The following is a 124,463-nucleotide window of genomic DNA, read 5'->3' on the forward strand; positions in this document are numbered from 1 at the left end:
TAGACAACAGGTGGAAATCATAGGCAATTAGCAAGACACCCCCAATAAAGGAGTGGTTCTGCAGGTGGTGACCACAGACCACTTCTCTGTTCCTATGCTTTCTGGCTGATGCGTTGGTCACTTTTGAATGCTGGCGGTGCTTTCACTCTAGTGGTAGCATGAGACGGAGTCTACAACCCACACAAGTGGCTCAGGTAGTGCAGCTCATCCAGGATGGCACATCAATACGAGCTGTGGCAAGAAGGTTTGCTGTGTCTGTCAGCGTAGTGTCCAGAGCATGGAGGCGCTACCAGGAGACAGGCCAGTACATCAGGAGACGTGGAGGAGGCCTTAGGAGGGCAACAACCCAGCAGCAGGACCACTACCTCCACCTTTGTGCAAGGAGGAACAGGAGGAGCACTGCCAGAGCCCTGCAAAATGACCTCCAGCAGGCCACAAATGTGCATGTGTCTGCTCAAACGGTCAGAAACAGACTCCATGAGGGTGGTATGAGGGCCCGATGTCCACAGGTGAGGGTTGTGCTTACAGCCCAACACCGTGCAGGACGTTTGGCATTTGCCAGAGAACACCAAGATTGGCAAATCGCCACTGACGCCCTGTGCTCTTCACAGATGAAAGCAGGTTCACACTGAGTACATGTGACAGACGTGACAGAGTCTGGAGACACCGTGGAGAACGTTCTGCTGCCTGCAACATCCTCCTGCATGACCGGTTTGGCGGTGGGTCAGTAATGGTGTGGGGTGGCATTTCTTTGGGGGGCGGCACAGCCCTCCATGTGCTCGCCAGAGGTAGCCTGACTGCCATTAGGTACCGAGATGAGATCCTCAGACCCCTTGTGAGACCATATGCTGGTGCGGTTGGCCCTGGGTTCCTCCTAATGCAAGACAATGCTAGACCTCATGTGGCTGGAGTGTGTCAGCAGTTCCTGCAAGACGTAGGCATTGATGCTATGGACTGGCCCACCCGTTCCCCAGACCTGAATCCGATTGAGCACATCTGGGACATCATGTCTCGCTCCATCCACCAACGCCACGTTGCACCACAGACTGTCCAGGAGTTGCCGGATGCTTTAGTCCAGGTCTGGGAGGAGATCCCTCAGGAGACCATCCGCCACCTCATCAGGAGCATGCCCAGGCGTTGTAGGGAGGTCATACGGGCACATGGAGGCCACATACACTACTGAGCCTCATTTTTACTTGTTTTAAGGACATTACATCAAAGTTGGATCAGCCTGTAGTGTGCTTTTCCACTTTAATTTTGAGTGTGACTCCAAATCCAGACCTCCATGGGTTAATGAATTTGATTTCCATTGATAATTTTTTTGTGATTTTGTTGTCAGCACATTCATCTATGTAAAGAACAAAGTATTTAATAAAAATATTTAATTCATTCAGATCTAGGATGTGTTATTTTAGTGTTCCCTTTATTTTTTTGAGCAGTGTATAAATGAATTAGATAATGCTAAATCATTATGAAATAAAAAAGTATTTGCTTGTAAAATGCGCCTGTTAGTCTCTCAGCACCTCAGCATTCATTATAAATCGATTCCAAATTGTATTTTATTAATTTCTATATGTACTTCCTGTATGCAGGGCGCCGGCCTAATGGGAGTCAATGCAAGCCCTCAAACTTTTGACAAGCATATGACCTGAAGCTGCTCTCTCATTGGCCTGCATCACGTTTCCCACGGGGCGCAGCTCAGTGCGCCCCGGACACGCCCACTTTTATTGGCAGCGAATTGTTGTTGTTTCATGTTTTTTAATCTACTGTGATTGGACAGTTCAGGCTGTCATTCACGCCTCCCGTCAGCTGCTGTCACCCAAACTCCTGCTGACGGTAAGTTCAGGAGATGACGTTAAAGTGGAGCCACGGAAATTAAAGAAGATTATTTGGTAATTTCTCTACAAAAACATAATTTTACAAGACTTTCACTTGAAGAGAGAAAGAGGATAAAGCAGTTTGCACCGGACCAGCTTCAGCGGCAGCAGGTGATGGAGGACGAGCTGAGACCCAGAGCTTCTACCGCTTCTGTTATGATAAACGGAGCTGGCTAGCTGGATGCAGTGTGAGTTATTCCTTTTATTGCTTTATCTGTTTGCTGTTTCAAAGTGTCAGCACCGAAATGTTGTGGCCAACGACAGGGGAACGAGACCTAAAACATCTCTCTGAAAAAATGCAAACAGAAAGCTGCAGCCATCAAGACAATAGCATGGAGCTAAGTTGTTTTTAGCAGACTTAGCATTGCTGAGCTCTGTCTGCAGCTGGCCACATCTGGACCTCCGCTATGCCAAGCTCCAGAAGATGAACATAGATTCAGTCCATATCAGTGGCTGCATCCAGCAGCTCCAACAGGACATACAAAAGATCAGGTAGTTGCTGCATTCCTCTTATTAATATTGTAACGCTGGGTATATAGTGATTGTTATTATGTGTGTTGAGTACAATATTTCTATTGAGGAAGGTGTCCACCGTAGGGGTATTTGTTGATAAGTTGTGGGGAGGGGGTAAGGGATGTTACGACAGTTCACGTCAGACAGGGTTGGAAGGGGAGCGGGAACGGGATATAGATGAGATGAGCAGAAGTTCAGTGAGGAGACAGGCTGGACACCTCAACCTCGGGTTGGCTGTTGCTACGGCAAAGTAATAAATCTGGGCTCTGTTGAGCTGGCAACTGCAACTGTGCCTCTTCGTCATCCTTCCTCTACCCACCTAGCTTCCCCGCAACGTTACATTGGTGTCAGAAGTGCTGGTTATGTTAAGTTATGTTGAGATGGTTGAACAGCACAGCAGGGCTGGTAACCAAAGATGTGACTCAAAGTTTCCTACTAAACAACCCTCACTGCAAGATACTGACAAAGTGTTGCCTCCGAATCAAAATATCCCTGCTTCATCCCAGTTTGAACCAGCTAGCTCGCAGGCTGATTGTGCGCGGATACCTTGGCCTGGGTTGGATAGCCCATCGGCTGAGGGAGCTAGCTACCAGGATGCTATGATATTGCAACTGGAGACTGTTAGCATAGCAGCTAACCAGTCTAACTACATGAGCCCTAGTGGTAGGAACTATGTTCCGATGACTCCAGCAACCCAAACCTCGGCTCCGAAGGGTGATGTTAGCTTTGCAACTAACCAGGCTAATCACATGAGCTTGCTCACACCGGGACGGATCGGGGACAGAGCTAGCGGCGACCAATGGGATTACTGCAACCCAATGGCAGATCGGTCTGGCTGTGCCTCCGGCGACCCCCCTCACTCCGGTCCAGTGTCCTTCCCAGACTCTACTGCACTGCTGACCACTGCTCTCGCACAAGCCCTAGCTGCAGCTATAGCTGGTGCCCCCACAGCTAATGCGGCTACAACTCATCAGACGAAAGGCCAAGTGAAAGCAGGGCGATACAATGGATCTACTGATTGGGAGACATACTGGGCGCAATTCCAGCTGATAGCGAGAGCCAATCAGTGGGACAAGACTGAAAGTGCGGTCCAGTTGGCCGCAGCCCTTGAGGGAGAGGCTAGAAGGGTTCTGTTAGACCTCTCAGAGATGGACATGACTGATCCCCTAGCTATAGCATGGGCCATAGAAAGACAGTTTGGCGATCCCACCAGTAAATCGACCACAAGGCGACTGTTTAATGAGAGAACACGCCGGGAAGGTGAGAAATTGGGGTCTATGCAGCTGAGCTACGCCATCTAGCCCGCAAAGCATTTCCAGAGTTCAGTGAGGAGAAGAGGTTTATCCTTACAAAGGAAGCTTTTATCAGTGGGCTGACACCTGACAGACTGCGGGAGCAGGTGCGACTTAGCAACCCCTTATCTTGGGAGGGGGTACTGGAGTGTGCACAGGAGGTGGAACAGATCTTTACAGAGAGCTGGAATGTGAAACCCCCGCAGCCCTCTCGCCCACGGCCATTCTATCCCCCCCCTACACAACGGGACGCCCAAAGACCCCCTAGGCCTCAAGACTACAGGGGTCCGCGCAGACTTGCTGGAGATGTGGCCAGAGGGGTCACATTCAGTACCATTGCCCTGAACTCAACGATCCCATGCCAACTGCCCAACGCCAGCCGTCGGGAAACGGGGTGGGGAGCGGAGGTGAGGAAGCTTACTCCGCCCCTGGTCATGCACCTTACATGCACTCAGCTGCTAGGAATAACTGTGGTGAGGTAGTGGGCCCTGCGTCCCCCCTTTCAGGACCTAAAGTGTCACGGGTGTGGTCCCTGATTAATGGGAAATCAGTGTCTACGCTCATGGACTCTGGTTCAACAGTGACGATCATACGGCCAGACATGCTTCCGGAGGACCTCCAGTGGTGCTCAACAGTGCGGCCCCTCATCACAGTGACCGGAGATCAAGCAGCCATGCTGGGCCATTGCACAGTCGATATCCAGCTGGGGAAGCAGACTTTCCCTTACATAATGTGGGTGGCAGAAATTCAAGAGGGAGTGCCTGCTAGGTTTTGACTTTATGAAGGACACCAATACGGTGTTGGATGTGGGGCAGAGGACAGTGACGTTCATGGATGGTCCCCCACTACCCCTGATAGCTGATGATGATCTGTGTAAGTCAGTCCAGGCACCCAGCACATCTGATAGACTGCCACCGGACACTGGCACCACAGTATGGCCGACGGATCTATGTCCAGAGCTCCCTGAGTCTCCAAGTGAGTGTGTGGTTCGACTAGAGCCATCACCAATAGTTTCTTCTCAGGGCCCACAACCATCCACCAGTTGGACAGACACCCACTCCCAGGAACTGACAACCCTTCCATGTGTGGATGTGGTGCGGGATAAAGGCCAATTAGGTTTGATACCCCTGTCCACAGGTGCTGTTGTTTATCAGGATCTTCTAGTGAAACTAACCGGCTCAGACCCCCAACTGTGCCTGACTGGCGAACTTGCCGCCAATAATGCAGCTGGGAATGGCAGCATCACGTGTTGTATCCCACAAAGCCCACCCACCCAAGAGGAAACTATCAAGGTTGTGCTGGAGAGTAGTAGAGAGGGGTTGTCCGCAGAGCAGCAGCAGCAGTTATGGGATTTGCTGTGTGAGTTTCGATCAATTCTTGCCACTTCACCTTCGGATCTGGGCAGGACCCACTTAATCCAGCATGAGATTGACACAGGCACAGCGCATCCAATTTGTCAGCGCCCGCGTCGCATACCATTGAATAAACAGGCGGCAGCTGAACAGTGTGTGGCGGAGATGAGAGCAGCTGGAGTGATCGAACCTTCAAACAGCTCATGGGTGTCACCTGTGGTAATGGTACCAAAGAAAGTTAATCCAGGGTGGCGCTTTTGTGTCGATTTCAGGCCGGTGAATGAGATCACGGTCAAAGACTCATATCCCCTGCCCCGAGTCAATGATGCGTTGGATGGAATCAGAGGTTCCACCTGGTTCTCCTCTCTTGATTTAAGGAGTGGTTATTGGCAGGTGCCACTGTCCCCGGAGGCCCGGCCCAAGACAGCCTTCACGACTGGTTCTGGACTGTGGCAATTCACAGTCATGCCGTTCGGGCTATGCAACGCCCCGCCACATTCGAAAGGCTCATGGAGCAAGTGCTCGTGGATGTTCCGTCACGAAACAAGCAAGTCTATCTTGACGATGTTCTGATCCATGGTCCGGACTTCGACACTGCTTTGCAGGCCCTCCGGTTGGCCTTCTCCAAGATCCAACAGGCAGGGTTAAAGTTGAACCCTGAGAAATGCAGGAAATAACTAACTTTCCTGGGCCACAAAGTGAGTGCGCAGGGGGTGAGCACGGTGGAGGAAAAGGTCAGGGCAGTCCGGGACTGGCCAGTTCCGAAGAATGCTTCTGAGGTGCGCTCCTTCCTGGGGTTAGCCTCTTATTACCACCGCTTCATTGCCATGTTCTCAACTGTAGCTGCACCTCTGAACCAGCTGACATGCAAGAATGTGCGATTTGTGTGGGGTCCCGAGCAGCAGCAAGCGTTTGATGCGCTGAAATCATCCCTGTGTCAGTCCCCAGTGTTGACGACCCCAGATCCGGAGGGGCAGTATGTGTTGGACAGACGCAAGCAATGATTGGTTTTCCTTTTTTATTTTTATTTTTTTGCTGCGGTATGAAGTGGTGCTACGGTTTGTTTGACACTAACCCTAGGACCACCAACCATCAAACTGCGCCCCCCCAAACATCTTTGTCACCAGCCGCCACTGATTTCGTGCACACGTTATACCTATTTCGTGACCTCAATTTTTTTTAAATTTTTTTTTACCATGACACCAGAGGGGCTCCATAGTTAATAGATTGTCTTAAAGAAACTGATTGTAATGATAATGTTGCGGTCCGGAGCTTTGTTCATAACACATTTGCCATGTTTCCCCGCCTACCTAACGATTCTGTTAGTTTCCTGACACCAAGAAAATATTGTTCATCTATCTATAAATGACAGGAATGTCTGTCTGTTATTCGCATCTCTCTCGAACCGTTCATCCGATTGATTTCAAACGTGACAGGTGTCTTGCTACGGGCACGAGTAAGTGCAGTGCCAAGTTTGATGTTGTTTGGATAAGAAATGTAAAAGATATAGATAAATATATGGGTAAAAGAAGCACACATTTGCTGTTGCTGCTCTAGCCGCTGGCTACTACCCCTCTAACAGCACACTGAGCACAGCGCAGGACTAGAGTTAGAGAGGGTATAAGGCAGCGGAGCTTTTGCAGCTACAATGTGAAATACACTTCAGACCCTCAAAAAAATGGATGAAACTGAAAACACTTGGTTTTCACATTTACACAACTCTTCAGAGTTGCGCGACATTGATGTGGTTATATGATTTCTCTAATTGTGGCCACGGTTGCACTGTGTGCTTAGTTTTCACACAGTCTTGTATAATATTGCAAAAACAAGAACAATGATTAAGGCTAATCTTATGAGCACAGATCGGACATATGGTTTCCCAGTGAATCACCTGAGCTTTTGCTTTTGTATCATGTAATGGACTGTTAATAAACTGTCTCAAAGAAACTGATTGTAATGATAATGTTGCGTTTTCTCTTCTTTTCCTCTTCACTTGCAGATATAGTATTTGTAGCACCATTTTTTCAGATATCTGCAGGTCCGGAGCTTTGCTCATAACACATTTGCCATGTTTGCCCACCTACCTAACGATTCTGTTAGTTTCCTGACACCAAGAAAATATTGTTCATCTATCTATAAATGACAGGAATGTCTGTCTGTTATTCGCATATCTCTCGAACCGTTCATCCAATTGATGTCAAACGTGACAGGTGTCTTGCTACGGGCACGAGTAAGTGCAGTGCCAAGTTTGATGTTGTTTGGATAAGAAATGTAAAAGATATAGATAAATATTTGGGTAAAAGAAGCACACATTTGCTGTTGCTGCTCTAGCCGCTGGCCACTACCCCTCTCACACAGCACACTGAGCACAGCGCAGGACTAGAGTTAGAGAGGGTATAAGGCAGCGGAGCTTTGGCAGCTACAATGTGAAATACACTTCAGACCCTCAAAAAAATGGATGAAACTGAAAACACTTGGTTTTCACATTTACACAACTCTTCAGAGTTGCGCGACATTGATGTGGTTATATGATTTCTCTAATTGTGGCCACGGTTGCACTGTGTGCTTAGTTTTCACACAGTCTTGTATAATATTGCAAAAACAGGAACAATGATTAAGGCTAATCTTATGAGCACAGATCGGACATATGGTTTCCCAGTGAATCACCTGAGCTTTTGCTTTTGTATCATGTAATGGACTGTTAATAAACTGTCTTAAAGAAACTGATTGTTATGATAATGTTGCATTTTCTCTTCTTTTCCTCTTCACTTGCAGATATAGTATTTGTAGCACCATTTTTTCAGATATCTGCGGGTCTGTAGCTTTGCTCATAACACATTTGCCATGTTTCCCCACCTACCTAACGATTCTGTTGTAGATAGTGCCCCATCTCTCGAACCGTTCATCCGATTGATCTCAAACGTGACAGGTGTCTTGCTACGGGCACGAGTAAGTGCAGTGCCAAGTTGATGTTGTTTGGATAAGAAATGTAAAAGATATAGATACATATATGGGTAAAAGAAGCACACATTTGCTGTTGCCGCTGGCCACTACCCCTCTCACACAGTACACTAAGCACAGCGCAGGACAAGAGTTAGAGAGGTAAGGCAGCGGAGCGTTGGCAGCTAAAATGTGAAATACACTTCAGACCCTCAAAAAAATGGATGAAACTGAAAACACTTTGAATAGCCCAGGTTACTTTGGACTGTCTTTAGACTTTGAATAAACAAACAACAATTCCGTCTGCAAGGTCTCAAATTGAAATGAGCGATAGGCCTAATGGTCCCCAATTTAAGGACGAAATAAATAAAGTCAAATGCATCATTGTGGTGCACTCTGAGAGCAACATTAAGAGGTTATATCTATAAAAGTCCATTGCTCTCCAAATCAAGGGCCCGTCTCCTACCATCCTTGCCACTATTTATCGACCACCCAAGCCGAATAATGCCTTTCTACAGGAATTCTCTGCCTTACCAACCTTATGTTCTGTGTCCCCAAATTTACTTTTGCTGGGTGATTTTAATATTCACTTGGATGGCATCAACAATGCTTTTACAAGGGACTTTATTTCATGCCTTGACAGCTTTGGAATACAGCAATATATTGACTTTCCGACACACTCCAAATGACACATTCTTGACATAATCTGCTGTTTGGTGTAACCCCTCATAACTGTTGTGCCTCAGATCTGCCTATATCAGACCACAAATGAATATCCTGCATTGTCAATCTAAGATTATCCAAGACTTATATGCATCGCTCTATCACATTCTGAAACATTAAGAATATTGACTTGTTGGCTCTCTCCAGTAGGATTGATGACTTCCCCAGCAAAGAAAATGTATCCACCACAGATTAACTAGTATCTCATTACAATGATGGACTTCATGGACTGCTAAATACTCTTGCACCTCTGAAAAATAGGTCTGTTTCTTTTACCCACTCAGCTCATTGGTTTACACCAGCACTACGCCAGCTCAAAACTAAAGGCCGTCGTTTGGAGCGCCTTTATGTAAAAACCGGCCTTGCAGTTCACAAAGAAATGTATTATAATCACATACTTCAATACAAGGATGCTCTTTCTTCAGCCAAGACCACATACTACTGAACCTTAATCAGGACAGCTGATGGGAACACTAGAGCCCTATTCTCAACTATCAACAATATTCTGAAACCACCTGATGCTCTACCACCTCACTTACTCACAGTTACACAGTATGATACCTTCATGACCTTCTTCAATGCAAAAATTGAAAACCAGACACTGACTGCTACAAATAACTCTTCATCCTCTCTGCACACTTGGCCTACATTTTCCTTCAACTCTCTGCTCGCCAGCTTCACACTGCCAATTGTCTCTGAAATAACTGGTCTCATCCATAAATCCAAATCATCTACCTGCCAGTTAGACCCCCTACCTACCCACCTGGTAAAAGTCTGCCTACCTGCCCTGTCCGCGTTAATAACTGACATCATTCAATCCTCATTGACTGCTGGTGTTGTTCCATCATCACTAAAGACTGCTGCAATAACTCCAACACTCAAGAAACCTGGCGCCGATCCGAATGATTTGAACAACTTCCGTCCTATCGCAAACCTGCCATTTCTCTCCAAAATACTAGAAAGACCTGTTGCAGCTCAGGTCCACACCCATCTGTCTGACAACAATCTCTATGAACAATTTCAGTCTGGTTTCAATCCCCTCCACAGCACTGAGACAGCCCTAGTGAAAATCACAAATGACTTCCTGATGGCATCTGACTCTGGACTTCTCTCCATTCTGGTTCTCCTCGACCTGAGCGCAGCTCTCGACATCGTTTCTCATGACATCCTCCTGGACAGGTTATCCTCCATTGGAATCACTGACATCCCTCTGGCTTGGTTCAGATCGTATCTCTCTGGTCGCACACAGTTTGTTCAACTCAAGAACCTGAGATCCGGCTCCTCCCCAGTCTCTAGTGGTGTTCCGCAGGGCTCTGTCCTTGGCCCCCTCCTGTTCATTATTTATCTTCTGCCTCTTGGTCATATTCTCAGGAAATTTGATATACAATTCCACTGTTACGCTGATGATACCCAACTCTATCTTTCCAGTAAGCCTACTTCCACTCTGCCACCCATAGCTCTATCCGACTGCTTACTGGAAATTAAATCATGGCTCTCACTCAACTTTCTTAAACTCAACAGCGACAAAAATGAGGTCCTCCTCATCGGTCCCAGATCAACCCTAGCAACACTCAACACTTTCTCCATGTCCATCGACAATTCCACTGTTCATCCATCCCCTCAGGTAAAGAGCCTGGGTGTCATCCTGGACAGCACATTATCTTTCGAAGCCCACATCAATAACGTTACTCTGTCTGCATACTTCCATCTACGTAACATCAATCGTCTCCGTCCCTCACTTTCACCAATCTGCACCGCTATCCTGGTAAACACCCTGATCACATCCCGTCTGGACTACTGTAACTCTCTCCTCTTTGGTCTTCCACGGAAATCTCTTCACAAACTCCAGCCGCCCGTATCATAACCAGAACTCCCTCTATTGAACACATCACTCCTGCCCTGCAGCAACTTCATTGGCTCCCTATCAAATCCCGCATTGACTTTAAGATTCTACTCCTCACTTTCAAGATCCTTCACAACCTGGCACCATCATATCTCTCTGAACTTATTCACATCTACACACCTTCCCGGATGCTCAGATCCTCCTCTGCCAACCAGCTCTCTGCCCCATCTGCCAACTTAATAAATCTAAATTGGCAAAGATCACTCAACTGGAGGATAAACTAGCTCTTTTAGAGCACAAGCAACAACAACAATTTTTAGACTATTGCTAAGGAGCTTAAATTAATAAAGACAGAACTTTGTGCTTCATTAAAGCATAGGGCTGAGTTTATGATGCACAGAACAAGGCGCAATTATTATTTTAATGGTTTGTGACCAAGCCACCTTCTGGTGCTCAAACTGCGCAATGATGAGCAACTTACAGATATAGCATCTATTAGATCTAGTAAAGATGAAATATTGACAGACCCCCATCAAATAAATAATGAATTCAGCTTGTTTTATAAGAACATTTATGCCTCTCATCTTTCTTTCAACAAGAATAACTGTAAAAAATTCCATATTAATATTTCTTTACCTCATCCTTCTGAAAATGATAAAGCAGATTTAGGTTCACAACTAACTCTTGATGAAATAGAAAATGCTCTTAAAGGCATGAAGAAAGGTAAATCTCCTAGATGGGACGGTATCCTGACAGAATTTTATTTAACATTTTGGGATAAACTCGGTCCTTATTTACTATCCATGTTTCAGTTAGCTATTGATAAAGGTGCTTTTACAAAGAATACAAACTCTGCAATTATATCTCTATTACTAAAGATAGGCATAGATCCGACTCTTTGTTCCAACTACCGTCCCTTATCTTTGATTACATCCAATATTAAACTTTATGCCAAACTGCTTTCCAATAGACTGGACCATTTAATGATAACTTATTATAAATAATAGATAAACATATTGACAGGCTGGTGTTGCACTGTCTATCTGTTTTTTTTGACGTTCAGTGATGGCAGAAGTACTCGGACCCTTAAGTAAAAGTATCAATATCACAATGTAAGTATTTAAAGAAGTATTGCTAGCTAAATTTACTTAAAATACTTAAGTAAAAGTACAAATTTAGCAATAAATCATGTTGTGATTGATATATTGAATACATTCAACAAAATACATCATTATTATTATCCAGGTGGAGCTGGTTTGAACTGCTTTTAACTGTAATTCCTTGGCTGCATATTTGTATGTCTGTTCTTGTTAAGTCAAGGTGGGTGTGTTTCTGCTGTGGGTGGGTGTTTTTTTGTGACAGGAGTGTGTTGAATGTCCCACACTGATAAGAGCACAGGAGTGTTGTTTTTTTCTTCTTGTGACAGATGGTTCAAATTCAGACTGTCAGCTCTCTAGCTGGCAAAAGGGGAAACAGTGAAAATGCTGGTTAGCCAACCAGGACAGCTGACAGGTTTTCAGAAATACTGAAATCCAAATTTCAATAGCATAACCCAAGACCAGTCTGTTCAGTAACTTTGGACAAGTGACCAAAATAAATCTTCAAATGGTGTTAAATATTTTGTTTTGTTTTTGTTACATGCTGTGTGTAAATATAACTGGAAAATCATATTTTATCTTTTATCTTTGAGCTTCAAAGCTCTCACCACACTGCTAGGAAATAATACAAATATATCTTACATTTACAGTACTGTGCAAAAGTTTGTGCTTTGGCACTAAAAGTAAAATTGGGATAATAAAATGCCATGAATAGTTTTTATTTATCAATTATAATTAACTTCATAGTTCAAGTTCAATAGATTTGAACATGTGCAAGCCTCTGTGGAGGCCATACCATCGGTAGTTCTTGCCCACTACTGCAATATACTGTACATCCTGTGTGATTGTAAAGTGCAAACTGCTTCCTTGTCCTTGAGATGTTTTTTAGGGGATGTAAAATCCTTTAGTTTTCCAACCAAGGACGAGTTTCTGTGAACATGTGGTTATTTTGTATAAGATGGTTTCATCTTTTTTTAAATTCTGTGAATTTTAATAAACATGTAAACCCAAATAAATACATACAGATTTCTTTTCACATTGTGATGCATTCAACAGTGTAAGGGAACCTACAGTACCCTGTGAAGCTTTAAGTGAATCTGCATTGATACAGCAGCAACACTACCCTTCCACCGAAAGTATCAAGCCACACTTCAAGCTCAGAAAAGTTCAATCTAAGTTCTATACAGTGACATGCTGTCTTTTATCTACAATACAATGCAAGACCAAATATTCACAATGTTGATGTTAAATACCAATGTTAGTAGATATGGAAACATTTTCATTGCTAAAAAATAAAGCTGCTTGTAATGATCCCCAGTTGGGAAAAAGAGCATGTTATAATGCAGCACAAGACAACAAGCATCTGAGAAGATTCTCAGCATAAGGTCCATTTAAAAGAGCTCTGTTTTAAAACAGCTTCTAAGTGGGCCGAAAGTTCTTCTCGATATATGGGTCAATGACGTATAAGGATTTTCAACAACTCAATTTTAAATAATAAAAACAAGCATATCTAATGCAGTAGTTCAAACATTCAGAATGTTGTGTACCTGACAATTCATATTACAATTTGAAAGTGATTTTAGTGGGGGTTTTTCAAGATTAATTGGCACTGGCCTGAAAAAAAAGTCATTTGGTGCGACCATGATTCATCTTGAAATGTCTTATATAAATAAAAGATCATCATTTACAAAGATTTAAAAAAAAAAAGCAAATACTTTGTTTCCAAACACTTTATATTACTGAAAACTTGTAAAAAAAGATGTGAAGCGTGTTAAGTAAATTGATTTATTTCAAGATGAATCATGGTCGCACCACATGACTCTTTTTAAAGGCCAGTGCCAATTAATCTTGAAAAACCCACTAAAATCACTTAATTTCAAATGTATAATATGGATCTTCAGGTACACAACATTCTGAATGTTTGAACTACTGCATTAGATATGCTTTTTTTTATTATTCTACAATTGAGTTGTTCTAAATCCTTATACGTCATTGACCCATATACAACAGGACCAAAAGTATGTGGACTTCACATTCATTATTGTTTACATTAAAATTTTAACCCTTTCGTGCATGAATTATGATTTTCTTTCTCCTAATTTTTTTCCATTTCTCTTTTTTCACATTTTTCTTTCACCAAATGATATACTACTACATTATAATAACATCAATCAACTGATCTACAACCACTGTACTGTGCACACCCACTTTCACACACCCGTGACAGATGCGGTGTTTCACATAGATTGCAAATTCTCTGAAGTTTCCATTTACAGTGATAAAGGTTTTCATGCGATACAACATGCTGTTTATTTTTTCTTGGAGAACCTGGAACTGTATAAAAGCATTCACTGGGTGTCATCAAGGCATTCATTCTCTATTCAGGCTTTCAGGTAAGGACCCATCCTCCTTTACAACACACCAGCTTTTATATAATGTCAGGAATTTATGTGCTTTACAGCCTCTGTCTGGGATTTTAGGCTGACATTAATTTCTATGATGCCCATATCTGCAATGCATTATAAACATACTCATAAAGCATTATAATATGCTTATAGCACTGTATAATTATAGTCATAAGTACACATACATATTCATAATGCTTAGAACAATAAACACATTATAAAGCATTTGTAAGGTCAAGTATCATTATACTTCATAATGCATTATAATCACTGTTATAATGCATTATAATGTGTGTGTAAGTTACTCTAAGTGAAGTAAAAATGCCAGCAAGTGACCAATCATGTTTTGGCTTACTGTCTCTTTCACACTCTTTTCCCCCCTCCTTACTACAGGTCTGTTGTAACCATGTTGGTTTTCTCTTGGTCTGTTGTGGCCCTGCTGCTGGTGTCCTCTTCCTGGGCTGAGGTAAAAAAAAAAAACAAACCACATCTCACCGACATGACATGAGGCTTAAGTCAAACAGAAGTGGAATATTATAAATTTAATGTTAAGGTGTAAAAAGAATCACAAAAAACATGTCGCAGATGTTTTTAGGTTAAAGTTACACTGTATGTATGGATGACAAGAGAGGCAAAAAAGAAAAGAAAAAAGAACTACGAGATAATCAGATCATAATAAAACCTTAAAAAGTAAATCTATATTTAAATAACAGTAGATTCAGACTTGAAAAGGAAATAAACCTTTGCTTGATATAAAAAACAGGAAGCACTAAATGGTTTTACATAGATAGACTTGAATGAAATTAGGTTCAGGAAATTACATTGAAAAAAATCTGATATTAAGTTTTTAAAAAAGAATTACATGTTTTATGGATAACCTTCTGCTGTATAATATTTTGCTCTTCTTTTCCATGTCACTCTGGACGAGTATAGGAAAGTAAGAAACCTGGTTTATGTCTTATTTCCTTTTTGTAGAAATATGTTATATTCTGTATCTGATTGATGTTAGCAACAAAGGGGAATTCCATTTGTAGTGAAGGTGATGTCACACAATCTAATACACTGTGTTGTGCAGAGGTTGCTTCTATTGAGGAGGACACATCCAGGGAGCTTTCTGTGGGTGAACTGCTGGAGAGAGCCAACAGAGACCGCCGTAAGTAGAGCTTCCCATAACTTAAACCAAGTAGTTTTAGTTGCCTATGGTTAATCAATAAAATAATATAAATAAAATATAATGTAACAGTAGCACAGGAACAATGAAGTCAACAAACTGATGTCTATATGTATTAGTATTAATGTACTGAATTATTAAGGGTGTGGTTGTTTGCTTATGAATTCAGCTTTTTATTTATAAGAGGAACAATGTGCTATTTCCTTGTTCAAGATATAGTGTATATAGTGTCACTTTAAACACATGACCAAACAATTGTACAACTTACAGTGACTGCAGTGTTGATTATCTGTTAAAGAGAAGACAAATCTATCATCATTTTTGTGATCATACATTGAGCGTAAAATGATGATACTATCTAATAGTGTTGTAGTACTCGAGATCAGTCTTGGTCTCAAGACTGGTCTCAAGACCACATTTTAAGGTCTTGGTCTTGTCTCGGAATCGACTGCATTTTTGCTCTGTCTTGACTTGGTCTTGGATGAGCTGGACTCAGATTTTTATCTCAAGACCAGTCGAGACCACACAGCTGCACTGACATCTTTTATGTTTTACTGTGATTGAGTGTAAAACTCCCACCAACTTCAAATGCAACCAATAACTTATTTTACTTTGAAAGTTTTAACAATATAATCCACACAAAAGATGGACAGACTCCAAATAATGAAAAAAAATGCCATAAAGAGTGTGATATACATCACAACGATATAGATGATAGAGCAAAATATGAAACGGTGGACGTTTTTCTCTAATATCTGATATCATCCTATTGCACAGCCCTACTGTACATTCATTTGTATTTTACTAATATTCCTAAATAATACTTTTCTTTTTAGCAGAGGAATAATGTAAATGCCGAGCCACATGATTATTATGATTAAGTCTTGAAAATGGTCTCGCATTAGTATGGTCTCGGTCTTGACTTGGTCTCGCACCTCAAAGTCTTGATCTTGTCTTGGTCTTGGTATGCTCTGGTCTTGGTCTTGACTCAGTCTTGCGTTAGGTTAGAGGCTTGCTCATATGGGAATGTTGGGTCTCTTTAATTTAAATTTAAAGAGAATGGTCTAGACCTGCTCTACATGTAATGTGCCGTGAGATGACTTTTTTGTGATTTGGCGCTATATAAATAAAGATTGATTGATTGAAGCAACTTTGATTGAAGAGCAGAGTTTCAGGGCTTGCATGTCAGGGAGATACTAGGGACAAGGTATGACATGAGTCAGAGAAAAGTGTTCTAAAGAGAGAAAAGTAGCTTTTAATCAAGAATGGACACTGGTTTCTGTACACAATGACTGTACTTAGGCTGTAAAATGAAAAAACCCTTCCACAGACAGTTCAGAACCAGAAGCAGTCTCGTTGGTCTCACCACTAGACAAAGCATCAATCTTTGGAGCAAACATACCCACTCAAATCCACACTGAAGGCACAGAAAATAAGAACAATCAGATTGTTTTCAGCAGATTATTTTACTTGAAAATGACCAACTTGTGCTGGACTTGTAGACCCTGACATTGATGAGCCCACCCTGATCGGAGGAGACATCGCTATCAAGTCTGAGGCGGACAGAAACGCTGACCCCTGCACCTCCCGAGGCTGCCTGTGGTTGAAGTATTCTGATGGCAAAGTGTACATCCCCTACTACATCGCCAACCACTACTGTAAGCACTGATTGTTCTATTTAGATAGACAGATACATCCTGTTCACTACATAGACTAACAGCACATTTTTGTACATCCACATGAGGTTGTTTCAGTCATGTAATGAGCCATGAGGCACAGGGACATGAATAAGTGATCTAAATGTCAAACAATATAAACGATTATGAAATGATAACTAATGGAGAAACAATAATGACACTTAAGTCTGCAGCAGTACAATACATTAATGTGGCATTGTTCCTACTCAAAATATATTCATGTAATCAACCGGAATGTACAGCTAAGTTATGCAACATGAATGAGCAAGGCAAACTTAAATAATTCAAGTAATCTAAACTGTAATATGTATATTAACTGAAGATACAGATATTCTGAACCTCTCATATTTGTCCTGTTAGCCTCCAGGGAGTTGTCTATCATCACTCGTGGACTGGAGTCTTTCTCTTCAGTGTCCTGCATCCGTTTCAGACCCTACCAGCAGGGTGATAGTGAGTGGCTGAACATCGAGTCCAGGCAGGGGTAAGGATCTGGCAGTATAGCTCCTCACACAACGGTTTAAACCATGCATGTTGGAGTTCTACAAGTTATGTGTAATTCACCTTCAACCAGCCTTGAGCTTCACATGAATATTAAACATCCACTAATAGTGACCACTAAACAGCAGAATAACCAAACAAATTCAGAAATCCCATTTAATTCCACATGTATATATTTCTTAAATCTGCTTTATGTTTATGTGTTCACAGCTGCTACTCTTTTGTGGGTCGTCAGGGTAGTGGTCAGACCGTGTCTCTAAGCCGTCAAGGCTGCCTGTACCATGGCACCGTCCAGCACGAGCTGCTCCACGCCCTTGGCTTCAACCACGAACAGACTCGCTCTGACAGGGACAACCACATCAGGGTGTACTGGGAAAACATCATCGATGGTTAGACTCAGACAGAAAGCCAAGCTCAGTTTCACCATCTATTATTTGACTTGTATATGTTAGTCTAGTATTTCTAAAGTGAAGGCAGAATAAGTCTCACTGTTTGAAACGTTTTTTTTTTTTTTTCTCTCTTACATATTCTTCCTGACACAACCAGGTTTCAGTAAAACAGAATAAGTCAATATGATAATCTGTTATTAGATTGTTAATTCGTACAGCTTTAGATGAGAGAGATCTAATGTTTAGGAGTCCACATTTAACTCTCCTATTTCGTTGTACTAATGCAGATGTGGTATTAATTTTTTTTCATATTTTTTGAGAATAACTCTTCATTTTACAACTGATTTATTTGTTTTCGGTGGTCGGGAGGCAGACACAGTTTCTATATTTAATTGGGTGGGTAACTGCTCAAGAAGCGCAGAGAAGCATGTAAGACTGCAGCTCTGCCTCCTGGTCTGGATTCTGAGTTGTCATGGATTTAGGCTAATACATTTGGCCATATTTCTATATATGAGGGCAGCTGGCTGGTTTTCTTTCAGTTTAAGCAGAAACTCTGAAAAACTTAAAGAGCAAGTTTTGAAGCTGTAGCCTTAGATAGAAAATCAGAAAGGGGAGGAGGCCTGGTTGGAACTGAGGCAGCTGTGATAGGCTATCAGTCAAGCAAACACATAAAACATACTTCTTTCTGAGCCTAATATCTGCTTAACAGAGCTGATTCCCAAAAGTTGAAGGATTTTCCCTCAGGTTAACCACACTCTTTTGGTAGAATTGCAGCTTAAGGCCTCATCATTTAGCTGTGTTAATGGGTTGTATAAAGAGCTAAATTGAACCCACTTGACAATGACAATGACACAGTGACACCCTTCATTGTGTCATTTCAGCATTAGACACACATAAATGCACACGAGCCTTTGGCTCTAATTCTAAACTCTTGATATTGAAAATTCATTTGTTGAGGGTCATATTTAGTATTGGTCACAATTTTGAAATACTGCTGTTGTTTTAACTTTATCCATTAAGCTAATCTTTGTACAACATTGTAGAATCTACTCACTCTGTGCATACTTAAATGAAAACATGTAAATGTGTGATTTCACATGTATATTTTCTCACTTCTCTGCAGACATGAAGTACAACTTCAACAAGATTAACACTCTGAACCAGGGAACTCCTTATGACTACAACTCTGTCATGCAATACGAGAAGTATGAATAATTTCATTTGTTTGTTTGTGTCATCATCTATATTTTCATTCATCTCTCACTTCCCCTGCAGCGTCATTCAAGTACTTACTACCAGTATCTGTAGAGTAATTCATTTAATGGATTAATTTGCTTTGCAGGTTTGCTTCAAACCTATTTGTTTCAAATGTTGTATTGTTGTTTTGAACTTCCCAGCCACCGTAGGTTTCATTGTGGTTTGATATTACATAAGATATGACTAGCAGCTAAATTAGAGTTTAACAGCTGATTCTGGGGAATTTCACTCCCTGTACAAGATGTCCTTCATCCCATTAGTGACTTTGGGGAAGCAATTAGGGCTGGGTATCGGTACTCAGTACTTTTAAGGTATTGACCGAAATAAATCGAAATAGTATCGAAACGTCTCTCGTCCAACGATACCTGCAATCGATCCTTTTTGCACCCAGAGCTAGAAAATATGACTATTTGTATGAACTTGCTGACAGCCAATCAACACAAGCGTTCTTCTTTGAACAAATATTAATAATTTGAAGACTTTCAAAAAATGCATTTGTGTAAAAATCTAATCTTTTAGATGTGGAGGAGTGGTGGCATTTGATGCAGTTTAATACTTCTATTCACATAATTGATATTGGATGAAGTACTCAATTATTATCGGTATCACTTTAAGGGTACTTGGATTGGTACTGGTCATTTTTTTAATCGTACCCAGCCCTAGAAGCAACATAACTACTATGATTGTGTTTTTAGTGGAACAGTTACACTTTTTGGGGAATAAACCTATTTGCTTTCTTGTCAAGAATGAAATGAGAGGATCAACACACTTAACAAAGAGCAGTAGCAGTCTTCTCATTTAACTCTTGGCAAGAGTTACTTCACTTCTTCCCTTTCAGGCAATCAAACCAAACTCAACCTGCACTGAACTACTTTCTATGATTCTCTAGGTACGCCTTCTCCAAGAACAACTATCCCACTATGTTGCCCATTCCCAACAACAATGTAGCTTTTGGCCAGGCCACCCAGATGAGCAGGAATGACATTGATAGACTGAACAGGCTCTACAAGTGCTGTGAGTACTGAGCAGACCAGACCGAACATACACAAATACAGACACATAGAAACATTGTTTTAATATTCACACAGCAAGCATCTGTGAGTCCCACTTAATGCATTGTCTTTAAATAATGTTCCCCCCCTAATGACACACATTTCCTCTGCAGAAACTGCATGTCACCTTTGACCTGCTGTCCTGAAGACATCACAGCTTGCTGATGAAGGAGTTAAGGATGCGGGCCAGATTTAACAGATGGCAGTTAGGATTGGCCTTGTAAAAATAAACATGAAAACTTCAAATTGGTGCATGACTCTTTTAGGAATAGAAAACAGACATATTATACAATCTAGTGACATTAATGAGACTTAATTGAGAATAGCAGCCTTATTTTATTACTATATCGCATTGGAAATCATAACATCATGATAACAAACCATATAATTTGACATTTTGGAAAATAAGCTTTTGAATTTTTCCGGCTGGGGATTTGATGAGAAGATTGATACCACTCTTTTATCTGTCCCAAAAAAGTCTAACTATAGCTTTAAATACCTCATCACTTATATGCTGAATTCCATGTACCTCGGAAGTTGGAAGTCGGAGCTGGGAATGATGTCACACCCGAGTTTGTGTCGTTCCAGTTAGAAAGTTAGCAATATCAGTTCATAAAAACGCTTTTTTCTGTATTTTGCTCATACAGGCAGCGTAGCAAAATGTCCACAGATAGAAGGTGGACAGTTCTGTGTGTACGACTGATTTAATGAGACACTAATAAGACTGATTACAAACAGCCTATTGACTTTATGAGTTGGAGATCTGACTTCAGGCTGGCGTTCCAGTTAAAATTTCCGACTAGGAACTCAGAAATTCCGACTTCCGAGCACAACTGGAATACACCAATAGTTACAAATTCTGATGAAGGGACGCTAAATAAAATCAGTACTTCTGCTTTAAATATAATTTTCACAGGACTTTTAAGTGGTTGTATAATATTGCACTGTAGCCTCTTTATTTTGGCCATGCCTTTCTATCACAGTTTGAAAAGTCTAAAAAAGAGCTTTCAGTTTGACCTCCACCTTCTCTCTCATCCTTCTAATAACCATAATGACAAAAAATTGAAAAATGAAAATGGCACACATAGATACAATTTGTATTTTAATACAGTGTAGTACAAAAAATGATTTCTTGAAGGTACAACAAACATTTTCTAGAATGGTCAAAAGTGTTTGTTAGAGTTTGATGAGCCTCTCAGATAAACTATAAAACTATATAGATAAATTCTGCATTTGTATGATCATTGTGATAACACAAAGTATCAGCTGGTTCATTTTCTGTTTTCATCTGTTGATAAAAACATGTTGCATAAACAATATTAGCTGACAGGATTGAGAAGACAACTCGGTTCAGCTCTTTATGAACATTTTCTGGTGCATATTTTGTAATATACAGAAAGCTGAGGGCTAACCTTCAACAAAGATAATTTTTTTGGCAACATTGAACACATCTACCTATAATTTCCCTTATACTATAGTTGATTTCTTTACTCACAGCTTTCATTTCTGTCCCAAATTTTTATCAATCATCAATATCAACGATTTGCAAGTTTATCCTCCACTTTATCAGCAGTGAGGTTGAGCTGACACTCTCTCAGGGCTTTAATCAGATCCTCTTCCCGGGCTTCAGCTTTTCGACTCTTCCTCCACACCTTTAAAAGCTCCAGCGCCGTCTCCTCCAGGTCTGTGGGATACTTTTTGGAGATAGACTCCAGCTTTGGGTCTGTCAAACCCAGTTTGCGGCCCAGCTTACGCCAATTCCTCCCGAGATGCTCTGCAATCACCTGTGTGGCGATGTCCAGTTCGTCTGAAAAAAGAGGAGGAAAATGGAGGGTTTAGAGAAAAAAAGTAGCCTGATTTAGCTTGTTGTTCAATGCAGATCAGAAAGCGACATTTCACTTATTTACTGTCAATACAATACTGTTTGAGGTTCATTTAGTGTTAATATTTCTGGGTATAATTATAATACCATTGCCACAGAATACTGAAATATGACTGGCTGACAGCTGTCTGTTGAAATCAACAGCTAAACATTAAACTGTAGGTAACCATAGCAACAATACTGATGATCCATGCTACATAATCAGTTAATTCACTGTTAAAGTTGAGTTAGTGTTATAAACACTTAAGACTGAAGCCTCTTATGTCATTAGCCTATGTTGACTGCACAATGCACAAGACCCCCATAAGGCCTGTTCAGCTTCCCCGACTACCTCAATCATTTGAGGCTGCACTAATCAGTATGAAAGAGAACACCTCTTGAAATCATTCTACTGCCCTGTGATTGGCGGATCAACAACAACAACAACAACAACATTGAGCTACGGCACCTGTGTTGGTGCCGTAGCTCAAAGAAACTGTATTGTATCAGACTGTAAAGAGTTTCATGAAGAAGGGAGAGCAGGGGGGTATTCCAGGTAGGAGGTTCAACAAACTCTGAGTCTAACCCTGAACTCTGAGTTGACTTACTCTGAGATGGGAAACTTTGAGTATCCGGTTCCAGAACAGCTGATCTGAATTAGTTCAATCAACTCTGAGTATGTTAACCTTGAGTTTAGCGCTTGCGCGACCACTATAAAAAGCCAACATCAATGGAGCCCCGATACCTTGATTCACCATGGCAACTACTGAGAAAAAAAGCTTGAGTTACGTCACCTCACTGTAACTGGAGCTCCCCCTGCAGGCCTGTGGCGAATATGATCATATATTTCTACAAAAAGTAACCGCTGCAGACGTTAAGGAGAGAGAAGCAGCATGGGAGAAAACTGCTGTCCGAGTCAATGCTTACGTTTTAATGCACCACTCCACTGACTTAACATACCTCACTTAAACTTGTAGCATACAGGTGAAAAAGTGGTGTAACGTATTTGGAAGCAGCTAAAAATGAAATAAAAAAAATAAAAAATACCCCCCTGGTTAATCTAGGAGTGTCAGATAACCCTCCACTCATGGTGTCTAGCCCCAACAGGTTCATCTATGGTGGGGCTGCATAGTTTGTGTGACACAGTTTGAGCAGTCTGTGTGCATTTGTGCTACAGCGAGCTTGTGAAGCAGAGAATCCACCACAGCTCTCATACACATAGGAAACATATCTTCTGACTGACTGGTATCTATGGAGATGAAAAGTAGAATAGAAATACAGCAAAGAAAGTCAATATGACTTTCAAAGATAACATTTGTGTTGGCTAATGATATTAAAAGTATTAGCATGTACTTGAAAACTTCAACTTCAACTCCAACTGGTTCAGAACTCTGCAGCTCGGATCATCACCAGAACCCCCTCCATCCATCACATCACTCCTGTTCTGCAGCAGCTCCACCGGCTTCTGGTCAAGTTCCCAATAGACTCAAACTCCTCCTGTTTACATTCAAGGCCAATAACAACCTTTCCCCTCCTTATCTGTCTGACCTCATCGCCACCACTTCCCGTTCCCTCAGATCTGCCTTCTTCATCCACCTCTCTGTCCCCCACCGCCCGCCTCCTCACCATGGGACCGACTCTGGAACTCACTTCCTCCGGACATCAGGAACCTGGACTATCTCCCTCTCTTCAAATCGAGGCTAAAAACTCATTTATTTAGTGCATACCCCACTTAACCTGAACAATTCCTTACTTTACTCTGTTTTGTTTCTTATTTACAAAAATGTTTTGTTTATTAATTGTACGGTGACCTCGAGTGCCCAGAGAGGCGCCTTCAAATAAAATGTATTATTATTAAATTGTTATTACTGCTTGATGTGTTTCCAGCTGAGGCAGTGCTGTTTCAGTTGCACAATAAACACACCTGTCAATATACTGTACCCTGTTAGGACATGGAAAAACACAGCCGTGTTAGGTATTATCACTGCTGAGGTGTAACTGGGCGTTCCCAGTGTGTACAGTTCACAGCAGCAGAGGTATTGCAACATGGGCCTTTCACTGTAATCACAGACACAGTAGAGACTGGATATCTGTAGTTACGCATCAAACTATGACATTTACAGAACATAGTGAACATACTGGTATTAAGACTACATCTACCAGCCTACAATGACTACTGGTTGATACCAAGACATACACAAGTTGATCACATCTGTCAGAGCAAACTACAAAACACAGCTAAACAGCAGATTTCTTTGACTGAATTAGCTCAGTGCCCTGTCCAGGTGCCTGAACTTAAAGGGCATTCCACCCAATTCATCAAAGACAAATGACTTGTCACGAGGAGTGTGTGAAAACCAATATGATGTCATAGTCAGCTAATCTCAGCTTGGACTCAGGAGACAAACAACATTTTTAACAGAAAACCTGCATTACAGACTTAAACTGAAGATCTGAGGGTGGAATGAAGAGATCCTATTGAGTTGCATTATGGGAATTGTAGGATCCAGTATTTTTGGAGGTTGACATATACTAGAGAGACTAAAAGTAATGCTGTCTTGGCCTCTGATGCCTAAAAGCAATTCCAGCACATTATTATGATGATCATATTATTGTAGGTTATATTTTAGAGGGTAACATGGTATATTATAGAGGTTATGTTGCAGTTTGACTCGATACAGTGACAAAAATATCTCCATTATCAATTATTATCATTATTATTATTATTATCATTATTATTATTATTATCATTGGTGGTAGTAGTAGTAGTAGTATTTGTTGTAGAGCAGCAGCAGTGGGCTTAATAGTAGGTGTACTAGTATTAATAGAACTACTAGTGGGCGTTCATACTGTACCTCTCTCTTTGGCCGGCTGTTCAGACTCTGGCTGACTCTGAAAGTTGTTTAATTTCTCCGACAGATCCTCCCGTTTAATATCTAGGAGGAGTTTGGACAGAAACTCCGTGTTGTCCTCTGCCAGCTTCTGTCTCTCCGTCAGGATTTGAAACAGTTTGAAGCCGCTATCGATACTTTCCTGATCCCTTTTCTTGATAATGTCGCCACACAGATACTTCATCATGTCCAGCTTCTCCTTGGTCAGCTGGTTGGAAATTTCCAGTAAGACAGAGTTAAACGAGCTCATATTCCCTGCAGAGACTGGGTCTTCTGTGGACCCCCTCACTCCGTGAACGATATGAACTAGGAACTAGTTTTAAAGTTATGTTTTACTTTCACTTCCGCGTGTGCGCGTGTCTCTCTCTCTCTCCCTGTGTGTGTGTGTGGGTGTGTGTGTGTGTGTGTGTGGCTGTTTCTGCACAGGGTGCTTTTCATTAGCTACATTAATTTCTGCTGCCTGTTGCCAGATCCGATGGAAAGTCCAAAACAGAAGTAGCTTAGTATAAGTTACATATAAATGTATTTGGCATTTCTTTAGGCCACAGTTTCTCAAAAATACTGTCATTTTATAATATTTTTCTTTTTAACTCTAAAGAAGTTGAACAAACGCAACTGGTCGACAAAAACTGAAGAATGAATGAAAATGAAAGGAAAAAGGTTTCATACAACAGACTGGCCAAGTCATTATATCAAGAAACAAAGGTAGTTTGCAGCATTATATTACTCTGACACTCTAGCACCATCTACTGTTCAGAAATTGATTCGGTTTGTTTGCTTGTTGAGATGAGCTGAGGTCACTTGTGCATGTTGTCTCATTAGTGTTCAATAATAATTGTGTAATCTTCTTCATGTGAGTTTGACTGTAACCGATATATTTTATGTGACTGAACTACCACACTCGTGTTTCTTTACATACTTTGCATTATGTTAGTATTTCCTCATTGAGTTGTAGCACCACACCATGTCAAACTGTGCAGGAATTGTTTGTAACATCTTCAAAAATGTGTTTCTCTCCTTCCTCCCTCAGGTGTCCTGAAGTGATTCTAGGTCTTCCCATCACAGAGGCTGCAGACGTTTGGTCTGTGGGTGTAGTTCTGGCCACCCTGTACCATACCAGCTTGCCACTATTACCTAGTACGTAAACTAATGCATCTTATTTGTGCAACTCCACGTCCAAACACAAACAGAAATATGGTGTATCTTGTTGGCGGATGTGATTTTATATATTGTTTCTCCAGATGAAACCTATGGTGGACACACTGGGTCAGCCGGAGGACGAGATTCTGAGAGACGGAACCTACATGCTTCTCTTTTTCAGCCAGAAGCAAGACTCCACAAATCCAGTGTGGTGGCTTAATGTATGAAAACTTGTCTTGCTGCACTTAAAGCAGGTTGGATATTGTTCTCCTGATTTAGTAGAAACAACAAAAAAAGTACTTCAGATACTGTATATTCTTTGTTGATTTAGACTGCTAATGAGCACAAAGCTGTGACTGGCTTCCCACCCCAAAACCGTAGAGGGAGCTCCAGGTCTAGCAGCCTGGATGACCTTGTGATGGTGAGTGGTCCTCATTTTACTGTACAAGTACAAATACACTCTGAATTAACACCAGTATCTGGAAGTAAATAATCGGATTAATGTGAACAACCACTGACTTTGTTACCAAATGCAGCTGTACCCCAAGGCAGAGAAGATCAAGGAGAGGACAGCATTTGTTCACCTGCTGAGGAAGATGATGTGTCTCAAGAGAAGCTCTGAGTCACCTCTTCATAAACATGAGCCAAGGAGGTGATGACACCAGCTCTCAGTGAGTGATCACATGGTTGAGTTTCTACAGTTTGTATGAAATGTGAAGTTAGATACAAACTGTACTAAACAGATGGATGTTAAATTGATTGAAGGATCCATTCGCTCATTCCTTTGTTGTCATGCTTCTTCCAGTGAGACAACCTCACCTGCTGAGTCACGAAGAGCCAGTGGGCACAGTTGCCATCCTGACCGCAAGAGATGGAGACTCTGATGCAGATGATAAAGCAGCAGTCACATCTGCCTACACAGATGAACCATCTACTGCACCTTTACCGACAGACCCGTATTACGCTGATTCAGTGACCAAGGTCCAGTCACATCTGCACGTGATGAAGTTTCAACTTCACTTCCAATGGATGGCTGCGATGCTGCAGCTGTCATATCTGGGTCTACAGATGAACCATCTACTGCACCTGTCCAGTCACCACATTTGCAGCTGATGAAGTTTCAAGTGCACTTCAAAGAGATGAATCTGATGCTGCTGCAGCTGATGAAGCCACAGCCTCCACTGCCTCTAATGACGCAGCTTCACTTCTTGTGACTGACCCATATGAAGCTGAGTCAGCTGACAAAAGTCCAGTCACTGCGTCCTCAATGAATGAAGCCTCTGAGACTGACATAGATGAAGCTGGTCCAGCTGATGAGAGCGATTCGTGGACTTCGATGCCTCAGCCACCTGCCTCAGGAACAGTCAGAAGAAGCCACTCAAAAGGATGAGGAGGTTCTCTGGCAGGATGTTTAGGGCCATGTGTTGCTGCTGCTCTGTAGCTGTGGATGAATAACTCCATGTTTTCATTCTCTGTGTAATGTGTAAAAAGAAAAATTCACAAAAATATCAACTGAATTGAATCTATGAGCTGTCTGTAAGCAACTAGTAGGAGCAGTGGTTTAGTAGCTAGAAGTACCAGTAGTATAATAGTAGTTTTATTAGTGATGATAGTATACTACAAAGATAACATATTACATAATATATATAAATCTTAGAAGAATTATAGAATGTGGATCAAAGGTGTATGGCAGTAACACATTAAATAAAGCTGCAGTTAGCAGGGAAACGGGTCTTTACGTGTCACTAAATAAAATGAGAGAGCATTACATTTGATGATCACAACACAGAATGTTGTAGACAGCCAATCTGAAGGTATTTTAACATTATTTTCACGTTATGGATGCTTGTACAGTGGGTTCAGAACGTATTCAGAGCCCTTCCCTTTTATTACACTGTGTTGCAGATTTAACATTAAACGGGTATCATTTTTGCAATAAAGTGTATACATAGTAAAGGGGTCTGGATACTTTTCTAAAGCCATTATATGTTACAAATCAAGTCACATAATCCAACTGAATTAATTGGCCTATTTTATATGTCAGGATTATTTAAAAGTATATTGCACCTCATACATGTACATTTATATTCATTTTCAGATCTAATTATACAAAATAAGTTCCTTTCATTTGTGCAGGATGTTACATTAACATAGATGAGGGGGGGCAAAATACTAGGACCACTTTTCAATATAATGCACTCCAGTACACCAAAACCCACTACAACCTCAATAAAAAACAAAGTAGTTTGACTTTACTTCAATTACATCATGTATGCAAATGTATTTCATTGCGGCCATTTGTGATTGGCCACAGTCATATAGGTTGACATGTTTGACCAATCACAGATCATTCATTTGTTCCTTATATAAGTAAATATGTCTTTTCTTTTAAATGTATTCCCATTTCCAGGTCCATGCACATCCATTTCATTTCATTCTAAATATGATTACAACAGAGGTTTAAAAAAAAAAAAAAAAATGTCTCCACTTAAGGCATTAAGTTCATCTTTCATTTATTTGCAGTTAGAGATTAAACAAAAAAAGACTCACAAGTTGGTTAAAATATAGACAGACAAGTCAATTATACATGCATATACACTCACGCATGTTGTGAAATGTGCTTTGACATACATTATTATAGACATTTAAGCATGTCACAACTTGTACTGTTTTATTAATGCTGTAAATACAACATGGCAACAGGAGAGGCAACATCCCATGAGGGCCTCCACATGTGACATCAGGTTATTGGCGATACTGAGGAAAAAAAATAAAATCTAGCTAAAAAAAGACTGTGCAGCACTTTGGCAGCACGTAATCTATCACTGAATATCAACACTAACCCTACTTACATATACAGTATTAACAGTGTTAACATTTGGTAAAAATAAAATGTGCAGTTGTTGCTCAAAAGAGCGAGCCATATTCCAAAAAGAAGTAACGTCTGTCGTGATAAAATATCTTTTTGTGGTCTGTATTGGAGAAAGATTCCCCAGGTATCCTCCAAAATTGGTCCTGGCTTGTAGTACATTTTATAATGAATTAAAATGAGTAATAGAAAATACCACTGTCACCGCGAAAGTATTGTAACTCTAGTAGATGGATCTGTGGTCTCCTGTGGGCTAATAAAACCCTTTCAGCACATTAAATACACTTAAAGATGCGTTGTCATGACGACAGAGACACAACATTTTGACCTAAAAGTGAATATATATCACTGAAAATAAAACATTGAATAATACATTCTATCAGTCTGGGTTAAGGGGCTTACATTTGGGGTAGTTCTACATATCTACAGCAGGGGGCAGAGTTTCACATATACTGAGTGCAGACTGCACATTTCAGTCTACAGTACATCTAAGTTCTTCAAAGTGTTATCCAGTCACCTCCAAACCTTTTGCAGTTTTATACATATAGATACATAAGGAAATATTATTCAGTCTTTTTGCTTAAATAGTTTGATTTGTAGTTTTGGGGAAAATGCCAAAGGATCTATAAAGTAATTATAAGGCAAGATAATAATATTGAAACTGTGCTGCCTTTCCTGATACACTGTATTCCTTTGTATGAAAACTGTGCCAGTGAAGACAATCAGTCGATGGTTTAAATACCTGCTGCAGCTGGGTGAACACAAGGCAGGGAAAGTGAGGCAGTAAAGCTGCCGCCTAGCTCAACAACAGTCATTGTAGTTCTCATGAGCAATACACCGGCAGTGCTATCCTGTAACATCAAGAAGTTGCAAATCCCAACCGTAACAAAAAAAAGAACATTATATTATATTGACACCCCATTAAATTACAATCCCAAATGGATAAACAAGATTCCTCAATCCCATTTGTTCCAAGATGCAGTTATCGGATGCTATACACACATACCACTACACATGACTTTAAACATGACTACATTAATTTCCATTTCCAGTACGCTACCTTGAATATGTCAGCGGAAAATGATTAAACCTACACTTGAAATGGACATTTTTTATTTCATTTACAGTTGCCGACTCTGTACGCTAACTACCAAAAATCATTATGAGCTGCTGCATGTGGAACAGGACCCTCCAAGACAAGAAGCTGAGCAGCTTATATGCAAAGGTTTGTATGGCTTTTATGATGTTTATAAGTGAAACAGAAAAATGTGTCACATCCTGGGCTATTTAAAGCTCTATTCCAAAGTCCCATAAATAATCGTGTCAACAATAGGAATTTAAACTGGATAAACTCTAACAGGTGACACTCTGCTCCAGCCCTTTGTTGTTTCTCTCAGCTCTACTGAGCATTTTAGCTTGTTGTTTTGGTTTCTGGCAAAAACCCATAATCAGCCTTGTTTCATATACAGTAGCGGCAGGAGGCTGCTATATGAAAGCTGAACAGCTGAACAGACTGTATGCCACCTGCACAATACCAACGGCAGACAAAGTTAGAATCAGTTTGTGTCAAGTCAAAAACTGAGCAGCTGAAGAGCCAGATGTTTTTCTCTGCTCATTAGCTGTCTTAGATAAAAGCAATATTTGACTTGTTTTCATCAGCCAGGCAAACATGGCTCACAATAAATGCTAATTTTGCTCCGTGTTGAATATATAAATAATAATTTGCTAAAATGTAATGACTGTATAATGTGTCATATGCTGTATTATCAGTTTCTGCTGCCCCCAAATTGCCAAAGAAAATGATGTAATGTAGATTTAAGTAACAGATTTGGAATTATTTTTCAATTCATGACCTCGTGTAGAAAACATTGCTCTTCATACCCAATACCAAAATAAGTTAGTAAGTGTAAATAGGACATACAGTAAGTATGTACACCATCTCAACAAGGTGAGATGGGGGAAATATTCTAATGTAATCATGACATCACTTTGTGTTTCGCTTGCCAATTGCAGCATTAAGACTTCCAGTTCATTGGAATGAATAATAATGTGACTTGTGCTTCCAGGAATAATGCCACTGAGCACTATTAGACTGTTTGTTCGTGCTCAACACATAAAAAGCCATGAGCAATATGGTGCTTCTACAAGAGAATAGTACAGACTAACAAGCTGCTTTTTGCAGACAGTGGTCCAAAACCTTGCGAACGAGCTCAACAAGCAAAGCACATGTGCCTTAGGATAATGCATATTCAAAAATGTACATTTGTAAGTTCTGAATTTGTATATAATTGTGCAAAAAAAAAAGGGGCTTATCGGAGCTTTACACGAGCAGGACAAAGGAGAGGATCTTCTTTTGCCTTGCATCTCACTGATGAGATATCAAGATGAAGTTCTTCTCAGCAGGAACATTTGGACGGATTGATGGAAGCTGTTTTCTGTACAAAAGCTGCATTCATGTCCCATGGGAGAGATGAGCTTGCTCCTTGAGAATGTGATTCACGTTAGGTTCCAGGTGAGATTTTGCACTGTTTTATCAGACCTCTTGAATGCTGATCTCATCAACAAGGAAATTCCTGTGGAGTCAAATGGAGCTAATGGCTTGTTCCTTTCAAATACATCCAATAAATAATGTTTTGTGATCACAAATCCTATTGCAGTTTAATGTCTAACTATTTGCTGGATTTTTGGTTAATGGTTGACACGTCCAAGTTGTAAGTTGTAACTAACAGCTGATTCTTGCAGATATTCCCAAAGAATGCGAAAGCAGTAAAAGCTTTGCTATTTAATAAATAGCTTAACATGTCCCAGCTAGCTGTGAGCAGTTAGTTTGTTTGCAGCTCGCAGTTTAACAACAGTTTGCTTGAGACACGGGTCGTGAGCGGGGTTGTGGTGGGCTATGGTTGGCGGATGAGGGGGAAGTGTAGTTGTCCTGGTTGTGGTTGTCCCGCGCTGCGAGCCTCTTGCCCTGCTCCTCCTTCATGAAGAGCTCCACCATGAGGATCTTCTCCTTGTGGATCTGGAGGCTGATGTCCTTAGGGATGTCTGGGATCAACCAGTCCACAAAGTCGCTCATGAGCATCACCACATTCTGAGCAGGAGAAAGGAACAGACAGCACTTTAATACACCAACAACACAACAACACTAATTTGCTTTCTTGCCTAGAGATCGAACTGAAGATAGTGATACCAGTTTCATGACTGTAATGACTATGGAGTGTAAGCTGGTAGGTGATTATCTAAGCTGGCTAGCACTGTCTGAAATTAAAACAAATTATGCCTACCAATACCTGTAAAGCTCAGTACTTAACACAGTTACTCTGTAATAGTCAATAGTAGTCAGTAACACATTGATATTGTGGGGAATTGTTTCCATCTCTTTAGATATTATCACTATAGTATTAATCAAGTTATATAATCATCCACTATGAGAATGAACCAGGTAACTGAATAATCATTATTTTACTATTATAAAATCATCATCATCATTGCAAGAAATGTTTAATTGTTTTGGCAGCACACTGAAGCCATGGAAATATAAGAGCTCTAGTAACACTTCAAAGAGCCATAGTTGAGGTCATGTGTGAGAGATCGATCATGGTCAGGACAAATAAGCTCCACCTCAGATAAGTATAAAAGAATGCAAGACACAGATTGACTTATGTTATGCCCAGTAAATCTATTACTGCACTGAACTCTGCCTGACCTAGTGACTTTTTGACTCTTGGTGTTTTTTTTGTTTTTAATTGAAAATACATGTTGAGAAGAATCCTAAGTTTCAACTGGCTGAAATGAAGGCTTTTTCTGCAACAATATCTGTTTGTAGTTTTCTGATATTAGCGAAAATTAAGCCCAGATCATACCAGACCCACTAAGGCCATAATAGTACTGTACTGAATTTAGTATTTTATATCACTTGTGAATTGTGTAATTTCTGTCTTTTAGTTATCAAATCCAATGCCTTTGCTGCTAACCTACAGTAAAAACCGAATAATGAATTGTCTTAAATTGTCTGCGTCCTTCATATATTTTATTTATTAAGTTTGACTAGTTTTTTGAGTTTTTTTCTTTTAATGATTACCAGTATTAGAGGCCTGTTCCTGTTGCAAAAATTAATAGATTAAAATCTATTAATCACCCAAATAAAATTGATGCATAATTAATAAAACATAATCGTTATATTTTCAATTATTATTCATAACAATTAATAATACAATTGATGATAATACTACTACTGAAAATACGATTGATACATGCAGTACATTTGATACTAGCTCATTTTCAGCTGCAGTTCTTTGGCAGGTCACGATTTAACCATACAGTCTATGGATTTAACAAATTATTAATTTTGGTTTGGTTTGGGGCTTCCATACACAGACTTTACTGTAGACTAAACTGTAATCTATGAAGTAATGATGGTAAATATTCGTTGTCCTGTTTTACAGGCACAGAGCAGATGGTGAAAATCTACACTAGCAAAAAAATGTGGGTAAGTGATAGTTGTACCCATTATAAATGGTGCATGAGACCACACTAAGCTACAATGTCTTGTTTGGAGTATAAATCCATCTGTTTGTATACACACAATATAAATAACAAAAGTATTTTAATAATTATATAATTAACATAATCTAATAGAGCAATATAATGTATATGTGTGTTGTTGCAAACCTGAAAGACAATAACGAAGGCCAAGCGGGCTGCCAGAATGGCCCAGAACTCCTTGGACAGTTCATATGGTGTGCTGGACCAGGGAGGCTCTCTGTAGTCTTTATATCTGAAAATATGATTATTTTCACAACATATTTAAAAATGTTTGTCATGACGTCCATATTACATTCCCCATAAATAAGCAGATCATTATGTTAGCAAATGCAGTATAGTTTTTTGAGGGATATAAATAACTTATTTGGGGGTCAGTTTTAAATGGCCTAAATATTGTCCTTGGAAGATTAATCTCAGTCAATTTCACAAATTAAGTTTATTAGTTAATAACTGACACCTTACCTGCATACGTCTACATTGTAGCCCAGGTGCAATGGCTGGAGAGGGTCTGTGCCTTCCTGAAAGTCACTGACGTTGAAGTAGGACAGAGTGTGATTGATGAAGCCATGCATGGTTCCGTCAGGACTGTACATGTACTGGTAGACGAGTCGTGGGATGAAGTCAGAAGTGAAGGAGATGACAAAAGCCTGAGGGACAGAAAACTGTTTATCATTTACTGTCTTCATTAAATGATCAGAAAAAAAACTGTGTCTCTGTCTCTTTTCTTGATTTACAGAGGAAAAGATCTCCATAAGCCGATGCTGACTAAACTGTCATGTCCAAGCTGTGTTTTGGAGCACTTTATTATTTCACATTTTGCAGTACATCTGTAGAGTGACTGTAAAGACTTACATTAACAATGACTGCTACTTTGCTGAGGCCTCTTAAGAGATTGTACCAGATACCTGCAAAAAGAGAGATCGTTCATCATGAATAAATCATCAGTTTCAACATGCTGATAAAGTATGGGGTCAATAAGGACCAGCCACCACTAGATGGCACTAAAACTCTGAGGATCAGAGGTGGACAGACTTAATAGTGTGATGAGTTGTAGGAATGTCACAGGTAGGCTGTCTGGAACATCAGATTCATGTCAAAAGTATGGAAAAGAAAGGAGTAAAGAAAAGTGTACTCATTTACATCTGCAAATGCACAATATCTGTTATATTTACAGATGTTTTGATGTCCAAGAATCACTACCTTTGCAATTATTGCATTATTACATAGATATCCCAGACATGTGAGTGTTTACGGCAATGTCCAGAATTATTATTACATTCTTTCATTCTACTATTTAACTGTATTATTTTATTTAACATTTTTCAAAATGCTTTGTACCCCAGCTCTAATGTGATATTGGTTTTGGCCAGTAGATGGCAATAGTGGCAGTATCTGTAGTTCTGTAATTGTTTTGTTTACAGCAGGTCCAAACATTGTATTTTGTGTTTTCGATAGTGCCTTGTATTCATACTTTAACACTGTTCTGTGCTGTATGTGATGTTAATATATTGTCTGAGGTAGTGTAGTTTGTCATACTGAAAACACATGATGAGGATGAAGAAGCTGAAAAGGAATAAACACAGCATATCGGGGAGACTGCTTCTCACTTTATTATGGCTGGGGTGGTGGACACCTACCAATGTCTTTGGCTTTGCATGCAATCGGCCTGCGCAGCTCCATAACAAACTTCTTAGCATCCAGTCGAATCTCTATGATGTTATTCAGAAGAGCGAAGAGTGGAGCCAGAGGGAAGGAGGCCACGAAAAGAGTCACCATTCCAAACTGGATGACTAACAGAAGAAACAGAACACAGAAGAAAATGAGCGGTTGTTCAAGTTACTGAATTAGCATGTTAACTTTTATTCAACTGGACGACAGGTGTCAACCACCTGTCAATTTTGAGTGAAATGAAATCTGATGGCATCCATCAACCCAGCACAGGACACATAGAATGTTACGACTGATTTTAAAAACAGACAGAGATATTGTCATTTTGCAGTAACTGAGGACAAAATCAAAACAAGGTCTAAGATTACATTTGCTCTAAGCCACTTTTACTGCTGCCCATTTGTTTGGCAGACAAACACAACAATGGTAAGCTATTAAACAGTCATATACTTTTAACTTGAGGAAATATCAGAGTGGTGCCAAAAAGATGCCTAAATACTCCACTGCATTCATGATTCCACACTGTTTACCACTACATGCATTTAATCCTAACCCCTGGAGCTCTATAGATTTTCTGTTGGAGAATATGGATGGAGTTGCTAGAGCACTACAGAGGAGATTACCAGTAGAGAGCTGCACCACTGGCAGAAATCTCAGTTCATTTAAAGCTACATTCATTTATGTTTTTGCCACCTAGGGGCAGTATAGGCCCCAGACTACTAAATTGCTGCCCACACCTCAGACTTGTTGAGTGATTCAAACAGGCCTGGTGTCAGAATCATTGATAATTATTTCATATTAGTTCATCAACCAGAGTTTAGCAGGCAGGATTAAACTAGATACATAGCTACATCCATGAATAATAGCAGAAAAGATGAGTGGTAGCTGTTGTCAACTAAAACAACATAAGTAGCTCTTAAAACAACAGATTTCTTTTATTGATTTGGAAAACAGTTAACTTAACCTGCAATTGATCCTTTTTGCACCCAGACCTAGAAAATATGACTATTTGTATGGACTTGCTCACAGCCAATCAATGCAAGCATTCTTCGATTTAATGCAACGTGATTGGCCCACTGCCATAGCAGCTACAACCCGTTTGTGTTGGTGAAGTCGTGGTGAATTTGAGTTAGCACAACTGTTCTCAATTGGTATCGGTATCACTTCAAGGGTTGGTACTGGTATTGTAATTTTTAAAACTATACCCTGCTATGAATGAAACAAAATTAATTATCAGACTAGCAGTGGAGTAAGCTTAAAACTAACTTATTATCTCCTTTAAAAACAAATGTGGTGGCAATAATTACTCATTTACACAGCTTGAAGACATGGAGCAACATTCATTTGGAGCTTTGGTCACTTGATGACTTATTTGGTGCTGGGCAGTTAGTGTGCAGTGGGTTTATCCAAGCTTTTTCCAGCTGTGTGCTTCTATTGGAAATGACGTTGATGAGAATGGAATTTGTAAGCCAGAAAACCAAAATAATTAGCTAAAAGTAGGCAAAAAAGCTCAATAGAGCGAAAGAGGGACTGCACAACTGTGAGTCTGTCACTACAAGGGACTCGTTTCACATTACACACACTCCATAGCAAATATAAAAAAATGAATTACATGTAGTGCAGCTTTAAAGTGATTATTTCTGACATCTTAAAACACTGCACATACATGTTAATTTTGTTTTTTCTCAATCACTGACTGAAAACACACAATAGTGATCCAATCAATATTCAATTAAATGGAGGTGAAATGATCGATGCTGCTTTATATCAGACACTCTGCAGTGCAACCCACACTGATGTTCAATATTTGCTTCACTGTCAGCTCCAGTACGCTGCACTTTGCACCAAATACTTTGTCACACCTGACTCACTGCTGTTCACAGTAACGACAATGAATGCTGGGGCGTTTGAGAAGTCATTGGTTTTGTTTTGTCACTCTGTTTAGAAAAGAGGACGGAGGAAGGTTTTGTCATCACTGGAGTTGTCACTCATCTTTGGCGCTGTCCTTCCTCGCACAAGGTAATGTACAGTGAAACTAAACTGGGAAAGACTGCAACCATTTTTTGTGCTACGACATTGTACCTCAGACACTGCAAAGACTGCTGAGCCAAACCAACATTGAATTCATCCTTTCTACAAGTGTGTGTATCCAAAGTCTGATTTATCTTATTAATTTGAGCTGTATGCTTCCGTTGTGTATTTGTTGTCTGTAGTTGGAATTCATTGTTGCTATTGGTCTTTTTGTCAGCCCTATCCTTTAATTCAAGGTTCACAGTTTCACCGAGTGGCAAGCAGAGAGCCATTGAGCGCTATCAGTCACAGTTAAAAAAAAATCGTAAAAAGTGACACAAAAGAGTCAGAGTGTTGAGCTTGACGCGGCTTTAATTTTCTCATTAGTATAAGGATGTTTGCTAAGATGATAAGCCTCAGCCAGTGTTTATCACATAGATATCTTCCCCTCTAGTGGAATGAATGGATCAACTGCTTATTAATGTTGATCCTTAAGGAGCAATTACACAGCAGCATTAGTCATGAGCTTTCACCAGCCACATTAAAACAAGGATGCTTTAATCTACTTATCTTAATTAAACACAAACACACATACGTGTGTATGTGCACATAAATCTCTGCTGTGTATGAAGCATGGTTTGGAGGTTTCCACATCACTGATTTACACTGGCATGAAATTAGATTTTTTTAAATTAAAGGTCAACACAGCATACTTCAACATAGAGTTTCATTTGTGTTCTGTAGAAGCTGAATATGTTTGCTACTTTATTCTATGAAGTCAACAGATTGTGCTGACATCTGGCATTTATGATGTCAAGCAACGGTCAGACATCAGCATGAGCAGAGAAGCTGGAATGACTGAATGTGTTTGTTGGTACATAGAAGCTGGGTATTAAGATGATTGTTTCAAAGTGGTTACAGCCATTATGCTTGTTTGTTTTGACCTTAACATAACTCGATCTGCAAAGTGTTAAAAGGGCTGATGTTAACAGAGAGCACAAGCATCTCTCGAGCATCATTTTTGAATCAGTGATTCCCATAGAAGAGATAAATATGAGAGTGTTCTTGCTAAGGATATTCATGTTTTTTATGTCTTGGAAAACAATAAAATAATCAAAACCCTGACAGCCTGTATGTTTGCACACTTTTTAGACACTGCAAGCATGTTTGCAGATGACTCACTCATTTCCATGTACTCGGGGCTGAGGCCAACAAAGGGACCCAGGATGTGGTCTTTCTCGTGCCGGTACATTGAGTTGCTCAGCTCCTCTTCTTGCTTTGAGTCCAAATCCGACTTCCTCTTCCGGAGCAGTTTCTTTAGCTTCCTGTACATATTAACAAACAACAACAGAAATAAAACATTTACTGTTCTTTGAACATTTTGGGACTTTTTTGAATATTGAATATCCAGTTTAAATAATTGTACTTCTACGCTTGATTTTTCTTTGAAATCCAGCTTTTTGAATTTCCATAGAATACAGTATGAAAACATTGAAAGTCAGATGAAATATGCTATGCCTAAAAATACAAGAATTTACCTGTAAATATGGAACTGGAGCAAAGAGGTGAATAGCTTAGCTTTGCCTACTGAAAGCAGCAAGAAATAGCTAGCCTAGCTCTAGAAATAGTTAAAAATAGTTCCAAAACATAACTCTCCCTTGAACCATAAATACTCATTTCTACATTTTTGTTATGTAGGCTATGGATTAAATAGATACATTATATGTTATTTACTGAGCTTTAAAGGTGCTGGTAAGTGAGGTCTTTACTTTGGACAGAGGCAGACTAACAGTCTCCCCCCCTGCTTTCAGTCTTTATGAAGACAAACCACAAACTAGGCTAACAACGTCTGAACTTGAGCTCCCATTGATAGTTATCATCCCATCTAACTCTTGGCAAGTATTGGGGGACATTGTTGCTGCTATGATCACGTCCTACAGTTATTGCTGAATATCAAACAAGATGACAGACTTATGGATATTACTGCATGTCTACATTGTTCTTCACCAAGTTATCCACTAATACAACTTTTCACCGTTCAGGGCACTGCAAGTATGGGAGGACGAGACAGAGAAAATTGCAGGCTGCAAAGAGTTCAGCAAGGTGTCGTCTAGTTCTCAGGTGTAGTGAGTCTGAAAACTAGACAGGCCTTCAAATAATTCCTCTCAGATGCAAGCACAACTGCGTTGGTGTGCATAATTTGTCCTATGCCTTGCTGAACCCATGTATTATGATCTTAACTGAAAGCTTTTGTAGCTATTGTATGTGCCGTTGTCCACGTGATAGAGTCCTGGGAAAGTTTACGTTCAAGCATGCTTTAGGTGTATGCTCTGCACTCACGGAATGCCAATCTCGAACAGGTTGTTCTGGATGAGCTGCTTGCCAAGCATGGTGATGCACAACTGGATGCATAACTCCATGAGGCAGCCTGCATGGGCGCACTGTAGAGAAAGAAAGTGAAGAAGTGTCAGAAAGTGACAGGAAATCAAACAGAGGGAGGAGGACACAGAGGGAGAGTGGTAGCAAAGTTAAAACAAGTGCAAGCAAGAGAAGTAGACCAAAACCAGTTCATACTGGGATACAAAAGCAAGAGGGTCAATGTTTATGGAATTTCAGGGTTGCCAATAATATAATTTTAAAAATGTAATGTAGTTATAACCAAAATTAAAACTGAAGATAACTGAAAAGTAGTCAATGTGAAGACGAGGTAGTCTGATGGGTTTTTCAAATCTGAAATTGAGGAATGACAGTCCGAGAATGATCAGGGTGTATCCCTGTGGTATGCATTGTAACCAAGGTGTCCATGCTAAAGACAAACCCACAGATAAAGAACAGGCAAGTGTTTTCTGGTTATTAAGGTCTGAACTTCTCTAAAACAAAAGAGTTGGGGTGAAGGGAGAAAGACAATGAACCCAATTTTATGTTGTCCTTACTATCCACAAATCCTTTGAAAAGACCAATACCAACAATGAGTAGCTCCTACTAACAAGTAATGTGTGTGTATCCAAAGCCTGGTACATGAGCCATATTGTTGCATTGTGTGATATGTTCCTTGATTACCATGAACTCACAATGTGAAGTAGTTTATATTGGCGCGAATGTTTCTAAAAACTACAATGCTCAGCGGTTTAAAGAAATGATTGATCCTTTTTATAAAACATCTAATACATAGTTCACATATTCAGTATGAATGTATAGGCTTGGGATTGCGTGCTACAGACAGGGTAGGAAAGTGGGAAACTATTGAGACAGACTTGGTTTTCATGGGATTTGTTGACATCTTTACTAAAGGAAGGAATCACATTCTGTATGTCTGCATGTATGTGTAGCCTTTGCAGATCTTGAAAACCGCTCATCCAAACCACTTCACACCTTGCATGTGTATTGCTGAGGACTCAAAGATGTGCATTGTCAAGTGTGAGGTTGTTTGGATCAGGGTTTTTTTTTTGAGAAATATATAAAATATCTCATAAACAATGTTGTTTCTGCTTCTTGGTCTGTGGCGTATATGAATAAATATGGCCAGCGTCACTCTGCCATTGTGATCAGAGATGGGATTACATCCATAGTGATAACTACCATAGCGAATGAGTTGAAAAAGTTCAGAGTTAACCTCTATTCCGGTTCCTCAATCTTCAAGACATGGAGGATGTCTCAGGTATGTTTTGAACAGGCCCTACAATTCATTCGATCAACTTCAGGTCAGTTCAAAATTGAGAGTCGGCATTAGAGGCGTTTAGAGGACGGGCACTGTTCTCTCGAGGTAATGAGAAATCAGCCTGTCCTGAACAATCACCTAAACTATTAAATTGTGCCTTGTTTAGTGTGAATTACCTCTTCCATTCTGTACGATCCAACAACATACAGGTAGTTTCCTGGCCGCCCAACAAGCCTGTGGACCAAATACAACCATCACATGCTGTAAGCCTATCAAAGCTGATAGACAGTATGATTATGTTCCCATGTACACACAATACAAACACACTCATATATCATATTATTGTGGTTATCAAATGGTAAGTGAAAGCAGTATCAAATTAGTGTATTTGAACTAATGATACAGAGAAATTGCATTTTTAAAATAAAATGTATATGTCAAAATATGGAACAGTAAGAAGTTATTTTCTTACCTGCCCCTGAAAAAGGCCAAATAGACAATGGGTGTGAAGGCATTGACAAACTTCAAAATAAAAGTTTTGAAGATAAGGCGCTGTTCAAAGCTCTGGTCTGTCTTTGGAACCTCTGAAAAAGTGAATACAACATGAAATGAAACTGATGGTCTTCGCATATTTAGATGTTTGGTTGTACTTCCCTTCATGACACATTTATGACAACAAGTAGGAAACTTTTTATTTTTTTGTGAGGAAGGAACAGGAAGAAGGTGTTGTTTTTTATAGTCTAACTTTAAACATATTCTTTACCCAAAGTGTCGTACAAAGCTAGCATGCATTTCATATGCAATCTGATAAAGTACTTTCTTTATTTAACTTTTATTTATATTAGTATTAGCTGATATTCCCCTTGTTGACTAACATCGGTTTTCAGTAGTAGCAACACTAGCAGTAGCTATGGAATACAGTAAAAATCTTCTTCTTGAGTAGGTAATTGTTTAGCAGAGTAGAGGGATTTTGAAGCAGTTGTTTTTTTAAAAAAGGAAAAAATTATTTCTTGTGAAAGTTATTAAAGATAGTTTCATGCATTTCTCCTTATTCAAAGATAGTGTAATGATGGACTGAATTACTTGAAAACTTTTCAGTTTTTTATTTTTTTTAACAATGACTTTTCCCTGTAGAATAAATAACAACAAAACATAATAACGTCATCAAAAAATAAATAAATAAATACAATTGGTATCGATATATATCGGTTATCAGCCAAATTCTTATTTTAAAAATCGGTATCGGTATTGGCCCCGAATTTCACAATCGGTGTATCCCTATTTAATATCAAAAACTTCATGTTTTAACATTGTTCTCTATTCCCTGCTTGGTATGAGAATGATCCAGTGAATCTACAGTCAGAAACTAATGCTTGGTTTGTATTCAGCCCTTTTCAACAGCGAAAATGTGCCTCACCCAGTGTGGTGAGCCAGCGGGCAATCACAGCGTAGATTTCGTCTAAGATGATGATGACGATAAGGTTGATGATGGCAGCGGTGGTTTTGACGGTTGCTCGAATGTTGGACCGTGCTGCAGGGTAGTTGCTTATGTGCAATGCTGCTTTAATGCTAATCCGGTACAGGATGACCCCGAAGACTATGGCAAACGTCACAGTGATCTATAAGTCAGGAGAGAGACGAGAACATCTAATCTGACAATCTGATGACAGTCTGTTGTATGATAAAAGGTGGGGAAGATGTCATACCAGTTGTATCTCTAAATCACATAACCAAGTAAAGCAGCAGACACCTTTTCCTGGGTGTCTACCTGTTGAGAGATGCCACAAGTGCCTGCATGTGTTGTATATGTTGGAAATAATAAGGGTGGTTGTTCTGACATGGATCATTGCCCACCTGAGCCTATTTATTGAACAACTGCACCAGTGTACAAAGCAACAAATGCTGCAATATAAGAGCTCAACAAGTCCTGATAAGCCATGGGTTTAGACAGGTTTTAATGATTTTGTTGCATAAAGTTTCAGACATTTTAATCGGCCACAACATCATCAGCAACAATATACCAATTTGCAACATTTAGCCACCAGCTACCTACCTCTTTGTTTGGATTAGGAAACACACCTGCAACTTGAATACAAACTGAATACTTCTAGACTGTCATCTAGACAGTTTGAAGAGTATTTTTAGTTTTTATCTTTTAGAGTCATAGATGCTTAGATATGTGACTCAAATGTAATGCTAATACAAATTGAGGCTAAAGGTAAACTCTGCTGTCCCTCACTGATTTGTTGTCTGGATTTGCAGTTATTTAAAGAAGAAAAGGAAAGGGTTATATACATATTATATTATTGCTTCAAGTGTCATACGTGTGTTAGAAATACAAAGGCGGATGATGTAACACTGGACTGTTGAGACTTACCATAAAGCCCATTATGACCACTGTAGTCAGGTAAGCTGGCAGTCTGTCTGTACATGTCAGCTTCACCTTCTCACCCTAAAAAAAACCCCACACACAAATATAGTTATGCAGAGGACATATTTCAATCGTTAACAGCACCTTCAGCTGGTTAGATGTGTATATGTGTTTAATATGTCTCCTTATGCTGTCAGTGGCAGCTCTTTATGCCTTGGGCACACAGATGCGCGCACACACAGACACACACACACGCACCCCATAAAACATATACACACACACTATGGGGCTCCAGTGGTGCACAGCTAATTCTGCTGCAAGCTATCATGTCACATTCAGGCCTACTGAGAATTGGGTCAGAAAACTCAGGCGACTGTATGTGTGTGTGTGTGTGTGTGTGTGTGTGTGTGTGTGTGTCCTCTTGTGTATTTGATGAACAGGAAGATGTGACCTTGGTACAAGACAAAAGGCTAATGATCAACACGCACATGCTCGACTCCAGGACATGTCAGAATAAATGTCATCAGTGCTTTTTTTTACTACATTCAAACATGTTTCAGTTTGTCATCAGCTTGTTTGTTTCAAGACGCTGACGAAGCAATAAACACTGACACTATTTTTCTTACTCTTGTCAGCGTTGATTGCATGTTACCTGAACACTGAACACTGCTGCTATTTCTCACGCTGTCAAAAATAATACTGAAATATATTTTTAGACTACTATTAGTTTGGACCCCTCCCACTTTTACCATGTCTGTAATCATTACATCAGTCTATCCACTCAGCGCTGTTTTCAGAGCGCTGTGTCGGAGCTTCCTTATTAAATCTGTTCCGCTTATTTATTGAGAGAAAACCCAAATGGGGGGGGGGGGGGGGGGGGGGGGGCGCAACACAGAGCTATTAGGACTGTGCTCTCACACGCGCTGCATTAATAGTCACACAAACACACACACACACACGCTGTCACTCTCTAGTGCGCGCTATTGCTCGCTCACTCCAGATTCTGGGAGATTGGATTCCATTTGAGGGCGTCACGGAGCTGCTATCAATATGTGGGAGACTCCCAGAACTTCCGGGAGAGTTGGGATGTCTGAGTATTTATATTTATGTTCAGTATAATTTTTGATTATAAACATGAAAGAATAGATACTGCTCGCTAAATAATGATCACTCCACCACCTCTCCTGACATCTAGGTGCATGAGAGTGAGTCAGAGACAGATGCAGGATGCAGGAACAGTTGCTCTGGTGAGTGATGAAAGGGATTTGATAGTTTAGAATAATTTGTCAATGGGAATATTGAATGTTAAACATTTCAGTCAGTGTGCCCTGTATGACCAGTAAAATTTAACTTAATATCATACTGTTCCCAGGTGAACCATCTTATGCTATGCTTACTTTCAAATTGTAAATCAACATTGGACCCTTAAATTCATTGTCATTTATTTGCCACCCAAAAAAATAAGAATTTGCAAATGACTATCTCACCTGTATACTACTCTAATTATTAAATGAATCAATTTGTCACAGTTGTGACATGTGGATTCATCAATTTCTATATATATATATATATATATATAGCTTTTTAATATGTTCTAATGTGTGATCTGGGACCGAACACTTCCTCTGTATGTAATTACAAAATGTAGCCATCATTTTTCTCACAGTATAGACATCTACTCAGGTAAAAAAAAATCTGGGGGGGGGGGGGGGGGGGCCAGACCCCTCTCCCATTATATTGCCCCACCCACATTTCAAATGCTTCCTACACCCATGCTACAAATAGTCATGTTACTTTACTTAAAGCACAAATTAAATAAAATGTCTGACGTATGGTGGCGACCATGAAGGGGCCCCAAAAAGATTGGGGGCCCGCCCAACTTCTCTTAAATCTCACTCCAAGGTTTTCTAAAAAGTTGACAGCTCTGCCACTGTGATTAAGTACGCAACCTCTAATGAGCTTGACAAGCACAATATCATGCAACACAAGAGGTACAGTGCCTAGATAAATAACAAGTGAGAAAGGAACAGGTACAATTCTTGGTTGCCAAATTGCTAACATCTGCCTGTGCCAAACTTTGTTTTGATGGACTGTGAAGTTGACCAGAGTCATTGACATGCATGTTCACATATAGTTACTTTACTACTGGGCTGCTCGTCACAGAAAATGGTAGCAGCTTATGTATTGATTGGTAGAATATTTTTGCCAGGGTTTCTCAGAGATGAGGTCTTCTGCTTTTTAAGACTTGTATGACTGTGTAGAGACAATTTAAATGCACAGCTAAAATGTAACCGGTTTTACCTTGGGGGTTGAATGCTCCTGTCTCATGGTCTTTTTCATGACATGGAACTCATACTCAGCACGGTTGTGGTCCTGGAAAATAAATCAGTTTAGAAGTTATAGTTACTGATACTATTGTATATTACTAAAGAGCAAGTGTACAAGACAATAAAAAGTAGAGAAGATCCTTATGGAATTTCAGAATGGAGACATAAACATGAAATGCACAGCCTGTTTGCATGAAAGCAAGAGTAATACAGATTTAGTATAGCGCCCTGTGCAAGAGAAGTGGGAGACGTGCATTAACCCACAATAAAAGATCAAATGGGAAAGACAACACTGAAATAAACTGTAGTTTGGTGTTGGAATAGTCTATTGATACCCAAACTCATTTTTGAGCTCATGGAAACTGAAACTGCAGTGTACAGTTTTTGTTGCTACAGTTCAGTTTACTGCATGTAAATGCTTGCCACACTTTGGCAAACACTTCAACCATAGCCCTAACTGTACAAGAACAGCATGGCATTTTTTAGAAATATGCTTGTTTTGAATCACAGAACAAGATAACTATTGATAAGATCTCTGTGTGTCTAGTACAGACTGTTCCAGTGTATGTTTAGCCTAGCTTAGCAAGAAGACTGGAAGAGTCTGGCAGACTGCTAGCTTATACTGTAGTTCAGATCCTTTATTGTGAGGAATATAATATTAACAATTCATGTCCATGTAATATACAGCCAGAGGTGTGTAGGCTAAATGCGCACCCCTAAACAGCAGTATAATACTATAACAGTACAGCCTGCAGTAAGCCAACAGGGATGACAAAGCGCTGCATATACAGAGGTAACAGCATTGCTAGAAACTGGAAAAGAGAGCTGAGGGTTAGACAGTCACTCCTGGCCTGGAGGTCCATGTGTCAAGCTACTGTACAGAAGGACAGACACCATGAAACAGACAGACAAAAGTATTCAGATGCAGCTAAAAGGCTAACCAGCCTCAGACAAACAGCATATGACAATCTTGTCTTATAGACCCAGACTTAACCTTCTAGAGATTAAAATTAAACTTTTCTTATGTGGCCTTATATTTGGAGGTGATTTATTGGACTATATAAAATGGTCAGTAAGAAAAACTCTTAGTTTTATTAGTTTTTTGACCTTGTATACTTTTATTTGATTGTGATAGAGAGACAGGAAATATGGGGAAAGAGAGTAGGGGAGTGATGAACAGCCAACAGGAATCAAACCAAGGACTCACTGCTCAGGGCATTGGCACGCGTTGTGTATGCCCCCCAACCACTTGGTTATCAGGTCACCACCTTAGTATCATGATTATATTATTGTTCTGGGCCGTAAAACAAGATTAAATTAGCAAATTAGAACCAGCTAACATGTGTCTTTGATCTCTTTTGGTCCTGTCCAAGGTTGTGTGGATTTTGGACAAGTATATGACATGACACAACATTCTCTCCTCAGCTAACATGCCCCTGTGGGCCCAATAAAGGCCAAGACTGAGCTGAGGGCCCACGTGTCTTATATGGGAACATCCAGTGGTCTGACTGTACAGACCCTTACAGATTTATTGTTGGACGAAGAGTTACTTTGGATAACAAATGCTGTAACTGGGCTCTGATCTATGGAAATAATTAGGGGCCAAAATAATTATACCAATTACATAAATGATATCAAGCCATTTACAAATGAACTGATACCCTGTAATCTAACCTGTAATGTAATCCTGTAATTAAACCCTGTATGTAATCCTTCCAGCATGTTCTGGGTCTGTCCCGTGGGTCTCCTCCCAGTTGGACGTGTTCAGAACACCTGGAGGGATTATTATCTCTCCTGGCCTGGGAAGGCCTGGGGATCCACCAGGAAGAGCCAGATGGGGTTGCTGGGGAGAAGGTTGTCTGGGCTTCATTGCTCAGCCTAATGCTACTGTGATCTGGCCCCGGATAAGTTGTTGAAAATGGATGAATGGATGGATGATAGCCTGTAGTTCATCAAAATTACCACAGGATTGTATTGTTTTTGCTGTCATGAGATTAAAAAAGAAAAAAAAAAAATGGCAGGACGCTGCTGGCCTCAGGACTGAAGTTCTATTGCGTCTTGATAGTTAAATATGCAACTTTTCTACTACTTCCGCTATGAATATTACCTCTGAAGTAGAAATGTGTTTGTCTGTATATAGTACCTCTTTATTTATTTGACTTTTATTATGTAGTACTTCACTTTGAACCTGTGTGTGCTGATTGTCTTATGGGTATGACAAGGAAAATCCCAAAACAAAGGAAAGAAAAAAAAGTGAACCAAAGGGGATGAGTGAGTGAGACACGAGTTGAGTCAACATACTGTTCTGTCAACTCCAATGCCATCAACAGACCCAAATAACAACAGCAACAGAATTGTGTTGAGATGCCACACTAACAAGAGGCAGCATCAGGATGACCCTCAGAAGGAGAGGCAGGGGGGAATAGACAGGAGCAAAGAGATTAACAGAAAAGACCTTAGAGAGAAAGGACCTGAGGCAGATTGTTAGACACCTTGAGGGAGAAAAAGATCAGTGTTTGTTAACAGCAGCTGCAAAGAAAGTAAGTTTAAATATATGAGAAAGCAAGAGATAAAGCAAAGCTGGATCCAAACCTTGAGATCCTCCTGTAAAATACAACACACATAAAAACAAAAGGACAAGATGTCAGTCAGCAGTCTAAAAATTATAAGAGCAAAAACTTGTTTCATAAAAAGATTACACTGTTCCATTTGATCATGATTTTTTTTTTTTAAACAATAGCTTCAGCACTGATGTCTGAGGTTTGATGTGTTTGTGTGGGAACATTTTTTACTGAGAGATGACTCACTACAGAAAAAGCCAGAGGAGTCACATTTATATGCATGTTCTGACCTGTGCCTTCATCTTAGCCCTATAGATAACACTGTACTTTATGTCCCCGTTTACAATATAGGCAGTATGCAAACATTTCATAAATGGTTTAAAAAACACCATGATGTAGTTATAAGAACATGTAGGGACATTTTAAGCGTTTATTAATGTACAGTTATAATTTCTCCTACGAGAAATGTGTTTTACTATTTTGTTATTCTTATTCTGTTTATATGGTTATTTCAATTTTCATTTTGTCTCTCATTTCACCATGCAGGAATTCTACTTGTGACTTACTGAGCTTACTTTTTTTTATTCAGGCCACATTGGCACATCAACCAAATTGTTACATGGTAATACATTTGAAAGCACATTAATATGGAAGGTGTACATTGCATCAGATTAACAACAATAAAAGTAGACATTAGCTAGCTACAAGTGGCAAATTGATTTCTGTCATGTATTTAAATGAATGGAGACAAATAGTTTTAATTAAAGAGAGGAAAGACATTCAATATTTTAAAACTTATAGCTGTTTATGCTAAAGGATTTAATTAAATGAAAAATAAACGAGAATATGGTCGATTATTTTCATAATGTAATGTAATTAGCTTTTTTGGTAGGTGACAAAAGTCATGATGATGTAATATAATGCAAATAAACTGTAACCTTCTTCAAAGTTTAGAATTACAATACTTTTTGTTGGTAAAGTAAAAAAAAATCGATACCACTCTCATGTCTGTGCATTAAATTCGAAAGCTAACGTCAGCAGCTACGGTTAGCTTAGCATAAATACTGGCAATGGTGGGAAATATAGCTAGCGCTGTCCAAACGTAAGAGAATCTGCCTACCAGTGCCTCTAAAGCTCACATTAACATTAACAAGGTAAAGGTTTTGTTAATGTGCCATGTTGTGGTGTTTGCTTTGTGTTTTCTCAATGTGTTGTCAAACTGATGCAGATGTTTTCTTATGTTGTTCATGCTTTGTCCATTTGAATGTGTTTTCTTAAGTTGCAAAGCATTAGCCCTTGTCGGACACTGTAAATTCCCCATAAAACCAAATGTTGTTACTCTTCAATATGCTAAGTTAACGTCCTGGCTCTAACTTTGCGACGACACAAGAGCGGTAACGTTAGCTTACCTAAGGTCTCACATAACAGTAAGAAATCAAGTATTTATATTTTCAGTTCCTTAAACACCTTTTAACAGGTTTTTACTTATTACAATGGCTGCTGCTGTTTTCCTGCCCCTTGAAGTTTTGTTTGTTTTTTTTGTCTGTTTTTATTAATGTTGTGTGGTGTTGGTGTATGTTTGTATGTAATGTCCTTATGATATGGTGTGCATTGTTTGTATTTTTAATGTATTGGAGGAAGCTGAAGACAACTTTCCACTGAGGTGGACAATAAAGTCAATTCATTTCAATTCAAACTGTACTTGTGGGTGTAAGTCTTCAGCTTATATTTATTAAGTTATTTGTTGCATTATCTCACCTCCTCCTCCTCGCCAAAGCCTGTCAGGTCCCAGATATAGTTGAGTCGCATCTGACGTCTCTTCCAGTGCTCCATGAAGAGAACCGCTACACAAGCAAACATACACAGATAACTGAAAACAAGCTAAAACACACATATGTTGGAATGTGCAATACACTATCCACTAATGCTGCTGAACACAATAACAATCTGTGCTGATACTTGAACACTTGTGCAATTATAAGCTAACACTGAGTCTGGCATCAAGCCAATATTGTGATCTCTTTGGATACTTTTCTGTATGTGTATACTACCGCAGTCAATAAATGACAAAGAATACAGAGTGTGAATAGCAAGACTGTCATATTGATATTCCTACTTTAAATATGGTACCTCAGCTTAAAATAATTGATAAGATGAACATGTAGTTACGCAGAAATATGTATTCTGTACAATTAACAGGTTGGACATAACCCTATTAATTAGATCAATATGTATTTTTAACGTCATGTAAAAATATACTAAAAAATATACACCTACTCATTTATAGACTTGTGAACTATTTACATTTTATCCATCCAGTATGTAGGGTTCCTTTAGGATTTTACTACCACAATATTACAGTTATTTTTAAGACTCTCTCTCTCTTTCTCTCTCTATATATATATATAAATATATATTTTTTGTATTGTCCCGTATATGATTGACTCCACATATGACTAATCACCAGCTGCTAACCTTGCTCTATGATTATAGTGTTTGCAATTCTAACATATTTTATCTGTAACAGAAGATAAACATAAAGGATTGGATTAACAATATTATTTTTTGTTGTTATGTTAACAAATCTCCAATCTGTTCTCATTGAAAATGTATAAGGTCCAAAATATTTCTTTAAAATTAAATAATTTTCTCAAAACAGCTGGGTGTTGTAGTTTTTAGGAAATGTTACTCACATAGGAGGAAATAATGCATTTGTTGAAGACTATTTTCAGTGACGGTTTAGTACACATTTGGTGTTCTATGTAGTATTTACAGGAGCATTACGATATTTGTGTGATTGAGTCGAAATAATCTAAAGGGTGTGTGATGATGGCAATGAATGAACATGTAACCCATTGCAACAGCGTGGCTCACTGATGTTTTAGTTTTTGCCTCCATGCCTATCCTTTGTTAAACTGAGTATACCTGCACATACCTATATTTTATCTTAGTGGTTCACTGTGGAAGATGGTGGAGGAAATGAGGAATGCAGCTCAACTAGCACCGGCTGCAGGATAAATCATTATATCTTTTGCATACATGCACACACATGTTGCTATTTTACTAAATCAATGAAGATAATTACATACAGTAATTGAAATAATTACAGACAGTATGTTGGTATTCTCCCTCATCCTGTTCCACAGGTCTAGGTGAATCCAGATGGCTGTCAAACTGGGTCTCTGTCAGACACTAGCCTCATCTAAACACATAACACCTCCCTGGTCTGAAAGCCCTGCTGCTGCTAACAGATGGCAGCATGATTTGGCAGGACATCAGAAGAGGATCGGCTACATTCTCACTGGGTGTGTTTACTTAACACCTACCTTTGTGGATTTGTATTGTAAATTTCATGTGTAGCTAAGGAACCAAAGCCAAGTTGTCTGCAAAAGCTGTACTGAATGAAATAAATAAGGCAGTATTAATTTGAACAGTTCCATCAATGCTTAGCTTGTACACCCTGCCTTTGAAACTTTCCACTCATCTAATTATGTGTGGAACTCCTTGGTTTGCTGTTTTTAATATTGGATGAGAATGTGTCTCTACCCCAGAGAGCCATGAAGATAGAGAAGAAGACGGTTGCCGGGTTGTCGAAGAGGTGGCTGGCTCGGGCTGTGCCACATGCTGTCACCAGCTTCCAGTAGCTGCAGGCACGGTCGCACAGTGGACACATGGTGATGTTGTTCCTGGGATCACAAATCTCCATACTGACAAAACAGGGGTGGATGGTGGATGGAGAGGAGGAGTGGAAGACAGAAGGAGGAAGGGTGAAAACAGATCAGAACAAGAGTCTAGGGCTGTTTGGCTGAAGTAATCTTTGTTTATTTACACCCTGTCTGTTAAAATAAAATAACCAAATATTGCAATTTAGCAGCCCTGCCCATTGATTTGCAACATTGCAGTATGGACTAAGTATGTATGGCCTAATACAGCTAGAGTATGTCCTAATACAGACCACCCAGACACATTACAGACGGTGCTACCCCATGATAAACAGATAGACGAAATGTCTTTCGCCTCAAGGTATGAACTGTTTCATCATATTGCACAACTGTAATTGAGATGCTTTGCACATGTAAAGTCTGTTATGTTTTTATGTGGCAATCATATGTTTGTGTGGAAAGGTGGAGTCAATCTGAGGGTTGGTCTCTAAAACCAAAGACCAAGTCATTTGTGCAACTGAAATCATATTACCTAGCATCGCAGAGTTGGGAGTGAGACAAATTCAAACACAGCAGTTCGATTAGTACTATGTTTCTAAGTATTGCTGTGAAAATTTCATCAGATTTTAATCACAAATCAACGGCAATGAGGAGAATGCGTTCTTTGACGATTATCACAAAGTTCAGCAACAACAATTGTTTTTGTTAAGTCTCGATGTTTCTTATCAGAGTTTCCAGAACAAGAAGGCAAAAACCATGACTGCATATGAATGCTAACGTTGGCCTGAGTCTGCAGGTTGTGTAAATAGCAGGCGGGGAGTTCCAGTCCTCTGAAATGATGCCAACGCGGAAGTAACTTAAAACTGCATTCTATCAAAAGGCCACCAGGGGGCGACCGTTTTGGTGTCAAAAGGACTTCCGTCTCTATACAAGTCAATGGAGAATTCAGCAACTTCTCACTTGATTTCTAACCTCAGTAAACGTTTTCAAAATGTGTTTATGGTCTCAATCGCTAGTTTAAAGCCTTCTTCAATGCAGTATGATGTTCATTTGTGAAATTTTGGCCTCCCTGATTTTATATTTGACGATAAAGCAGGGTATGCATTAGGGCGTGGCTACGTCGTGATTGACAGGTTGATTGGTTCACAGGTTCAGGAACGCCTCATGCCCCTCCTGATGCCCATATAAGTAGAATCCGTGTTTTTATTTTTCCCGGCATGCACCGTAAATTTTCAAGATGGCGCTGCCCAGATCCGAAACTATTGGCTTCCAAGCAGCAGTCCACAAACCAATGGGTGATGTCACGGATGTTACGTCCATTTCTTATATACAGTCTATGGTAAATAGGAAACTTTAAGAGGTGATAAAATGTCCGTGTTGTGTTTACAGCTTGTCTTGGTGCTCCCAAGTGACCAAAAATCAATGGATGTAGGTTTAATGTATAAACATTTCAACATTGGTTATGCTAAATTAGCCAGCTAGGCTATTTGCATTGCTAACAAATGAATACGTTTTGGACTAAAGACAAAAACAGTTCACTGTGTCTCAAAAGGCAACATTTGGAAACTAAACAATCTTACAGTCAATATTTCTTATTACCAAGCCTCAGAATATAACTTCAGTACTCGATCAATACTGTCTGAAATGTGTTTGTAGGACTGAGTATTGTAAACTGAAAGCTAGCATCAAATGTCTTATTCTTTTTTTCCTTTTACACTATTTTATTTAGTCAAAGTTGGTGGTTACATACAGTATGATTAGACAACATGAGAACTTATTTGGTTAATAGTTTATAGAAGGTATGGTTTTGGTATCATAGCATATTGTTTCCAATGGTAAATTTCAAAAGATGATCCAGCTGGCTTTCTATCATTAGTGAATGGAACACATCAAGACTATGTTTATAACTCTGTCTTTACAAAAACGGTATATTGTAAGTTGAATTAACCCTCCTATTGTCAACTTTTGTCCTCCCGGGTCAATTTTGACCAGGTCTGGTTTGACCGTTTATAAAGCATTAAGGTTAAAATTCTGTATTAGACCTTTTTAGCCAACTTCATTCCAACCTACTACCACATATTTTTTTGGAAATTACGGTCAATAAGCCTCATTTAAATGAAATTATACCTCGTTTTTGAGTCAAAAAAGCAGAAATTATGAAATAATTTAACTAAATTTAAGAATCACAGGGAAATGTGATGATTTGTTGATGGATTATCACTAGGTATATGTCAAAGCTTAGTCATGATACTATTTTGAAACCATTTCACATTTCTTAATGGCAGCACATAATCACAAGTCAATTTTGACCAACAAAAGGAGGGTTAAGACATACTGGGCTTCAACTAGTTTTCTATTGGATCTCAGTAAATGAGCTACACATTGATGTTATGGGATTTGTAACAACTGCAATGCTAATTACAATATTTAAGGATAGCTTCAGAAAGAAGAGAGGGCACAATTATTTTAGCTTTAGACATAAAATATGTTTTGCAGATATTTTTACTTTGGAAGTGGGATGTTTCGTCCCATTTTAATTCAATAGAAAATGGAAAAAAAAACATATGCAAGAGACAGGATGTGTGTGCGTGTTCATGTGCGTGTGTGTGTGAGTACCTAGGTATGTTATCATCCACAGTAGCACAGCCATAGAGGAATACAATGACTCCCACGATGGCTGCAGGGATCAGCATCTGTGTGTAGACTCCTAACCAGGCAAAATATAGTCCAACCTTCTCCCCGAAATACTTCCTGTGGGAGGAGATATCATTGAAATGTGCCATATTTACAACCTCAATACGACACTGTCACATTAACTATGAAACTTTGGTATCATACCATTCCCTTCACAAATCAGAATATGGTGACTGTGATTTAGTATTGTTTCTCAATATTAAAGCCACATTTCCCCTAAGATCAGTCTCTTCCTGTGTTTTTTTTCTCTTGGTTTTACTGATGCTGGAAATCTCACCAGCCTTTTACTCCCTCCAGCAACTGCAAAAACAAGGTTTCTGCAGCAATCATGGAAGCAGTATAATTTTCTAATGCCCATGAAGCTTTTGATATGATTATTTGAGGGCCTGATAACACCAGTATTTGCAGGATTACTGCTACTACAGAAGAAACATCAGTCTGCTTGTGAGCATCCTCATCTGTCTTTCTCTGCCTTCGGTCTAGTGACGGAAGTTAATGCTGCTGTCAGAGCACCGGCCGAGGTTGGGAAATGTGTGTTTAATTCAGCTGATGGGTGTGATAGGAGCACTGCTATCGATCTGACCTGATGAGTCCTATAGGCTGGTACTTGTAGAAGACACTGTAGCTTGCCCACTCCTCATACAGCAGCTGTGAAGACAAGCAAGATACAACAACCGTTATTGGTACATCATCAATTCTCGTATTTATTAAACACACATATTTTTTCAGTATTTATATATATATATATGTATATATGTATGCATACTAAAGGGGGGCAATCTTTCCCTGTCGTGGTAGGTTTACTCTTTGAACTCTAGGCTGTTTAGCTCTTTTAATCTCCTTTGGTTTATGGCACAGTCATGATACAGTATGTTTCACCCATGCATCCCATATATTGTTTTTTCAGAAAAATGTGGGCTATTTAGAAATGCCACCATTTAGTATGAGTGGCATTTGTTCTAGGAGACTTTTTATGAAGAAAAAAGTTGTATCTTTATGTCCAGAAGTTTTCAATCCAGCACAAATATCTATACATGTATAGAGGAGTATTTCAGGGTTCCAAGAAAGAACCCTGTTGATGGGACATTTGGTGCCTTAGTAATATGGATGGGTAGAGTTTAAAAAATGTCGATACCATTACCAATCCAAGTTCCCTTAAAGTGATACTGACACCAACTGAGTACTTCATTCGATACCCATTACACATTAAGTGCTCTGTCTTTTATCTGGTGTAACAGGCGTGTAGTGTAGACACACTTTGTTTAGGTGGTATCATGGCTGCGGAACTGCTAAGCGCGCTAACTCAAATTCACCACGACTTCAACACCACAGATGGGTTGTCGCTGCTGTGGCAGTGAGCCAATCACATGAACGCATTAAATTGAAGAACGCTTGCATTGATTGGTTGAGCAAATCCATACAAATAGTCATATTTTCTAGTTCTAGGTGCAAAAAGGATTGACTACAGGTATCATTTGATGGGAGATGTTTTGATACTACTTGGTATTGATTTATTTCGGTCGATACCTTAAAGGTATTGAGTACTGATACCCAGCCCTTCTTTGTAATGCAAAAAATGTATTGATAGTGCTAAACACAATACAGATACCCCATTGTTACTGGTTTGATTGAGTGATGGTACTGTATCAGCTAACAACGTTTTCGTGACTTCATTCTGATTGATATTATTTTGTGATATCACATTATTAAATATGTCTTGAGTTTGCTTCTCAACATCTGCAGTTTACACACAGGCATCAATGTAGCTGTGAAAAGAAAGACTGAATAACATGTAAATGATTTGATGATTTTGGACCCAAATCTAAAAAGGTTCCAAAGTGGATTTTTTGATGCCCCATCCTTAACAAATTACCATCTTTGTAAAGGTAGTTTCCACTGATTTTAGGATTAAGGGGTACAAATCTTGACACAAATTGCATCCCAAAGGATTAATATGAAACATGTGCAAGAAGTGTTTATATTCAACACCGGTTATTCGACCATGACTCAAAGAACAGCAAAGTAGATGTGATTGGAATAAATTTAGTGAATAAAAGCAGCATTTCATTTAAAAAGAGAAACATAGAGCAGCAGAGTAGTGAGCATAACATAATTATGTTTTACTGATGAAATTAGTGCTGTGCAAATAATGAAGTGATTAATTTACTGTGCGAGCTACTGATGGAATTCATTTAACCCTCCCTGGCTTGCATTGAAGAATTCGTGGTATTATGTATCACTGCCCATCGAAGCCAGTTCTCCAAGGTATTTAAGATACAGTATAAAAAATACAACAGCAACTGATGCAACATATTCATGAAAACATACTCCTCAAACAGCAGTGGTAAGCATGTGATGCATTTTGAGACCACAACAGTTACAGTATATGGTCAAACATCCAAAGCAGGTGCTGGGTGACAAGAAATCAATGCAATTACAAACAAACCTGCATGCTAGACCAGGGGCAACCCGTGGCATAGGCCACATAGGTTGTCGCCTAGGGAACCAAATGAGTGGGACGTGGGAAGTTTTTCATTTGGTTTCTTCTTGACAGGTGCCTGCTTTTATACAGGTTTTGGAAATATGCACTTGTTCTAACTTCTTAGAGCTCTCAGAACTCATGTTTCTTTTTTTGCAACATTTCGCCCAATTACAGGTCTTCAGGCAAAGGAAGACCTGAGGAATAAGGATTGAGGTGACATTGCATTCACAATAAAGGCAAGCGAGATATATGTGTTAATTAGTGAGCTTTAGAGGTGCTGGTAGGTAGATTGTTTTACTTTTGGATTAAGTCGTATTTCCAGGCTTTAGACCTCCTTAGATAGATATAACTACATCTATACATCTAACTACAAGTTTAGTAGTCTCAAATAATTTAAGAAAATGAACCATACTGTTCTTTCTGGACCAATTAAGTAATTCAACATCACAACTGCTCTCATATTCCATGCTTCCACTGGTTTTATCCCACATTTTGTTCAAGTTTTTATGTTGTATGTCTCACAATAGGAGGGCCACCAGACATTTCATTGGCTTTTCCTACACATTTGTCTTTTGTTGGTTACTGTTCTATTTTCTTAATCTCAAAAATGTTGCATATACTATGTATATTTCTTGTATTATGTATTTTTATCTTTTATGTGCAATAAATTGAAATTAAAATTAAAAATGAAAATAAAATAAATAATATAATTAGTGACTAAGCGTATTTCCTGTCAAACTATACCTTTAAGATGGATTTCCTTCTTAAATATTTTAGTCTATGGCATTTTGACCTTAAGCTTTAAAGATCTGCTTACCAGCTTTTCAGAGCTTTTAACTGCATTTCAACTCTTCATCAGTGAATGACGCTGATGGCAAATGACCCATGTATGGAACTCGCTCACAGTGCTCATCATACAGTATAAATGAAGCAAAATTGTAACTTTGGTCTCAGTACAAGGAAAAGCTTGTACATGTATGGACCTTTGAGCTTCAATGATTTTGTTACACATGTTTTAGACTTGTTTAATGTAGGAAAAGCCTGGACTGTGGAATTGAGGAGATTAGAATTAATTGGGGTATTAATTCTAGACATGCATGGAACTATATTTCATAATATCTTGTGTATGACTTCATGTGTTCCTATGGAAGTCTGACCAAATGCTTATGATAAATAAAACAACACTGATATATGTGTGTTCAAGTAAGTGTATGTGTGTGTGTGTATATGTTCTCCAGTGTGATAGAGTATCATGTGGTCAAACACATTTATATGCAAATCACCACTGTGATGGTCATTATGATTAGCATCAAACAGTTGACTGGATTTGCGCTCTGCACTGCTGGTACTAGGAACAGAGAGTATAAATCACTGTGAAACTGTGGAACATTTTCACACACAATCACACAATCCATTCACAGACAAATGAAGGCTTTTAATCACAAGAGGCAGGCCCGGAGGAGCTCTCAGTCTGAACAGCGACAGCGAACTACATATTCAACCTGGCATCTCTACATTCTCATTCCTCCAGCCGAGGAAAACCCATTTATGAAACAAGTGAATGCACATGTATATGTGGGAATTGGATATACTGTATATGTCCTGTAAGTGCATTGTTGTGGAGGCACTTCAAAGTACCAAGCTAAAGCTTTTCTGATGCTTGAGAACAACAGAGGGGGATTATAAGGCTGTTGCCTTAGTGACACACAGCCTACGGTATAATTATGGAGCGTGTTAGCAGGGGAGGAGATGACTTAGCGAGAGCTCTTATTTTCTTTCCAGTCTTGTCTGGTTAATGTTATTCTCCTACAGTGGGAGGTAAAAGGCTCAAAAATGCAAAAATGCTGTCATGCTTGTATGGTAATGTGTCATGCTTTGTTAGTCATTGTTTTAAGACAATCCCTAACAGGATAAGAAATTGATTGCGTGTTTCACTTCTCAATGTAGTATTGCTTTGTTGCATTTAGAATGAAGAAGAGGACAAGCCCTCCTGAACTAACTGACACTACCTGGTTAATGGTAAATGTGTAAGACATTTGGTCATTTTATTGTGAAATGAAGGATGTGCAGTATTGTGTTGCAAACATGTGACTGTTTCTGAATACATCTAAACTTATTTCCTTCATAATGTCAACAAAGATGGCATATCTTTGTTTCTATTGTATTAAAGGATTTCATTTCAATATTGGCAGCCCTGGACTTCCATATATACCATGGTCATCTCTGTCATGTATACTATTTATATTAATAGGAAATATCTCAACCAAGTGCCATATTTTTGACTCTCGATTTTGACTATGGGTAAACTTTGCACCTGCATAGAGATCTAACTAACCAAGCCAGCTGTTTGGTTAACAAAGTGGCAAAGCACATATTCATTTGCATGCTGCTTGCCCAGTAAACACTGCTTTACTGGTGTCACATTTCCTTAATTTCATCAAGCAGAGGTGGACAGTAAAAAAGTGAAATTCTGCATGATCCATAGTCAACATGGGCACAATTATGAGGAAAATACGGACATTTTCCTCCTTTATTTGAACAATAAAAAACATTTTAAGACATAAAACATGAGGATAATAGTTTATGTGTTAGGCTGAAAGCACCCATCAGAGGTCTGTTTTAGGGCTGGCTAGGGTTGATCTTACATAAGCAAATTTGGGCTTGTTTTTCCAAACAGTTCTTTAAAAAGAAAGAAAAGAACAGTTGTCTGCTTTCAGGTTGGGCTTGTTTTGCTCAGCCACATGATGAAAAGCATTTGCTAATGAACTTAACGTGCTGATGGTGACTCGTGAACCTGCTCTACTTACCTTCCTGTCGTTAGGTTCTGCATTCACTCCCTCGATTTCTCCCTGCAACACACAAAGACACAAATCCCATTTTCAGTCATACACATAGGGTCAAATCCACAAAGAATGGCTTGCACCCTCTAACAGCACTGTGAAATGTGCAGCATTAACACTGGCAATCTGCTCTGTTTTAAGGTCCTATCCACAAAGATTTTGTACAACTTTTGTACACATGACTCAGGCAGGTCTGAAACATGTTAGATAATATCTGTATCTTACAACAACGTTGTTCAGGTGTTACTGAATGTATCCAGGATATAACTGGAACATCAGTACTGATGTTGTCCACAGCTGGCTGCAGCATCATACAGCAGCTGAAATGAGAAGTGTGTCTCCAAACTGAGAAACAGGCTGTGCATATTTACGCACATGACACCAGCAGCAGCTTCATTAACACCAGTTCTGTCTGGATCTGATGGTAATTAATAATCCAGATTCAGGGTTACATGGTGGGATTATTTGTAATAAAGCATCAGTGATGGATGAACCCTGAGCTGCCAGGACATGTTTATTTTTAAGTAACTAAAAGTCCAAGATAAGTCTGCCCCGTCAGACCCAATGTCTGACTAAAGATTTCCCCCTTGATATCAATAAATATCAAGAGAGAGAGAGAGAGAGAGAGAGAGAGAGAGAGAGAGAGAGAGAGAGAGAGAGAGAAGCAGTTTTCAGAATTTCACCATTTGCAGGTGTCTTGTGTCTTTTTTTTTTTTTTTTTTCATTTGCACCAGTTTTAGCAGCAATCCTTTTTGTGGATTCGGCCCTTCCTTTTTCAGGCATGTTATGAATAATGACTTTAATTTAACACAAAATTATAAGTTGCCATTTGACAGAAAGCTGCTTGGCTGAGAGTGTGATAGTGAGACTTACATCATGGAGAGGATAAGCAGACGTATAGACGCCATTGGCTAGCAGACTGGTGATCCCTGTACAAAAAAAAAAAGCATATTCAACAGGATTAAAATCCCAGACAGGACACACATAAACATGCCTGCAGGCACACATACACACATACACACACACACACACACAGTGATGTACGATTCAGCAGAAGAGCTCTCTCTAAACCCAGAGATAATATTAGGTAGTTCATTTCTTCTAGTGCAGAAATGACAGTCACATTATGTTTGAAGAAAGCTCAGACGATCGCCAAAATTCACTGATTTTCTAACAAATCCAGCCAATAGATTTGAACATATATAGCACTGTTTGGTGGTAGTAATTACACTACACTCTGATGAAACCAGCACACACATTAATTGCATATTGATTATCCCTTGTATTAGAGCTATAGGGTCTTACCCATTGAGTATTTGGCTCGGGTGCACCTTGTCCTCTTCAGTACCTCGTAGACCTGAAAACACAACAAACATTAAACACTGAAAAACGAGGAAGAGGAGGAGGTGCTGAGTGTTTACTTGTACAAAAGCAGAGGTGAAATTATGAGAGGGAGATTGAGGCATGAACACCACTAAGTATTTTAAGTATATCCTCAGAGATGCTGCTGACCCTGCTCGGTGTAAAAACACAGAGCTCATACACGCTTTTATTGATGAGAGCTGAAGCTCAGCTGGGAGCCTACAGCTGCTGTGATTGAGGCGCTCCATCCAATAATGAGAAGTCAATCACATTACCCAGTCATTAGTTAAGGACTGCCAAGTAGTGTGTAGGTGTGTATGTGCGTTTATGTCAATGTAGCAGCACATGTATAATGCAGATTCACAGAATTCATTTGTTCTTCATGGCAGCTTCTCTTCTATAGATTCACATAGAGCTGAGAAGTCTCATTGGGGTTAACTACAGCTTAGCAACCCCAGCGGGTCACTTTGTTGTTAGATGTACAGTATGTAGAAAAACATACTGATACAGGGGACATTACAACCATTCATACACATTCTATCATTGCCATAACTTTAAGCTGAGTTAAACACTGTTTCATTTATCTGGAGATCATACAGTATGTGACCTACTGAACATGAATCTACCGAAACCAACACTTACTATTGAGCTCCTGGTTTTGCTGTCAAAGAACTTGTCCCTGTCAGACAGGTCAAATCTGGAAATCAAGAACAAAATAGACCCAGTTTAGGTTGCAGATCCGGAATCACACATTGAAGCATAAAGCGGGCACATTGATAGTAACATTAACATTATTTGACTTGTTTTTAAAAGCTCTAAAAATGGTCGGTACGTTACGTGCCGTTTGTCGTTTTACAATCCTTCACAAGCTCTCAGAGAATCTACTGCTGAGTTTTTAAAAACACACAATTATGCACACAAGACAACAGGAAGTGCAGCTTTCTTTAATTATGCTCCAAAATGATGAGTACTCTACTTAAAGCTAGAAGAGATGTGAGCTCTGTGAACATTCAAACAACAGCTGAAAACATGTTTATTTAATCTGTTTTTTAATTTGTGACATTTTAACTTATTTTTACTAAATGTAATTTTTTTATGTAACTTTTTTTTCAAAAAGTCTTTTATGATTTTATTTTTTATTTATTTTATTTTTTATTTGCGGTTGTTTTATTATTGTATTGTATTTTTATTTTTCGCTGTGGAGCACTTTGAGCTACATCCCTTGTATGAAAGGTGCAATATCAATTTTGAAGTTTATTCTTATTGTTCTTATTATGTTTTCAATGTGTTCAATATGTAATGTTCAGTCTGAACAACAACCCACAAAATAACAAAACTTGCAAACATGAGAAAAAACACTTTTTTTGTGTGTGTGTTAATATACAGCAGGGAGCCAGCACTGGTTTCACAACTATATGATAATGAAGGGAGAACTCCTCGGTGGCTCAATCAGCCAACTTTATCTTTTGCTAATTATATTCATACACAGCTAATCTGCAATAATGATTCAAGAAGATTCAAGATTCCTTCATTGTTACATCACATTAAACAAGTATAAGAGAGTACAATTTTGGGGTTTCAGCTCCTCAACATTGCAGCAACATTATCTATAAGATAACAATAGAAACAGCAGTAAAAGTACTTCTAAAAATACAATTAAAAAATAAATAATATAAATTATGTAAAATGTGTGTAAAATACTTTGCGTGATATAAATATATCTATAAATTAACAATAAAAACCGCAGTAAAAATAGTACTTAAAATACAATACGAGAAAATATAAGTTATATAAATGATGTGTAGTGTGTGTAAAATGATGTATGTGTAGCTCCTATTCAAATAAATGTGCAAATGTGTATGTACTTGTTGTGTTTGTGCTGCATATATGTGTGTATGTGTGTGTGTGTGTGTGTCTGTGTGTCTGTGTGTGTCTGTGTGCGTCACTAATGGACAGGCAACAGGCCAAAGGTGTCTATTGTTCATAAGCCTGGTGGCCTGGTTGAGAAAAGCTGTCCCTCAGCCCGCTGGTCCAGACCTTGAGGCTACAGTGCTGCTTGCCAGGCGGCAGCAGCTGAAACAGTCCATGGTTGGGGTGACTGGGGTCTTTAACAATCCTGCAGGCTTTAATGACACGCTGCCCATTGTAAATGTTCTGGATGGAGGGAAGCTCACATCCAATGATGCTCTTGGCTGTCTGCACAACCCTCTGTAGCACTCTGTGGTTGAGGGCAGCGATGGATCCCATCAGGGTGCTCTTGGTTTCCTCAGTAGAAGCCACGTATATGATATTGGGCCCCATGCTAAACTTATTTCGGCTTCTTGAGGCGAAAGAGGTGTCGCTCTGTCTTTTTTCACCCTATACTGATGATTCAGTGATTTACATCTCTGGCAACATTTACTGGCAATGCAGGATGTAGCGTGACGTTCATATAGATAATTTGTGTTCATCTCCTATTAGAAGTCTGCAATGACATACAGTACCAATCAAAAGTTTGGACACACTTTCTCATTCAAATGAATGGGAAGGTGTGTCCAAACTTTTGACTGGTACTGTAGTTGTCATGAACAGACATGGTAGGAATACATAAATGAATTAATCAAATTTTGTCAGTGAGCATTTTGCTTGTATGTTATACAGTATTGCTATAATATGGTGATATAAACTTCAAATCAGGCGTCCTGCCCCACCGGAGCTCCTGAATCTTGTCTTCAAAGCAGGCAGGGGACAGTGGAAACAAACGCAGAGCCCAGGAGAATGGTTCAGTAACAGGTCAGTAAGTCCCAGTGATAAAAGAACACTATTAGTTCCATATAATCATTATCAGTTATTAGTAAGTAGTTACTGTATAGCAGCCAAAGCTGGCCAGTTTTGCAAATGGGTCGTAACATAAGAATGGTATAGACATAAAGGTAGAAGGGACAATTACACTGAATGTGATCATTCTAACAATATTAATATGAACTGACAAGAGCGGCTGCAACAACCTGTAAACTTGATTTCACTGCATGTGTCTCAGAAGCTGATTTCTGTCAGCTAATACTGTATATGTGCTGCTGAGTCTGAAATACCCCTCTCCCTCACTCCATATAAAGAAAGTTTCAATCTAAGATTAAACCCTCAACAATGTGAGTTTAATTTAAACCCTTATTTAGTCCTGTGGTGATTCTAATCTCTCTTCAGAACATCTGATTGGTTAATTTAAGACTGTCTTAAATCTTGGAACATTAAACACCATGTCTGACAAAGCCACATTGTGTTTATGTGGTTTAAAAGGGAACATAACTGTAACAACTCTGTAATTTACAACTAGGCTTAATCTCAGGGAATTGGTCCTGCATTATTTCTAAATTGATGAAGATTAACTGACGGAAAAGATGTGGAGGGTGATCTCCTGCTAGCTGTTAGTCAGAGCTGTAAATATAGCTGCCCACTGCCCACTCTCTCCTCCATACGTCCCAGCAGGCTGACGTTTAACGCTAAGACATTCTTCTTCTCTGATCACTGCCTTTGAAGGAGGCTTGAATTGTACTAGTTTGGACTGAAAAGGAAACATCTATAAAGTCATCAATTTTATCTATAATTAATCCAATTATAGTGTATCATAGCGCTTTATTTCGTTATTTTCAAAATCCTCTGACAAAGAGTTTAGAATATGTAAATTCTTTTTTGTGCAGACTAGCTGTGTTTGCCTCCTCGGGGGAATTTCAGCACAACGCAGCAGGAGAGTGTCACGCTTCAGTTTCCCAGCCATGTTTGAGTCAGCCAGCTCGATAGGCCTGTTGGGTGATTTTTTAGTCTAATTTACACCTCTGTGGTTGTTACCTCTCTCTTGCTGTTGTTACCTCCCTCAATAATTAAAGTGCCTGTGTGGCTACAGCTGCCAATTCCATTTAAACTCAGAGGTAAAATATGAAATATAGAAATATAGCTGTGGCAGGGCTGAGGTTCTGATTCAACAAATCCTAAAGAATGATGGTCTCTTCTGTCACATTTCGACATTTCCAGTTAAATAACTTTTAATTTGCAAAACTGGAGCTCTGTTACCTTAGGAAAACGATATACAAACATGTCTGATATTATTAACCTATATAAACAAGTCTGACATTATTCATCAGGATATAGTTTTAGGATACATATCAGTGGCGTCATATCACTTTCAGAAGTGTGGAGGCCAAAAAGTGTGTGTGTGCATGTGTAGTGGTAGACTAGACACTCTCACTAAACTTTTACAAAGTAATAATAGTTGGCATGGTGGTATAATTCCTAACACAAAGCAGCTAATTAGTGCTCGTGGGAATAGATACAAGCTTTTTTTTGTTCAATTACAACAAACAGTAGGAGAAGTAACACTTCTGTATTGAATCAGATTTGTGTCAGAATGATCAAGCAAAACTTTTTAAACATCAAACAAAAATAATAATCTGAGAGAGAATAGCATTAGCATTTAGCATTTTGGCGCACACGGAGGAAATTAGCACACTTCTGGATCAATAAAGCGTAAGTATTTATCAAAATGTTGGGTGTGCTTTATTAGACGTGTGTCTGTATTAACCTTACCAGTTAAATTTACTTTGTTATTAAAATAAAAATACTGAGCTTTATTTAGCTGTCGTGAGCTGTCACTCAAAAACTCATTAGCCAATAGAGGTGCTTTTTTTTTGATGATTTTTATTCTCTCAGATTATTATTTTTGTTTGATGTTTAAAACGTTTTGCTTGATCATTCTGACACAAATCTGATTCCATACCTTCTGTAGCTGAGAAACAGCAAGCAGGTGATATGAATGTTAAAGTTGTCCTCGCATTGTTAGCAACTATGCCCCAAATCCATATTTAACGATAAATCAGAAAAAAACCTTTGCAAATCATAATCGTGTCATGCTGTTATGAGAATGCCTACAGAAGCCTAAATAAACTTTGTGAGCACCTCTATTGCATTTAACAAGGAAATGCTTTGGACCATCATTTCAGTGTGATATCATGAATTAACCAATTCACGTGAACTTTCAAAACAAGTAAATTTACTGCCTTGTTGCTCACACATGCTGAATAGGTTTCACCTATGGGAGTATTCACCCAATTAAGAAACATTAAGTCATTTTACTTTATTTTAACTATTGTATTAGAGTGGATGGGAATGATTGAAACGTCTTTTTTACCATGAGTGTTGCAATATAGGGGCATTAGTGAGGAATATAGAGATTCACAACTTAAAAACAATGCAGGGGAATTAAGTATGGGAGCCAATGTCCCCTTGTCCTCCTTACGTCCAGGGCTCTTTCTTCATATTCATATCCATGTAATATTGTTTTGGGAGTTTTAAGGGAATTTCTTGCTTAAATATGCTGAATTTTGAGTCAGTTTTGACATGGCATCTTTGTGGTATCTCTGTTGACTGACATTTAACTCCATAACACCACAGAGGAGACATAAGTCATTTCTGCCTCTTCTCTTAAATCTGATATTCCTAATTTAAAGATGCATTAATATATTATTTGGCCATATGGGGGCAGCACAACAAGTTATAAAGTCTAAATTCACATACTATCACAACGTTTTTAGGGTTAACTTGCTAGTGGATAATTCCTATTGGTCACACATCCAGCAGACACAGAGCAATGTTAGCATTTATTAGGAGTCATGTGTCTGGCCACCTGACAAATAAGTCCAATATTCACTGTACTCCCAGCTCTGTTTTGGTCTCCACCAAATCCTGAGAAATGCTCCACTGTGTTCCCCAGCTAGCTGCTAACTTTTTGGTACTGAGCAGGTAGCTTATACTTGTAAGCCTTTATCAAATGATTGTATGCACAGAGTTTAATACACTGATTTCTGTTAACCAGGTTATGTTTACTCTGATGACCTTACTGATGACTTGAGTTGGAAAAAGCTACAGAAGTGAGAAATATTTCACTTCACAGTTGAGATTTACTCACAGATGCTGCTTCTCTCTGGAGAAAGGGTGAGAGAGTGATTTGACACTGTCTGGTCGGTTGGCATCCACTTTCGGGTGGAGAGGAGCTGTGACTTTGTGAATGAACAATCGTATCTTCTCCACCACGTTACTTCCTTGTTTTACCTCGTAAACCTGCAAAAGAGGAAAAAGAACCATGTAGACCATGAATCCAGGCAGTCTTATTGATATCAAGATATGCTTTTCAATAACTCAACGTTAAAATGTACTGGACTCTGACACTGTAGTGTCTGTATGATCAGAGAACGGAGTGAGTTAGCACATTTTTCCAGTGGGGCCTTAGAAAGGATGTACAGTGCATCTGCACTCTGTTGGTTACAGACGACCACAGTGTCAAGAAGCTTTAAAGTGGGTGGAGAGGCAGGCATATACACACTATCACCATAATAAGAGCACACACAATTGCAGATTGGTCACTGGTCTTCTGACTGGAGGAAGAGAAACATTATTTGTTTCTCTACATAATTCCTATTTTGACTTTCAATTTGCCAGCCAGGTGTTTCACATGAGTTTCCCACATTTTATTTTGTCAGTTTTTAGTATTTATGTTTGATAAGAAGAGATTAAATGCATCAAAAGCAAACTGCAGGTTTGTAATGCAAGGTTAAGAGAACCTGAGCCTGTGATATATAACATTGTATCATCTGCATAAAATGTGCATTACTTTGTGGGATGGCACAGATGATATCATTTATGTATATAGTGAATAGAGGTAGACCAAGACTAGACCATTGTGGGACACCTTTACTAACCTTAAGAACACTTGATTTGGAACCACTAGAAACTACTTGAGTACTGAGGTAGCCCTAAAACCATTAAATGGACCATTTATCTACACCTAAAGAGGCTAGCTTTTCCAGTGAAATGTAATACTTTAGATAGGTTTATGAAATAGTATGGTGCTAATGAATATAATTTATCTAGGGATCTAGGGAAGGATTCAAACAGTGTTATGGGTATTTTTGTACTAAGTCAGCAAATGTTTTGTGTCAATATTCAATATCTTTGCACAATGAACAATCTTAGGTTTGTGCTGCGCAGTCCCAAAGGAGGTATTGTGAATGTTGTGATTGTGCATTGTGATTTTTCATGCATTTTACATTCCTATTAAAGTTCAATCAAATTCTCATAACAAGGGATGTTAAAGCTGTCACTGCAAAAATGTCATCATTGGGGTGTTATAACACTACATGAATGCAAAGGATGTGAAATGGTAAAACATTCATCCTCTCACTTTCCACCACTCAGCACTTGCAGCTGTGAGAGCCAGGGAGCCATTTAACTTAGCCTCAAGGGAAGGAATAGGACCATTATAGAGTGCAGTACATAGGCATTTGACAAAATTGATGTAGAAATGGATAATTCGCTGATGGCTGGGGTACCTTCTTTGTTGGCATCTTGAGCTTCATAAACTCAGCCTCCCGACACAGGACATTCCACGGAGCATGGATCTTCAAGAAGCCGATTCCAGGGATTTTACACTGAAATACAACCAAAATGTGCATATTCAAAGATTACACTCTATAAAACCACTGCAGAGGCATGACATTTTCAAAAATCTGTAAACTACCCATATGGACATGCTTTGGTTGACATATTGGAACACACATTCAAGCTGGCAGAGCAGCTTTCCTGTCAGATGTAAAGCTCTGCTGTCTGTTAGATCCACAGGAAAATCCTCTGCATCTACTCCAGCACAAAATCAGATCCTTATTTCTGTATATGAGATTGTCTCTGCATCCTCTACTGTTATGTAAAACCACTCATACACTGCCAGACTCACTTCACACCTTTTAGCTCGGCACACTGACCCGTCTGGATGCAGAAATACATAACAACCAATCCAAACTGGCAGAATTATATAGCAGATACTTTCTGCATGTATATCTGTATGAGACATGAGACAATAGATGAGAATGCAGAATGTTGCTGCTGTAACATAATGAGGTTGTTGTTACAGCAGCAACATCAAATATAAAATAAAAATATATTATAAAAATATTGGAATGCTATGGCACATGTGGGTTATATAATCTAATATGTCAATAATGTACTGTGAAAAAAAAAAGATAAAGAAAGTACAACCCAATTTCACAATTTAATTCTAATGTATGGAAGTCAAAAAAGGGGCATATGTATATGACTTTTTTTTTCATAGGTAATCATATTTTTTAAAGTTATGAAATACGTTTACATAACTGCTCATAAAAAACTTTATAAAGTGATATTCACCATTATGTGGATAATTGTTCATTTCTTTTTCATGGTGGAATAATGACTATATGGTAAATGTTTAAAATGCTAATGTTAATGTCAGTTTATTGTTAGCTATATGTTGAATTTCTGCAGAAGGAAAACATGTTCAGTGACAGAATATATATATTTCTTTCTTGATTAGTCATTACCAATGAGAAGTTGTACTGGACTATTATTACTTGTTACATTCACATTCATATTATTAGCACCTATCTTATTTATTCTTTCATGTTATGTTCAATTAAGTTGAATAACATTTGAAGTAAGTGTGATTTAACACTGTGGATTACTGATGTTGACAGATGCTGGCGAAAAGCATCTTTTCACCATGACAGCAGCCATTTATAGCTAATTATCATTCTGATTCCATACAAATGACAAAATATAAGCATGATTTGTTGCTTTTTTCCTCCTTTGGTAGTCAACCATGGTATTTTGTGATGATATATTTAAAGTTGTCATGATGGAGTTAGCAAAGGAAACTTAATCCATTATTTCTACATACAATCTATAAAGCCAGACTATGTATCATCCCCTTACCCACTGAAAAAGTCTTTAATAATTATTTTGGTACACTCAAGCCACCGTACACCTCCATAGGATACTGTCTCAAAGGTTTTCCCACACATTTTAAAGCCGTTTAGAGTGACACTGTATGACATTTGGAGTTCCAGTTATTTCACTGTGGGTTGCTAAAAGCCATTTCAGAGTATACGAAGATTTCCAAAGGATCAAATTGCCTTATGTCACAGTGTTGCTCATGTGGTTTTTAATGGATGAATCACTGTGTGGCAAGCAGTGGCGGAATAAGTATTCAGATCCTTTACTTAAGTAAAAGTGCCAATACGACAATGTAAAAACACTCTATTACAAGTAAAGATCCTGCATGAAAACAACCTTACTCATGAAGCAAACACACAAAACACACAGTGGTGAAACAAAAGTTACCTGAATATTATCAAGTAACATAAATGCTTGAGAAAGCATGAGAAAGCAATGCCCTGTAATCAGTTTGAAGCTGCGGATTAACTAAAAAAACAACTGTCTGCTGACTGTCAAGCAACATATAACCAACTTAGTTTATTTAGTTCTTTTTAAAACCATCTAAATATATTTGAATTTGCCTGAATCGTGCATTTCATTCAATTTGAATGAAAATAAAATCATCATTAAAATATTGTTTTCCATTGTTGGATCATTTTGCACTGGTCCTAGTATCTAACTAGACCTGGTACCTGAATCAGGCTGGTCTACTGCCAGAGTTGATATCCTCTCTTTCTCATTTCTGTATCAGGTCTAATAATCCCAAAGTATATTTTGATCAGATATAACTGTCTTCTTGTCCCTTTTGAAGATTTAGTATTATATTGAAAATGTATTTATGTGTAAGGTCTGTTTTATATTGGCTTTATATTCATTTTTCTTTTAATTACTTAATTTGAAAGGAGTATGTCAGCATGGTTTTTGTCCCCTCATTGAGGTTGTAATCAATTCGGTTTCCTACATTTTTCTTTAATCATACTCATTTTAGTGCTGAATAGTCTTGAATAATTCTTTCTTTTTACTCAGACTTAATGTAAATCTTCTTTGTTCTAACCTACTTTTATTTGATATGCCATTAAATAATACTCTTCCACACAAACCCATAGACACACCCAAGGCTTATGTAATTCAACTCACACACCTTCTGTTACTAACTCTGCACAGCATCACACACCGAGCCTTATCTTCAAGCTGTGCCCATATGTGCAACATGATGAACTATTCTCACCTCCTTTCAAACTGCTTAACCTCCGTCTATCAGTAAGTCAAGTAGATAAGCAGGTTGTTTCAGACCCTACGGGTCTCACTTGACGATGATAAAATAGTGCATTTAATGCTTGGGCAGTGGTTAACATACTTGAACAGTTATTTTGTATCAAGTTGCCCATCATCTGCTGTAGTGCAAGATAAGACAGAAAAAAGTCATTAAATTGACAGGTCTATATATTGATCTGTTCAGCAGCTGGAGATAAAAGGTAATAGGTTTGAACTCAAAAGTGCCATGAGGAGAAAAAGTAATGGAAATTGAAAGCAAATCTATAATTCCAATTCCCAGGAGGTCCAGTCCTCCACTATCACTCACATGGCCTGCATATACCCTGTGACCTCCTGCATGTCACCTTACTAGTATCTTGTGGAGATTCCATTGTCTGTCCTGCTGAAGTTAGGGCCTAGTAGGTCTTGAAGGCTGATGACCAAACCATACCACCCAAAGCTTCTTACAACACTGCTGAGGAATATGCCACCATGAACAGGGAAAGGACTGCTTGGGTACAGATCATAGTTGATTCTTAAAACAAGAGGACTGATGATCTGTCAAAGCAAGTCTATGATCTCAAGGTAACTCTTGATATGACTCAAAAGGAATTTGACGATTTTAAGACCTCATGTTAAACTCAGTCCAAGAACTGTAATGAAAATAGGACAGATATGGACACAATTTACAAAAGTATGAACTTTCAGACAAGACAGACTATCTGGAGGATCAGTCAAAGATACCATAATGTTGTAATGTAGATGGTGTTAAAGAGTCTGGTAAAGAAAAGGTATCTAAATCTGAAGAAAAAGTGTTGGGCAGACATTCTTATCTAGAGACTGACAGGTGTTTGCTCATTGGCTGGACTCTCTTTAAATCATGTTTAACTGTTTCTGGAGATTTGAATCATTTGTATTTACAGCCTCTGTGAATAGAACTGCATCGTTATGAAATTGTAATCAATCAATCTTTATTTATATAGCGCCAAATCAGAACAAGAGTTATCTCAAGGTACTTTACACATAGAGCAGGTCTAGACCGTACTCTTTAATTTAAATTAAAGAGACCCAGCATTCCCACATGGGTACGCACTTGGCGACATAGGCAAGGAAAAACTCCCTTTTAATGTGAAGAAACCTCAGGCAGAACCGGTCTCTAAGCCGGTTGGGGTAATAAGAGTTTTAGTATTATATATAGGTTATAGTGTACTTATGTAAGCAGCTGTGTCCCCAGCCTACTTTTCTCACCACACTTCCCTTCACACCTACCCTGCTCCCTCTTCTATCCCAGCCAATCAGCTCCCAACCTGCCCTTGTGTCCTGTCACCTGTTCCTCATTGTTTCATTAGTTCAGTTTGTATTTAAGTCCTGGTTTTCAATTCAGTCTTGTGGGATCCTTTTGTTCAGGCCTGTTCACTCTGGTTTTAGTTTGAACCATTCTAAGCCTGCAAGCCTGATTTTTTTATCAAAGAGACTTTCTTCAATTCATTCTGACTGTATTTTCCTACAGTCCATTTCCTTCTACTCCCTTGACACTAGGAAGCTAACGTCATTATCAGAAAAGCCCCAACCCATTGTGGTCAGATTTCTGCGGTTGTAGGACAAAACTAGCTGTTCTGGATAAAGCTAAAAACGTGAAGGGCTCAGGCATCTCCTGAAGACGTCCGCCAAGAAGGCAAGAACTACTCCCAGCAATGAAGGCAGGTCATGACAGAGGTGACACTGTATATTTGAGATACAACACACTAAATATCCATCCACCTAACCAAAACCCATCACAACAAAGAAGGAAGGCCAACGCTCAGAGTTTGGCTCATTAGTCTCTATCAGTATTCATGTATACAGCACTTTCATTACTTAACCACACATCTACACATTATTATTTATACACTCTATCTTTCATATGAATATAACAATGACAAACTCATTCATTGTTTTTCTTCACTTGTATTTTTATGTGTTTATTTGTTATTGCTTCATCAGTAACTTTACTTGTAGAGGACTCTAGAGAAATCTTTAAATGACCTCAATACAATTCTGTTCAATTCTTTATTCACTGTGACTATGAGTTGAACATTGGGGATGATCTCTCTGAAGTCACACATAGCTGAAGTGGAATCTGTTTTTTAGAGATCTCTGGTTGAAAGATTTTATTATTCTATTATCAGATTTTAATGAAATGTTGTCCAATTTCCTGACTTGATAAAAAAATGAGAAATACATTACATTTAAGGCAATTTCAATATAAACCACCTTAAAATAAATTAGATACCCTACTGGGGATTTTCCCAATATTCTTTATTTTAATTATGTTTACCTCTTATTCATAAATCTACACAAGTTAAAGAAAAGTACTCTTTAATCAAGGTTAACGGAGCTAAATATACCAAGAAATTTATGCACAAAATAATTATGAGTAAGATATGCTTGCCAGTATTTCATGTGATGGTCTATATGAGAAAACATAATACTGATTTTGCACATCAAAAGTTTATGAAAGTTATTCATTTCAGTGAATGTTTTGCAATTGGCAGTCCTACCAAGAAATGCAGTCAACCCCAGCCTACGTTACCTAAGCCAAACACTCCAGTTAGTCCTCAAGTTTGTTCTTGTGATGTTCTTGCAACATTAAGGCTGAAAACAGGATGTGTATGATCTTACATTTTTACTATAATAAACATCTTACTAGAACTAACAATGAATGAATAGAACAATGTAACACTAGAGCAATGCTGTGCCTTTATTTCTGTGTCCGCTGACTTTTTACCTGATACCTGCAGCTTTGGCCTCAATCTTTGGGCATGATAACATATATAGCCTTCAAATGCATATTTAAGTGCCTTTTTAAAATGGTTCTTAAATTTCTAATGTGTGTTGTTGGCCTGTGGAGCTAACTTTAGCTAACTAGCTACAGCCGATTAAATCTGCTACCATGAGTTGTCATTTCAACAGAAAACTGATGGTCCACACTTAGAAATAAGCAGCTTTTTTCCGTTTGTTCCAGACAATCTGCCACTGCTATGACTGCAAACTGTATATTTATACTTAGTGAATTGACAAAACACCACTTTAAGCCCCTCCCTCCTTTCTCACCTTTTCATCCTTTTCCAGCTCCAGCCCTGTCTCCAGGAGATTTTCCTCATACTCTTCCCGCCTGAAGCGTTTGTCATCTTCATGATAGTCAGTCCGTTGCTCCTGAGCAGCGATCTCTGGGTCTTCTTTGGGCTGCAGTGGCGCTCGGCTGCTTCTCATGCTCATACTGCGTCTAAGCCTTCGGATGAAGTTGCTGTCACCAAACCTGGATGACGGTCGCCGGATACTGCCGGGTTTCTGTATTTGGTATGCCAGCACATAGTCCACCCGCCGCCGGCCATCAGAGAAGTAGGGGCCGAGCCGATGAGACAGAGGTGAGCCGTCATCCGAGTAAAGATTTTTCATTGGCTAGTAGCAAAACAGGGACAAACAGAGTCATAGATTAATGTAAATATAAGGTAAGAATAACGTTGACATAACTCAAAAAAATCAGCTCAGTATCTTCCATCACATGCAGGAGTCACTTTCAAATAATCTGTGAAGGCAGTCCGCCATCTTGCAATCATAGACGTTGACACACAGTTGTATTTTCATCACTTTGGAGGACATTACATAGACTTACATTCATTTCCTGGAAAGGATCCTAACATTAACCAAACCGCCACATGCCTAGCTCTAACCCTAACATTACCATAGCCCTAAACCACACATGTCCAAACTGTTCCATAAAGGGCCGTGTGCCTGCAGGTTTTTGTTCCAACCAATCAAGAGCACACAATTCAACCAACCAACTGTCTGAAGACTGAGATCAATTGATTAAATGAGTCAAGCCTGGTGTGTTCCTAATTGGTTGGAAAGAAAACCTGCAGCCACATGGACCTTAATGGAATAGTATAGACATCCCTGCCCTAAACTAACCTTAAATTTAAAGCAAGTCTTGACCCTAACATTTTTGATTGATTTACTTTAAGGACTTGCTTTAGTCTTAATAAGGGGGGCGAGTCCTCACAACACGAATAGGAAGACCTGGAACTAAGTGGCTTAAATCACACACACACACACACACACACACACACACACACACACACACACACACACACACACACACACACACACACACACACACACACACACACACACACACACACACACACATACAAGATGTAACACAGGAAACACCATGTTCAATATATTCTCATCATCATCTCAGGCAACACTGGAAGCCTGTTAGTGACCCACTGCTCTCAAATATTATTACAATAATGGCAGAACAAATTCTGCTAATTAGAGAAGCCTTACCTTACACCTTACCTTACCTTAAATTGTATTGTTGTTATAAAGACACTGGCATTCCAGAGAGCCTAAAACAGATGCATCAAGCACCTCAAAACTGTTTCATATACTGTACTGAAGGAAACACTTGGTCTGAATTAATACCAGTGCTGGAGCAACCCAAGGGATCTTTTCTTCAATAAAGTAAATTAAATCAGATGATTGTTATCGTAAATTGGCAGGAATCTTTTCAAAGTTGCATTTCTTTCATTTACATTGCTCAGGGATTCCTCTTAGTACATCACTGTAAAGTGCAATCATTTCTTAAGTACTAACTGTCAAAGGAAGGCTCAGTCAACATTGCAACGCTATGTCCTCATTTGCAACAGAAAATACCTTTTCTGAAAGAAAATATTAAGCCATCCATGACAACTCAAACATGATTGACAGTTTTATGGTTAGATGGTAAATGGACTGTACTTATATATTACTTTTCTAGTCTTTTTGACCATTCAAAGCGCCTGTACACTACATATCACATTCACCCATTCACACACATTCATACATTGATGACAGGGGCTGCCGAGCAGGGTGTCAACCTGCTCATCAGGAGGAAACTAACATTCACTTACACATTCATATACAGTACCGCAGCCATCAAGATCATTTTGGGGTTCAGTATCTCTCCCAAGGACACATCGACATGTGCACTGGAGGAGCCAGGAATCAAACCACCATTCTTCCAATTAGTGGATGACCACTCTACCTCTTCAGCCCAGCTGCCCAAAATCAAAGGCATACCAGGCAAAACCAAAGCACTTTGTCAAAGGTAGGAAGAGACTGCGGTTGTTGTTAGATAGTAAAAAAGGCAATGGTGACACAGGCACCGCCATTTTTAACGAAACTGTGGAGGTACACCTTTGTCGTCTACACTTTATCCAGAATGTATTGCACAAACTATAAGTACTTCTGGTCCTGAAAGGCAAACAAACAAACACCAACTGAAAAATGCAAACAGAGATGGACACTGAAAGGCAGAGTGAAAGCACAAGGTAGTGAGGAGGAAGTGAATGACATCGATAATGGCTGCAACATGCTATTCATTCTCAGCAGTCCACTTCATGGTACACTGGACTAATGCACTCCAGGGCCCCATACATGTTCACAGTTGCATTGTAACATCGTTCACTGTCCCCAGAGATAATTCAATGGAGAAGGCCAGTATAGACAACATAGAGCTCTTCATACGCAATGTCTTGTTCAACAGGGAACAACATACACATGCTTACATGTAGTTCATACATATGCTTCTACAGCTAAAACATGTTGTACACCATGTCATCAAATATTGAGTGTACCTAGCAGTAGTAGATGTGTCAGCAGAGTGATATGTATCCTGTGCTATTTTTGATATACAATTCTATCTATCCTGATAGAGAATACCAGCATAGCATAGTGAGTTGTTTGTACCCTTAGGGCCTGATTTAATAAAGGTTTGCGTGTGTAGAAACGTGTGTAAACTTGACATCACCCGCAAAAAATGTGCAAGCTGATCTACTAACGCAGCGCACTGAGGTTTGCGTCTTTCAACTGTGCAAGATAGTACGCGCTGTCCATTTACACCTGTTTTCATTTACACAATTATTCTTAGTAGATCACCCGCAAAACACACGCAAACGGCACGTGCAATCTAATGCACGCAATTTAGTACCCACTATTTGTGATCTTAGTAAATCAGGCCCTTAATGTTGTAGACCAGCATGTGTCTAATGTCAGTCTGCCCATTTTAACGTACAGAAGTGTCATAATTTTTGGTTTCGTGTGATGGTTTTTCCTCCATGGAGGGAATAAATTCATGACAAGTGACAATGAATTCTGAGCGTCTCCCGACTTATTTCGGTTGGACTGAATCATCTGTCGAGCGTCCAAGAATTACTGCCGACACAGATGATGAGACAGTCTGAAAACTGCCGGAGAAAATAAAATTGACTGCTTCCAAGAGCCTGAAAGGAGAGTGTGTGGGTGTCTGACTGATAGACAAGCTACACAAATGTGGAATTTACCTTCTGCTTTAATGGAAGTCATTTACTTTTTTTACGAGAGAGAAGAAAAGAGGGATCTGTCTGAATGCACTTCATGTTCCTTTGAAAATAAAGGAACATAAAGTGAGGCAGTTTTAGGCGGTTCCGTGTTAGTGTTTAGCCACACTAATAGCGAGGCTCTATGGATGGTAATGCCCGTCAGTCAGTCTGTACACTGCTTTGATCACGACTGAAATATTTCAACAGCTATTGAATGGATTGTGATGACCTTTTGGACAACATTCTGGGTCCCCAGAGGATAAAACCTAATGACTTCAGTGATCCCCTGATAACCCCAGACACAATATAGAAAAAAACAAACAGTTACAACATACATATATAACTATCAAGCAGTGTGTTTGAGTTTGGTTTTAATTAGTAGTCATTATTTTATGTTAAAAACACAGACTTGATGTTTTCATTATGTTTGACATGTTTTGTATGATTAAAATTAAAATAAATCCTCCACTGAACTTTATTCGTTGCATTATCTGCATATTTGTTACTGGGTCAACAACGTTTTCATGTGTCCATGTGATTTAGTCAAATTTAAAGGGGTTAAAATGTGAAAATAAACGTATGAATAACTTGCACAAATTTTTTTTGTGGACCGAGCATCAAATTTCTGTTTTTAATATATTTTGAGAGAATATATTAGAGGATTATGGCAAAAATGTCTAAGTGGTGTAACCATAAAAACTTTGTACCAAATCATTCAACTTGCTTAAAAACACTAAATTCTCAGGCCCTGTTTACACGATAACTCTCGTGGGTGAAAACGACAAAATATTTTATCGGATGTGCCTTTCGTTTAGACAGGGACTGCGTTTTTGAGGCTTAAAAATGCAAAAAAGTGAAACCACCCTCCAGAGTGGAAATCTTAAAAGCGCCCCACCCTCGCGTTCCCGTCTAAAGGGTAAAAACGCAAAAATCTGCCTTAAAGCTGCAGTTGGTAAGTCTTATAAAAGTAACTTTTTGTCATATTTGCTAAGACTGTCACTATGTAAAGACAGCATTACATGATACATACATACATACCAAACCAGGCTCATTTAGCCCCACCTACTGCTCCTACTGCAAATTGCCAGAATCCACTGCGACCGGGCAAAAAGAACCTATCAGAGCCAGGATGGTGTCTGGAAGTTTCTGTTTCTAATCAAGTCCGCAGAGAACAATTACACGTTCCGATGCTTACTCTGCAACCCAAAACCGAAGCTTAGCTGCTGTCAACGAGCAATAACTCCACCTCCTCCTCTGTCCAGACAAAATGGTCAGTTTTTGTTCGCTTCATAGCCATGTTTTGGTTTTGGTTTTCCATCCGTGCATACAACATTGAATTCCACAAACTTTTGCGTCACCGTATGCACGCAGATTTCTCCCAAAAAACGCTCGTCTAAACACGGAATAAAAAGTGAGAATGCAACGCCACTTTTGTGTTTTCTGTTCAGATCATTTCCATGTAAACATAGCCTCAATAAAACACCATATCAACTAGTTTGGCATGATCTTACATTATAACTTTTTATATTAAATAAAGGTAATGGAATACAATTGTTCTAAATATTACATTTAATCTGGGAAATCATGGAGATCAGGAACAATATACTTTAAAAAAAAAGAAGTAATTATCTTAAATACACTGTAGGTGGATAAAATATGTAATATTTATCATTATTTTGTGGTTACACCATTTGACATTTTCAGGAGCATTCAGTCTTAATTTTGGTTAAAAAAAATGGTGCAAATGTCATTTCAAATGACATAAAACCAACTAGATTAAATGTACATTTGAACAAACCTGATGCTGATTTTAAAACTAGTTTTTAAGATATGTTTGACTTGCTCATCTTGCCAAGCCTTATTTGTCACTGACCCTACTGCATCATATAGCTGAGGATGGTTGACTATCTAGTTCTGCATTATTCTCTGATCTGAGTGTGATTCTAAGAAAAGTCGTCTGTCTGACTTGGTCCAGTCTTACCCATCTGATTACAGATGTGTGTAGTGCACTGACACTTCATGGACTAAACTCCAGGCTATTTGTGGGCCAGTTAACCCTGTTTTTGTGTGTTTGTGTGTGTGTGTGTGTGCGTGCGTGCGTGCGTGCGTGCGTGTGTGTGTGTATGGTGAGGGTATGTCTCCAGGAAATTAATCTAAGTCTATGTAAATACCTAAAAAATGACAGAGGTAACATTGTGTGTGTATGAGTGTGTGTCTGTGCTTATGCTTGCTGAGGTTAAAGTATCACACTTATGGGGGCCATCTGACAAAACAATGAGGCACACAGTGGTTAAACACACGCACACACACAGATTCTCAGATACTTCACTGACCCTCAGCAAGTTGACATCCAGTAAAAAAGGTTGTAGCTGTTTATCATACTGTATAAACTCAACTGATAGATCTATGTTGTGATTACATTACATGGAAATGTGTTGCGCCTGGGGAAAATGATCCAAAAAGAGAATGAACCAAAAAGAATGACACCCAATGTAAATAAAAATAGAATATAAACAACTGTCACATAAACACAACAAAAATACAAATGTAATGTGTACTTATAGCCTGCTGTACAATTGTATTAAACAAGACTAAGGTCAACAGTGATATTAAAGGTAAAGTATGTAAGTAAATTAAAGCAAAATGGAGAATACTCATTACGTGCTAAATAATTTGGTAATATGTACGACTAAAGCACATAATAGATTGCATTGATTGGGCCTATAACGCTGCTTCTGCATTTATTACCTAATCATGAAGCCCTGTTTCAAAATCTAGTCTATTATTATTATCTCATCTGATTTTATTCTTAGTACATGTTCCATACATTTCTATTTAACAAAATGACCACATACAGTATTAACCAACACAGAACAAACCTGGGACTGCTTACTATTCCAGTACAGTAGCACTGATGGGTTTTTGGTTCATTGGAAAGAATATAATCCAACTGCTTTGTCTAGTCTTCTATGTGTTCTGGATGTAATGCAGTATGCTCTAAAACTATTATAATATTAACAATGGATCTAATGAGCATGTGTAATGTGAAACTCTGCGGTTCCTCTACAGCTAAGTTTTAGGATCTTTCAGCTCATTGTTTTAGTTTGTTGACCTTTACAGATATTTACAGAAGTTTTCAGCGGAAACAATGAAACTTAACCTGCATATCTGATAAACACCAAGTGTCAGACACAGTTAGCGATTATCTGGTGAACCCAGTGGAGCCTTAAGCAGATAAAGAGACAGATCCAGAGTCGGTGCAGACCAAAACAGAACTAAAAAAGAATGAAACATGACTTCAGATGAATGCTAGTGGTGCTCTATGTTTGCTGGATGTGTAATTAGGAGATAATATGTTAATGTTGTTTTTACAGGTGGTTCTACTGTCTCCAAGTGGCCAAAAATATCAATAATCTGTCAAAGGAAAAGCAAGGCACAGAGAGAATCAATACAGGTTCATTTTAGCCCTCGGACCTCATCGATATCAGCCATCAATTGAGTGTGTGTTCTCACATTGTAATTAATCGGTTTGTTTCTTTGATTATCTGTCATCAAATAGAGTCAATTAAAAGGTACTATGTAATATGAATTCTTGGGTCCTGCTCCAGGTGTGTCTCATGAATATATAGGTCACTGAGGTTTCTTTTGTGTCCATGTGATTTAGTCAAATTTAAAGGGGTTAAAATGTGAAAATAAACGTATGAATAACTTGCACACATTCTTTTTTTGTGGACCCAGCATCAAATGTCTGCTTTTAATCCATTTTGAGAGAATATATTAGAGGATTATGGCAAAAATGTCTAAGTGGTGTAACCATAAAAACTTTGTACCAAATCATTCAACTTGCTTAAAAACAGTAAATCTCAATAAAACACCATATCAACTAGTTTGGCATGATCTTACATTATAACGTTTTATATTAAATAAAGGTAATGGAACACAATTGTTCTAAATATTACATTTAATCTGGGGAATCATGGAGATCAGGAACAATATACTTTAAAAAAAAAAAGAAAAAGAAAAAAGAAGCAATTATTGGTGTAAGTCCACTTAAATACACTGTAGGTGGATAAAATATGTAATATGTATCATTCTTTTGTGGTTACACCATTTGACATTTTCAGGAGCATTCAGTTTTACTTCTGCTATAAAAAATGGTGCAAATGTCATTTCAAATGACATAAAACCAACAAAAATACAAAATGTACATTTGAACAAACCTGATGCTGCTTTTAGAACTAGTTTTTAAACATATTTTTGAATTGCTCATCTTGGCAATATATGGGTTAGGGTTAGGATATAGCAGTCTGTAGCGGTTAAGTGCTACATTATGATTTATGACAGCATTAACAAGTAGCTGATAGTCAATAATTGATGTGTACATGCTCATATAGGGACAATACATGTTAAAGATCAGACAGCCCGCTGACAATAAAAGAGTCATAAAGTCCGGCTGAGTGCAGGGGAATTACCTTTATCGTTGTAGATCAACAATGAATCACAAAGCTAATATTTACACAGTAGGCACTGAAATGAAAAGCTTTTCCTTTTTACAGCCACCAATCCATAGAACAGAAGTATGTGTTCCTGCTTTGTATGTATGTATGTGTGTGTGTGTGTGTGTGTGTGTGTGTGTGTGTGTGTGTGTGTGTGTGTGTGTGTGTGTGTGTGTGTGTGTGTGTGTGTGTGTGTGTGTGTGTGTGTGTGTGAATAGGATTTCTTTTTTTTTTTTTTTTTTGGTTCCAAGAACCCCCAGCCTCATCCCCACCACACACTCACATCCTCAACTCGCTCTCTCAACAGGAAGTAGTCATAGCTACAGAGGTCAGAGGTCACTTCTCAGAGGGGGCAGGAGGATGTGGTGGTGTATGCATCATTCACCAATAGGAGCTCTTTTCTCACCAAGCTACCGGGAAATGAGGTTCTCCTCTCCTCTGGGCTTCAACATGCACACAGTCGCCCACACACACACACATGCACGCACGCACGCACACACACACACACACACACACACACACACACACACACACACACACACACACACACACACACAAACACACACACACACACACACACACACACACACACAGACACACATATGCACACACATGAGCCATAATAAGCATCAAGGCTGAGACAAGCAAGCAGATTTCAAGTCAATAATATTTTTCACAGCAGCAGTGAGCTTGATGGAGCAGCTGGAATAGTCTGTTTAGTTTTTTTGTGCATTTTAAAGGATTCAAATCTCAAATGGTTACTCTGGAATTTTGACTTCTGTGACCACAAATGCATCAATAAGACATCTGGCATGCTTCTCCCAAGCCTATTAGACAAGAGACAATGGTGCTAGTCTATGGACATGTTCACTTAAATGGTTGATTCACCATAATTTAAAAAAAGAACACATTTTCTCTCTAGTGTTATCTAGATTATTTTGGTTTAATTTCTCCAGGTTTATGAAATCAGCTATCAGTGTCCTTGTTTCTCTACTAACCTCACTGTCTGTTTTCATAGTGACTACTTCCTTGATGGGAACTATATCCATAGAAATGTGTTCATAGGAACTTTATCTCAAGAGGAATGCAACCGAAACTATCTCATGGCATGACTCTACATGAGGTAAGTGATCCTTATTTTCATTTTGATGTGAACCAGTGTGAGTCCCAGTGTGTCTGGGAACAAATAAGTCCTCTGAGCCTCCAGGGAGTGCTTCCTAATTCCTAAAACATAATCAGTACCTCGCAGCAATGACCACATATAATGATCAATTATGCAAATTAGCTCTTAAGCCCTATTTCATATGCATAGTAATTGCCCTCCGCTGCTTTTTTATTGTCTTTCGTCAGGCTTGATTTAGTCCTAATTATAAAACATATGTTCAGCCTGGCATCACAAGATCATGACTCAATTATCTGACTGTTTTCAGATAAAATACAGTTACAGATGTTTATTATCTTCTACTCTCAAAAGAGCAAATTCGATGTTGTGCTTAAAAAGAACATAAATTACACATAATAGACTTTTTCATTACGATGCTTCTTTCCCTCAAGGAATCAGAAAATGTTCATGACTGAACAGACTTGAATAGACCATGAAGCACAGAAGACTTTTTTTAAACCTGCATTCAATCTTGTTTTAGGCCACCGAGTTGTTATAACAAATATATTAGCAAAAAAAGTTGCTTAATTATATATCCAACAGACACAGAGCAACAATTGCATTCATTTATTGCCATGTTTTTCACTATCTATACTTAATGCAAGTCCAGTATTCACCCTCCATTTAGCTCTTTTTGGTCTCCACTCATTTTCTCCACCAGCTTCCTGGCTCTTTAGTTGCTAATTGCTCAACTAGTCATTTGATTCAATGTTAATATAACAATATTCCTCAGTGCAGTTTGAAGGTCCATATCTTACTTGGCTTTTACAGAGCCTCTACAGAGGATGAACCCTTCCCATCTTGGACATTCCATCAGTGTTGGAAAAAGTACTCAGAAGTAAAACAGCAAAGTAAAAATACTCCATTATAAGTGAAAGTCCTGCATGAAAAATCCTACTTAAGTTGATGATCAAGTGATCTTGATTTAGTTAAGGTATTACAATAATAGTACTGCAGTATTATGAGTGATGCAGTATGCAGTATTACAGTATTACAGTAAAAGTACTGCAGTATTATGAGCGATGTAGTATGCAGTATTACAGTAGAAGTACTGCAGTATTATGAGCGATGTAGTATGCAGTATTACAGTAAAAGTACTGCAGTATTATGAGTGATGTAGTATGCAGTATTACAGTAAAAGTAGTGCAGTATTATGAGTGATGTAGTATGCAGTATTACAGTAAAAGTACTGCAGTATTATGAGCGATGTAGTATGCAGTATTACAGTAAAAGTAGTGGTTTGGTCCCTCTGACTGATATATTATTATATATGACATCATTAGATTATTAATAGTGAAGCATCAGTGTTAGAGCAGCATGTTACTGTTGTAGCTGCTGGAGGTGGAGCTAGTTTACACTACTTTATATACAGTTAGCTAGTTTAGTCCAGTGGTTCCCAACCTAGGGGTGGGGCCCCTCCAAAGGGTCAGCAGATAAATGTGAGGGGTGGTGAGATGATTAATGGGAGAGGAAAGAAGAAAAAACTAAGTTCTGATACACAAATGTGTTTTTAGTTTTTGGACTTTTTCTCTAATCTTTGATTTTTGCTGAAATATTGGATCATTTGAACATTTATTGAAATGAAACCGTGTGAGAAGTTTAGAGGGAAAAATCACTATTTGGTGGAACTGTTAACAACTCATAGACATCTGAAATGTGAGCCTAACTACACACTGCTTTTTGGTTTCATCTTTAACAATGTGTTGTATTTTAAAAGCTTGTTATATTATCCATTGTGTCAAATCTTCATCTGAAAAGTAACTAAAGCTGTCAAATAAACGTAGTGGAGTGGAAATATAAAGTAGCATCACATAGAAAAATACTACAGTTAAAGTACTCAAGAACTCAAAATCCTACTCAAGCACAGTACTTAAGTAAATATAGTTAGTTATCTTCCACCACTGCATCCCATTAGCTGTCTTCTAGCACTTCCCCTTAGGACAAAATGTCAAATTCTCACACAACACATCTCCTGATTTCCCTGGCACATTACCACAAAGATGATTCATGTTCCAAAAGAGAGAAACATTTTGAATTTACTGACCTTTGCATGACCTTTCTTCTAGGGGCCATCATCACAACAAACATGACATCTTTAGACTCTCCATTGGAAAAGCTTATGTTGTTGGTCTGTTCCAACCCACAACACAACACATCTTGTATTTAAGAGGTTTAATGAACACTGCAGCGTTCAGGGGCCACTAGCGAGACTATAAATTATTAGTTGTGTTTAATTTAGGTCGTTGTTCTCCTGTGTAAACCCTTTTTCTCAAGCGCGACTGTCATAATAATATAAATGTGGTTTGATTAATGAGCAGGCGCTGAGCTGGAATAAGTGAATATCCTTCAGATCAGGTGGCTCTTAAAGTGCTGCTCTCTTCACAGTCTGTTTACTGCTACTCAAGATCGCTATTCAAGTGCTCTGTTACTTTTTAGCCAATGAAAAAAAGTGAAACAAATCACTTCCTGTTCTCCAGAAAGTGGGTGATGATAACAACAAACGCAGAAGCTACACACAGTTTTTTAGCTCAGATAACTGATGTGTTATTACAAAGCAGAAGCGTAGGCATTTATTCATATAAAGCACTATAAATGATTATACTGAGGCAGTCTAGAGTCTAAATACTGTAAACAAGGAATCATTTATAGCTGTTTGAAATGATGTGTGCACTACGTTACATTACATTGGAGTATTCCCTACTGATTCACAGTTTGTATGAAAATGAATATGTGAGATATTATTTCCATAAACACATCCAGACCTGAATGCCACAGAGCATGTGTGGAATCTCTTATGTACAGCACCATGGTAACCGTGTGGAGCTCCATCATAAAATAGGCCCATCATTATCATCAAGGGTGTCATAGGTGGATCCTTTGTATTGGCCTTGCTGTAGTGTATGTACTATATACTGACCTAGTGTCAGTCATAATAACACATCAGGTCTTACCCAGAGAGCACTAAATTGATGTAATTACTTATTATTGTCCTCAATGGGAGCTTTCTTAAGAAATCATACAATGTTTATTATTTAACACAATGCTGTGCAAGCAGGTACAGAAATGTGTGTGTGTGTGTGTGTGTGTGTGTGTGTGTGTGTGTGTGTGTGTGTGTGTGTGTGTGTGTGTGTGTGTCTCTGCTTACAGTACTGTAGGAGTGAACCGGATTTAAAGCAAAACTTTTCCCTTATTAACACCACAACAAATTAAAAATCCATCAACAGCCCTCATTGGATCTATTACTGACACAAATGTAAGTCCAAGCCAAGCACTTTCCTCATGACTTGAAGAATAATATATTTCTCTATGAAAAGCTGTGATGAAAAGAGCTGAAATGAAAATAGAACTTCTGGGTTTTGTTCCAGAAATAGGGGAACTTTTTTAAAATCCTATTATCATGTGTAACTACAATAATAACTTCCTTACTCTAAAGCAAGCAAACATGTTGTTCACTACATACGTTTAGGTAAAGTTGGTTGTTGTTACAAATGTTCTAATATTGTTGTTTATTCAGCTTGCTTTCATCGCTGGTAGTAGATTGTGAGCATTCGGATACTTCTTTCTTATTTAATTGACACTTGATTTTCTCTCAAATCATCTTTGTCATCACTATACGCTGATGAAGTTACTTAGTAGCTTCTGAAATGAAATATATTTACATATTCATAGATTTTGAATTAGAGAATTAACTTTAAACAAATAAACTTTTTTGTGGAAAAGATATATCGGACACAAATTATTATTCAAAGTCGAGCATTTTATGTAACCCTTAAATCCTGTCTGGAGGGATCTTTAATAATAATAACACTGATAATATCGAAATAATCACGATAAACGATATCATTGTCATTTGAAGATCATTTTATACCACTGATATAATGATAATATAATAGTATAATAATATAAGGGGGGGGTGGGATTGTAGAGCGGATGCTACACTTGTGTAAAAACACAGACTGTCATTATGGTTGAGGGCAGAGTTATTTACCTTTAATTCTTCTACAGTCTCCACTCAGGACGTACACAGTGAGGAATGGAGGAATGAAATCCATATACTGTATAGACATTATGATGTTGGTAATTACGTTATTGTACAATTAGTAGATAATAAAAGTGCCTGGGAGGATGAATTATGAATGTAATGAACTTCTGTTTACTTGAGTTGAATACGTATATACTTTTTGTAGCATTTTAATGGATGTACCTATCTCCCCTAATGAGAGTTTGCATTGAGTTTTAGAAGCTAATGGAAGAGAGGATAGCCTGGATGTGTATATGAATCTCTTGTCCTGTCATGCCATGCTTAGGAAACTTCTGTTGTGCTATAATCAGAGCTGTACCGGATACTCTGAATAACAGTAATCACCCTGAACAGCATGGGTGTGACTATACACTGGCATCTCTCTCTCTCTTTCTCTCTATCTCTCTCTCGCTCTCTCTCTCTCTCTCTCGCAGACACACACACACACACACACACACACACACACACACACGCACACGCACATCCTTGTCTTCTTGTCTTGTCTTGTCACAAATTGACAAGTGACATGCACATACTCCCATTCCTCTGTTGCATTTTTTTTTTTTTAAATCTTTGTTTATATTTTATATTCTAGATTCTTTTGATACCTTGTATCTTGTACCTACATCCTGAGTCAATGGACGGATCGTGATACGAAGAAAAAAAAAGACTTCAGGTGACATGTAAAGAAATCAATCTTCTCTATCACTACTTTATTAGAACCTGCTTACTACTTTAAAAGTGGTAGCAGGGCCAGGTCTAATTAAGGTTCTTCCCCCAGCTTTATCAACCTCAATCTTCAGTGTAAAAACAACTCATATTTGTCTTTGTCTTGGATTTCACCACCAGGATTTATTACTACAGCAAAAAATCTACTGTAACACAAACTCTACCCTTTGACCACACAGCCAATTAGATTTCATTTGGTGTGTACTGCCGCTCTGACAAATATGGATCACTTGTCTGACACTGTGCACTGTTTCATAATGAATTGTGTCCCAGGTGGATTTGCAATGGTATTACAGTATCTTGACCACCACTCTGCAGCATCTGACATCAATGCAGAACAACATTACCAGTAAAAAACAAAAAAACAAAAAAAAACAACAAGATAGATAAAGACACAAAAGTTCACATCCTTTCATCCATTTTTTCATGTTTCGAATACATTTTTGTACATTAGAAATTCATCTGTTAATGGCCAGTATGAACAGGAGGAATAATAACAGCAAGCTGTAGCAGTGCCATTGTGGACACCTGACTGTTATTATAACTCAGACTTCAACATTTGTTAACCTATTCTTTATCATGAAAACATGAATGCATTGTCTTACTATGGACACATTGGGCTTGGTGTTGACATAGTCCACATCCAGGTTCTTCTCTGCGCCAGGGACTGGCTGGTAGTTTTCAGTCCTCCTCATTATGCTGGGCTCCTCCTGCTGGGAGATGCCTGAGTCCAGGGGAGGAGAGGCTGGAGAAGCACAGAGAAGTGGATTTGGTATTAGTCATGGGCTGAAGTGAAAGTCACATTTCTAGACTTCCTCATGAAAATACTGTAAAGAGCTGCAATTGTAACCTGATGATATACTATGTAAAGCACATATCCTGCATAAATCGCTGATGTCAATAGTTTTAAGAGCTGTACAGGAAAATTGACAGGAATGTAAATGAATGTAATAGTCACCAGCATCATATTTCATCTCTTACAGACGTGACATGATGGCAGTGAACATATCATGCTGTGTATGACAGTCTGTGAAGGTTCATTCCACATAAGTACAGACTGTGACCCTTTCACAAACCGACTCCTCCTCATTAGCCCTTCACTCCAGATTGTTACTCCACATGAAGTCACAACCAGTGGTGAAGTCTACATGATCCCCACTAAGAAAGCTCAAGGATTTCAGTACACCCACTCAAAAAGGCCCAAGGATAAGAAACTATCTCGATTTGTGACAGAACTTCTGCTTCAGTGACTTTGTTTTGGAAATACTTAGTAGAGTATAACAGCAGGGTAAGACATCACCTCCATTCATAAAATTCACCCTGTACGCTCTTTGTATGTGTTACTAAGCACAGAACATGGTAGCTTCCATGTTCAGTGGCCGTCACCTACCGACAAACACAAACAGTTGCTTGATGGCCATTTCCCCAGCTCAACAGCAGCTATGTGGCGTTGCAAGTTTAAAATGAGTTACCATAATATTATAGCACATCCTTTATGGAACAAAAGCAAACTGCAGTCTTTGAGTGTTTCGGTAAGCCTGGCCCTGAAGCTACAGCAGCAGATGACACTACACAGCAGGATACACAGCATAGTAACTTACTATGGTATGTATACTACAGTTTTTAAGATATCAATAATAACATTTGTCTCCCCTCCTCCCCTTTTCATTGGATAGCTATGTTGTGAAGATTGTAAATAGTAGATTTTGGCCGTGTTCAGCACTAGGTGCTATTGCTAATATAGATAGGAAAAATGATGTTAATTAGTCATGTTTTTGTTTACTTCTAGGTTGTGTTTTTGTAGCACTATGAAATCAACTGGCATCCTGACAGAAAAAAAGAGTGTCCATATCTGTGGAGTGAGTTTCCTTTAGGATCCAGTCCTCAGTCTCAAATGAAAAAAGAAAAAATAGCTCCGGCTTCCCAGATCCAAGATTCCAAGATTTAATGACATCAGACAAAACTGAAAAGGGTGAGCAGGATTTACTAGTAAATATGTTGAGAGCTGTCTTAGCTGAGACAGATGCTGTATTCGGAACATCATACCATCTTGCTAAGATGACAGATCTTTCACTGACCATGACAATCTCATAGAGCAACAGGGGGGGAAATGGTGTCAACATGGGCACTAGTCTGCAGTCAAGGTACAGTTCCACAAAAATCATGGAACGTAGTAAAAAGAGATGCAGAAAACAAAATGCTACCAGCCATCTATCTCTAACTCTCAGCCACAAATCTGCCATAACTGCCAATGTGAAAGCCTCTGTAAGATGGAGCTACTCTTGAATGTATGTGTCTGGAGCGGGTGGAGTTGGATAGCCAAAGGGAAGAGTGTATAGAAGAAGCTCTATGGAACTGTTTGAACACCACAGGCTTAAGTAAAGAGCGACTTCAAAAGAACTGGGTATCATTTGTTTCTGATGGAGCCATATTAGACCTCTAGTGTGGTAACCACAGCTGACTGTAAGGTACCCACATGGCACTGCATGAACCACCGTTTGGAACTAGCTGTATCTGATGCTGTGAATGAGGTTCAGTCAATCAGTCACTTCAAAACATTCATGGAGAAGATCCACAATCTATATAGTCTAATAAAAATGCACAAGATCTTCTGTAAGCAGCAAAACCAATCTTGAAAAAGTTTTAAATATGTGATGGGTGGCCAGCAGTTTCTATGCTGTAGCCTATGTCTGTGTTGAGGTCTTTGAAAATGCTGCAGGAAACCAAACAAGAAAAGGCAAAAAGAGGAAACCGTACAGAGGCCCAGCACAGCGTATGCAAAGCAAGGAATTTCTGTGGGACCTTGGACTCATGCACGATGCACTTGAAAGCCAGAACCTGCAACTCCAGACCCATTCAATCACACTTTGAGTACACAGCAGCACAGCTTCTGAAGTGCTCCATCCGACTGCTGGTGTTAAGACTCTCCAGGAAAGCAATGAAAGCACAGACTTCGGGTGTCTTTAGGTCTTTTTGTCCCTTGGAGTCAAATGCAAATCTCACACCAGTCAATGCAAAGCACTTCCTACAAAAAACCTGATCCACAACATGAATAAGCGCCTCTCCTTTTGAAGGTGAAATGCTTCATGATCTCAGCATTCTGGACACGAGCAACTGGCCCGTCAACACATGGCACACGGCACGGTGAGTCACAAGTGAAACGACTGAGCAGACGGTTCAATCTCTGTGAAGACCACGCAGTTAATGTTACGAGAGATTTCCTTGAACACCCACGCAGTCAGCCTGAAAGCCTAAAACCACTCATATGATACATGTAGCTGAGTGTGAAAGGGGTTTCAGTCTTATGAGCAATGCATGCAAATACAAGAGATCTACAATATTGTCGTCCTAAGTAATTAATGTGATGATGACCAGCATAAATGGGGAAGTCTTTTCAAAGCCAAGGAGGTACATCACAACATGGTTGCGAAACCTTGGCTCACCTCAGATACCCAACTACAAACATATTTGGAGAGATTTGTAGACTACCAGGATTGTTACCCACCCACCCAACCTTCCCACCATGCCTACCAACATTACGCTTCTGCTCTGTTGTAATCCCACGCTTCCCCATCTTACCCTACCTCAACGACACCACCAGCAAACAGAAGACACTGGACGAGGTGGAACAGGAACTGAGCTGTCTGCAAGTGTTCCACCCTTTTTCCAGGGCTTGTGAGCTAACCCAGTGAAACCATTATGCATAATCAATGACGCTTGAAGTGTCTTTTCAGCTTTTATTAAGGAGTTCCGTCTCTGAAGCTTCTTGCAGTAGTTCTTGGATGCTTTCCCCTGCATTTAATCTGATATATAACTTCAGTTTGACAATGGTTTGGAAGATAAGTGAACATATTGTTTTCATTCCTCTCCTTTCCCCTTTGGTTTTTTTTCTTTCACTCTCATCCAGATCATGATTAAGAAGCCCATAGATCTATTATTGTGATGAACCCTCATGTGAAGTGCATCATTGACTGTCAAAGCAGTGAATGTCTCCTCCAGACATGGAGATTAGCAGTAAACAGTAGCAAATCAGTCCAAAGCATGTAACATACTCAGTCTTTCACAATGTCCTCAATTATGTGTGGATGCATGTACTGCAGCGGTGCTTATGGGGTGTCGCTCCATGACTGGCGTGTACGAGGAGGGAATCTTCACAGTAAACTAAACTACTGCTCACAGCTGTGTGCAGCTCTTTACTAAGGAAGAGTGTATACTGTAAATAAACAGATAAACTCTCTCCACCACAGGCAGGAAACAGCTGTCACCATGGATACCGATAGACCCGCACAACTGTACATTACAAGTGGTCAGTGTATAAGTAGAATACGCCCAAAATCTGCATGGTGTGCTCTGGACTTTTTAATACCTGCAGCACAAGATATTTCCCACTTTCACAGCTGATAGTCTCTGAACAGCCCACAATCAGAAATTAGAATTTACTAGACTTTTTTGAATTAATTTAACTTTTTTAATACTTGATTTTTCTTGAAAATTAATTCAATGGTTTTTAAAGGATTTATAAGACCTGCAGATACTGTTATTGTTGTTGTGCAGTTATTGTGCAGTGATCCAGATAATCGTGAGATTTGTTTGATGTCATCATTGCACAATTCGAGCTATGTACTGTCTGCAAAAAGATGTATTAGCTAATAGTTTTTATTCTCCCAGGGGAACACAAATGACCCATTAAGAACATCTTTAGCGTGTAATGAAACTCTGGACAGATAACAGGTTAAGATACAGCAATAAACTGAAAGCACACGGTTAATTATCTATGTCTATATCTCTTTCTGCACCTACTGTGGATCACAGACTAATAATCACAATGATTCCATCTGGGAATATGATATTACATCAACTCTGACTCTGTAGGTAATTAATAAAAGCTCAGGAGGAAACATGATGAGGAATGCGATTTAATGTGTCTCACCTGCGTGTTCTTTTTACACACTGCAAGACAATATTATCGCAACAGCTTGTGTTTTCAATGTTTAAAGGAGGTACATATTATCAAATGTTCTTCAGATATTTGGGGGGCAGCTCATAGAGTGCATGTCATAGCACCAGCTTGACAACGTATGTAGCAGTTTATTAAGAAAAAACCCATTGGCTTTGATTTACTAAGACTATTGAGAATTACCATCAGACCCCCCAAAGCTCAAATTCTGTGTCTTTAATTTTGTGGGATATTTATTAATACAGAAGATTTAAATGAGCAAAACGTCAGCTTTTTATTCAAATGAACTGCCTCCTAGTTCACTATAAATACACTTATTTGCTATTTTTATGAGAGTGAGAGAATCTCAAACACAGGACAGGATTAGCCTATCCTAGCATATAGACTGGATAGACTGGAAATATACCTACTGTAGCAACACCTTCATATTTTCCAAAATGTCAAAGACATACAATATGTTACATGAGGACCTGAGTGCCTGTTTTTCTTTCTTAGGTACTGTTCTAATCCATGTAAATGACCAATAAGCATTTTGGAGTGGAGGGGGACTTGTGTAGTCGTTCCTTAGCATCCTAGTTGTTACACCTGCTTTTTCCAGTCATTAAATCACAGACAATTTCCCCAACAGCAAGTGTCAGTTAGCAGTGAGACACTAATTTCAGCAACATTTTGTATTCCTTGTGTCCACATTTTGCAAATCTACATTAACACGAGAAATTACATCCTGCATTAACCCAAACACAGAATTTTAGAGGTGCCATTATAACACTTTGACAGTGCAAATTCTTGGAAAATCCGAGTGAATAAGGAAAAACTCAATTTCAGTCATTTTTTGCTAGAAAAAGGGTCACAGATCTGTAAATCAAGCTGACAGCACAAGTAAAAGCAGCCGCCATAATGATCAGAAGCTTTGAGGATAGGAAGTTTGTTTTAAAGCAATTGTCAAAAGCCCATATTTACATTGTAACTGTTTTTTCATTGCTGTAATCATTCCTCCTGTTCATACTGGACATTAAAGGATCCCTTCATAATGTGCTTATACAATGTAAATGATGGAGAACAAAATCTACAGTCCTCGTACTGAACAAAAATGTATTTAAGTATATCTGAAGATAATATGAAGCTTCAGCCCATGAGTAAGTCAAGAGGATATCTTCCAAATTCAAAGCTGTGGTGTAAGTATTGTAACAAAAAGAAGGACTTTGGCACTAAAAACACTGTAACATGGAAAAGATAGAAGACTTGATTTGACTTATTCGGACGGCTAAAACCTCAAAGTTGATTCAAGTAAACTTTAAATTACATTTTGTCACAGAAAAAGACAGAAATTCACATTGTAAGTACATCGTGAAGGGATTTTCTAATGGTCAGTATGAACAGGAAGAATGATTACAGCAAGAAAAACAGGTTTCAGTGTTCATACTGTATGGGCTCCTGACTCCTGACTGTCATCTTAGAGTGATAGAGTGACCTTCTTTGCTCTCACACACACAAGTACAGTCAGTCTTAATTTGACACCTTCCACACAATGACATTCAGGCACAATCATGGCCGTCACTTCCGGAAATTGTGAGCGTGTGACTGCAGCATGGCCCTCATTCACCATTTATAAAACTTGGCTTTCCTATATTTAAAATTAAATGAGAGCTCGGTGTGAATGGTTGCTATTGTTCCTATGATTATGACATTATGACAAAAAATAGACATGCTGTGTGTTTAAAAGTTACTGTGGCCGGATTGTTTTTTTCTATAAAGGACTATGCTGGTGTTTTCATATAACAACCTACACATCAAATACATTTTTGCATGAGTTGCGGTTCCGTAAAAAACAGAAGAAGATCTCATGGTGAACTGCAGTGTTCGTCAGAGTGGGCGACACCTTTCACACTATACAGTTATTTGGTTGGTTGCTAATGTAAAAACACTGATAAGTGTGGTTTGATGCATTTTAAAGATATATTTACGACTTTTCAGGGAGTGAAATAATTTCTGTACTATTTCATTATTTGTATTATCACCAGGTCGTTATGCAGTGGTAGGCAGTGACCATTTCAAGAAGCTATTGTTCAGAGACAATGCTACTAGAAAATCAAACCTAACAATATGTGTCCTGATATGAACTGAAACCAGTGATTTTAAAGTGCAAAGCCTGTTTAAAACCTCACAGTATGGCAACAATATAGAGTATAAGCGATTTAGTGAATGGGTTTTAATACACAAACCACCATTGTGGTCTGTTAAAGCAACACAAGACCACATCATAACAGTGGTTGCAAATGTTATTGAGCAGTAATCTGTCAAAGACTGTCAGTCTAACCCTGTAAAGTAATGTCGGTGAGGCGGTTTGTAGTTAATGGACTAAAACACACAAACCCATCAGTGCTGTGTGGTTCTTTAAAGCTGCACTAGACAACGGTGCATGTTGGTGGCTGGAAATGGCTACATGTGACATTAAATGTATGTTTTCAGGAATGTTATACAAGTGTGATGTGTGATGTAAGAGACATCTTGAGTGCAGTAGTTAAACTTCTGAAATGAAATATATTTACATATTTATAGATTTTTAATTAGGTTTTTTAATCTTATATAACTCTTAAAGCATCTCTGGAGGGGAACTTTAATAATAATAACACTGATAGACCTGTCATGATAACTACTTTTGTTGGACGATATATTGTCTCAGAAATAATCACGATAAACGATATTATTGTCATTTGAAGATCATTTTATACCACTGATATAATGATAATATAATAGTATAATAATTTAAGGGGGGGGTTGTAGAGTGGATGCTGCACTTTAGTTATTTACCTTTAATTCTTCTACAGTCTCCACTCAGGACGTACACAGTGAGGAATGGAGGACACTACTTGTTTAGTCAATGTGACATGAATAGCCTCTTAGCTGCTAAAGTGAAGTGTGGTGATACTGAGGTCAAAAAATGATCACGGTCATGATCATGTATCATATGATAAGTCCATATATAGACATGATGATGCTGATAATTATGTTATTGTACGATAAGTCAATAATGTAATTATGGTGACAGACCTGAATACCATAGTAGTGCTTGAAGTCTATGGCTGATTGGATCTTTAAAGTGTCCAAGCAGGAGAGAATAATCACTGGGAAACATGGTTGCAGTCTACCCTGGTAGTGAGTCCTCTCCATTTAATACTGCACATAAAACATTAGCTGAAAATATTTACAGTCCCTTATAGCTGCTATACCTCGAGTGTACAGTCACATCCAGCCTCCTACCAACAGTCAACCACCATCTCCCCCCGCTTTACCAAGTCGTTTAGTTGCCATAACACAGCCAACACCTCAACTGTAAAGGTGGTTAAATGTTTCAGTTATAAACAACCTATCTCGATGACAGGTAGGTAACATGCAATGGAATTCATGGGAAATATGATCTTGTTCTAACAAGCAGGAAGAATACCACGTTAGTCGTTTTGTTTTGTTTTGAATCACCTTGGCCCTGTTCCTTGGAAGCAAATATAAAGTTGCATCACAACTAATTTGACAGTAAATCGTCATTGATGCCACTTGACCTCCAAGTTGTGAGGTAATCCAGTCACAGACAGGACAGCGCCTCTGGCTAAATGTGCAGTAAGTATGAGGAAACAGATCTGGTTTGTTTACAATCTGCAGATTTGAATACCTGAGGCTGAACTTGATCCTACATGTCTGACATGACAGGTTTGTTTAGTACTGCAGCACTTCTTGTTAATTCATACCTTAACGTGCCACCATAAAAAACACATCAAAAGCAAATTCATTTCCCATGCCATGTAATTATTGTCCTTTTAACATGTGTTTTTAATGAAATTATGACATAATTAATGCACATGTGTATTCTATTTCATTTGATTTTTTTACTTAGTCATTTTAAATCCTCCGAACTTCTCTATATCAATCATGCAACTGTTAATCAACATGTGGTCTACAGTTTGTTGGTTTGTGGTTATATAGAATATCCTATGTAATATTTCATGTATGTTTGATTCTATGAGTAACCTCCTTTTGTCTTAGGGTCAATTTTGACTCAAGACAACAATAAAAAATAACTCAAAAACGAGGCATACTTTCATTTAAATGAGGCCTATTGACCATAACCTCCAAAAATGTCTATAAAACACGGGGTAATAAGTTGGAATGATGGTCTAACACAGAATTGGGTGATCAAACTGTCAATCAAACTGGGTCAATTTAGACCTGGGAGGACAAAAGTTGCACGATTGACGGGAAGACAACAGGAGAGATAAAGCATTTGGTGAACTAGTCTGAGTTAGTCATACCGTCACAAGAAAACTCCCAAATGCCTGTAATAGAATAAATATATTTAGAAAGTAATGTACAGCAGTATAACATAGTTATATTTTGTAGGTTATTATATGCAGTAGCAGGTATTCCATAGCAACACATTCCTGCCCACTGCTTAATATTATCTGCCAAACATCTTGGAAGAGAGCCTAGACAGGCGGCACCCAGCGTGTGCTTTGGATTTACTCTCACAACATGAAATGTTTTCAGTATAAATCAACTTGATCACTACGATGATTCCATCTGTGTAAAATTTCAATCTTTCTGTGTAAACAAGGTCGTCATTTTATTTTTTTTATTTCCACCTAATGAAGCAAAATCAGCTTATCAGTATAGTAACAGGTTAGGAGTTGTATTATCTTTCGACGGGTCATGATACTATACAGCAAGTTCCAAAGAGAAAGCGATTTAGAACAGAGCCGTCCATTGAAAAGATAATAGCCTAAGTGGGCCGTTGGGGATGCACAAGAAAGTAGCAGAAGCCAGGAAGCTCACTACCTGCTGAAATATTAAGCATTAAATCTCAAGACAGCTATCAACCTGCCAGACCTGATGATACAGGGTTTACACTAATCATAAAGAACTAAGATTTAACAGGATGGCATGTGTTGTGACAGTGAGTTTACGCCTGTCTGTGCACATCAACTATTACAAATTGATATCACATGTGATAGAAAGTGGTCATTGTGTCTTAGGAAAGAGCCACACACCCATAACTCTGAAACTCTGATGTAATCTTTTCCATTTTAGTTTTTAGGAATAAGTGTCAATGCATATTAGCCTTCATAACAAATCATCCGAGTGATACTGAATGCGTCACTTCACAACTCAAATTCATTGTTATTTTGTGGTTAAAGCTGCACTAATCAACATTTTATATTGACTTGTTCACAGCCAATCAACCCAAGCGTTCTTTGATTTCATGTGACATGTGATTGGCCCACTGCCACAGCAGCTACACCACCCGTCTGTGGTTTAATTTAATGCTTCTATTCACATGATGGGTATCGATTGAAGTACTCAGTTGGTATCACTATCACTTTAAGGGTACTTGGATTGGTATTAGTATCGTAATTTTTTAAATGTTACCCAGCCTTATGGAATATTTATCTTCCAGCCTTCTTTTTTTTTTATTGTTGTTGTTGTTTTGCTTTGTAAAAGTACTGTTTGTTTGCTCTCACCTCTCTCATTACCTTAGCTTCCACTAGCAGCAGGCAGCTGTTTTTGGTGAAAAAGTTCTGTGAAAACCACTTTACACTACCTGCCCAGCCCCATACAGCAGACAATGTGCCCCATACAACACAGAAACTGATGCAGCTTTAAGTGTATTAAAATTATCAAATGTTTTTAAAGAGAGCTTTTCAAATTGTGATAATACATGTGATCATATAGTTATTATCCTGCTGCATTACTATATGTGAAAAAACCTTTAACTACTCCTTTAAGATAAGTGTTAACCGGTTTTACTGATTTGGTTATGGTTATATTTGGGTTTATAGATCACACATAAAATGACTCCTCTAACAAACTGTATAAATATATCATGAGACCAGGTTGAAACAGACAAAAACAAATATTGTTTGTGCAGGAAGCCTATTATAAAAATCCGAACTATCCCTTTAAGGTTGTAACAAGTAAAAAACAGCAGGCCTTTACTATGCCTGCGTGGTAAAATACTATCATGTGTAGCACTCATACCCATACCCACATGTACACAGCTAAGTTGATGAACTCCAGGTACTGATGAGAGAGCTCCCTCTATAATAAAGCATGTGGTTCTATATCAGTGCGCCCATGTGGGCACTAATACAGTAATATATTCTACCAGCGCTTGTTAAATTCAGCGTGTGCGCACAAATCCAGCTTTTATTCCTGCGTTTCTGACTAAATAGAAAGAATAGAAAGAAAATCCATGCGGGAATGAAGCGCTCTTACCGGGTTTCTCTGTACTATCATGATGATTCGCCTCATCTCCATCATCTCGACGCTCCATTTGGTTTAAAACGCGCTCAGGGTTGTTTACACCGACCTTAAACCAGATCTACTCTACCGTCGCTCTCCACAACAGCATCTATCTCCTCCGTGAGCTCCGTGGCTTCACAGCCTCCTGAGCTGTTGCATGGAAACGCTTGACGGAGATCTAACACTTACGCATTCTTTTGGAAAGCTGATAGCTGTCAAACAGTTCACTGCTGAATCTGTGTGTAAAATGATTGAAAGGCTCATGTGCACACAGAGCATTTATCTAAAGGAGATCATTTCAGAAGCTGTTCCCAGTCTGAGTGGATCCTGTCTGAATGTCAGAATGAGACTATTCTATGTGTGTGAAGACGCTCTCTGTGTAAAAAGACAGTGTCCACTCACAGCAGTGGAGTGATAACGCGCAGGGAAGCTCAGCAGAAATCGTGCCAAAACGGTTCAGAATGATGTTGCATTCAATTCCCATAGGACAACAGGCAAACGTGGGTTTCCTGCATACCTGCCGTCTGCTCTTGTAGGTTTCCAGCTGATAAATTGAGACTCAGCTGTCAGCTAGTTCTTTCTAAGAGAGTTGTGGAATGGAGAACAAAATGCGATAGTGCGTTAAAGGCATTATGTGACCCAGCTACTATTGACAGTATTTAGTAGTATTAATAGTGGCAGTATTTGTCTACTACTATTAATACTAATGAAACACTTGTTTATTGTAGTACTGTTAGGATTAAGTTATATATCATTTTTGGTCAATTGTATTGATTGCATTATCATAAATGATGCTGATAGGTTAGGGTTAGAGCAAGGACGGCACCAAGTTTCATTTTGTAGATATACAAAAGTTAGTATTTAGCTTATGTTTATGTTACTATAAGATATGCCTACCTGTATTTAGAAATGCAGCCATAACTAACTTGAGAAACAGGTTAATGGTCTTCACTGTATTATAACAAAGAATTTTATAATGATTTGTAGGTCAAGTGTCATAATAATTCATAAACAGGGGTGGATCTAGGAGCTGATAAGATCACCCACAGTCAGTTTTTTGGGATGTTCACATGCACAGAATTTAATTTTACTGCATTGTATGACTACTGCAAACATTAGTAGTAGTAGTAGTGATTTATTTCGGTCCTTATTAACTGTTTTCCAAAAATAATGCTCATAAAATAAATAAACAATACAGCATTAAATCAAAAGGAAAACAAAAAAATATTACATTCATTGTTAACTGCTTCAACTAGATTTTTAAATAGATTCAGGGCTTGTGAGAAAACATTCAGGGCTACAGCCCCAAAAGCCCCCCCTAGCTCCAGCCCTGCTTCATAATAGGTCAAGCTGGTCCTTCACTGACATTATTTTAATCAGATGATTAGCTCTGTGACTCAAATGATGATGATAATACAGGAAAAGCCTAAACTGGAGATAAAGTAAGGAAGGGTTTACCTCACAATATTAACAACTGGCCTGACTGAATTAACCAGCTTTAACCTCTCATATTTAAATAATAACCCATCTCTTTTTAAGCAGATGAAGCTATCGTGAGGTGACATATTGCGTGTAAATAATAAAGAGAAGCTTCCAAACAGCTATAACCACGAGCCTCTAAATGCATGTCATTTCCTATGGGACTTGAATGCAACATTGTTCTCCAGCTCGAGCATCACTGCGCCAGCTGGAGCCGCCCACACGCGCTCAGGTCTTCCAGTAGGCGCGAGGTGAGCAAGAGCGCACGAGCGAAGGCTGTAGTGGTCTCGCGCAGAGAGACAGACAACATGACAGCAAAGCAGCAGAGCGGCTTTAAAGGTCCTCAAACACATCATAGAAGATCATATGAGGGACCTGTGAGGCTTTCAGGCACATTAGTGACAATACATGACGAATAAAGCGATTCTTTAAGTGAAGGAGTGTTAAATAAACTGCTGAGTGGACAGTTTGCCGCCTTAAGTCGTTTTACTACATGTCCCAATTCTATAAAGACTAAAGGAAATGTTTACTTCGGGTCATTTTTCTTTCTTTCCCTTCATTTCTACTACTATGGAGCCTAGTTGCTGTCAGCGGGCACGACGCGCTCCTTGAGACCGGAGCTCACAGGCAGAGAAGCGGGGAGTCTCCACACTTCACACAGCCATGCTCCGGACACCTATGGGACCGTATGCACCCTGAACGTCCATAGAAAAACAACCACGCTTTAAAATCAAAATCCAAATGCAGTCTTAATGCAGTATGATGTTTGCAGATTTTCACACATGAACACACGCAAACACACACACACACACTTTCACCAAGCATTGAACAGTCATCTCTGGCGTAGTCAGACAACACGGGAACCCTCGGAAATGCGCCTCAGGACATAACGCATCATCAAGTCTCACACGAAGGAAACTCCAAAATATTTACCTCTTCTTTTCTTACATTGAAGACAAAAACCTCCACCCAGAGACTGTCACACTGGGATTCAAAGTGCGGCAGAAACGGCAATGAAACATGACACATCATGACATGAAGAAAGCCCAAAAAAAAAAAGAAAGAAAATAATGTCTCCAGCATTTCATGTACACAAAGAATGAAAGAAGAGCGACGAAATGCTGGTGATGCAGGTTTCAGTCTGATTTAAAGTCATGCAAAATAAGGAGTAGGATTTGAATTACCTTGTCTCCAGAGTAAGAGAGAAGCCGTGTGATGGGAAGGTAAAAAAAAAAAAGGAGTAAGTGCAGGTACTGGCCAGGTAAAACTTCCCACTCACCTGTGCGCAGACAGGGCGGAGGAGGAAGTGCTTCTAGCCTCCTCAGGTAGAGTCTCTCCTCCCACACACAGCAGCTCTGGGAGAACATGAAGTCATTGGTGCGTTATGCAACGTGACAATGTAAAGACACAGGACTTGCTGATTGGCCGGGAGCCCAGAGAGAGAATATACAAAAATAAAACTACAGTATATGTGTTACAGCATCTTCACCTGTGTGCACCTGTCTTTTATTGTGGTGGATGATCTAATATGTGTCTTATCTGTCTGTAATGATACTGGACTGAGACATGATTTCAACAGCAGCAGCAGACAAGGAGTCTCCTCATAGACAGGCGTGTGTGGACTTGTAGAGGACTGCCAGGTAGTTTTCCAGTTACGAAATACACATACACACACACACACACACACACACACACACACACACACACACACACACACACACACACACACACACACACACACACACACACAACCCCCAACCCCTGAATTTACTCTTGAAAGAGGATGGTCAGCCCAAGGTTACTTTGGAAATGAGATTACTAGTTACCCTATTTAAATGTAATAAGTAATGTTACCATTTCAATAACGTAATCAAAGTAATGTAACTTTTTTACATTTGATGACTTTTCTAATTTTCTAACCAATGTTTTCAGCTGTTAGGGTAAATGTTCCCATTAAGCACCAAAATCTAAATCCAGCTGTTTTTCATGGATACTGACATGATTTATAAGGGAGATCATTTCTTATAAAGCAACATTTATCTCTCATTGTAAAATGTATTCATTAGAAAATGTAGATTTTGGAATATAAAATAAAGAGATTTGATGAAAAAAGTCAAAAGTCTGTCATGGGCTTAATTGGTACTGTGACACCATTTAAGCTCATGTGTGCTCCAAATAAGCCCACGTCATTTCAAAGAATTAAAAACATCAATATATGTATTCATGTTAAATATTAAAAAATGAGTAAAATCTTATAGGTGTGACTTCAGATGTAACCTCCTTTGTGATCATCAATATTTTTTTATCAGTAATTGTAACAGATTACACTTACATTTATTTTGAAATTAATTAATAATTAATTTTGAGTAACTAATTACTCCCCAACACTGCAGTACACACAGAATTAAAAACATACACATAGTTTTAATATACTGAATTATACATGAGACAAAACACTAGAATTAGACACTAGTCAGATAAATTACAACATGTTAACAGGTGCGTTTTGCAACCTTCTTCACACAGAGAGTCAAATCCAAACAGGGCAGTGCTGTTTGCAAAATATTTCTCAAGTGGGTGTCAGTGTGGACACTTGTCGGGGGACCATTGGGTGAAATTCAAACCTTCCTACTGAGCTGCAGGTGAGGGCTGGGAGCAGGGCACGGTCTAAGGAGAGTGAGGCATGCATTTGCATTTGATCAAGGCTTTGTCCTCCTATTGTGTTTCTCACTAATGCCGAGACTTTTACGGCCCCGGGTGTTGTTTTACACGCCACACCCAAACCTTCCACAAGACTCAGCCCAGAAGGAGAGCTGCCATCACTGAAAATACAAAAGCCCTTTGTGATAATGGCTGCAGCATGGCGAGGTTTATTTTCCTGTGTAACCATGGTCTAAAACTAATCATAAAACATGTCTGGGTGATACAGTTTATTTTATGGAATATTTTTTTAAAAAAGAAGAAAAAAAAGAAGAAGAAACAAATCAGAAGAATCAACAGGGACACAAGAAAAGCAGAAGTACATATCATACATCTACTTCTGTGTATTGTGGTTTGTAATAGGAAATAAAAGTGTTCATTTTTTGTCATCAACTTCAAAAGCACACCAAGAAGATGCTCAACACAGGTCTGAGGATTTACCTGTGAGCGTTCACATCATCCCACACATGCAAATGTTCAAGGAAAGTCTTCAGTCCTGTAGTCACAGCAAATATGTAAAGTATCTCCTACTCTTATGAGTCACAGATGTTCAAGTTAACCCTTACACACTGTTCATATTCTACACCCTCGCAGTCAGTGTTGACCCGGTCTAAGAATCTCCTCATAAAAAGTGTCTATACCACATGTTGAAGCACAGATGTGTTTAGAAAGCATCAATAGTTGATCTGACTGATCAATAAATGTGTGATTAAACCTTTATTCATGTTTCAGAGAGCAGAGAAAGTGTATTTTTTAGCTCATTTATGGAGATAAAACATCTCCTATCACACAATATCATGTCCTATTTTACCTAAGACATGAAAATATAACATAGAAATAATGATGTAAATGTATTTTATGTAAAGTGTAAAATGAGCAGAACTTAATGGAAGTGTGGTGTTTATTGTATAACCATCAGAGCCATCAGTCTTCACTGCTACATCATAAAAAGAAATCCTCATAACTACTATCTTATTAAAACTATGAACTATTCATTTCACTAAAACACATGTCAATAGATACGAGTCAAATCTGACCCAGAACAGCCACAATGGATACAAATGTGTAGCACCTTTACAAAAGTAAAAACATTTTATTATATTTTAATTTTTGCTAATTTTTGGTAAGAGAAAATTCAGAGTAAAAGACATTTGGGGTGTTTTTACAAGCTGTCAGATGTCAAAACAGGTCAAATCTGACAGTATGTAAGGGTTCATTAATGCTGATGAATGGAAGTGTGAATAACAGCAGTTAGTTTGTAATGTCGCTCTCAGCTTGATAACAGGACTACATGAAGCAAAGTACTATTATTTATTTGTGTTTATCATTATAAATAAATGTAATCTATTCCTTACTCATCGCTATTAACACATCAATACAAATAACCTGCTGTATGTTACATTATAATGAAAAAGATATATAGATAGATAAGATATATATTTTCCTTTTTTTTTTTTACTACTTTGGGTCCTACCAGAGTACTTCCCCAGAATGGCACAATCAACTAAAAACAACAGAATTCACCGTCAGGCTTCTTAAAATAACCTTGATGTTTGAAATGTCAGTTGTGAAGAATGCCTTCTGTTACATAACTATTATTAATAATAGCACAAATTGTATTTCAGTTTAAAGCAGACTGGAACCAGACTGCAGTGACTGTGGAGGATGTATGTTAAATGCACGTGCGAAGGTCTAAGATCATGTCGCAGTTTAACGTGTCACTCCCCTTTAGGGCTTTTAGAAAGGGGCCCACCCATGAAAACATGTATGTGTTGTAGTCCTGTGCAAAGTATGTTTGGTACTCTGTTTCATCCACCTGACAGTAACTCTAACTTTAAATTAATAATAAATAAATACAATAAAATAAACACCTGGTGACCTTTGCTGTATGGCTTCAGAGGTAACCCATAAATCAAATAAATTAAACTTATATATACATACAACATATGTACATCAAAAAGAAAATAACTGTATATAATGAATCAAAATAAGAATATTATATAATACCCTTTATGTGCATTACTGTAGTATATCTGCAAAACAACAAACAAAAAAAAAACAAATTCCACAGTGCAGTTTCCTCATATTCCTGAGAAAAGTGACAAAGTGAAGTTAAAGTAGTGGACACTAGTGAAAGGTTAGGAATGTCATCGTCTTTGTCCTTGATCCTGACCCTGTGGAAACCATAAACCTGCTCCAGGTAGTAGCTGGTAGAATCACACAGGCATCATTATGAAAAGTACTCCAGCATTCAAAACCAAGACTGCAGTATCTGATGTTGTCATGACGATGGATCCACATCTGTAGAAAATCCTAGTGTCAGACCAAGTTCAGTCCTTTCTATCATGGTTCAGATGGGTAATATCAGTTAGGGACTGTGTGAAAGTTAATAGGGAAGGGTGAGGGGGGGGTTATTGTTCTTTTATCGTAAGGTGAGGTAGTCTGACTTCTTTTGGGGAGCAGGGGAGGGTGTTTCATTTCTTGTCCTAATTTATTATTTTTGAGCTTTCCTTGGAAATATAGTAAAATGTTACCGTTGCATTAAAAAGTGATCTGTCTGTAGAGGACAACGGCTCTGTTTCTGCACATTAGAGGTTCCTAAGATATGTACGTTTATATTCAGGCACATGATTAAAAAAGTTGTACCAACTGGACACTATAATATTATTTTAACATTCAGTGGGGAGGGTTTATAGTTTCAAGAGGAAAGTTCAAAGAAAACATTCATAATTCTGTGTATATCCTGCTTTGTTTTCTAGAATTTATCCTGAAAAGGAGAAAAAAAGGAACCTCAGGAAGACTAGCCATCACTTTGTGGAAGCTAATAGGGCTAAAAAAAAAAACACACACACACAAAAAAAACCAAATAAGAATAATAATCACAACTCTAATAATTTATGTACAGTCCCTAACCCTGGATGAATAGTTAAAATGAGTTGAGATCAACTTTACTGTTCTGCTGTTCTTCTGCTCAAAATAACACACATACTGACCAATTCAGTGCCGACACTGTCTCATCTCCATTCAGACAGGAAGTCAGAGGTCACTTACAGAATCTTGTGTGTTTTCTTTTTTTCTTTCTTCTGTGCAGCACAGTTCAGCACTACACAACCCCCCCCCCCCCTCCCCCAAGCCCCACAGAAGACATGTTTGTTATAGCTGTGGTGATAGAAACCATAGCTTTATATTGCTTCACTGATGACTGAGGTTTATCACCTCCACTGGTACGTTGATGCTCGCCATGTTTGGAGCCAGTTGTCTCTGTTTGTGTTCTTGAGTTCAGCATATTTAGAGAGTAAAATAATTGATAAAGTTGTTTCATTCTCAAGATTTCTACAAATATAGCAGAGAAATGCTGAGTTGTTTTGTTAGAAGGACACTTACAGGACTGGCTTATCCTGTGTGGACATTGCACAGACACGTGTCTTCTGTTAAGTTTTGCTGTGTTGTTTTTAGTGTTGAGGTGATGAGACTGATGTCATTTACAGAGGTGCACTGCTAACTGACTAGCTGCTTCCTGCTGCTGTTGACACACTGTGATCTGTCAGGTAGTCTTTTTTTTCCTTTTCTACCACATTATTAAAAGAAGAGAAGACAGATATCTAAAGAGCTTCATCTGATACTGCTGGAGCAAAGCTGCATTAGTACCCTCAGGGGCCCATGGACACTGAAGCTCATGTCCCCCAAACGCTGCTGTCAGGTGGAAACCTTGTAAGTGCGTATTTAGCCTGGACATACTAGGTTTCTGCCAGTGACCACAATTATCTACATCAAGAGAATGGGCCAAGGCTTTTCATGTTTCTGTAGATCACACATCTTTTTTCTTCCATCACTGGGGGCCCCTTTCTGCCTAAGGGCCCCGTGTTACTTGAACAGATTGCCCATATGGTAGATCCAGCCATGGCTCCAGACTTGGAACCCTCCATCACTAGATGTAATTATATTTTTTCTCACTTTACTGAAATCATCGAATGACCACTTAGAGTGACTTATAATCACATTATAATGCATTATAACTGGGATAATAATGTAGTATGCAATGATTATAATGTACTGCTGTAACCTGTCACATTTCAAACATAAGACATCTCTTTTTTGTGCCGATAAAGCTATCATGAGGTGAAATATCGAGTGTGAAATATTAGGTGCTTCCAAAAGCTGTAACCATGATAGTCTGAAGCCTTGGAACCAGTTTACAGAACATATGTAGCAGGTAAAGTCAAAGTGAGCTACTAAGGATCAAGTTTTTGTCTACCCAACCTCCAGCTAAACATTTCAAACGCTGCCAACAACCAAGTCACAATCATCAAGAAGCTTCTTCATGTCTCAGTCATGATGGAATGTACTGTGCTTACATGTCAACTCTCAGACTGTCACCTCTGTCACCTCCCTATGTGCTCACTTCTCACCTCAGAACGAATTGTGCTCAGGCGGAAATGCGTAGAGGAATTTAGAGCAGTAACACAGCGATATTGTGCTTCTGACCTTAACACAATATGTGTGCTGTGATGCTGTCAGAAATCCACTGAATCTCTAATGTATCTTCTCAGTGTTTTTATTCAACCTGCTTTACAGCAGATTGGATTTATTCTTAGCGTCGGTGACCTCGGTTGTTTTGAGATTCCCAACTGTCATCCACTACAAAAGATCCTTGTCTGTGCTTGTTCTTAACACTGTGAAAGAAAAAAAAACACACATGGAGACAGATACTGCCAAGAATTCAAGATCTTCAGGGTGATACAATCTCTGTATGAATGCTTTAACTGTAATACGGCAGGTGATTTGTTCTTCTATGTGGGTCTTTATTGTTCTTTGTAGAAAAATGAAGTTTAAGCCAGAAAATCCAAATTTTATCAAATGAACTAGGAATGGACGAGCAAATAACAAAGCATGTTTACACCTTCTATGACACCCATGTCTATAATGCATTATAAACATACTTAAGTGTTATATAATCTGCTTATAGCACTGTTAAATTATAGTTATTTATTTATTTATCCTTTATTTAACCAGGCGAAGTCCCATTGAAATAATAAAAAGGAGCTATAGCACTCATACATATTCAGAATGCTTTATAATATTTTTTATAATAACTTAGGTCAAGTGTCATAATACTTAATACATCATTTCTGGTCACTCACTGACATTTTTCTCCAAGCATCATAGTATGTCAGTTTTGTGTTTAGTTCTGTCACCTACAGTCACTTTATATTGCTATATACTATCAACGCTAACATATATTAATATCATTTGTAAATTCCAAAGTCAGCTACACTTGGAAACAAAATAAAGTACTGAGTATATTGTGTCACGCTGGATGGAGCAGAAATAACAGCAATTTATGTATTTGTTTAAAAAAGGGCATTTTCTCTCTAAGAGTCCAAATAGGCAGATGTTCAAACCCCTTTGAGGTCTATCTATGCATAGGGTACAGATACTGTGACCCTATGCAAGAACGACACTCGACAAGCATAAATGAATATATGGGTTTAACAGGTTGAAACAGAAACTAAGTACTTTGATGATGAACAACTGAATGATAACAACAAAATAATGAACCTGTAACTTGTAGATGCACTGGAATGAAGCCCTTGTGTGGTGAGAGAATCAAAACGTTGTGTCGAATTGTGAGTACTCAATTTCTGTTATGACCTGTTAAACATATAATTTAATTTTACATTGTTCTTGCATAGGGTCACATTGCAGACCCATGCCTTCTAGAGACTAATGACCATGGATGACTAAACATGCCGGCCCTTGGCTATGCATGTGCATAGACAGACCTCGGGTGGATCACGGGTGAATCATATTAAAATGCATTATAAAATGATTATAATGTATTGCAACTATAAGAATTATAATACACTATGATCCTTGCAAAACAATGTCAGTGAGTGACCAGTAAATATGAAGTAGAATGATATTTGAACTCATAAGTAATTATAAAATATCATTTAATTTCTGGAAGGAATGATAACAATGTTGAAAGGTTGTATGTATTGTACACACTTCAATTAAAAAACAAAGATATTTTTCTCACTTTACTTAAAGCAACCAATAACAACTTAGAATATCTTATAATCACATTATAATGCATTATTATCACGGTGATAATAATGCATTATAAAATGATTATAATATATTACAACTATGAGAATTACAACTACAATGTCAGTAAGTGACCAGACATACGTATTAAGTATAATTATACTTGATCTTACAAGTCTTTATAAAATGTTTTAGAATGTGTAACGACTATTGTTATAAAGCTTTATGAATATTTATGAGTGCTTATAACTACAATTATACAGTACTATAACCAGATTCTAGCACATTATAAATATGTTTATCATATATTATAGACATGGGCTTCATAGAGAGTGTTACCAAGAATTTCCAGGGTCTGCTACAATGTTCTAAGTCAACTCTACTGATGGACAAAAATCAATATTGGCAATTCTGCAAAACCCAGATAACACACAAGGACATTTTTACTTGCAATGCTAACGTTTTGTAGAAAAATCTCTGCAAGGAAACTACAGTATGGTTGAGGTCAGGGATAGAATGCTGTTATACCAAATAAATGGATGTAAACTCTTGTTACCTGCATGAACATCAAATGTGCTTACATGCCCATCCACCACCAGCTTACCCTATGGCTTGCTACTTAAAGGTCACACTACTTCCTGCTCTGGCAATGAATTGTTTTCATGTAAATTGGATATGAATTGGGAAGTATGGAATCATCCAATATGTATGTAGAGATACTGCGCTGTGCAATGCAAAGGTCATGCTGACATAGGTCGCTGGTGGTGGTGGTGGCGGCGGCGGCAGTGAGTTAGCTCATGGTGGTGATATAATTTTAATTTATATTCAGAACACAGTGGCATTCAGCAGGCAGTAAAATGAGTAAACGTGTGTCTCGACCCCTGTGTAACATGATGTAGTGATGCTGAAGAACTTTACAAGAGTACACCTGGGATGGCAGATGTGTTTGAAGCTGAAACATTGAAGCAAACAGGCCTCAAAACAGAATTCTCTCTTTAAAGATGAATCTTGATTCTCAACATTCCAATACAACTCCTGAGACTATAACTTCCTGTAGAGAGAAAATATGCAATTTCGAGATAGAAATTATGAGTGTTTTTGAATAGAACAAAGTAGAGTGGAACTCGTCACTGGTGTCACCCACTCAGTCAAGGTGGCATTTATCCAGACTTATAGTGTAGCTGTCTCCAAACTTACATTTAATTTCTTGACACGGAGTAACAAGGAAAACAAAGAGAGTGTTTGCAGAGGAAATGGGTGCTTTGCTAGATGATAAGAGCTTATTTGTCCAGCTTTGGTGTAAAGCAAGACAGTAGAGCTGAAGATTACAACCTGCTAACAAGTCATCTTCACTATCAACAAACTGTACCAGCTGTGGAAACACATTGGGGGAAATATGAGGCAGCTCTAGGGAACCAATCGCATAAAATAGCCCTTTATGTACCTTTATAAATGTAGAAAAATAGTGCAGCCAGTGTGGGAGTCCCATCAATTACACCTTGTGACTTTGTACCACAAATTACCTCACAACAGTGTTGCTGTCAGTATGTAGTGTTTCCTCATAAAAAATTAATGTTTCCTATAAATCCTGCTTATTTATTCATTACTTAAGGTAGTTTTGTTTTCATTATTTAGTTAGTACGTGAAAAAAAAATGACAGCCTGCAACAATTACATGCACCTGTTCATTTGCAGCCTTCTCAGGAGATTCAAATCATTATGTAAATGAGTGTGAAACAGATGTGGATGCTTCTGTTTGATCCTTCTTAGAGGTTCTTGTGAGGTTAGATTAAATCAGTATACACATGCACCCACTACAGGCTTTCATAGGTTCATTACACAACTGATTTCAACTGATTTGAATGAATGCTGTGGATCAATTACAGTGAATGAAGCCTACAAATCAGTGTTTTTTAAATGGAAGCTGCATGTTAATCAATGCTCAGATAGTTTTTATGTTTAATCCATGTCTGCAAGGTTAATATAACTGAATATGACAGTACAAAGTTATCTGATAATATTAAGTGACCCCCCTTTGGCTTTAATTATATAATTAGCTGACAGTTTAAAGCGAACATGCTAAAAGGTCAAGATGATGCTTGTCAGAGATAGAAAATGATTGTTCCTAGAAACCCGAATCATCCGAGGGTACTTACAGTGTGTGAGGTCTGTGTAAAGAGGCAGAGGGAGGAGGGGGTGGGAGAGAGAAGGGACCCCTAACCCTGCTGCTTCTGATGATTTATAACTACCATTTCCTGTTGTGTTTCCGAAGAGAAAACTTCCTTAAAGCTGCAACATGAAACTTTTCAGACACATTTGCAACATACGCAGCATTATCTTGGGCTGTGGTGCTTTGCGTTGATTCCTAAATCCCCTGTTTGCACGAAAGCTGGGCGTTGCTAAGGGTGTTGCAGCATTGTGGGACGTATAGCCTAACATGTCAGGTGTGGTGTAAGGTCTTGGCAGACAGTGAGAGCCGATTGAGCCTGTGATGTTAAGACAGGAGCAGTCTAGAACACATGATCACTATAATTGATTTCCTTCTTGAAGACTGGTTGCACTCACCATCTTCTCCTGCTTTTTGTTTACCAATGGTGCTTCACTCTGTCTCGAGCTGGATATCGCCCTAACATAAGTGGCAGGTACTATGATGGTAACTTTACCAGCCAAGCAGCCCAACTATCATGATACTTCCTGTCCACTTGTTCCTAAAAACATTCTCAGGAACAAGCTGAAAGATACTGATACTGGTAATATTACTTATACCTTCCAGTATCTACTCATTTTCTGTGTACTGTGTGTGTGGGTCTATCATGGGCTATTCTTAGGGACACATTTATGACTAAAGACCAGTTAACTGGGGATGGCTCTTCCAATTGAGTACAAAAGCCATGTCCCAACTTGGGAAAAAAGCAGATATTTGGGTCAGTGGTTATTGGGTCAGTGGCTGTAGTTAGGGTTAGGGTTAGCTTCAAGGCAATGAATGTAAGTCTATGTTATGTCCCCAAAAGTAACATAGGTCAAGGTATGTGTGTATATCTGTGTGTGTGTGTGTGTGTGTGTGTGTGTGTGTGTGTGTGTGTGTGTGTGTGTGTGTGTGTGTGTTTTTGGAGGGTGGGGTGGTGGTGTGGAATCATATTTGCTTTGTGCCACTCTACTTTGACTACATGTCAATACCCTTTCGTGACCTGAAACACAATTTTAATATTATTACACAACAGTATTATACTATTATTATAATATTAATTATAGGATTTTATTGCAATTATTTTGTTGTTGTTGTAATTTTTGTTTTTCATGATGCTTTGACAACATTCACTTTGACCCAAACACAACAGGAAAGTTCAATAGCATAAATACCCTCCAAATTTTAACTTTTGTTGTCACTTATTTTAGTACTCGTACTCTACTGAGACAGATGAGTGAAGGGATCCTGTTAATGTTACTATAATAATACCATACTATATATAATATTAACTAATACTATATTCTATTAATTTATTATTTGTTGTGCTGCTGAAGGATTAATGTGCAAGTTGCAATTTACTGTTGTAGTTGGTCCAAGTTGAGCTAATTTAAACTATTTTATATCGGCTACTTAAAACAACATGTTTTATAAGATTATGATGGTTTAAAAAAAAAAAAAAAAAAGTAAATTCTTCATCTGTTACTCACCTGTTGTTATCTCCCTGTTGGGCAGTAATGCAATATGGGTGGTGTAAGTGTTGCATTGCACATTTGAAATGAAGTTGCATAACAGTTAGGCCACTAATTCCAGTCATACCATTACTCTGTCAACTTGCTTGCCGCGTTATCGTTAGCTTGATGGAGGGTTGATATATTGTTTGGTGTTGTTTGTGCCTTCAGTAGACAGGATGGTCCAGTATGGTGTGTATACATGCAGTTAGCCGCCACCAAAAGAGGAGAAATATGACTCCAGATAACTCCAAATTTGTCTTATTTACATGTTTTAGCGTCTTAGCTGTCTTGCTAACGTTAGCCAGTGGTAGGGCTACATTCAGGAATTAGCTAATTCAGTTGAGTGGTTTAGCAATTCGGTTGATGTTAAGCTAGCTGTTGGTGGTCAGTAAAAAACTCCAAACTGCGTGCTAACTACTTGTTAACCCACACCTCTTTTTCTTCTTCTACTTGCGTTGGACACAGACTATGACGTGACATGAAATGGAAATGTTCTAATGACATTTTTCTTTTATTGTTTTTTAAATTTGATAATTCTTTGTATGTTTGTTTAACTGTTAGCTTGACCTATGATGTAGCTCCACAGTATGTAGTAGCACTGTTTTTTCCTAAGATAAAAGAGGGAATAAGAAAGTGGAAAAAAAACCCATAAAGAAGAAGAGGATGAAATGTATTTCCTTTTGCGTGTCTGCTGAACTTCTGCTCCAACCGTGAAAAAACAGAGCTCCCAGTCTTCCTTGTTTATGACAGTGATAGCCCATACATCAAATCCACCATGACTCTGCAAATAATGGTAGTAAGAACTGTCCTGTTTCCTCATTGGCTCTGTTTACATTATGTTACAGAAGAAGTAAGCACTTACACTGAGTTAGTGTAGTTCCTCTGCACTTTTTTTTTTGATGAATTCCAGTTCCTGAATTGTGCATAGCATTCATTCATTTCTCATTTTTTTACGTAATGTGTGTCTTTATCTCGCGTTCATCTCTAATTCTATTCATTTCTTGCCCCAGCTGAACTATCAACATCCACTGACAGATGACTGGTAACACTAATATTAGTCCTTGTTGCCATTTTTAGCATCAGTGTGAACAAGACCTAGGTCAAGCAGCCCTCCTCACACCAGAGTCCCCAGCAAAAATAACTCCATTAACTGTTTCCCATGCACCATCCTCTCCGCTTCCTGTTGTCCCCCCCACCCCCACCACCACTCCTCCAAACACACAATCTCTATCTTTCTGTCTCTGTCTCTCACACACATACATACATACACTAACGCGCGCGCGCGCACACACACACACACACACACACACACACACACACACACACACACACACACACACACACACACACACACACACACACACACACTTCCTGTCATGACAAGGCTGAAATTAAAACAGGCTGTTAGTTTGGACCCCTCCGCACCCGACAGTGAGATTAGGGGCATTTTCTCACAGTCTTATGCAGATAGACAGTGGTCGGTCAGGAGTGAGGGGATACAACTTGGCCTGTGTGTGTGTGTGTGTGTGTGTGTGTGTGTGTGTGTTTTCACTTGAGACAATAAAAACTAATATAATTACTATAAAATTAATTTTATATCACACATTCAACATGTAACTGACTTGGCCCCTGAAGGCAATGTTAGTGTAAGCAAATAAAAGAAAGAATGAGTATGCATTTGTGGGTGTGTGCGTGTCCGGGTTCACAAGACTTCTTGCAGTTGAAGCATGGCATGACTTGAAAGTGATACACACAGGGACAGTATGGTGACATATTAAAAGGGTTACAGACACCAGGTTTACACAACCTCTTGACCCTTTTTCCTACATTGTTAAATACTCTAAGAACTTCAATACAAAGTCAAGAGGTTGAAATATGCAGCATGAGATAGTGAAGCTGTAAACGGAACTACGTTGCTGCACATGGGCAGTGTTGTCTGCCACACTACCTCATTCCTGAGCACTCATTGGAAGCAATGTAAAACCATCACACATTCATGGGAGTATAACAAAAGGTTTATATGTTTCATTTTATTCATAAAATAGGAATTATAAGTTTAAAGTCTGATTAATGCTTCTGCGTCTTCTGCGTCATTCCGACGCCGTCGTTGACCTTTCGAAGTTCTGCGTCGAGGGAACACGTTGCTCTGCAATTCACCGCCATGCTGCTAGGGGGTGTGACTGTGTGTGTGTGGTTTCAGTAAATGTGGTCGAATTCCCTGACCTCCTCGACTATTCTCTTTTCGACTTGATCCATCGTTGAAAAACACTCGCACTGCTTCACAACACATTTTAAAAAGGCGGTGTTGCAGGAAGAAAGACCGGAAAAAGCAACTGCCGCAGGAGCTGATGTTTTGAGCGGACCAATCACAGCCCTTGCGGTCTGTGTTGCCGTGACGCGTAGTTAGGATTTTTTGGAGGTGCACTTCAGTCTATGGCGTAGGGGTCCACGTCGACGCAGAGTATACGTAGCTACGCCGTCGACGTGACGCAGAAGTATAAATCAAGTTTAAGGCTGCACTAATGAATATATATGTTAACGATGGGTCAAAAGACTGTGTAGAGCAGGGTTGTCAAGCTCATTTTAGTTCAAGGGCCACATACAGCCAGATTTGATCTCAGGTGGGTCAGAAAACTAAAACCATTGCATAATAACCTACAAATAATATATAATGATATGAAATATAACTTTACTATTATAAACCATGTACAAAACAGATGAACAGCCTGAGATATCTTAAGAAAAATTAGTGCGATTACAAAAATATTATGTCTCAGTCTTTTACAGATTATTTTGCACAAAAGCTTCTGATTAATGTTCAATATATGATTGTTTTAAATATGACCATGATATGTATTCATTGTTTTTTCAGAGGATTGTATTCTGGTTAGGGTGGAAAACCTTTGAACCAGCATTCAACATGAAGTAGGCTCCTCACAGTTTAACTTGCTCTTGAAACCTGGCATCATACTTTGTAAAGTTATCCAGGGGGCCAGATTAGACCCCTTGGTGGGCTGGTTCTGGCCCACGGGCCATATGTTTGACACACCTTGTGTAGAGTAAAAGTGGACAAACATGCAGAAAATAACCAGATATGACCCGATATTGCAGTGCTGCTCAGCCCTACTAAGCCTTTTCTAACATATTACAGCTCATTGTTTCGGTTTTACAGTCAACTGTTGTGGTTTGGTCTCATGTTCTCTCATGAGTCATTTTGAGAGTGAATACTGGTCTTACATTTATCAGTTAACCAGAACAATGAGTCTGATGTTAATACTGCACAGTACCTGCTGGAGGTTTAAAAAGACAATTGTTGCTGACACATTAGTCATCATTGGTAACTGTACAAGGTACTGAAATAATATATCAGTCTTGTGATTACAGCTTCAGTTAACACTGCCATACTGTAAATAATCACTAAGCAAGGCTGCATTAGTACCCCAAGTGCTCCAGGAGTTCATGTCCCCCAAACAGCTTTTATTTTATTCTGATTGGATAACTGGTGATGTCGGGTGGAAACCTTGTAACTCCATAGTTTGTTTTGGACATACTAGGTCAGTGATGGTAATTACAACAATCAAGGCAATAGGTCAAAAAAAAGGACACATATTTTTTCTCTCCCATCATTGAGGGCCCCCCTGGGCAATCTGCTCAAGGGTGAGCCATATGGTAGATCCGGCCATGCAAACAAGGGTCCAGGAATGCCTTCAAAAAGAAAGAAAATTCACTGAATATATTTTGGCTAATGACAGACTTCCAAAGTGACCTGTCTTATCATCACATGGTCACAAAAATGGTTGAAAAAAATGACACTTGACTTCACAAATAACAGTTTGAGAGTGTAACAGAGCCTCAAGGGGTGATTAGGGGATTAAGCGCACTTAAATAACAACATGAGACATTTAGACCGGAGAGACAGACAACATTCTTAAAGATTATACATAGATACTGTAAATACTTTAGGGCAATTTGTTTTTAGTGAGACTGTGGTTCAAGTGAAGTCCTGACATCTGCTGCGTCAGACAGGGGTCATCTTTCCCAGTTCCACTCAAAAGGTTTCAAATTACATTGTGTCATTACCATTGTGTTTGGGTGCCCGAGCTAGTTTTACAACACTGAGACTAAGTAAACCTGATTGTAGTTTACCTGAGAGAGTAAAAAAAACTTCTTATGGTGAGATTTTACTGAATATATTTGTTTAAGAAAGGTTGTAGAGCATATAGCTAAACACAAATACATAAAGGCGTATCTCCATTATGACCTTAATAGAGGTTAGGGTAGACAGAAAAAGGTACAAATCATCATAAAGCGTTTACAAAATGACATTAAGAGTTAGGAACAGGAACTGATACATTTTTATAGAGCCTTTCGTCTATATTTATTCAAAAAATTAAAAACAAAACAAAACACTGTTGCACTCTTCACAGTTAATATAGTTCATGTTTCTTTCTCCATAAACGAAAAGTGAAAAAAGGGAATAATAAACTCTCTCGGCTCTCTGAAAGCTTCATTAAGGATTAATCTGGCTATTTATCTGTGACTGATGAGGTATTCCTGAGTGATTTATTGTGTGGAAATTTGGTAGAGATGAATTATGTTGGTATACTATGTCCTAATACTATGAAGGTTTAATAAAATAGCCTCAAAAAATAGTTCCAACTTGTGACCCTTGAGTCCTTTTACATTTCTGTTGGAATGAACAGGTTTAAATAAAACATATATACAGAGATACATCATGCCAGAGCCAGGCCAGCTGCTTCCTCCTATATATCTTCCTCCATATATCCTCAAAACATTCAAACTATTCCTTTAAATAAACAAAAAAAAGTTAGACTGACAATCTAAGAATAGACTACAAGATACAAACCTTGTTTAACACACATTTTTGAGTGACAGGTCTTTGAATACAAGAATTAACACTAAACAATAACTAAATCCAAGTGATTGATTCTTAAAGCTACTGCTACAGGTTAGTTTACATTGCAGAGTTTGGACCACTGGTGGAAAGAGGCCTACATTATTCATCTGAGAAATGCTAAGTGGGGCTTTAAAATCTTTGCATGTAGTTTGTGTTTTGCCACTAGAATCACTTTGAGATCATCTAACTATAAATACTTAATACTTAAAACCTCAACAGGCAAGAAAATCAATCCATTTTTGAACTGGGGACTCATTGATGTTACATTTACACGTTTAATTCCCTGTTTCCCTGTCTTCCTCCAGTCATTATTAACATATTAGCACTCTGATCTGGTAGCTTGTTGTAGTGTTGGAGTGCCAGTGGAAAACTACCAACATGTCAGGACCACACGCTCCTTTATTCAGTCCATTCACTTGGACGTGGCAGGGCAGAAACCTGACAGGCTGGTTTTTGGTTGTGTGGTAGGTGGGTGGGTGGGTGGGTGGGTGTGGTGAGAGGAGAGGGATCATCAAAACATCACATTACACCGCTCCACTGCTCCATTCATCACACACCCACTGAGTATTTCCTCAGAAGGCTACCAAGCATAGGGGCACCTGCAAACACTGAGTGATATGTGGTTCATTGTCGCCATCATGTGGTGGACTTTGAGAACTCAGACTCGTTTCATTTTCATTTTAATACAGAAATCAGCAAAATTACAGTAATGTAGTATGGAAAAAATTTAGTCGCAAAATCAGTGTTATATGCACCCATGTATTATAATTATGCTCTGTGTTTTTTCATTGTAGGCAGCTTAACTGTCTTCATCTTCAATTGAAACCATTTTTCTATTTATTTGAATCTATTTATTCCAAAATTCTAACATTATGTTATATTTTCTGTTGGTGCAGCATCTTATTTGAGTTTATGGTTGAAGGAGTAATTAATAACATCAATCAAGACAAGAATTACTCCCCAAAAAGGCATAGTTAAAGAGGAATGTCCAAACTGTAACCTAGACCCGAAGTACAATGAAATGAAATTAAAGACAAAAAGAGGTTCCCCGACTGTTTAAATGAGCCTTAGCTACAAATATGCAAATATCCAGCCAAATATGAGCTACATATGAATCATCTAGTATTCAAAATCTCTGTGTGATGAAAAAGAAGTATTATTTCTAGGTCCAGTTCCTCATTACAAAACCAAGTCCAGTTATTGAGCTGTAGTCATTTTTGAGTTATTTGCTGAAAATTGTTCATTCAATCTATATATATATATTTATTTGCATTTGTCTTTTTTTCTATCATGCTTGTAGCCTCCAGCACATGGCCGGATCTACCATATGGGCAATCTGGGCAAGTGCCTAGGGGCCCTTGAGCAGAATGGGGCCCTCAATGATGGGAGAGAAAAAATGGGCACGCTTTGTTTTTTAGTCTCCACAGAAATAGAACAGGCTTGACCCATTCTCTTGATGTTGATAATGATGGTCACTATCAGAAACCTAGTATGTCCAAAACTAAATAAGCAGTTACAAGGTTTCCACCTGACAGCAGCGTTGTCCAATCAGAATAAAATGAAAGTTGTTTGGGGGACATGAGCTTCGGTGTTCAGGAGCCCCTGGAGGTACTAATGCAGCCTTCTTCCAGCAGTATCAGGCTCTTTAGAAATCTGTCTTCTGTATAGGTAGAATGGGGTTGGTTGTCATATTCATTAGATCTCTGTCCCTAGAGGGCGCTGTTTAAAGGTGTTAGTAGTGAAAATGTCTGAATTTGGGTGAGATGTTACCTTCAAAGGTCATTTCTAGAATAAACCACTTGACATTGACGTAAGAGGTATGTAAATGTACAGCTCTTTGGGGTTTCTCTTCTAGGCTTTTACACAATGAGTTTATAATAAGGCCATCACTACCATTACAAAGTATGACGAGAGAGCGATAGTTTAGATTTAGGTTTTTCTTAGCTCTTCAGGGTTGGTTGTCACATGTTGGTATATATACAGTACATATATGGTGTCATATATCTAGTTCTTTCTTTCTTTTAAGATAGCAAAATGAGCAGGAATTTAGTCAGGAAGACAAACAAGGACCCGATTCCAGCCGATAGGCATTCAGAGAGGTGAAAATGCACAGTATTGTTATATAAAGATAAAAAAAAATGCACTTATAGGAATATTTTTTCTTTTGTTGTATTTCAATGAAACTAAATAAATTTATTTCTACGATTTCTTACATTTTTTATTTTTCCCCATTAAAATAACACAGGGACAACCAACCCCATAGTGTGTGACTACCAACCCCCAGATGAGGACGGTTGTCACAAGTGCACAATATAGTAACACACAAGATGCTTTATGTGACCTGTGACTTCCTGTCGCAATCAAGACGTGACAAAGTGTTAGTATCAGTATTGAATTGGTCGGTATGTGCGTTATTTTGAGCAGAAGTGAATTCAAGCGAAAGGGGTCCACTTTTTTTTTTTTTTTTACAGCACCCCTAGCTGTCATGCTCGAGCTGCAGCTGGCACATCAGCAGAGTTTAAAACAAAGTGACGTGTGAGGTTGATGCTGCATCGCTCAGAGCATGTTTGTGGCCTTAAGATGTACTCATCAAAGCAGGAAGACCCTGCACCGTGTACACACACACACACACACACACACACACACACACACACACACACACACACACACACACATAGCCAGTCAGGGAAGAGATCTGATCAGTCTGAGTGAGTCAAGAAGCCTGTCTGAGTGTTCAGTGTTCTTATGTCTTATTTGACTTATATTAGCAAGTTTGATCATTCAGTCACTTCTGAGGTTTTCTGCAGGTTTTTGGGTTGTCTCTATGGTTGATTCAATATAAAATTCCATATAGGCACAATATCAATCAATACATCAATCAATCAATCAATCAATCAATCAATCAATCAATCAATCAATCAATCAATCAATCAATCAATCAATCAAACACACTTTATTTATATAGCAGCTTTCATACAGGTTCATGGAGTTCAAAGTGCTTCACAGTTGATTGACAAGCTGATAATAAGACAGAATAAGTGTAGATGAGGACAACATAAAGAAAAGGAAGAAAAACAATGAAGGAAGAAAAACAGAGAACAATTTAAGAGCAATGCACACAAGAAAAAATAAGAATGATAAAACATTTTCGGGTTTATAATAAAGATCTAAAATAAGATAAAACAAAATAAATAAGAGATTTTTTTTTAAAAGAGTGAATAAGAGGAAAGGTTTATTAAAAGTGAGAGTAAAAACTAGGTTAAAATAGTTTAAAAAGACAAAAGAAAAGTAAAATGAAATTAAAGAGATAACGTTTAATAAAAGTTAGACTAAAAAGTAGGTTTGAAAGAGATTAAAAAGACAAAAGAAACAGGTGAATAAAATAGATAGATAGCCCAACTGATATAGGCTATTCATGTGTGTCACTCAAAGGGTCAAGGTGGATCACAAGAAGGGTCAAACACCCTCATGGCCCACTTGGATCCTGGATTTTGACATGTCAAAGCAGGAGAAGCACAGGACCAATAACTAATGGCTGAATCTCATTTATCCCATTATCATTAATGTCATCAGTTCCACCTGCTGGGAAAAGTTCAAATGTTTGCTGTGAAAAAGACATATTAGATTATAGTTATTAATACATCTATGGAGACCTACTATTGATGTTAAATGATGTCATTAGGCCCTGCAGTGCCTTCATGAATCTACTGGCCCTCACTCCAGCACGGAGCACATACTCGGCTTTACCTGGCATTATATCTACATTGTAGGATTAAGCCAGTATTAAAGAAACACAGGATGAAAATAACAAGGTGATTTTCTACAAGCTCATACAAGTTAGATTTGTCTAACTGTGTCAGAACATGCAACACATAACACTTTACACAACCTCAAAAATGGATCTGGATACATCAAACTTTCACCACAGTAAGTAAATTCCCTCAAGCCATACATTTTTTGAATTCCAAGTTATGTTTATTGTTTCATGTGTTATAGTCACGATCATTCGAAGGATTATTTAGTACTTTAACACATCCTGAAGTTTGCCATGTCAAAGTTTTTCACTCTGTGAAGCCTGAACTATCATATAAGTAGCATAAGTTGGAATGAAGTTGGTTGAAAAGGTCTAACACAGAATTGGGGGATAATTTATACTTTATAAACAGTCAAATCAGACCAGGTCAAATTTGACCCAGGAGGAGAAAACTTAAAATGATGTTTATGCTCCACCTGTAATATATATTTTAATTTTTTTCATAATTTCATTTTATACATCTTGCGTATGTTCATCTTGCTACATAGTGATGACAACATTTTTTTGTAATGTGATTAGATGTGTCACCCAGTGATATACCGTTATTACAGTTCATTAACATAGCAATGAATTCAAGTGAATCAATAGCAATATTTATAATAGTATTTTATATTTAGGTCTGCTAGCTTTATGACATAGGTCCATAGGATTTTCACCTTCCTAAAGAGCTGCAAGCATTAATGAAACTTTCAAAATAAAACACAATAAAAGAAAATGGAATAAAAGAAGAAAAAAAAAACATACAGGGCCTTATTCAAAATAAAGTACCTATGGCGCTCTTGTAATTATATGTGATAAATAATATTACTGTAATGTTCAAGCCTTGCAGCTGACAATTATCATTAGGTTCATGGTCCATGAATGATTGTTGATTGTTATCATTTCATTTACATACATATTCCTGATGGATCCTGAGGATGTCATTGTCTCTTCTCTGGCCTTTTTTAATTTTATTCTCCTTAGTCTTGTCATGTGTTTGTTGTGTGTAACTGAGAGCAGCAAAGTAAGAATGTCAGTGCATTGTCTGAACCTCCTTGTTTTTACTATGCACATGACAATAAACTTATTACTAACAGCATTAGTCACACCTGAATCAAATGATGTGCACGAGAAGTGAGAGTGCATGGATCAGCGGATTCATCTAAAGCCACAGATAAACAAATGTGACAAACCAAACATGACGGCTCAGTTACAACTGCAGTGATTTGCTGATTAATAGATTAGTGGACTGACAGGAAATGAATTATGAGGTATCGTTTAAAAAATAACGATACCGAAAAGTGAAGCTATGTAAACTACAAAGATATGATCACACAAGAAACACATCAGGTGTGGTTATTTTTTACAACAGCCCTGTGTCGGTTGTGCAAGATTTCATGAACGTGACCCGCCGTGGGTCTGGTACACTTCAATCACAATTTGAAATCATGAGTCACCACAGTGACACACTGCAGAGGGAACACACACCTGATGGTTTCTGATCGACTGTTGAGGAAGTGAATGAGCTGAAAGGGAAGAACTTGGTATGGGTGACTGATGCTGGAAGGAATTTAACATTAATGTGCCTTCCTGATACCACCGCCTTAATCAGACGAAGGCCGTATTGTTTCTGTGAGATAATAGCGAACTAATAGTCGAAGTCTAGTCATTATATTGAAACTGCAATAAAGTTGGATCAGTGTGGGTGTGCCTCTCTGATGAAAATAGCAGCCCTGAATAGGTCACATCACACGAGCCTTGACAACAAAACCGCATTGTGAGAGTTGCTAGTACCTCTCTTCTGAGCTAAAAATTTGCAGGTGAGGACTAGAAAAACCAAACATGGCCTCACCAACAACACACACATCACCTATTTCTGTGCCTATCATTGACTTACAGTAGCCCAAGTGGAGCTGAAATGGAGCGCCTGGCTATACCAGCAAGTCTAGGTTTGATCCAGGCCTCAAGAACAGTTCCGGGCTGTGAGGTGATTCGGCTTAGTGGCCACTGTAGGAAATGCAGGTTACCTAATGTCCACTGGTCTTAAAGGTACAGTGTGTAGAATTTATTGGCATCTAACGTCAGAAATGAAATAAAAAATTCATATGTTTTAATCACCTGAAAAAAGGGCCTTTTGTTACCTTAGAATGAGCCCTTTATATCTACATAGGGAATCCACCATGTTTCTACAGTAGCCCAGAATGGACAAACACTGGCTTTGGAGAAGGCCTTTTGTGTTTTTTGTTAGTTTCGTGGCTATCTTAGGTTCTCCCACCCGTTTGAAAGTGGAGGGGTGAAAGGTGGGCGTTCTGCAACCTCATTGCTAGATGTCACTAAATTCTACACACTCAACCTTTAAAAGGCTTCCTGTACACAATCATTAAAAAAGTAACAGATATTAAACTTATAAAACATGTCTGACTTCACCCAGAAATGAATCTTTTTGATCATATTTAACCCATCCAGACTAAATAAGTCAGAGTAACTCTCACCAACAAAAAACACTGAATCCAGAAGAAGAATAAACAATCCTATTGGTGTACGGCCAAGGTGAGCAACTTGATCTGTGATAAATGGGCAATACTGGTAAATAATATCCAGTTCATTTATGGCTACACCTATTTGGGCCTTTTGGGTGAAGCAATGAATTCAGTTTCTAATCAAGCTTTTTTCCCCAATACAGACTATTTGGACCTGTCGTAGCAGGAAAAA

General features: G+C 38.6%; 3 protein-coding genes across 3 annotated transcripts; 1 reads left to right on the forward strand and 2 right to left on the reverse strand.

Annotated features, from left to right (window-relative positions):
* The first annotated feature begins 13,995 nt into the window (after positions 1-13,995).
* On the forward strand, positions 13,996-20,079 carry LOC133979311 (hatching enzyme 1.2-like). The gene is made up of 9 exons (XM_062417827.1): positions 13,996-14,030; positions 14,436-14,508; positions 14,976-14,979; positions 15,118-15,195; positions 16,716-16,871; positions 17,271-17,391; positions 17,619-17,797; positions 18,921-19,002; positions 19,944-20,079. The coding sequence occupies exons 2-9, from the start codon at positions 14,449-14,451 to the stop codon at positions 20,077-20,079; spliced, it is 816 nt and encodes a 271-aa protein (XP_062273811.1). The 5' UTR covers positions 13,996-14,030; positions 14,436-14,448.
* Positions 20,080-21,205: 1,126 nt separating this feature from the next.
* Positions 21,206-25,151, reverse strand: fadd (Fas (tnfrsf6)-associated via death domain). The gene is made up of 2 exons (XM_062416978.1): positions 24,823-25,151; positions 21,206-21,913 (listed from the first exon to the last, which is right to left on the reverse strand). The coding sequence occupies exons 1-2, from the start codon at positions 25,106-25,108 to the stop codon at positions 21,642-21,644; spliced, it is 558 nt and encodes a 185-aa protein (XP_062272962.1). The 5' UTR covers positions 25,109-25,151; the 3' UTR covers positions 21,206-21,641.
* Positions 25,152-31,712: 6,561 nt separating this feature from the next.
* ano1a (anoctamin 1, calcium activated chloride channel a) lies at positions 31,713-89,288 on the reverse strand. Its single transcript, XM_062417839.1, has 26 exons — positions 89,258-89,288; positions 88,473-88,612; positions 74,167-74,514; positions 68,403-68,501; positions 66,983-67,134; positions 61,687-61,741; positions 60,988-61,039; positions 60,556-60,611; positions 59,650-59,691; positions 54,944-55,008; positions 54,283-54,417; positions 51,551-51,711; positions 49,763-49,848; positions 48,036-48,047; positions 45,418-45,489; positions 43,123-43,197; positions 42,163-42,364; positions 41,218-41,329; positions 40,922-40,979; positions 39,428-39,528; positions 38,270-38,412; positions 35,047-35,199; positions 34,262-34,314; positions 33,872-34,056; positions 33,536-33,641; positions 31,713-31,955 (listed from the first exon to the last, which is right to left on the reverse strand). The coding sequence occupies exons 1-26, from the start codon at positions 89,286-89,288 to the stop codon at positions 31,713-31,715; spliced, it is 2,937 nt and encodes a 978-aa protein (XP_062273823.1).
* Positions 89,289-124,463: the final 35,175 nt, after the last annotated feature.

The sequence above is a fragment of the Scomber scombrus genome, chromosome 1 (assembly GCF_963691925.1).
Source record: "Scomber scombrus chromosome 1, fScoSco1.1, whole genome shotgun sequence".
In the NCBI taxonomy this organism is placed as follows: Eukaryota; Metazoa; Chordata; class Actinopteri; order Scombriformes; family Scombridae; genus Scomber; species Scomber scombrus.

Bases quoted from the DNA above. Each gene is read 5' to 3' on its own strand.
- fadd (XM_062416978.1), bottom strand. From the start codon at position 25,108: ATGAGCTCGTTTAACTCTGTCTTACTGGAAATTTCCAACCAGCTGACC. The intron at 21,914-24,822 runs GTACAGTATGAA...CTCTTTTTTCAG, and splicing joins ACAGCCGGCCAAAGAGAGAG to ACGAACTGGACATCGCCACA.
- ano1a (XM_062417839.1), bottom strand. From the start codon at position 89,288: ATGGCCATCAAGCAACTGTTTGTGTTTGTCG. The intron at 60,612-60,987 runs GTAAGACCCTAT...TTTTTTGTACAG, and splicing joins CCGAGCCAAATACTCAATGG to GGATCACCAGTCTGCTAGCC. The intron at 40,980-41,217 runs GTAAGAAAATAA...TTTGGTCCACAG, and splicing joins TTGGCCTTTTTCAGGGGCAG to GCTTGTTGGGCGGCCAGGAA.
- LOC133979311 (XM_062417827.1), top strand. From the start codon at position 14,449: ATGTTGGTTTTCTCTTGGTCTGTTGTGGCCCTGCTGCTGGTGTCCTCT. The intron at 15,196-16,715 runs GTAAGTAGAGCT...CTGGACTTGTAG, and splicing joins GAGAGCCAACAGAGACCGCC to ACCCTGACATTGATGAGCCC. The intron at 17,798-18,920 runs GTTAGACTCAGA...ACTTCTCTGCAG, and splicing joins CTGGGAAAACATCATCGATG to ACATGAAGTACAACTTCAAC.